The following is a 144,179-nucleotide window of genomic DNA, read 5'->3' on the forward strand; positions in this document are numbered from 1 at the left end:
TTTTTATATTGTCTGTATGCTGCTGAAATGGTGCAACTTATTTTTCATCTCCTTGAGATGTCCTCACTGGGGCTGTCAAAGCCTGTGGCTATTTTGTTTGCTGCTATCACTCCTGGTTCATAGACATGATATCTTTTCTCTTCATGTGCTGGCAGGTGCTAGATGTTATGTTTGAAAAAGTATTTCTTGGAGAATTTGAGGCCTAGGGTGACATTCTTCCCCTCTAAAGAGGGCTACTAAGCATCTAGGGTGTCCTTACTCCAAGCTCATATTCAGTTGTGGAGAAGACTGAGTTTAAGGGGTAAAGTAAAACTCCAGACAAGGTAAAGTTGATTTGTTTAGAGTTCATTGCTCTTAATGCGTAGCCTTTTGGAGTACCAATTCCTGGAATGGCCGGGTCCAAAGCTCTGTCTTACCCACTTTGCTCTCAGAGGTTCTCAAGAGCATCCTTGAGGTTGCTGCCAGCTCTGTGAATGTTCTCATGATGCTGCTTTCCCAAGCTTTGAGCTCTGCCATGTATTCTTCTTTAATTTGTTTGTTTGTTTGGGTTTTGTTGGTTTGTTTGTTTGTGAGACCAAATTTCTCTGTGTAACAGCCTCAGCTGTCCTGGAACTAGCTCTATAGACTAGGTTGGCCTTGAATTCACAAAGATCTGCCTCTTTCTGCCTCCCAAGTGCTGGGATTAAAGGTGTGTTGTGCCACCACCCAGCATCCTCTTTGATTCTTTTAAGTACTCCTTTCTCAGTAGTTTCATTTTTAAATTAGTATATTTTTTACTTTTGGAAATTAAAACATAATTTTGACATTCATACCCTTCCCCTTTCTCTTTCCAACCTCTCCCACAAAAACTTCCTTGTTCTCTTTCAAATTCATGGCCTCTTTTTCGTCAATTTTGGTTGAGAGGGGAGAGAGGGAGAGAGGAAGAAGTAAATGTATAACTACAACTTGCTTAGTCCATATAAGGTTACTTGTATATATATGAAAGTAGACTCTTAAGAATGCATTTTAGCAAGCTTTTATACACTGGTTCCCAGAAAACAGTTTGGTTTGGTTTGAATTGTGTAGTCTTTCATTAGCTATGATAGACGTCTCCTCATGCCTCCCAATTCATTTTCTTACCTTTTTTTTCTGCTTTCCTTCTCTTCTTTTCCATAAGCATCCCTGATATATGTTCTGTTTTGCATAACACTTGGAAGATAAACTTTCAGATTCTTGCATTTCATTCTTTTCTTTTTTGCATTTTGTTTTTATTATATATAGGGGCTTCTTGATCTAAGGCCATCTAATAATACAGTTCTGAAGGCATGGATATTTTACTTCTTTTTTGGTGTGTGTGTACGTGTGCATGCACATGCCTGGTGTGTTGTACTACTTTTAGTGTGAGTGTTTGAACATGTATGCACATGTGTAGAGACCAGAAGTTGATGTCTAGTATATTTTCTTGGTTGCTCTCCACCATGATGATTTGGAGAGTTTCTCACGACCATGAAGCTAGGCTATCTGAGCTTCAGAGATCAGTCTGCCTCTGTATCCTCATCTCAGTGCTGAGGTTACAGGTGTGCACTATACACCCAGTGCTGGAGTTACAGGTGTGCACGATACCCCCAGTTTTATACATGAAAGCAAGTTACCAGAACAGATCCTCATGCTCGTGTGGCAGGCAGTTTAACTATTCGGTCGTCTCTATTTTGCTAATTCACTATTGCTGATGATAAGACTAATATTTCTGTGTTTCTGGTTCCCAAGAAATTGAAAACCATGAAAAGTCTACCAAATATAAATTCATTTAAAATAGATTGTCATGGTTTACTACCCTCTGATGAAATAACAAATGATAGCATTATCTGCCGTCTTCCAAATTCATAGTTTACTTTTCAGCCCTACTATGAGGATAGTAATTTTTTTTTCTACTAACTTTTTTTTTCTTTTTTTTATTGAGAAAATGAGAAAAAAAAGTTTCCACCTCCCCCCCAGCCTCCCATTTCCCTCCCCCTCCTCCCTCTTTTCTCCCCCTCCTCCCACCCTTCTCCCCCTCCCCCCATTCCTTTCCCTCTCCCTCTCCAGTCCAAAGAGCAGTCAGGGTTCCATGTCCTGTGGTAAGTCCTAGGTCCTCCCCCTCCGTCCATATCTAGGAAGGTGAACATCCAAACTGGGTGGGCTCCCACAAAGCCAGCACATTGCGTAGGATCTAAACCCCTTGCCATTGTCCTTGGCGTCTCATCAGCTCTCATTGTTCGCCACAAAACAATCCTATACAATAAAGGATTGTCTGGAGGCATTACCATCCCTGACTTCAAACTCTATTACAGAGCTACAGTGATGAAAACAGTGTGGTACTGGCATAAAAACAGAGAAGTCGACCAATGGAATCGTATAGAAGACCCGAATTTTAACCCACAAACCTATGAACACCTCATTTTTGATAAAGGAGGCAAAAGTATACAATGGAAGAAAGAAAGCATCTTCAACAAATAGTGCTGGCATAACTGGACGTCAACCTGTAGAAGAATGAAAATAGACACATATCTATCTCCATGCCCAAAACTCAAGTCCAAATGGATTAAAGACCTCACTATCAGTCAGAACACACTGAACCTGATAGAAGAAAAAGTGGGAAGTACCCTACATCAGATGGGCACAGGAGATCGCTTCCTATGTGCAACCCCAACAGCTCAGACATTAAGGGCAACATTGAATAAATGGGACCTACTAAAACTGAGAAGCTTCTGTAAAGCAAAGGACACTGTCACCAAGACAAAAAGGCAACCTACTGACTGGGAAAAGATCTTCACCAACCCCACAACAGACAAAGGTCTGATCTCCAAAATATATAGAGAACTCAGGAAACTAGATTTTAAAATGCTAATTAACCCAATTAAAAAATGGGGCACTGATCTGAACAGAGAATTCTCAGCAGAGGATAGTAATTTTTTAAAGAGTTATTTCTTTATTATATATACAATGTTCTGTCTGCATGTATGCCTATATACCAGAAGAGGGCACCAGATCCCATTACAGATGGTTCTGAGCCTCCATGTGGTTGCTGAGAATTGAACTCAGGATCTCTGGTAGAGGTTCGTTAGCAGTTAGTGCTCTTAACCTCTGAGCCATCTCTCCAGCCCTGAAGATAGTAATTTTGAAAAGCACATTTCAAGATTTTCTCTGTTGCTTAGAATTCATCTTTTAAATTTGAAAGGATTTTCCTTTGAAGACCTTTCTAGTTTTGGCTTTTGTTATTGTTTTGGTAACTTTACTGGTTGATTTCTCTCCATCTGTCTGAGCAACCTTAGTGTATCTAGTCCTTAGTTTACTTGTTCTGTTGGTGACTGACAAAGCCAAAACTACCTTTTATGAACCTAGCATTTTTCCAAATTTGAAATCTTACTTTAAAGTAAATGTGTTTCATATTGATCATAAATTTATTAAAGTATGGGATGAGCATTTGAACCAACATTAATTATGTCAGTGGTCAGTCCATTAATGGATATTATGAACAATCTTCTGACTAAAAGCCTCAGATAATGGATCAAATAGAAAAGTTCTCATGTAGCTTGTTTCCACAGCCTCTTCCTGGAAGCTCCTGCGATACTCTCTTGGAGTATCTTCATTGTGCTGTGAAGTTTCATGGAGCTGTTTCTGTGAGTTACAGCTTTGTGACTTATTATGATCCCTCCACACTTGTCTATTTCAGCTTCAAGCCAGGAATATGAACATTGTTTCCCCCCCCCCCATTCTTGTTTTAACTTATGTATCTTATTGACTTGCCTTCTGTCTTAGGGTGATGGAACAGCATGACCAAAAGCAATTTTGGGAGAGAGGTTTTATTTGGCTTAGACTTCCACATCTTAGTCCATCATTAAAGAAACTCAGGACAGGGACTCAAACAGGGCAGGAACCTGGAGAAATGAGCTGTCTGAGGCCATAGCGGAGTGTTGTTTACTGGCTTGCTCCTGATGACTTGCTCAGCCTATTTTCTTAAAGAGCCTAGGACCACCAGTCCAGGAGTGGTACCACCTGCAGTGAGTTGGGCCATTTCATATCAATCATCAATCAAGAAAATTCCCCACAGGCTTGCCCACAGGTCAATCTGGTGGGGACATTTTCTTAATCAAGGCTTCCTCTTCCAAAACAACTCTAGCTTATGTCACATTGACATTACAAACTAGCCTGCCTAGTGCTAATTAGTAAGCTGATTAAATCTTTATTGCTGGAGTGGCATTTAGAGCCAGATATTTAGAAAGTAACACAAGGTATATATGAGGGCTTATTAAAGGGGTAGCAGAATTTTAACTCTGCAGATAGCACATGTTTCTTTCAAGGCTCCATTGTTTCAGGTTAATCGGAAGGGTGGGCATGTTCAACTTGACAGCTGGGTTCTTGCTCCTAAGAGGAACTCTGTATAATATATCCCAGGACAAAATGTTGTTCATGTATGTCCTCTAAATTGAAACATTCCTTCCTAGAAAGGAGGCTTATGAATGCCAGGAAGCAAAGACATTTACCAGGCTGAGAAAGCTCCTGAAACTTCCATGATTCACAAGGTTGCCTCCCCACAGTTCTATAAGGCAAAGCAATTTCTAGGGAGAAAAATACCTACAAATTTTGCAGGGAGCTCTAGGAACTCAATTTTCATTGATCATTACTCACACTGTATGGTCTTTACACCGAGATGAACTGTTTATGCTTATAAGTCACTAAGCTCGTCTTGGCTGGAATCGTTTCTGTGTTCTAAATACCCTGTCTCTGATGAGTTTCTTCACGTGCCCTCTGGAAAAGTTACACCAACAGGGAGAAGTCAACATCTACTCCTCTGTGTGATAGATAGTCAAAGTTCAAATATGAGATATGAAGAAACTTTTGATAAAATGTAAAACTTACCTTAATTTTCAATTAATAATTAAACTATTGAAAATGAGCTCAATGTTAGCTCTATCTTTGATACTTTATTCTTTCCACTTTGATGCCTACTGCTTCTCATGAGTTACAGGAGGTAAAGAAGATGCTTCTTCCACAAGTTAAATGTTAAGAAGTTACTCTGTTAATCTCATGTCTTCTTCTTGAACCAGTTCCAGGATTCCCTAGATGCCCAACTTGTGAGATAACTCAGTGGTATGAAGATCTGTAGAGCTACATAGATCTTGCCTGAGGTAGAGTAAAATAAAAAATCAGGACAGAATAAAAAAAAAAACTCTAGCCACATCCTGGCTCAGATACTTTTTATCTGAGCTGTAAAATCTGGCTGAAAGGGTATGAAGACTAACAGGACCACATCTCTAAACAACACACAAAAAAGTAAGATGTTAATATTTTTATATTCACTTAGGAATTTCTGTGATCTCCATAGGAGAAAGAAAGCGAGTGTGTCTGTATCTCTTTGACAGCAGGTTAGTTGGGTCAACTTAGGATTCCGTAAGAAAACACCATAGACTAGGGGATTGAAATAGCACTTTTATTTTATCACCCTTCTAGGAAGTAGAAGTTCAAGATCAAGTTTTCAGGTTTCAGGCACGTCCAGTGTGTGGTGAGAGCTGTCTGCATCTCTTGCAGATGGGTCTCTTCTTGATGGACCCTCACAGGGCCTTTTCTCACTGTGAGGAAAAGCAAGGTAAAGGAAGAGCAAGCTCCCCTTCCTGTAAGGACAGTAGTCCTCTCAGATCAGGGTCCTATCTTCTTCGAACCTAATCTCTTTCTCCTTCTAGCTGCAATGTTTGACATATAAAACTGGGTGGGAGCCGGTGGGGCAGGGGCTATAATCATTCAGTGCACAGCACCAGGGAAGATTGCCTTAGTCCAGCACCTACAGAATCTGCAGCTGCAGATTCACAAATAGCTATGCTTCCAATGAGGTATTGACAGAAGGAAAAGGACCAGGTGCTAAGGATTTGCATCCTAGAATTTCTTAAGGAACTTCCTACAAAATACTTTTGCACTTGGTCAGTTCTTAAAAATGGTAGAGTGTTTATAATTTGAGATGTCACTTCCAAACTTTTCATATAACTTTGGTTCTTGCCAAAACTTTTTGAGAAACACTGGATTAAGAACTTCTATATTAGACTCATCAAGCTTAATTTTTTTTTGTTTTTTTGAGACAGGGTTTCTCTGTAGCTTTGGTGCTGGTCCTGGAACTAGCTCTTGTAGACCAGGCTGGCCTCGAACTCACAGAGATCCGCCTGCCTCTGCCTCCCGAGTGCTGGGATTAAAGGCGTGCGCCACCACCGCCCAGCCAAGCTTAATTATTTTTATTGATCCATCTCCTAGCAAATTTCTTAAAGTCACATAAAATTATGTTTCTGTGTTCTATGAGCCTTGAGAAAAATGATGTAGTTTTAACTTTTAATTAAAATAAGGCAGTAACTCTATATTGCTCATGTAAAAAGCTAGAGATTTCCGCTTAGTCTGAGAGGTTTGGAGAATGGCTATGCTTTGTGGGCCTTGGGAGGGTAGGTACAGTGGATGAGAGGCAATGGAAGTGACTCCAGTCCCAGAGCATAGGATCAGGACCCAGAAGGTTTGCTGGGAATTGTGAATGCCTCTCAGGCTGAGGAAGTCAGAGATGCCAGAAACACACAGCATACAGAACCAGAAGGTCCTCTCATAAAGTTCCAGACTTCCACTTAATGTTATGGGCCCAAAAGACTAACAGTATGAGTCTCAAGAGAGCTATATTTTTTGGGGGGCGGGAGGGGTCTGCTAAAACTGCCTACCTCGTAAGGGTGTTGTCTGAAGTTTCTGTCCTTCCCGGTTTCCACAGTTGTTAAGTCCCAAAGAAATCACACAGAGGTCTACATTAACTATAAACTGATTGGCCCATTATCTCAGGCTGCTTACTAACTCTTATAACTTATATTAACCCATTATTCTTTTCTGTGTTAGCCATGTGGCTTGGTACCTTTTTCAGTGAGGCGGTCACATCTTGCTTGCTCTGTGGCTGAACTAGAACTACAGAAAGCAGAATCCTCTTCCCGGAATTCTCCTGTTCTCATTGCCTCATATCTACTTCTGGCCTTGTTGTCCTGCCTATACTTCCTGCCTGGCTAATGGCCAATTAGAGTTTTATTAAAATACAATTGACAGGGTACAAACTATTGTCCCACAGCATAAGGGTGCAATGAAAGGATAACAAGTCACAAAACATTTCTAGGGGCCGAGTCAGAAGAAGAAGGAAAATCTATTTCTTCAATGGAAAATATTAGAAAAAAGTTGCCTAGAGGCAGCCAGTTTTTGTTACATTAGTAAATTATTCATTCTTCTGAGCATCCTTGTTCATGTTTCCGAAATAACATTAAATGAAGCCATCTTGGATTTGGATAGGCCTCAAAGGCAAGAGCAAGACAGTGTTTGCTAAACATCTTTGCGTTCCAAGGATCTGCTCATCATCCAGTACATGAAAGACACTGACACAGAAGATGCGGGAAGATGCTGGGCTTTTGAACTCCTCTTCACATCAGAGGACAGCTAAGTGCTTTCAATTCACCTCAGGTTTGAGGGAACCTGAACTTGACCTACAGAAGTGAGGGATCTTCAGTACTTGTAAGGCTCGGCAGGCGAGAAGCCATGTGTCCCTGTGAGGGAAAACTACTGCGTTTGTTCTAATGGCAAATGTGATCATGCGTCCTCTGAGAACCAAAGAAAAGAGAAAGACACCTAAGCATCCTTCACAGGGATTTCATGGAGTGGAACAAGGATAGTGATACAATCTCAAGAAAAATCTGCGTGGGTGTGTTGACAGGGTGCTAAGATAAAGCTGGCATTTGGCAGAGGCCAGGAGGCATTATATTGCTCTAGGTGTTCATTGGGTGACAACGAATCCTAAGAAACTCATAGCAGGATCTTGTGGATGTAAACATATACCAAAATTCAGAGCACAGTTGAACTCCTTTTCCTTTAAAGAGTGAGAAAACATGGAGTGGGAAGGGAAAAGCAGAGGAGCAAGGCAGGGGTCGTGCTTGAATGAAGGGGCATTGTAACATTGAAGGGCACTAAGAGTTTAATTAGTGCACAGCACATTTAGAATCGTAAGTTGCTAAAAGAGCAATTTAGTATTTGAGAATAGTCAGAAAGATATTGTAGGGTCTTCCTGAGTGTCTATCATTGGACAGAGGCAAATCTGACCACAGTGGTGAATTTAATGTGTGTGTGTGTGTGTGTGTGTGTGTGTACAAAAGGTACAAAAGTTAATAACTGTAAAAAACATTTTGCCTGTTTGTATGAAATCATACTTAATCAGCTTATAGTACACTGGATGAAGTTTCATCAAAACCCCTCAAAGTACTTGGTATTTACAGGAAGGTCGCTAGTTCCTGGTGGGAACGTGCATGTGTGGAGCCTTGCTTGTAATGTTAACATGATGCCTGGTATGTAATGGGCACTTGATAAATGTCTGTTGGAGAATTCCTCCTTGGCATAGTGCTACTGAAGACCTTATTGCTTTCTAAGACCTGTGTGTTCTGGAGACAAACCTGGCTTCAAATCATTCAGGTCATCCCAGTCCCATCATTTGCCAGCTCTGTGATCTCAGACAGTTGGTGAGCATCCCATTATCTCTCAGTCCTGTCTCTACTGTGGGCACAACAGTAGCTCCACCTCCCTGAGTGTCTCAGAAGAATGTGGGAAAAGGGATAGATGCACATGTCTCATCCAGTGCTCAATTTGTAGTGGCCACAGCATTTCATGGCTGTAAACTCTTGTTATATTTAACTTTGCTTCTTAAAAAGAGCTTATCCCAGAGAAACCCTGTCTCAAAAAACCAAAAAAAAAAAAAAAGAGCTTATTCCACAGAAATATTGTCAATCAAATTTTAGTGAAAAGGAACTACTTTGGGGGGTCAACTAAAATAGCCCTCCCTCCTGTCCACCTTCTCTGCTTTCTTTCATCTACATGAGTAGACAAGAGCTTTTCACTTGGCATTCCCAGGGCAAATACAACATGCCATGTGGGACTCTCTGGGGAAGTCCAGCATCAGCTATATAGCAGAGGAGAGAGGCCAACAGGGGGAAAGCCTGTTTCACTGTTTCTGTGGAACTGAGGGAGTGAGGCGGAGCAAGGTTGGAATTATTGGATTGGTTGGAATAATCTCATTCAGGGGTGGGGTTTAGGAGCTAATCCAGGTTGTTTGGTTGGTGGTCCAGGGGTAATTAGGGTTGGTGGAAAGTGGTTTGGAATTGTGAACTTAATTAGCTTTTCAAATGACAGGCCTCTTGACCAGCACTTAAAAACTGGTTCCAGGCAGTATTCTAAGAACTATGTTATGATACTAGAGGCAGAAAGTACCAGAGTCTGTAGTTAAAACCAACTCTTCCACGTACTGAGCAGCCTAACGCCATTATCCTTAATTCTATTTCGATATGTAAACATTTATGGCTAAGGAAGAAACAGAAGGTTTGTCCTTACTTAGGTTTCACTTAGCAAAGCATTTGGGAAATGTTTCAGAATAGCTTATGTGGATCCTGATGTGCCTAGTAGTTGTAAATATGGTTAGTTGGGTTTTTGTTTGTTTGTTTTGTTTTTGAACATTTCCCCTTAATACCACTGTTTTTAAGTGGTCCATGAACTGGCTATGCTGAAATAGATGCTACCAGAGAACAATGAGGAATCAGGAAGAGAGCATGATATGCTGATTTGCTTTTATGTGTTCCTTTGGGTTTTGTATGTTTGGTTTTTGGGGGGTGAGGTTGAGAGACAAAAGGAGATAGAAATGAGTAAAAAGTACAATCCAGTAGGTAGATCTGTAGTATTTACTCTTCAGACCAACATAGACCAACATACTGGAAACAGACTTCTTGGTTATTATTAACTCAAAATAGAGTTCTCAGATGTGTCTTTCCATTTCTATAATAAACAATACCCAAATTAACACTCCAAATCCATTATTAAATTTCTACAGTAAAGAGTTATTTCTATAGACAAGCTTTACTTCAAAAGATTATGTGTAAATATGACAAATGTTCATATTACTGGCACCAACTTGTTCTTAATTCAACCGGCAATAGTTGGGAATAAACTAAATTCTATTTTGAAGACACAAATTAATAAACACTTAGTGTTATAACCAGTTTAAAGGCATGGCCTATAATTCTTCATACCCATTGTGGTAGAAAGGAAATTCAAACATGACATACCTACCTTATATACTTCCTGTTATCAGACATACATTAACCTAAAAAGAAAGTATTTCATTTCAAAACTTGAGATTACTGAGTAAATAGGCAACTTGCAAATTACACACAGTTGACACAGGTACAAATACACAAGCATCTTTTAAAACTTTTTCTTGCAAGTATGCATGCCAAATGAGAACATACTATGAGTTACAGGAGGAACTTTGCAGACACTACCTTATTAGTAAAGTTTGAGCCATCAAGGAATCCCAGAGAGTTCTCTTCTAGTCTTTACCAACAGTGACTCTGAGGAAATCAGAGTCACCTGCTCTACTCATCAGTGTGCTTGTTGGATGAAAAAGGACAGAGATAGTAAATCCAAATAATCTAATATCATTCTGCACAGTTACCATGATTTCTTTGTCAGAATCATTTCTTATTTTGGAAAAACATGTCCTATAAAACATGGATCTCATGGTACAACACGAAATACTAGCTTCACATTACAGTGACTGCTCATTTGTTTTATGGGAGTGGACAATGGCTGTGGCTCAGGGCAGGGTGCTTTCCTAGCCTCTGGAGGACCTTGTGCTTGATCTTCAACACTTAGAAAAAAGAAGATACACTTTAAATATTTAAAGTAAGCAGTTAGACAGTTTGGATATTTGTACATCTATCTATGTCATATTCTCTAAAATTAGCATAAAAGATGCTGAGATTTCTTTAAACTTCCCTCAGGACCTTTGCATAATCTCTTTCTAGATCTTGCTCTCCTCCCATCCATGTCTAGAAAGTATTGGCTTCCCTTCATTGCTACAATTCAGCTTAATTTCACAGGAATGTGACCATAAGCACGAGTTGTTTCTGATGCAGAAGAATAGATAACATTGCTGCCATCTGTAGAACTCTTTTGTGACTCATGGATGCTACTTTACACAGCATCAGCTTCATCTTTATTATTGCTGGGTACCACTCCATTGCACTGATGCACATATTGGTTTATCTGTTCACCAGCTTAGACATTTTCGTTCTTCAGGTTTTAAACCTATAATGAGTAAACCTTCTAAGGATAATATGGTATAACTTTGTATGGACATGTGATTTCTCTGCGGCAAATACTTTAAAGGGGATGGCTGGATCTCTTGTGTGTTTAACTTTCAAGAAAACCCTGACTGCTTTTCCTAAATGGTTGTGTCATTTTGTACACCAGTAGTGTGTGAGGGCTCCAGTTCTAAATATATACTGCCATTAAAGGTGTAGGTATGAGCACTCTTGTTTATATTTTAGCACATCCTTGAGAGTGTGAAGTGGTATTTCTTTGTGATTTTAATCATTCCTAGTGACAAATATTAAAATCTTCAAGTGCTTATTTGGCCTTTATTCCTCTGCTCCATTAAAACGAAGATGCTCAGATAATCTTCCCACCCACTGTAAAAATTTAGTTTTTATAGTTTAATTGCAATCTGAGGATATATTCTTAAAAACATATATTGTGTATGTTCTTACATTTAAAATTTGCTAATTGGAATGCCAGCTGTGTGCAATCTCAGGCTAATAATTTTCAGGTATAGTGGATTTTGTGTTCTCTACTAATGCCTGGAGAATCACGAGGCCTCCGAGTCTGGCTGCTGGAACTGGCACTTTTCCCAGCCCTGTGTGAAAACCAGGTCCTCTAATGCTGTGATACTATTCTTTCCTTGGGTTACTAACGGGGCTGGAAGAAATGAAAATATTCTAAAAAGTCACTTGCATCTCTCAATCCAACTCTTAGGCCATTGAAACAATGGGCACCAAAGAAATGAGAATTTCCCCAGGAATCTCATGCAGGAAGAGAATGTGCAAGCCAGAGGGGGAACTTGGCTCCTGGAAAGAGATATAAAGCAACTCTAACAACTTGTCAGACCACTTTAGAGCCTGAAATTGAGACCCAGGCAAATATGGGTAAGAGGGTGGTGGGACTGAGCAGATGTGCATGTCCTCAGCCCTCTGTTTAAACTTTGATCTTATTTTAGGTACCAAAAGACAGACTTGGGGGCTTTGCTGGATCTCCTTGTCCCTCTTCCCAGTGTGGCCATATATAAATTTATTTTTTTTCTGCTTCCTGCTGTTAAGTTGGCTCTTTTCTGTAGGCTTTTTGAGGATAGGTGGTAAGAGCTGACTTGGGCACAAGTTTTGGCCTGTATGTCTGATAACTGATGCAGGCAGTTTCTTCAAGGAAACATGTTAAGCAGGAATCAGTAGGAAGCGGCCTCTGTGGGTCTCCTGAGATCCTGCTGTGCACTTTGCTCTGCTTCCTATGATGTTCTCAGAGTGCCTGTCTCTTCAACCCAGGGAGGATTCTGAGCACTTCTTCACTCAGAAATTCAAGATAGTGAGCTGAGTCAGCTTATAGAGTCTGATTCTTGTTTCTCAAGGACATTTTCTGATGCCAAGTGTCTTGAAAATGGTATTTCTTTTTTTGTTATTTAAAGCAAGAAACTAAATATGATCCGATTAATCCTAATTTTTGGAATATTTTATTTGCTTTTCTTTATTAAACATAAAATATAAATGTGAACTAACAGCCTTTGGTGACTGAATTGTTCACTCACAGTCTTACTATTTGTCTACATTTTGGTCTATATATTTACTATCTATCTATCTATCTATCTATCTATCTATCTATCTATCTATCTATCTAATTTCTCCATCTCTCCCTTTTTTCCACCCTACTCTTTGTTGATACATAGTTTACACACTATATGACTCATTTAAATAGTGCAGTTCAACAGCTTTTAGAATAGTCACAGATAAATACACGTAATCCCTATCATAGTCAATTTCAGAATTTTTCATCACCACAAAGAAAAAGTGTGATCTATGGCCATACCATCCTTAACGCACACAATCTCAATTGATTTGGGGGGGGGGGTTAAGCAGAGATTGGACTGGTTAGTTTCAGTATGGAAGAACTAGTCCTTGTCCATAGAGCTGCTCCCCTGTCTCCAACTCCTAGGCTTAGCCCAAAGTAATGGTTAATTTGCTCTCCATTTCTGTAGGACTGCCTATTACGGTCATTTTAGTGAAATATTATTTATTTGATTTTTTATGAGTAGCCTCTTTCACTTAGCACAGGTTTTCAGCATCCATACATGTTCATTTTATCAGCATTTCTCTTCCCTTTTATGATAAAATAATAAACAACTTGTAAAACTAAAATAGAGCAATGTTTTATGACACATAATAGTCTGAGCATCTGTCATTCTTTTGGCTATATTTTTAAGGGAAGAATTACTGAGTTGTACTGAAATTATTATTCACTAATAATAATTAGTGAATTGTGATATTCACAAATATTAAAAGTAATATGCATAATTCCAGCCATAGTCAACTCTCAGATGTTGAGTGTGCTGTTAGAGTATGTTGGTTGAATCTGTCATCCTTGAGCATGGAAGAGTGTTTTCTTTCCCTATTGTCTAAACCCCAGAATACTCTTCCAGATATTGGAGAGTTGGGAACTAGAGGATGCTGCTGAAGCCATTATAGATCTATTTGAAGACAAAATCTATTATTAATGTTTTACTGTTGCTGAAGGTGCTATTCCAGCAAGAAACTTGGACATTCCCACAAAGCACGTTGATAATTCTGTGTAACTGCTTGAAGAGCCACCAGAATTGTCTACAGTGGTTCATACTAGGAAATCATGGGACTCTAAATTTCTCCACATCTTGGGAAACACCCTGCTACTTTTTTTTCACCCTTCTTTCTTCTCTTCTTTTTTTTTAAACCTTTTACTGGATCTGAAGCATAGTTGACTAAAGATGGAGTACATCTTATTTGATTTTCTGCCTTTTTCATATATACACACCTATACTTATATTAAAAAATACCTTTCAAGGGCTTCCTTTTAAGATTGGGTTGTTTTTCTTTTTGAGTTTTAATGTTTTCGATTTTAAAATTTATTAGATGTACAAGTTAAACAAACTACTCCATAGGCTGCCTTTTCACTTTTCAGATGGAGAGAGATACATGGATGTTTATTTTTATAATTTTAGTAGACTCCAATTATCTGTTCATTTTGTTGCCTGTCCACTGTAAGAAGTCATTGCCAAAAAGAAAGCTACAGAGATTTACTTCCACAGTTCTTTATGCTGACTTCATAGTTTGAGCTTTTATGTATATGATTTTGAGCTAATAAGTATTAAGTAAGGGTTCAAATTTATTCTTTTCCATGTGCCTATCTCATTGTTTGATCATAGTTTAAAAGATAATTTTCTCTCCTTAAATAATCTTGGCACACTTGTTGGAAGTCAATTTAGCAGATATTTTGGGATTGATTTCTGAATTCTACTTTATTGACCTATGTGATTTTAGTTATGGTGGTAGAAATAAGCAAGGAGGAATCTTCCAATTTTGTTCTTTCAAATTTTTTTTTTGATGATTTGGGGATCCATGTGAACTTCCTCTCCAATTTCCTTTGAGATTTCATTTTATTTTGTCTAGAGTAAGTTTTTTTAGGGTCCTGAAATGGACTCACATTTTTCACCATTGAAGGTACAGTTGATCCCCAGTGCTATTACAGCCTGGGGCTTATTTTATCATTGTTGGTTGATAGATTCTGAGACTCCTGAATGTAACCAGGGAATTTCTCTTGAAGTTTTCCTTACAGCAATGCTTCCCAGGTGTTTTCTTTCTTCTTCCATCCTTCCGTATGAGGGCTTTATCTCAAAATAATCACTTGTTTTTTAATCTGCTTCATCTTCTTTTCTGCTCTTATTCTCAAAATTATTTTTATGGGTTTTATCCATTGCCTTCTTATGCTTTTCCAATTGCTTAGTTTGACAGATAGATCTGTATTCAGATTTTAAACATTTTTTTCATCTGTCATCTAGGACGTCTCTCCTGCCTATAACCCACTCTAGTCTTCTCAACACCAAATTCACATTTTTATACTCAAAGATATGATTTCATAATTTCTGATATATATTGGAAACATATTTTTATTTATTTGAATTATTTGCATTTGTATTTCAAGTATAAAGTATAAATTATGCACTAAATATAAATACATATGTCTCTATAATTTTACTTTAGCAGTGCAGGATTACTACACAAATCACCAGTATTTTCCTGTAAGTTACTTTGTAGACTCAGTGTTCAGTATTTATTTCTTCCTTCCATAAAAAAAAATCACATACCTTATACCTTCTAGACCTTTGCTAAAAATACACATGAATAGAAAGTTTGTTTATTTTAGTGCTACTCTAACATACCAGTAACTTTGTGATTAATATGTTCCATTTGTGACTGATTACATAACACAGTTCATACCTAAGAAAGCACAATCCACTTATAATGAGTGTGAGATTAAAATTACTTTTATAAATTTGATTCACCACTGCAGTCATTAAAATGTTAGCTTACAGTTTTTTTGCAAGCTATAAAAATTTAAACTTGGAAATATTATTCCCAAGGGTGTAAATTTTTTATGTACTTATAAATCAATGGTTGCAAATAAAATAAATCACATAAAAATATATGGAAGAAGATAAGGCTTAGTGTAACTTAAATATAAAAAGTGAAAATCTTATTACTAGATATTATACATTTTATGGACCTATTAGAGTATATTTGCATTTGTGATATGCCATATCTATTATATATCCATATACATAATATACACATATAGCATTTATAATTACATATATATATAGAGAGAGACATATATATGACATTATAAATTCAGTACACTCTGTCTATTTTGGGATGGCCTCATCAATAAGGGTGAATTAAGATCATTGTGTCTCTAGGAGATTTTTTTGGCCTTAATTTATGGAGTGTAAAATTGACACCAATAATACAGGAACCAGTAAGAACAGAGAAAGAACTGTTTTGTCCAGTGAGCAGAGAGATAATTTTCAACAGATGACACTTGTCCTGAGTTTGGGGTGAGAAAGAGAAGTTAGCTAGACAGTGTCTAGGAGAAGTGGGCATTTCTAAGTCAGCAGGTGTGTGTGGCAGGCATGAACAATTATTAATATGGTGTTGCTGGAGCACAGGGTAATATGGGATCAGTGGGGACAGAGCCAGAGAGTCAGGCCAGGGTCAGGTCCCTGAAAACATTGGAAGTTATTCTGGGGGAGTTTGGTCTTTATTTTGTAGGCAGTGAAAACATGTTTGAACTGTGGTTTCTATGCACGCAATATGAGGGAAAAAAAAATCCCACATCTCTTCTAAAGGGAAGGGGTATTAGGAAAAAACAAATACCTCAAACCACCCCTCACGGGAAGAGAATCAACAAATCAGGTTACACGACTGACTGACTTCAATTTTAATGAGTTCCTTAGATTTTGTTCCTTTGAAAAGCACTTTTATCTTGTTTTCAAAGATTCGAAATATAAAATTGTTTACTTGTTTCCAGCAGCTGTTTTCTCCTTCTCAGATCGTCTTTATCTTCGAATACGCTTGAGAAATGGTGTTTTGCAACTTGATTCTCAGGAGTAACCGCCCCCACTTCCCCTCGTCCCCCCTTTCTTCCTAGCGTGAAAGGTCCGCTTTTGGTCTTTTCTTTCCTAGATGCATGTTAGCATTCTCTTTTTCTGATTTGCCCAGAAGATTTCAGGATGTAGCAGTAGCTTGGAGCCATTTACAGCCAAAAGATTTTTGTTATTATTTTTATTATTTTATCTTCAGCAAAGCCTACGGGGAAGAGGAGATTAAAGTCGCATGCCATTCCCTGCATCAGACTAGAGGGAAGATTTGTAGCTATGATGAATGCTTTAGTCTTAGGCTTGAGAGAAACGCTCCCACTTTCGCCTAAATCTATGAATCCTGATGCGATGATTCAGAAAGCAGAAAGGTGTCTGGGAGGCTCTCTGCATGTCCTCTGATGCAGTGGGGAAGGGAAGGATTGGTGGCCTCCAAGTTTTAAGAGAATGACTTTTTTAAAAGTTACTTTGCATATTTTGAGAATTATCTCCTGGAAATTTATTTATGTTTGATTCAAGCTTAAGGGACTTAAAAATTACTGTTGGAAGACTATCTCCCACTGTTGAGGGATGGCTGTAGAAATTCTGGCACTCTTGTCTTTGGGTTTGGTAATGAGCTCTTCCTAGAATATGGACTTTGTACTGCATGGTGCGCACCTCGGGGTTGCTAGCCGCCCATTTCCTAAAGAAGTTTAGGTGTCAAGTCCAAGCCCTCTGAGGCAACACTGAGTATTAGCAGGAAAAGACGGCTATGGAGAACAGCGGGTGCACTGGAAGGGGCGATTTTGAGCTGCAGACAAGCTGAGAGCTTAAAGCTCAGGGAGCAAAGCAGCCTTTCAGGAGCCCCGTGCACATTCTGGCTTTCCACCCCCTTTTGGTTGACTCAGTTTTGATCTAAAGTGCTTCGCGAGATAGCAGCTGAATGTGCCCCTAAAGAATCAAAGGATGGATTTTCTATTTGCATCAAAACTTGTGCGGCTGGGATGTGCTCGAAGTCCTGGGGCTGTGGTAATGGAAATCACCATTTGTGCTGTTTTCAGAGTTGAGGAAAGATCGATTGTCTGCTCCTTCTTCCCCCCTGAGTCTTCTCTGACTCCCCCTCATCCCCAGACACTCAAAACTGGAATGTGCGTGCTTTAAGACTAGGGAGACTATTTCTCTGGAAAAGCCTTTTGGACCTTAAGTAACTTGCAAGAGACTATTTTGACAAGGTTCTGAAAATGGTGTCAGGAAAGGATTGCCTCTTTAATAACGCTGCCATTATTAGTGTTAAGTGTTTCTCATTCTGGTGGGTGATTTGCATACAAATGGGGCCATATGGGCTGAGAACTGTACTCCGTTGTGTTTCTTTCTATTTCTATCTACCACTGCAAGAAAATAAGGCAGATATGCAGATCGAGTTGCCCTAAAAGAGGAAGTTATTTTAATTAGTTCTGGGAGAAAACTCAATATAGCTTTGGGATTAGAGTTGGAAGGCTAGGGTTCTGCTCAACTTTTTTTTTTGTGTGTGTGTGTGTGTGTGTGTGTGTGTGTGTAAACTGGTCTAGTTGCGATTTCACACTGGCATAGGAATTTAGAATTGGAGGTTAAACATAATATTTTCCAGGTGGATCTGGGTAGATGTCAGGTTAACTTTTAGTCTGCCTTTTCCACTTGGTCTTGCTTTCTCTTCCTACCAAAAATGTAAATCACATTATCTGTAATTTTGGATTAGGAAACTTAATAAGTAGATATCTAAATAATAATAATAAACTTAATAAGAAAGAAAGAAAAAGACAATCCCATTTTTAATTCTACTTTTCTTGTGGCTGTTGTAATCACTTCATATGATCCAGAAACGGATGTACTGGACACCTGCACCTCTTGTAGACTTAAGGACCCTTGAATCTCAGAAGCTGATAGGAATACATCTTGACATTTCAGATTTATACAATGCTATTCTTTCTGAGCCTCAAAGTCCTTGTAAAATGGAAGTGTGAAGGAGAATTCTGGAACCAAGCTGTGTCTGCGAAGGCAAACTGATAGAGCAGAACCTCGGCGACTTGAAGAAGCTGGAATGTTGCAGGGTCAGAGCCGAAATACGAATTATGGAATTATGATGGCCTGCCTTACCCTCCTGAGTAGCCATCCCTTGCTACCTTGGAGAAGTCAGGCTTTGGATTTGGTGGCCAAGGAAGGAAAGGGAAAAAACAACACACCTTCTAGACAATTGAAAAGAAAGTTAAAGGACAAATTTTAAACACTCTGTTTACTCAAAGCCACAACTTTTATCCCCCGGAGGATTAGAGATAGTTTATTCTGGAAACAAATATGAGTGACCGTGGCCCCGGGACACAGGATTAGTTTACCTTCAATTCCATGTTTCCACATAAACGTAGTTTTTTTATGAGGTTTTATAGTAATACAACAACAAAAAGCCATAAATCAAGACAGTGTCCAAATACATTGATGGGTACATCAGACAGGCAGGTTGTCCCAAGCAAAGAAAATTCTGCTATAGACTCAGATGCTATCTGACAGCCTTCTTAGCTCTTTGACTGCTGGAAGTTATGAGTTGGTTCATATATTCTGAAAGATACCTATCCATTTGTCACAGGATGCTTAGTGGCTCCTGCCCATATTCCCATCATTTGGGGGACAGAGGCAGACAGGCTGCTTCCAGTTCAGTGCTAGACTGAGTTGCTTAATAAGATGCTTTCTCAACACAATGAAGAAAAAAGGACAAAACAGTCGAAAAAGAAGTTAAAATAACAGATGTGTTGTTCCATACCAACCAGATAAAATAGTACATGCCACAATCACTACACTGATAACTAGTGACCACAGGATTTTAGTATTAAATGAATCTTTTCCTGAGGTGTTGGGCCCTTAACTTCTGTAGAACTTTTCTTCCAGCATTCTGATTTCCATATATTTCATTCAGGCAGGTAAGATATTTCTTACTTTTTTGCTCATCAAGTATAATCATTATAATGGACTAGAATATTGAGCTATTCTGCCTTCTGTTACCATAAGTGACATCTGAAACAATAGCTATTGAAGAGAAAAGCGTTGCTTTGGCTCAGGTTCTGGTGTTTCAGTTTGTGATTGCCTGGCCATTACTCTGGACTGTGGCAGCATGTCATGGCAGGAAGATGAGGTAGCTCAAACTACTCACTTCATGTCTGAGAAACCGAAGGAACATGAAGAAGCTGGTGTTCCATTATGTGTAATGCCCTTCAGGTGGTAGTCTTTCAAGGCCCTGAAGATATCCTCTTTGGCTCCACCTTCTGAGGCTCTACCACCTCCCCAGTACAGTATTCCAAGATGGGACCAAGTCTTAAACCAGTGCCTTTGGGGGGCACTAAAGATAGAAACATATTCTTCTATTGCAGCTATAAGAAACTATGGCAACTCTGTTGTCTTAGATTTAGAAGCTAGGAGATCTAAAATTAGGCTGCCGGCAAGGCTGTATTCCTTGTGGCCTCAGGGAAAATCCACTTCCTTGCTTCATTTCAGCTTCTCTATGTTATTCTCTGTTGCTTGTCCTAGGAAATTTTCCTCCATGATAAAGTCAGTAGAGGAACAGCTTTAGATTGCCTTCCTCTGTCTCTCACTGGTTCATGATTCTGCTCTTCTGTTTAACTCCTCCACACCACATTCTCCTACCTTCCTACTTCTCTTACAAGAATGTTTGTATGGGATTAAGTCAGAGTAATCTCTCTGTTGTATGTCATTCATTTAATCAGATTTGCTAAGTTGCAGTGTGTGTGTGTCATGTGAGGTAACATATTCAGGAACTTTGTGGAATGCTTATATCATAAACAGTCTGCCATCACCTGGATGGACACCTCAGATCCAGTAGCCACAGAGTTTACTAGGTAACAAGGAATACTACATCTGTAGCCTGTTGTGTCTCCCAGTTAGGCATGGGGTTAGGATCAAGGGAATCCTTGAAGCTGAAGCTCATCGAGGTGGTCATGTCTCCTAATAGGATGGTCGTGTAGGCTAACCATCCTTGAAGCTATAGTTAAGTTCTTCCTTCTACATCAGAAACTTAGGCTCCAGAGTCTCAAGTACCACACATGCAATAGCGGAGAGTTTTCATCCTCAGGAGATCTTGGCTTCATTATAATTTATATTTATGTTGTAGTTTTGATCACCATCCCCTCCCTACAACTGTGGGCTTTCTAAAGGACCCTGGGAAAGGATATCTATAAGGGAAGATCCAGTCCACCACGATTTGGGAGAGAAAGAAGGCCCCATTACCTCATGAATATGTTACCCACCTCATAGGTATTTATAAAAGCATTATAAAAACCCATAGTACATAGTACTCAGTGAATAAAATTGTTGTTGCCCAAGCTGGATGGCTTGAGTTTGATTCCCAGATACCACAGTGGAAAAAAGTCCAAAAAATAGTCTTCTGATTTCCATACTCCCCACATGTACTTGGACATCCATGTGTTCCCCCAAATATAATAATGATGATGATGATGGTGATGATAAACTAATAATAATAATAATAATGATAATGATAATAATAACCATTACAGAAAGGTAAACAGTTATTGGCTTACTGGTTGGTAATAAAAGGTTGCTGTAATATCAGAATTCCTTTTGAGGACATAAACCTCAAGAATAGTGGGCATTTTTCCTGAACAACTATTATACATGAAGTCATTACCCACTCATAGGCAGACTTTTCTCCCCATATTATGTGGGATTCCCCTCTGTATACCACTGGTTATCATGCCTCAGGGTCATCTATAAACCAATGAGACAAATTAGCAGAGGGTTTGATTCAGTGTATCTGCCACAGGGCTTGGTATTGTCTGTCTAACAACCCCTGAAGAAATTCAGGGACTTCTCATAGGGATGAATGAGCTAAGGGTTTATCTGCTAGTGTTACTCCACAAGAGCTGAAATTCAGATTTCTGCGGAAGAAGAAAGGCATCGTGTATTGAAGTCTCTGAGATCAGAGGAAGTTCACAGGCTTGAGATCCAGACCTCCACCTACAAGAGCTCTCTGAATGGGATTGGTATCTCCACAGAAGGAGGAGATAATGCGGCCAGGTCTACAGAGGCTGGCAAAACTGCAACAGATTGAGCTTCAGAGACCAACGGGAAAGTGTTTTCACCGCAGGATAAAGAAAACCGGCTGGGGTGATGCTCACAGGAACAGCAAGCAAATAAGACTCTCTGTGGATGTTCTTTCTCACTAGCGCTCGGTGTTAGGGCATGCTACTGCACAAATGTGGCTGGCAGAGCCCAGTGTCAGAAGGTGCAGTGTAGAAGGATGAAACAGAGACAATGCTTTAACCAGTGGCACAGCTAATTGTATTTCTTTTCTCAGAAGTAACATAAAGTGTTTTTAGATAGTGGTAGAAAAATCAGTTCTGAAAAGATGATTTCCTCTTAGTCTTTCAATGGGTTAGTTTATAACAAAACAGTTCAATTATCTCTTTCTGGGAAATCAAACTACACTGGGCTTAGCACAAAACAAAAATGTCCCCTGTCCTTACAGAGAGTTAGGCGTTGTAATTAGTGTGCACCATAGCAGTGAACTTCAGGCTCACTCCTTCTCTGCTAGTCGTATGTATTCGTATTAGTCATGTGAATTCTGTTTTTTTTAAAATTAAAAAGGTAGAGTTTCCAAAATTAACTCTATCCAGAATTGTTCGTACCAGAAATATTTTGGATTTTGGGTTTTTTTTTCTGATTTAGGAATATTTTTGTATTTATACTGATAAATATAATGGGGATAGTATCCACATATTAGCAATAAGCCTGCATGTACCCCATAGACATTCTGTGCACCTAGCCTAAAAGTAATTTTATGGAGTATTTTGAAATTTCGTGCGTGAAACAAAGCTCCATGGTGATAAATCCTCACTGGTGTCATCCTGTTGGTGCTCAAAAGCGTTTTCGGTTTGTTTCGGAGCATTCCAGGTTCCAAGTTTTCATGTTACAGATGCTCAACACGTAGAGCTAAATAAATACACAAATAAACTTGAAGCAGGAGCTCATAGAACTCTAACTGCTGTCTGGATTTCAGCTGTTTGGATCACTGGAAGGATTTCATTGTTCTTATCGATTTTAATAAGCAAGTGGCATCAATTTTTACATGTGAGTAAATCTGGTAGTAAACAATGAAGAGGATGCAGATGCTGCTCTGTGGAGCATGCAGCGACATAACTTCTCTAGCGATCGGCCATTACACACACTACTTAAATCCTTGTACAAATTCCTTAGGGAAGAAGACGAAGACAAAACAGACTTAGAAATAGAGAGCCCAATGCTCATAATCCCTTTGGGATACCTGGGGAAGATCGGAATTTTTATACAATTATAAAATTCATTATTACTTTTTTATTCTTATAAAATTCCCTAGTGAGAAGAGTCAGCTGAGGTTTCTTGGGGGGGGTTCAGGAGATAGTGTCTTAGACTTTTGTTTATAAGTACCTTCTCAGGGTTTGGTTTGAATCTACAATCTAGGTTTATTTGAAGCCTCCAAAGACAGATATATATGAACATTTATCTGTCATTTTGCAATCAAGGGAGAAATGAGCTACAGATTTTCTATTTTCTTAGCCAGAGGCAGTGACTGCATTAGCAACATAAACACAGATGTGAGGAGCTGCACAATTGCACCTCTTCAAAAGCACATGGATATTTCCCCTTGAGATGACTAGTTCTGGTTCTCAGTTTGAGTTTAAAATGAGTCATTTCTTATATCTATCTTGATATAGTGGACTTGGTCTGAGAATAAAGCCATCCTGGGCAATAAAATTTTCACCTTAATGTTCAGCTACAATAAACCAAAACACCATTACCTTGAAATGATAGAGCACTCTCACAGTCAAAACACATCCCCATAAATTGTTTTCTTTCCTGAGCAGTTAAAGGGGTCACCATTATTATGATTTTATAGATGAAGAAACTATAGTCTCCATCAAGTGAAGCGGCGATCTACATTTATAACCCCGAAGATTTAGAACTCAGAGCCAACTGACGTCTCTGAATCTGATCTTTGATTTCAAAGCCTGAACATTGGTCATCAGGGAAATGCAAATCAAAATTACATTGAGAGTCTATAATACCCACTCAGAATTACTATCATCAAGAGAACAAGCAGCAATAAATGTTGATGAGGATTCAGAAAAAAGGAACTTTATTCACTGTCTTTTATTTTTCTGAGTCATTGATCAGTGTTGTTCAAGAGACTCCCCAAACATACAGCCTACTAGAATAAATCCATCCATTTCTTTTATGTTTTCCAGCTTAATGGAGTATAAGTTTTAAAAGCATCCCCCTTTATTATTCTGAATTTTATTGGTATTGGTTGTAATGTATGTAATATTTCCATATTCCTGTCTGATTCTGTTAATTTGGATCCTTTCCTTTCCTTTCCTTTCCTTTCCTTTCCTTTCCTTTCCTTTCCTTTCCTTTCCTTTCCTTTCCTTTCCTTTCCTTTCCTTCCCTTCCCTTCCCTTCCCTTCCCTTCCCTTCCCTTCCCTTCCCCCCTCTCTCTCAGTTAGACCAAGAGCCTGTCAATTTTGTTTATCTTTTCAAATAACCAGCCTTTGCATTCATTGATTCTCTATATTGTTTCCTGTATTTCTATTTCACTTATTTCTGCTCTGATTTTTAACTGCTTCTTGCCATCGATTGGGTTTGAATTTGGTTTGTTCTCGCTTTGCTAAACTTTTGGGTTGGATCATTTAGTTGTCATGTGTGCTCTTGGAGTTATAAATTTCGTTCACAAGATTCCTTTTATATGTCACAGACATTCTTCTTCTTTTGTGTTTTTATTTTTATTTAGTTCCAAGAAATTTTTTATTTCTTGATTTCTTCTTTGACTCATTCATTATTCAGTTATGAGTTATTTAATCTCCATAAATTTATGTATTTCCTAGAGATTTATTTGCTGTCCATTTTAGTTTTTGTTGCATTGTGACCTGATAGAATACAGGGAATGATTTCTTTTTTTTTTAAAATTTATTCTTCTCTCATACAATATGTACAAACCACAGCCTACCCTCCCCCTATTCCTCCAGGTACCTCCACTATCTCCCTTCTCCTTGAGATCTCCTCCATTTCCCTTCAGAAAAGAGAAGGCCTCCCAGGAATATCAAACAACACAATATAACAAGTTAAAATAAGACTAGGCACAAACCCTTATATCAAGGCTGGATGAAGCAAGCCAGTAGGAGGAAAAGGTTCCCAAGAGTGGGCTCCCATGTTGGAGAAGGGCAGCTTGTTTGTTCCTGGTCGCCTAGATCAGAAATAACCACACAGGAACCATACTAATTAAAACACTGCTTGGCCCATTAGCTCTAGCTTCCTATTGGCTAACTCTTACATATTAATTTAACCCATTTCTATTAATCTTTATATCGCCACACGGCTGTGACTTACCGGGTAGAGATCCTAGCATCTTTCTCAGGTGGCTCCAAGGCTTCTCTCTGGCTCCACCCTTCTTTCTCCCAGCATTCAGTCCAGTCCTCCCCACCTAGCTCTGCTCTGCCCCGTCCTGCTCTGCTATAGGCTCTAAGCAGTTCTTTATTGATTAATGGTAATCACAGCATACAGAAGGAGATCCCACATCATTCCCACTGTTAGGAGTCCCACAAAACCTCCAGCTAAACAACCACAATGTATATGCATGGGACCTAGTGTAGAACCATGTCGGTTCCAGTAATTGCCACTTCAGTCTCTGTGAGCCCTGCTTAATTGACTCTGTGAGCCTTGTTCTCCCCGTGCCCTTGATCCTTCTGACTCCTACAATCATTCCTCACACTCTTCCAAGGGATTCCCCAAGCTCTGCCTAATGTTTGGCTGTGGGGTCTCTTCATCTGTTTCCATCATCTGCGGGAGGAAACCTCTTGTGATAGTTGGGCTAGACACCAATCTATGAGTATAGCAGAATATCACTATGAATCATTCCATTGAATATTTTTTTTGCCACTCTTGTTTAGTTCAACCCCAGAACTCTGGGCCATCTAGGCAGTGTGGGGCATGAGCATCCTCTCCTGGTGTGGACCTCAAGTAAGACCAGTCATTGGCTGGCAAGCTCTACAAACTCTGAGCCACCATTACCCAAGCATCTCTTCCAGGCAGGACAAGTTGTAAGTGAAGGTTTTGTGGCTGGGTTGATGTCCCAGTCCCACCATTGGAAACCTTGCCTGGTTCCAGAAAATGGCCAGTTCAGGCTCCATATCGTCCATTACTAGGAGTCATTCCAAGGTTACCCTCACATATTCTAGGAAGTTTCCACATCACTCCCCAAAACCCCCAATTCCAGTCATCTCTCCCTGTACTCTCTTCCTCTGTCCCTCCCTCCCCCACCTGACCCCTCCTGCTCCCATCCTTACTTACCCCAGTCTACCTGCAAATTCTACTCTATTTCCCCATCCCAGGGAGACCCAACCATCGCTGAACCTGCCCCCAGAACCCTCCTTGCTACTTAGCCTGTGTCTATTAATTGCAGAATTGAAGTCATTAATATTTAAATTCATTATTAATTGTCATCATCATGCTGATTTTGGTGCTGTTGTTTGTGTTCTCAGTAGTTATGGCTTCACATTTCCCTCCAAATTCTCTGCTTTGTTCCCTCTTCTCTTCTGTTCAAAATAATGCCTCTCCTATTTTCCCTAGCTTTGGTTTGCTGGATGCTTTTTTTAGGCTGTTTATTTCATGGGAAAAAATTCCCATCTCCTTCAATCACAACAGATGGTTTTTGTTGAATATATTAGTTTAGATTGGCTATTAAAGTCCTTAAGGGTTTGGAATGCATTGCTCCAGATTTTTCTGGGTTTCAAGGTGTCCATTGGGAAGTCAGACATTATTCTGGTGGGTTTTTCTTTACATGTGACTTACATTTTCTCTCTTACAACTCTCAATACACATTCTTTATTATGTATACTTAGTGCTTTAAGTATGATATACTATGAGAATTTTCTTTTCTAGGCTTGTCTATTTGGTGTTCTGTATGCTTCTTGTATCTGCCTGCATGTGTGTCTTCTTTAATTTGGGGAAGATTTTCTCCGTGATCTTGTTGAAGATCTGGTCTAGGCCATTCACTTGAAATTCTTCTCCCTCTCTTTGCCTATAATTTAAATTTTTCATGGCATCCCACATATACTATGCCTTTCTTTCCCATGTTTAATTTTTTTTTCAAAATTCTTGCTCGTTTGATCTAGAACCTCTACATCATCTCTCAGTCCTGATTTTGTATCAATTGCTCTAGTCATTCTATTTTAAGGCTCTTCTTGTGTTTTCTAGTTGAGTTATTGGGTATTTTCAATTCTATCTTTATTTCAACTTGAGTTCTCTTCAGTGTTTCTAGCACCTTATTGAGTTCCCATCTCTAGTCTTGGATTGTCTTTATTATTTTCATCAGCCTTATGTCGGTGTCTTCTCTGTCACCCATCACTGTCTTTCTCCCTTTTTTGGGCTTCTTTAAACTCCTGAACTCATTGATGAAAATTGTGATTGTTCTTTTAAATTCTGTGTCCTGGATTTCATCTAGGTAGTCCTCACTGGCAAATATTTCTACTAGACTGATGGGTTTTGGAGAGAAGATACTGCCCGGATCTTTCACATTGTTGGTTGATATTCACATTGCTGTGAGATCTGGGCACATGGATGTCTTTTGCTGGTTCTGGTCTTGTATGGACAGAGCATGTTGGGATAGGAGAGACAAAGTGTGGGTGGGTTGGCTTATTGGTTGGAAATTGCCTGTGTGGAATGAAGTTGTGGACAGAGCAGGTATACTATTATACATATTGAGCTTTCTGGTCCAAGTCTGAAGTAATGGGGTAGGTCTATTTGGGTGGAAATGTTCTATATGTTGTGTTGAGGGTATTGTGGGTTGGTGACAGGTAGGTAGGATTCTGGCTGAAGCCTAAAACTCCTTTGTACTCCAAGAAGGAAAGGCCAGACAAGACCAGGGCATTGTGTATGATCTAGGATAGATCTGGTGGGTTGGAGAGAAAGGTAGAAGACTCACCAGGCCAGACTCTGAGAGAGGGCATAGGAAGTTTGGGTAGTGAATGGGGGTGTTGAAAGCAGTATAGATTGGGCCTGTGGTGGTTGTTGGAAGGGTGGTCCTGGCAGAATTGGGAAGTGGTCAAAGAAAGCACCCAGTGTCAGTTTTTGACTTCTATATGTGTGCACAGACATGAACACACACACACATTTACACCATTCAGACTCACATAAAACAACAAATGAAATGGTAGTTCTGTCAACTTGAGTGAACATGGGTGAAATATCTGATGTAGCGCAGCCAGGTCATTAGAGTGGCCATGCCATTACTTCTGCAGTGCTGTGCAGAGCAAAACAAACCCAGAATCCACACAGCAATATCGCCACATTTCCAAATGTAGGTTTATTTATCCCTGGGAAGCAATATTCTGATTATATATAGCCAGAAAACATCTCAATTCTCTTTTAAATGTACTGGCACCAAACTTTTTATGCTGTGTTCTTTTACTTTTCTCCAAATTAAAAGTAGCCAAGTGATTGAAGATCTATTTTTTTTCTCCTCATATTTAGCTGTAGACAACTCACACAGCAGGCTCACCCCTCCATCCACTGTGTCTTAGAATCTTAGAGAAAGAGCTCCTGAGAGGGGACAGTGATTGCAGGTACACACATAGGGGCTGACGGTCGAGGCCAGCTGTTCAGGATCCCCAGCATCTCCAGGAAAGACATACGGTCAAGAGGATTCAAAGTGAACCTCAGAAGAAGCCTTTTTCCCTTTTGTGGACAAAGGGAAAGGGGCCGATAAAGATTTATAAGAGAATAAAACTTTCTCCAGTACTGGTGATGAGAGCTTTGGGGCCACACAATTGTCTTCAGGGTAAGCAAGGATGAGAGGGAGTGAGAGCAATCATTAGGATTTGAGGCCAGTCCTTTCTCCCTTTGAACACAGTGGCCAACTGCTGCTGCAATCAGGCCCATAATTGTAGCTACATCAAAGGAGGAATGCAAAGCCAATAGGGATGTCTCAGGAAAATCTACTGTAAATAGTTGTCTTGATGGAGAGGAATCTGAGAACCCCAGGTTTCCCCTGTGAAATTAAATGGCTTACAAATTACAGGCTCTTGCAATGTATCAAGGATTTTGAAGGCAGACAAAGGGGCTCTTTCTTCATTGTTGCCGTTATTCAAATTCGAGTCTTCTGGAAGAGGCTCGTCTCAGGCACTCCACTTCTCTGATGAGAGTCTTTATGTAGAACTCTTGGTACACACAGACAGAGAAGAGGGGACCGCAGCAGGCTAATTAGTATGACTGAGTGAGATGAGATTAAGAACAGTGACAGTAAGTTTGACTGGAGAGTAAGGAAGAAATTGGAAGCATTTTGCACCGTATTAGGGAGACAATAAACAGCAAGGGCCAAGGGGAATTATTGGCTGTGTTACTCGGGGCATAATGAAGCATAACAAGGCAAAATGAAACTAAGGAGAATTTAGTGAGTGTTTGAAATGTCTCCTGCCAGGAACTACAGGTTAGCCTTCTTAGAACAGGCCTCATTTAGCACAATGGCTTTCTTGATGATTGAATGCCAACCATTACACTGTAGAATCCGCTCTTCCGGAGAGGCATGCCACTGCTGACCACTGTTTGTAGAGAGTGAGGAGTAACTTAGGCTGCCGCCAGAACTAATAGCAAGAGAAGCAGTTCTCATTTTTTTTTTTTAAAAAAAACCAAAACCAACAATTTAAAATGGCCCGATTTTTGCTTTCTATACGTTGTGTTGCTTTGGATACCCACAAAACTACAGCTTGAAATGAAAATCTGAGATCATTTAATTATTTGGGTCTGACCTCAGGAAGCAGAAGGAGGGAGGAGACAGAGCTACAGAGAAGGAAAAGGTATGCTATAAAATTCTTCTTCTGCTATAGCAGTGGGGGCTCAGTGTGCCTAGAGTCTCTCCCTTCAGTATGAAAAGTGACATAGTTGTCCTGTGGCTCCCACGGCATTGGCTGAGCATTAGCCTCAGAAACTTTAACTTTCCAGCATCCTTAGTGCCCAGAATGGTGACAAAAATCCCTAAGAAGAAACAGAAGGCTATAGACGGGATGATGGCCAGTGCATGGAACAGTTAGCACAGATGTGGCCACAATCAGAGGTGGACCAAGGACTTGGGACTGAGCAGCAACAATCTGCTACAAACTGAAGTTGCCTCCATAACTCATTGTTGTGGGAGCTCCTTCCGCTCCTTCAGCCAATAGCTGCAGAGATACCAACCCATTGGGGCGTGGCCTCTCTCTCTTTAAAAAAGCTCCCATTGCCCTCCGCTGCCTCTCTGGCTTCTGCCTCCACTTCTGGCGATTAGGCTCCCTTCCTGATTGCGCAGAGGGCTGTTGTCTGGAACCGTGACCTGTAAGTTTTTCCCCCTTAAATAAATAACCATTCTATTAATCATAATTCCAAACTGGCGTGGGATTGTTTGTAACTTATGCCTTCAACTCATTTACTTTTCTATTATTGTGACAAAACACCATGACCTAGGCAATTTATAAAAGAGAGCATTTTATTGGAGGCTTGCTTATAGTTTCAGAGGACTAGTCCACAAACACCATGGTGGGAAGCAAGGCAGCCAGTGAAGGGGAAGCCCCAGCCAATCACCTTGTTTGTAGGGCGGGTATCCCTTAGGCCAATATAAACACATAAATCTGGCGGGTGTGCTCCCCACCGCTCTCTTGGTTCTGGCATTTGGTTCCTGCTCCTGCTACGGCAACTAGGCTACTTTTCTGACATTTGGTGCTTTGTGAGTTTTAACCCCAAAATAAATGCCCCTTTAAATACTAACTGGTGTGGGATTGTTTTGCGCATCAAGCCAGAAGACAGCCATGGTGCTGGAGCAGAAGCCGAGAGCTTACATCTTTGCAAGTTGGAAGCAGAGAGAACTAGTTGGGAATGATGAAACCTCAAATACCACCCCCCAGTGACATATCTCCTTCCACAAGTTCTCACATCCTAATCTTTCCCAAAATGTTCTACCAGCTGCAGACTATGTATTCAAACACGAGTTTATGGAAAACATTCTTGTTTAAAACACCACACCCCCTAGACCTGGCAAGGAGGAAAAAGCATGCTATAGGGACATTTTAACCCTGCAATGTTGGAGCTATTCTTCAAGCCTTACTTCCCCTACATTCACAATATGTAATGCTAAATTTTATTACTCCCTCATGGGACTTGATCAACTCTCTTTTCTCAACTTTATGCAGAAGTCATGTCTCTTTTTATTAACTTTTCCAAGCTCATCTCATCTGATGTTTGCCAAACATCATTACTCCATGTATTCCCGTGTGACTGTGGACATGACTGTGTTCTGTAGCCAATAGATTCAGTAAATACAAGCTTGTTCATTTTTCATTTTAACCTACTTTTAATTGAAAAAGTAATTTATGTACATGACAAAAATGCAGACAGTACAAAAGTTTAGGGGGGCAGTGAGATAGCTCGATGGGCTTTCTGAGCAAACCTGGCCACCTGAGTTTGATCCCCAGAACCACTCCACAAGTTTCCTCCAACCTCTGCATGCATATCATGTCAAACACTGTCCCCATATACACGGAACATGCACACACACGTAATAAATTAGTTTATATATACGTTTATCCTTGATTTCCAGTCTCCACTTCTTATTATTGCTGCCATCAGTAATTATTTATTGTCCCATATTATTTGTGAATACATAAGTATTTTATATATTCATTGAAATAAGAATGAGGCCTGGGACAATAGCTCAGTACTTGGTGTGCAAGGATGGAAAGTGGAGTGTGGATTCCCAGTTTCCATCTAAAAGCTGGGTGTGGCAGGATATGCCTGTAATCTGAGCATGGGGAGTGGGGCAGAGATGGGAAGATCCCGAAAGCCTGTTGGTCAGTCAATCTAGCCAAACTGTTGACTGCTAGGTTTAGTGAGAGATCCTGTCTTAAAAGATAAGGTAAAAATGATAAAGGAACACATTGATCTTTGACCTCTGGCACCTTCACATATACACACCACACACACATATGTATACCACACACACAAGAAAATAACACACACAAATATACTGAGCAAACATATGGAATATTTTTAAATAATAACACAGATATATCTCTCTTGTCTACTTTATTTTCCCCAGCTTTACTGAGGTATGGTTGACAAAAATTATATAAGCTTAAGGCAAGCAGCATGATATTTTGATATACCATGAAGTGGTATTACAGCCAAGCTCATTAACATATCCATCAATTCATATCATTAATGTGTGTGTGGTAAGGATAATCAAGATCTGCTTTCTCAGAAAATTTTAAGAATATTTGGGGCTGGAGAGCTGGCTCAGCAGTGAAGAGTGCTGGCTGCTCTTCCAGAGGACCCAGGTTCAACTCCCAGCACCCACGTGGATAGGGGGATCTGATGCCCACTTATGGCATAAAGGCAAATATGCAGATAGAGCACTCATATACATAAAATAAAAAAATCTTTTAAAAAAGACTATAAAAACGAATACTGTACATTACTATCAACCAGAGGTACCATTTTATGCATTGGACTTCTGGATTTACTTATTTTACAACTAAATGCTAATATACTTTGATCTAAATTGCCAGCCTGTCTCCTCATCCATAGTCCCTGGCAACCAACCCTCCTCACACTCAGTGCCCTTAGATCCTATATGTATGTGGAATCATTTATCATACACCTTTTTGTGTTGGGCTTATTTTACTGTAGAATGTTATCTCCAGTTCCATCCAGATTGGTGCCAGTGTTTTAATTTCCTTCTTTAAAAAGGATAGATGGCATTCTATTCCGCATGTACACCACATTTCCTGTTTTCATCTGCTCACCTGCAGACACTTAAGCTGTATAATGTGGCTCTCATGAACAGTGTGGCAGTGAGCTCTCAATACCTTTATAACATTCCGTTTCCTTTGAACATACAGCTGGAGGTTGGATTGCTAGATCACATATAGTGCTAGTCTTCATTTTTAAATCTGCTTTTCCTTTCACTTGTTAACTGGTTTCCCATTGTACAGATGTGTTACCTATTAATCTGATTTCTCTGCTTTCTAGAGCTGTAATAACCACAGCATCATATTTCACAATTTTGTCAGTCAGCATTGTCCTAGTGGCTCAGTACTGGGTTTTCTCTTGTGATGACAGATCACCCCAAACTTAACAACTTGACTACGTTCGAGTTACCTGTAGGTATAAGATAAAGAATGCAGTAAGGAATTATGCTGACCTAGCAAAGGGCTGGTAGTAGATCTCTTTTCTAAGGACCAACCATGACATCTCTTACCCTTGGTTAGGTTTCCAGTACCAGGCATGATTTCCATTCCACTGAGGGCTTTAAGTCCAGTCTATTGGTTGCCACAAACATGTGAGTTTTACGTCTCATCCTGATCATGGTTACAGTCCACAGATGCTGCATCCGGGTAAGGCTGTTTAATGGCATCCCTCCTTGGGCAGCTTGCATAGTATCTTCTGGAATTGTAGATGCTAGACCACAGAAAAAGAGGCTTTCAGGTCAAATCCAGTTCTAATTTTCTCAGCCCCATGTCTTAAGTGTGAGCTGTGTGTTGTGTTCAGTAATAGGGGCTTATCCTCAACCCTTGAGAGGCAGTCAGGGGCTTCATATATAATCTATACTGTTTTGAGACTCACTTGAAGGACTGTGACCAACCATTTGAAAGGAGGTTTCTCATGCCGGGCACTGTGGTTTTTGTTAGTCTATGGTTCTTGTGTAGGAGCCTTGTCAGCTCAAGTGGCTTTACTTCCTCTAAGATGAGTGTGGTTACCACCCGTCATAAAGTAGCGTCTCTGTACAACAAATGGAGACCAACACCAGAAATCACATTGCACACAATATAGAGATAAAGAGAATCCATGGAGTCCAGCCCCCAATGGATACATCTACATCACAGCTCCTGCATTGAGAGCTCAGAGAATATCTTGGAAGAGGGAGTGGAAACATTTTAAGAGCCAGAATACCAGGAAGTCTGCTGTAAAACAGTCTTTCTTAGCATGGCTGCATAAACAAGACAGGAACAATGGCAATATCAACAGACATGTTTATATGCAAGGAGAACATTTTTGCGTGGTTCCACCCCCCCCAAAGAACTGTAGGCAACTAATGACTTCTCGGAAGAGAATCAGCTTGTCCCAGGATGAGCTCCCTTATTAGTTGTCTGTCCATAGTGATCATCACTGAAATCATATACATGCAAACAATGAAAATGGACTCAGCGGGTTGTACTTATATATCTATTTGTGGACACTCACACACATTCCCACACATGTATGTTTGTAGCAGCAATATTCAAAGAACAAGTGTCTATCAACTTGATGTTTGGGGGGGACATGGAAAGGGTTTGAGGAATGGTAATTGGGTGTGTCTGGAGAATATAAACGGAGGGGCAAAGTGATATGATTTTCTTTCAATTCAAACATTTTTTAAAAGAATACAAATTATTATTATTTGTATTTCAGTTTCTGTAAACAGAGTTCTGGCATCAGTCCACTGGAAACTCTGTTGTAGTCCCCTTAATCTGAAAATAAAAATATTAGTATGTACTGTGCTCACACCTGAGACTTAGGGGTCATTCCGAGCTCATTAACTGTTGGCAGCAATTGCTTAACGGTGGGGTGACAGCAGTGTCCATTTTCTGCCTCGTCAGCTAGGGACTAAGAAGAGCTGCTAGGAACTCCCCTCCCTCTAGATAGCGACTCTCATAAATATAGGCAGCTTTAGGGGAACAGACGTCTTCTCAATAGATTAGGTCAAGGCCACCTAACAAAATATTCCTTTAGAATAACTCAAACTTTTTGACTAGGTATCTTTATTATACTAACAAAGTTTCATTATCCTAGCTTGGGAGAGCTCTTGTACTGCATAGTCAAGGGGAATGTATCATGAATCTATTTAGAAATTTTGCTTACCACATTATGAAAAATGTTTTCAAAGCACATGCGTTTTTTAGATAAAAGAGCTAGTTACTACTCAGGCTGCCGGTTTGTCACGCATTCTTAAAAGGGCTTTGCCCATTACTGTAGTACTAGGAACTCTGTAGAAGGCACATCTTCTCTCTAAACATGGATGATGGTCATTTCTGTGAGAAAGGAGAGATCTTAAGGGTTTTGATCTGACAGTGAAGTGCTTTACTGTCATTGACCAGTGTTATACGAACACACTCAAAGAGGACTCCAAAGTGTAAATGACCATGTGCCTAGAACATAGAAATGTCCAGTGAGCCACTTGGACCTAGTTAAATATTTAGGTTGTTACAGGTCAACTTCTTCAAGAAGATCTTCTCAAGTCTATATGTGTATATTTGACAGAAACTGTGTTTCATTTTTAGATTATCTCATGATTAACTGGTAGGAGATTTTATGGAATATTTATCAGGAAGGTAAACATTTTGAGTCTAAGTTCAAAGAATGATCTATTTTTATAGGTGAAAGTTTCATGTTGAGAAAGCTGTCAGTTGACAACTGACAGCTATTGGTTTCTTAGCGATGTGACATACTGTGAAAGTTGCTGCTGTACAAAAATTGACCTTGACAGCATCAGAATCCCCAAGGAAGAATAGGGGATCTAGAGAACACAAAAAGGTAGCAAGCCAGAGACATGACAAGTCGGAGGCGTGACATGTGGGCAGGCAAAATCTGTCTGCAGTGAAAGACATGGGCAGAAACTGCGTTTTATGAGTTACTTTAAGTCTCTCTCTCTCTCTCTCTCTCTCTCTCTCTCTCTCTCTCTCTCTCTCTCTCTCTCTCTCTCTCTCCTTTCTCTGTAGCTTGAACTTATTGTGTAGTCCAGTCAGGCCTCTAACTCGTGACATTCCTCTCATTCCTGCCTTTGTAGCATTGGGATTTTTTAATAGGATTTTTGATAGAGTCTTAGACTGATCCTTAGACACCAGCATTCAGCTCACTATGAAATACTATTCAAGTAGTTTAATGTCTATGGGAGCATATAGAGGGAGCTGATTATTTTGATTATTTCCTAAGATAATATATTAATTTTGGCTAAGTATTTACCTTCCAAATACATGTCAATATAAATTCTGTATGGAATCTCTGAGTACTTATCATCTACTCTAAACAAGTGTTGATATTTGCTATCCTTATTTCCGTTGCCTCCCATTTCCAGATTTTGCTATACGGTGGTTCTCTTCCCAACCTTCCAATGGTGTGACCCTGGAATACAGTTCCTCATGTTGTGGTGACCACTAACCATAAAATTCTTTCATTGCTACCTCATAACTATAAGTTAGTTACTGTTATAACATGCAGGTCACATATCTGATATGTGAGCACCAAAGGGGTCACAACCCAGAGGTCGAGAGTCTTTGTGCTGTAACATTTTAATGCGAATCCTACATATAAACTTCTTTAATTCCTATATCATATATCAGTTGTCCATTTAATACATTAGGACTTTATTAACTTGTTATTTATTATCCATTTAAATATTGATGAACAAGTTCTCATGCCAAAAGTTGGCTTTTTAAAAATTGGGTCATTGGTTTTTGCTCAACTTTAAGTCATTGACTAATAATCTCTATATATTGCTAAACAGTTGTAACCGATAAATAAAAAGTTTTAATTTGTGTGGGTTATGACAGCTGTCGTTCCTTTTTGCTCATTCCCAACTTTTTTGTCACGGTGGATTATATATTTTATTTAACTAAAAATCCCATGATAGGCTTTATTTGCTATCTTAGCCATGGTTCATTCAGCATACCCAAAGTAGTCAAGGTGTGTTGGGAGCAGTGAGACACCAGATCCTGAATTTCTTGTAAACAACTTGTTTTCCCCTGATCTGAGTGCCTACAGCTGCTCTAAGCACGAGACCTTCAGGAGTTCCTGATGGCAGGAGAGTGGTTTCTGGTGGGTTTGGCTGGGGCGTGGCTATCTCTATATAATCTGCCCCTGAACACAATAAGGGGGGCATTCTTAAGGAATTCAAGGATGACCCATGTCGCTGTCTCTCTGTCTGTGTGTGTCTGTGTATTTTAACCTCCAGCCCCTCTGCCCGAAGCTCGCGAACTGGGTGCCAGCGCACAGAGCGCAGACACAGGGGCGCGGTGCACGGCAAAGGTGTACCTCAAGATGAGATGTCAGAGCACAGCTCAATGCTCTAGAGATAGTCTTACCCTGAAAAGTAGAGTTACTTATACCCAAATTTCCTGTTTTATGCTTCCCTCCCATCTCTCTTAGACACAGCCTCATTATGAACTCACTATTTTTTCCTTAGTTTGGATATACATGCTTGGTAAGTTTCTTACCAAGGAAACACAACGTGTTTCCTCGTGTTGTACTTTTAGTTGACAGGCACAGTTTAATATTTCCGTGCACATTTATAGGAGATTTTCTTTTGTGCCTAGAGATTGACTTTGTTGAACCTAAGATAAGGTTTACTGTGTTTTCTACTGTTGGGTGTTATTCTGTTAGCTTCTTTTGTGATCTAATAGACCAGGTAGTTCCTTTGGTTTTATGCCATATTCACCCTTAATAATACTGATTTTATAGTTGGTAAGAAGGAAGGATAGTTGAAAATAGGTTTAGGACCGAACTCTTAGGTGAGAAGAGCAGGACACAAGAAAGAAGGTTTACAGAAAATTCTTAATAAAAATAATCAGCTATCTCAAAAAATCTCTCCAGTCATAGGTCATCACTATTTTCTTTTGAAGTGGTGTGTGTGTGCCAGAAATCCAAATCAATGTCGTTAAATAAAATATATTTACAATTGTCCAGCATAGAGGATGACTGTCCAGTAAGCACTGTTAATTGTTTAGTTTAGAAGAGAGACAAACGGTGTTCCTGAATTCACTTTTTAGAAAATAGAGGTATGGGAGTGGGTGGGCGATAGAGCAAGAGAGTCATTACTGTCTTCTTTTTCATAGGCAAGAAAAGTTCATAGTGGAGGGATGTTGAAATTGGAGCGGCGGGCTGCGTCCCCGGCACCCTGCTCGGCTAGCTTTACCCGAAATAATTACACAGAAACTGTATTCTTTTAAACACCGCTTGGCCCATTTCTATCTAGCCTCTTCTAGGCTAGCTCTCGCACCTGGACTAAAAATCTGCTGTAGCCCATGAGCTGGCTTACCAGGAATGATCTTAACCTGCATCTGCCTGGAGTGGGAGAATCATGGCAACTCCTGACTCAGCTTCTTTCTCCCAGCCTTCTGTTCTGTTTACTCCTCCCACTTATGTTTTAACCTATGAGGACCAAGCAGTTTCTTTATTGTTTAACCAATGAAATCAACAGATTGATATATGACACTCCCACATCAGAGGGATGTTTGGCTGCTACCTGTGAAATATACAATCAACTCACTAAAATCTGTTGGCAAAAGCTGGTGGCTCTATATTGATTATACTGTTGTATTTCTGGACAGTTTTCCCATTGATGAGACGTAAAGCATAAAGCTGGATTTAAATGGATATACTGTTCTAAGAAAAAAGTAATATTATTCAGAGCATAACTGCTGAAATCAAGGCAACGAAAAAACCAACAAGAGAGCCTTTGTATTTTTGTGAATTTTGGTGGCAGTTTAGCTTTGGAGAAAGATTCAACTGCACGGACGCTCTGTGCTCAGATTGCTGCAGATAAGGGAAAGGATCTTACGGTGCATGCTTCCCAGAAGTCAAATCGACAGAGCATAATACCTTATGACCTCTTCCAGGTCGATTTTGTGTTGCATGCTCAGTATGGGGAAACAGTCTAGGACTATTTCTTTGTTCACTGGACATACACTGGCAGGGGTGGGAACACAGTCACTTATTGCAAAGTTGGATAACATTCATTATTGTACTTTTTGGAAATAATTAAAATTTTAAGTAAATGACATTAAGTTTTAATTGTTTCCATTAAGCTTTGTTTAAAATTAGTCACGGATAGCTTCCATCATACCAGGTATTATAGCTAGGGAATATATAATGACATGAATACAATTCTTAGACTTTGCTAAAAATATACCCACCATTAATTAACTTTTATGGCATCTTAAATTTGAGGAACACTCTCGTCATTGATATATTACTAAATGAATTGTGAGTATTCTTTGCTGTTTGAGACAACATTCTTGTGCAAAGCAAGGGGACCAGGAAAAGCAGTATTTCTTACTGAAGTAGGATGTGTATTCTATTGGTGATGCAGATTAAGGACAGCTCCTATCTTCTAAAACATTTCTTATTCCCCATGATTTCAAAAGTTACCCTCAGATCTTCAACAGGATTGCTATGCAAAATTTCCCACTGGAAGTGAGGGATTAGAACTTCATTATTATCTCTCATGTATATAGGGAGAAAGAGTGTTGGGCCAGGAGCCAGTCCAGTGCTATATAAACAGTGCAGCTGCCTAGTGACTTGGAGCGTGGCACTGAATTCCATGGGTTCATTATCTTTAAGATGGAAAACTGGAGCAAACGGTTTTTTGGGGGCTCCGTTCAAAATCCTATTTGAGTTTTCCCTGAACTGTATTTAGTCAATCTTTACATTTCTCTCTTTCTTTCTTTAGTCTATCTAGACTAGTGTGATAGTGATTTTTCAAGATGGTATAAAAAGAAGCAAAAGAGGGAGAGATGGCTCAGCAGTTAGAGCACTGGCTGTTCTTATAGAGGATCTCAGTTTGATTCCTAGCACCTACAAGGAAGCTAAAAACTATGCAGTTTTAGGGTCTCCAATGCCCTCTTCTGGCCTTTGTGAGGACCAGGCACATGTGGGGTGTACAGATGTCCATGCAGGTGCAACATCCTTACACATAATTTTAAAAAAGCATAAGCAAAGCGTTGGACCTTTCCATTTCTCTCATCTGGTACGCAGGTCAAACAGCACCTATCACCGCTGTAAGTTCCCCTTTAGAAACACAGCAGAACAGTTTTGTATGTGTGGAGGGAGTTTGCTTGTGGGTGTATGGAATCAGGAGGAACTAGGGCTTGAGTCCTTGTTCTACTATGCTCATTGCAGGAAGTGGACAAGTCTAGTAAATTCTCTAAAATTTAGTTTTCCTATTTGTTAACTAATTAGTGAAAATATTTACATAATTGTAGAGATAACATGAAAAATAGCTTGAAAGGTCCTTAGTATAATAAATCCTTACACAGAAAGTTAATAGAGGATTGTTATTTAGTTTTCTTTCTTGACATGGTTTCAATCATGCTGGGCTCAAACTAACAGTGAATCTCTGTCCTCAGTCTCCTGAGCACTCCTGGGGTCACAGGCTTGTGCCTTTGTGCTGGGCTTGACTTTCTTATTTTCAGTTTTGTGGTCATCCCTCTGATCTGAACTCTCTCCATCTCTTTCTCTTTAATGAAATCAATATCGTCTTCTTATCACTTCCTCCTATTGAAAAACATGCAAATGATGTCTTAGATCTGTAAGTCACAGTTCACTGAACTTCTGCCTGCTAGGTGAGGTGCTTGCTCCGAGGTGAGGATTCACATCTTTACCACACACGTGAGTCTCAGAACCCCTTGTCCAAAGCACTACCAGAGGGACTGGGTTTCCAGGCCTCACCCCGTGGTGCCCATCACAGGGATTGAGGTCCCTGGTGACAAACAGCAGCAGGCGGGTTTTTGTGAGGGCTGGCAGCTAGGAACACCAGCACTGGAAAGATAAAAGTATCTCCAGAGAAAACTTAGATTGACTAGAAAAAACACTGTAATTTTATTATAGGTTATACGTTTGTACAGTATATGTAATGACATGGTATTGCCTTTTATTTCTGAACATTGACTAGTAAGTAGAAGTTGTCACTCAAAATTTATTTTCTATTGGGGATAGAATAGGTATTAAGATTTATGAACATGTGGTTTCCATGTGCAACTTCCAGAAGGGACTCTGAGGTGGTGTCTGGGCTCTCCTGGGCAGGAACAGTGAGGCCTCAGATGGTGTCAGAAACAGAAGTCCCACTCGATGGCCTTCCCACATTTCCCTCCTTATTTGTCCCCTTGAGGCACTAGGAAAACAGTAGCTCTTACTCTTGAGAGCACATTGTTGGAGAAAGTTTCCGATAATTTGGAGAAAAACAAAAAAGAACACGGAGATTATTCCTGCTCTATCTTTATCCTTTAATATAAAAAAGCTTAGTTATTTCCCTGCTTTGTTTATTTCAAAGAGTAATTTTCTGAGAGCAGAGCACATTCAGGTAAGAAGCCATATGAAATAAATGGTTACTGACACAGAAGGTCAAAACCCTTCATGCAGAGACTTCCATGTTATAGGTAGCTAAGGCCAGGAGTCCAGGAGTAGTCGGGAAGCCCTTGGCAGTGCTGGCTTGGGCCTCCGTGGCCCAGACTCCCTGGCAACTGTGCTCCAAACACAGTGAAGGGAACACGATTCAGTCATGTTCCCCCTAAAAAACTTGCTGCAAGACTGTGGAATGTGACCACTTTGATTGACACGCTGGCTTTCTCTCCCTTAAAAAGAAGCCGGCTTGGCAGTATTCAAAGGAGAGACATAAAATTAGTTATTATTGGCTGACTCAGCAATAGAGCCAGGAAGTGGAATCTACTCAATGGAAACAATCTAATAGCAGGGCCGAGAGATGATGAGCATAACATAAGCCTTAACTCTCGGAGGAAGTTTCTGTGCCTGCAGCTGATGAATCGCTTTGGAGGCTGCATGAAATACTGGTCCCAGTAGACGGAGGGCCAGGCTTCTGCTTTCAGGGAGCTGCAGTGTGGAGTGCAGATAGCATTCAAGGCGGACTCGTGAGATCACCCTGGTGTGGATTTTCCAGCAACTGAGTCCTCAGCCACTGGGGACTAATTCTATGATAATTCAGTCTTAAATACAAAAAACCAAGTGAGGTAAAATTATCTGAAAGGGATTTTTCTGAACGTGTTAACTTTGTCCAGAATGCTGCCTGATGGGAGAACTGTGTTTTTCGTTTTAGGATTTTGATGATTAAGGATTATAGACTCTGGAACAGATTTTGGGGGGCGGGGATCTGCTCTAATTTTTCTGCTGTTTTACACTTTTGGAAGTGGGAACCTACAGCTGTTTCTCCCTAGTCACTGGAAGTGAGAATGAAGAGATGGAGGAGGGCTTTGGGAATGCTAAACTAAAGACCCTGGACAACCTCTTCACTCTAAGTGTGGGTGTGTGCCCTACCACCCCATCACCTCGCTATAAAGCCAGGCAGTCACAAAAGCTTCAGACAAAAGCCCATTAGGCATGTCTGTGATTAAAGTTGATTAGCTAGAAGTCATTGGGAATTTTGAATCTAAGATCAGTAGTGATTCAGATTCAATTTGCATAAACTGCGAGGCACTTCATTAAGGCTAATCATTTCCCTCTGTCCTTTGGTAATAAATCATCCTTCTATAGGGCTCATTTAGACTGAGTGGGAGGATTTTGCTTTCGCAATTCCTCAGCCCTGTTAAGAACCGTTCCTTTGTGCCCACCGGTCTCATTTGCTAGGGTTGTACTTGTAGGCCGCTCCATCTCAGGGCCGTATCTCTGGAAAGATTTCCTAGAAATTGAAACTATGATTCATTAGGGTTCATGTGCCAATGACCAACACTTGTAAAATAATGAAGTCCATGTCCTTTAAAACTCCAGTGGAGCAAACTGTACCTGTTCAGGCTGCCATGTGTGCAGGGGCCAATGGTTCTCAGTTGATAAGTAATTTTGTATGTCTGTCTTGAGAAGGTATTCTCAAATTCAGGAAATGTGCCCAGGTGTAGGATTCAGGAATGCTCCTATGGAACGTTGTAGGTATTTTTTTTTCAGTTGTGTTAATGATGTTAATTGTCCACTTGATGGATACTAGGCTCCCGGAGGAGGCAAGTCTCTGCATTGTCTGTTGGGGATTATCTTGATTGTGTTACTGAAGTGGAAAGACTTGGCTAGTATGATGGAAAGAGTCCCTGCGATCCTGTACTATAAGAAGGAGAAAGTGGTTGGGCGTAGCATTCATAACTGCCTGGCTTCCCCACTGTGATAGACTTGACTTTGACCTGGGAGCCAGAAGCAATCTTTTCATTCTTCGGCTGGTTTTGTTGTGTGTTTTATGATAACAGGAAAAGTAACTGAGACAGGAGTCATTTGCAAGAATAATGAGATGAATCTTTATTTCCTGTCCTGTGTAAACTGTTCCCTGTGCTCCGAACACACTGCTCTCTATCCTCATGGTTTTCTGTGCTTGTGACAGGCAAGACATTGGTCACTCGCACTGTACTGTAATTCACAGTTCCCTCACTTATCTCTTTCACACTCCCGAAACTGGGATTCCATGCCTAGCACCTAGCATTTAGTAGGTAATGCATATATACTGAATAAACTGAATTAAAATAGTGTAAGTGCAATGGGATATTTATTGAAAAGAGGATGTAGGCAATTGATACTAAAATAGAAAGATGAAAAATTTGTCATGATAAAAGTTTTTTTTTTTTAAACAATGGATGTCTACTTTTATGTTTACAGAAAAAATGTCAAAAATGTTAGTAGTGGGGCTGGTAAGATGGCTGGTCAGTAAGGATACTTGCAACCAAGCTTTAGAATTGAGTTCAATCCCCGGAATCTACAGAGTGGAAAAAGAGAAATAACACCTCTCACCTCTATATAACACACAGACAAAAATAAATGAGTAAAAATAAAAGCTAAAAAAGGCCATTGTGGAATGAAACTGTGGTACAAATGAAGGCTTTTATACTTTGATTTTTTTTGATTGAGTTCACATTACTATTGTAAATTAAAGTAATAAATAATTTAGAAAATCATGAGATGGTTCATTTAAATTTCAAATTGTATGAAGTTTATAAATACTATTAATTTTCTAGGGATTCTATAAAAAATTACTACAAATTTAGGTCATTTAATACAAGTTAAGTTTATTCTTCATGGTTCTAGAGGCAAGATGTCGGGAAAAAGGTTTGGTTGGAATATTCTTGCCCAAGGCTCTGGTTGCTATTTCTAACTGCTGGAAGTTGCTGCAAGTTCTTGGCTTGTGGGCACATCATTCATGCCCTCTCTACCATCCATTGGTCTTCTCTTCTGTCTTATACGGCTCTTGCACAGGTCCCTAGTCATTAGATTTAAGGCCCATCCATTCCAATACTGAATGATGTTGCCATCATAATGCATCAGTTTTCAAAAGCCTCAGTCTGAGGGTCTTGATGGACATGCATCTCGTGGAGACAGTCTTCACTCCATGCAGACAGTGAAGTCTGGAAAAGACTTCTCTCATGTTAATTAGTCACATTTTTTATATCCTAGCTTTGATCCATTTCCCCAAACTCCTAAAGTGCAGCATAGAGAAACAAAACACCAGAGGAACCGTGAGTCTGACTTTTCTTTTCCCTGTTCTGTAGTCTATGTCTCAGAGTCAGAAGAAGAACTGAATTGGAAGATTCACTGGCTGAAAGGACATGGCTTTATGTGCAAACCTGCTGCTCCTGAGAACAAGTCACTAACGGAGCCCTACAAATAGCTTTGAGATGGATATGCTACAGGAGGCTGTGTGTGTTCATTCCAGTTCTTTCCAGCAGGGACACACTGTGCTGAGAGCTGGAGTCTGCTGCAAGGCCAGTATACCATCCGGAGCGGTAGCTCTCACCCTTCTCAAGGCTGCTACCCTTTCATACAGTTCCTCATGTTGTGGTGACCCCCAAACATAAAATCACTTTGTTACTACTTCATAGCTATATTTTTTACTGTTACACATTTTAATGTAAATATCCTATAAATAACCTCCACTCTAGGGAATGGTGACCCATGGGTTGAGAACCACAGACCTGGGGCTTTGCCTTTCTCTGGAGAGATTATGCACTGTAGTTCACCGTGTTAAACTGACCTCTGACCTTATGGCCTTTACTTGAAAATTAAGTATGGTCTAAACATAGCTTAGGCTTGTTCTGAACTTAGTGAGCTTCCTACGCCATCATAATTTGCACCATGGTGGGCAGGTATGTTTTAAGAGTACATACACAAAGGCCAGTTAACAAGGTTGGATTTGTTCTGGCTGATGTTATATACCAACTTGGCTAGGCTACAGCAACCAGATGGTTGAACAAATATTCTTCTAGATGCCGCTGTGGTGGGGCTTTTAAGGACAGAATTAGCATTTAATCTATGCGTTTTTGAGTAAATCAAAGTACTTTTTATTTTAACGTGAGTGAACTCCATTTAAGCAGCCTGAGGCCTGAGCCATTTCATTAAAATTCTCCCCAACTCTCTCCTTTTCCCCTTCATCTCCCCCTTCTCACTTCTCCTTCACAGTGTTTGCCTGATCAAACATGTAGGCCTAACCATTTTATTCTTTTGGTAACATGTTTTTCATTGAGGAAAATTAAAATCAAGGTTTCCTCTTATCTCATTAGCTGTCCTTTGTCTTTATGTCATATGTCCTTATGTCTGCTGGTCTCTTGTCTCTCTTGTCTGCTCGATCAGGGAAATTTGCTGTGTTCTCTCTAATGGCCCAGTCTTTCTCTCTGTCATGTTCTGCAGCAGTAAACTGATGATGACTTCAAACATCATACACAGGCCTCACAAAATCCACATCCAGCTCTTGCCTTTGCCTTGAAGATTATGTATTCAACGGCTTATTTCTTACCTTTGTTAATTGTCCCTTGCATTTGAAACCTCTTTAATATTTTCACAGCTAGTTTTTTCTTCTTTATACATATAGTCTGTCATAAAATATCTTCCTTGAATCATTGTTATCTATCTATCTATCTATCTATCTATCTATCTATCTATCTATCTATCTATCTATCATCATTTCACTCTCTTCACTGACTATCTATAATCAACCATATTACTTGATTTTAAGCTCCATGTATAATGTTCACACTTATATGACATCCTATTTATTCACTAATTTTCTTTTTATTGCCACTTCTTGAATGTAACCTTATCTAGGTTATTACAGTGCCTAAGAGAGTAAGAACACTGATTAAGTCTGTTCAAGACTCCAGATCAAAATAGACCAGGTGACTTGAGCTACAATACTTTACCTTCCTTTAATTCTGGAATGTGGCAAGTCCAAGATCAAGGCTTCAGCACTTCCATTTCTTGGTTACACATTTCCCCTTGGCTTGTAGGAGAGCAATCTTCTTGCTGTATTTTCAAATGGCCCTCTCTCAATCCGTGTGTTTATGGTGGAAAATGGAGAGGGATAATGATCTATCTATGCTCTTTTTATGAGACTGCCAACTTTGCCATAAAGACTCCACCATTGAGATTTCATCTGATCTTAAACGTAGCTATTATTACTTCAAACATTTCTCCTGTTTGCCTTTTTTTCCCTCCTGATATTTAATAATGAGCATGGCATACCTTTAAAACCTATCCCCTAGTTCTTGGACAATGTATCCTATTTTCCTTTGCACACTTATCTTTGCATTTCAGCTTTGCATTTTCTCCTGACCCACCTTTACCCCGATTCTTTCCTGCTGTGTGCAGTCTAGTGGTGTGTCCAAGTTATTCTTTTTTTTTTTGAGTTTGAGATTGAGTGTGAAGTTTATTTGAGATAAAGGGAATGAGAAGGAAATAGAGAATGAGAGAGAGAGAGAGAGAGAGAGAGAGAGAGAGAGAGAAGATGGAAGATGCAGGGAAAAATCTTGCCTCTCCCTTTAGAGGAACATAAGGAAAGAGCCAAAGTTATTCTTTAGCTTCCTTCGCAGTATCTTTATCTCTGATGTTTCATTTTATTCCCCTTTTAAGTCCCACTTTTCTGGTGGTAGAATCCTTCACTTTTTGCCATTGTTTATTCTACTACAGCTCTAAACAGATCAGCCAGCTATTTAAAATCCTAAGTCAGATAGTACCAACATCTGTGTCATGTTTGAGTCTCATTCTGATGCTTGGTTTATATCTTTAGAGTAGTTTTGCTTGCCGTGCAGGATGCCTTGCAATTTTTCTGCTGTTGAAAGCTGGACATGGTAATAGGAACGGAGAGGTAAATGGACCTTCTGTGTGGGAGTTTATGTTCGTTTGGCCAGAAGTTGGACTGTGTTTAATGCTTGCTGTAGTTGTTGGTACCAGAGGCTTCAATTCTTCTACCATCGTTGCTTTTGTGTCTATTGCTATATTTTGTTTCTCTAATAGTTTCTCCTTAAATAGAATATGACTTTAGAGCTTATATTAGGTATGTACCTTGCTGCTGTAACCAAATACCTGCCTGCCCAGGAGCTCCTTAATGGATGATAGGTTTCTTTCAGCTCAGAGTTTGAAAAGATAAAATTCATCATGGTGGAATAGACATGGTGGCAGGAGCTTGAGGAGGCTCGTTAGATTGTGACTGCAATCAGAAATCTGAGGAAAGTTAGGAAGGAGGGTTGACCTGTAAGAATTCAAGGCTTCACCTCCTGGAGATTCTACCCCCCCAAAATAATACCATCAAAGGGGTCCAATAATTCCAGTACACAAGCTTACAAGGGTACCGCTCTTTCAAACCACCATGGAATTCAAACCAGAAATCCTGGGATCTTTTGTGACATCTAGAACTGTACAAGAGAGAAATTGGAGATCATATCCTAGACTTGTAAGTCAACTTAGCACCCCCTAGATTATTTCTTACAGCTTCATCAGACACTTCCTGCCAATGGAAAAGTTGGGAACCTGACAGGTTGTGGTTTTATAATTGTCAATCAATGAATACAAAACTCGAGTGTATTGAGTGATGGTTGACAACCACATTAAGTCAGGGGTTGACTGACTCTGCTTCTTTTGTCTTTGTCTCTGGTGGGTATTTTCATTCTAACTGAAAACCACTTTTTTTGCTGGGCTAATAATTCCCCAGTCTCAGGAAGGTCCATTCTCCCCAACCCCCTCTGACCTCATTTCTGGTGTATCTGTCCTCCTTGAGGTTTCCTTTTCTGAGGGGTGAAGGCTGAGTGTAACCTTTCACTTGTGTTTTTGACTCCCTGCTCAGAAGTAACTTCTTGGGAGGCGGTGGCGGGGAAGAGACAGGAATCTTTAATAAATAAATAAATAAATAGAAAAAAATAAAGTCTTCCCCCCCCAAAAAAAAATAAAAAAATAAATAAAAGAAGTAACTTCTTTCTATTGCTTTCTCTTATTTCTTCCCCCTCCCTCTTCCCTTTCTTTGTCTGACTTTCTTGCTTTTCTTTTTACTGGCATTTGGCATGTTTGTGTTAAACATTTACTCATTAATGTTAGCTTTTAGCAGAATAAGGCAATTTGGCTAAAGACATTGCCTGGTGAGATTTTTTTCAGTACTGATTGAAATGCAAATTAGTAGAAGCAATTACCAGGTAATATTCAGTTTTAAATGGGAGGAATTAATGACATTTCCCTGGCAATCTGTGCAAATTCAAAATTTTATTCCTGTTTTTTTATCCAGTAAACACATTCTACATCCAAAGTCCAATTTTAGGTTACCGTAACGTAATATTTTTTAATTTCAAGCACTTCTGAGACAAACTTATTATATAAGTTCTTTAAAGAATTACTTTCGACTAAGCAATATATTTAGAAAGAAGGACAACTTACGTGTTGCGGTAAATAACATGTTCAGCATTATATCCTAGAAGGAAAGATTTCTTTCCTTAAGAGAAGTAACATTCATCAAATATTTTTTAATTAAACACTTTTTATTGAGTACTGTCATATTTGAGCCAGTCCATTGTTAGGGGGATTTCATAGGAATAAAACAGAGAAGGCTTCATTTCTCATAGATCTTATATTCTAGTTGGAAAAGGGGATAATGAGTAACAAACAGTAATACATAAGGAATAAACTGTAATGATAGGGGTAGATGTGGGGTTAAGAATGGCTGTATAGGTTCGAGGAGGGCACGGATTAGTGTGGAATCCACAAGTCCTGTTGAGAATGTGGCGTTTGTATTGAGAGATTAAAGAGTTAATCACAGCCTTTCCAATTTTCCTACCTTAGAAATAAACAAATTCCTTTTTCGACCAGATTAAGCAATTTTTCTGAGCACATAACCTTCCCATTCTTTTCTCCTCCCCTCCAAAGCTGTTCCCTCCTTCTACAGCTTGATTGTTGTGGTTTAGATAAAGCATTTTTCTTTGTTTTCTGGACTTGAGACTTTGATCTCCACAAAGCAGCCAGATCTCTGAACAGCAATGTTGAATCATAATTTTCTAAGAAAGAGCATTATAAATAAAGACAGCCACCTATATTTAAAAATATTTTAATTTTACTGAAATTAAAAGGGCGTTTTCTAAGATTAGAAGGGCATGACTTCAAACCAAATAAAATTATCTTTAAAAAACATATTATTTTGTGTTGATTTTACTTGCTTCACAGAAAACTAAAATCACAGCCCAAATTGGCTCTTGAGAAATTATGGACCCAATGTATTTGAAGGGTTCTTTTGACCTTGAAAAACTCTGAGGTTAGCCTTAACTCCTGCTCCTGTGTGCAGGGGCCTTGCAGACAGAGGCTGTGAGCTGAATGTAGACTCTGCTGTTTGAATCATCCAAGAAAGGGCAGGTCATCTTGACCTAAGCATTTTCAGTTTGAATCTTTTCTGTTGAAATGGTTACCTATTTGGGAGAACCAGAAATGCATTTCTGCCTATTGCGAAGTCCGAATGCCATTTGATACTCTTTACCAAATAATTTTCAAATGCTAGTTTGATTAAGAGATTAGTTGAATTATTTTTCCTAATAATTAGAGTTAAAAGCAACCACTTGGTGTTTATTAATGTCAGCATATAATTGTTATGAACATCCAGGATTGATCAAATTATGATAGTTGTGTTTACTTTTCAAACCTTTTGAATGTAGGTTAAAGCAAAAAAAATACATAAGAATTTTTAAAAATTATCTGAAAATAAGCAACTAGGGAGGAAATACTTCTAAAGAGCACAATAGCTCCTTGAGGCCATTTCTAGGGCTTCAAGCACCTTCATTGTGTCATTTGTAGCTGAGTTTACTTCACTAAAAGGCAATGGATTATACTTCTGCTTTAAAGTCAATTGAAATTTTAGTTTTGTATCCATGTAAAAGAAGAACAAAGATATCTGCTATTTGAGTGTCTGGCTCTTTTTTTTTTTGTCAATATAATCATTATTAGTTTCACACTATTCTGTCTTCTTCTCTTGGACTCAATAGCAGGAACAAAAAGCATTTAGTTTCACAGAACAATTGAAGGTGAAGAGAAACACAAATTATTAAAAACTGCACCAGACTGATGAATGCATTCTAAGATATTATTAATAAAGCCTTAGGAACCCGAGCATTCATTTGAATCCTTTCTTCTGATTGATGTTAAGTACATACATATTTTAACTTTTTGAAGGAAAATAATAATGAAGGAAGAAATGAGAAGTAAGAAACACAGAAAAGATAAGTCACCTGGAATCTTATTCCCAGAATAAACACTGTTAATGTTTTTGATGAATTCCTTCCAGTATTGAAATACGTATAAATATAGTGAGTTGAATGTGCATACAATTTTCTATTCTTTCATTAAATAAATAATATAAGATATTACCTATGACTTTAAATTAATTTCAAAAACATGCTATATGATGGCCCAGTAATATTTTTTCATATAGAATTACCCCATGTTTTATGACTATTCCCTCAGCCTAAGGCATTATAGTTTTTCAGAGCCTTTCTTCTGAAATATCATGCCATGGTAAAAAAAAATTTGTATAAGTAACATCTTAATATTTCTGTTCTTTAATATTTCTTTTTTTCTCTCTTTTTCTTTTTGTTTTAGAGACAGGGTCTCATTTATCCCTGGCTGGCCTTAAACTCTTTATGTGCCTGAAGATGACCCTGACCTGATCTTCCTGGTGTTACTTTCTGTGTGTTTGGATGTATGCTATCATGCCTTGTTTATTAAGGACCAAATCCAGGTCCTCATATATGTGAAGTAAGCATTCTACTAACTAAACCATATCCACAGCCTGATTCTTAATAATTCTTTAGATTAGATATCTGAAGTTGAGATTACTGTTTTAGCTAAGGGTTAAGAATTTAGCTACAGACTAACAATCATTATATCAAAAAGTAAGAGCCGGGCGGTGGTGGCAAGCACTTTTAATCCCAGCATTTGGGAGGCAGAGGCAGGTGAATCTCTGTGAGTTCGAGGCCAGCCTGGTCTACAAGAGCTAGTTCCAGGACAGGCTCCAAAGCTACACAGAGAAACTTTGTCTCAAAAAAATAAAAATATAAACAACCCACTACTGTGGTCTAATAGTTAATGTTTACAGATATTATTGTTGGAAAATGATTTTGATAAAACAATAGCTGATAATATCTCATTGGTATAGAGGAGTCTCTGCTTCATGTATTTCCTATGTTGTTTCAGAGCTCTTCTTCAAGGGGAGCATCTCTACTAGCAAATGGGTTCTAAGTAGAGGGACGACTTAGCTTTGGAAATAAGACCAGAGGTTGTGACTTTACAGAAGGCTGATCTCAGCCTTCTGATCATGCTTTCTTCGTATTTTTTGATTGTTTATGTTATACAATATGCACAGTGGCTAACAATTACTGAGTCTTGACTCACGATTACTGAGTCTTGAGTATCTATAAGTAAGTGTTTATGAGTTATATTTATAGATTCCTTTGATTTAAGCTGCCCTAGTTGCCATTCCATCTTGATTCCTCTTTTGAATCATTTTTTTAGTTTCTTTTTTTTTTTAATGTGCATGAGTGTTTTGCCTGCATGTATGTCTGTGAACCGTGTGTGTGCTTGGTGCTAGGAGAGGTTGGAAAGACATACTGGATCCCTTGAATCTGGAGTGACAAATGACTATGAGTTAACATGCAGGCTTTAAGGAATCAAACCTGGGTCCTCAGCAAGAGCAACCAGTGATTATAACTGTTGAGTCTTTTCTCCAGACTTTTGATGCCTTTTTAATATAATTACATCTTTCTTTACAATGATGAATTCTGACTTTCGGCTTTTCCTGTTTCAACTTTGTACTATCCTGATGCTTACTGGAGAATCTGGTTCTACAATCCCCTCTATTGTCAATACTGGGTTTTAGAGAAAGCTACCCTGGAGTTTATCAATGACTCTGGTGACCCTTTTCCTGAGCATATTTTTATTGCTTTGGCAAAAAGATAATCATCTGGATGTCTCAATGAAGTGCAGCCTGAGCTGGGCATTATACAGAGTTTAGATATCTAAACTCTGGGGTGTGGAAGGGGGCATGGCCTTCCAAACATCTCAAGGCAAGGTGATTTTTTTTTTTTGATTTGGGTGCAATCCTTCTGAGAAGGGTGCAGATGTAAATCATTAATAACCCAAATCTGCAGCAACTGTAGATGATAGGCACATTACTCTGGTAAAGGTACTCATGCCAAAGGCAAAGAAAGTTTTGGGTATACTCTTAAGAAAGCCTAGAAAGAACTGGTATGTTCTCACACACCTTCAGTTTAGGCATTTGGGATCTGGGTATATGGGTCTTACAAAGGATTCATTTTAATTCAAACAATTACTTAATACTTTAGTTTATAAGACATTTTGTTGGAAGTATAAGGACTTAACTGGGCTGAGAGGCATGGAAAGAACCTAGTATGCATCGCTCTGAGGCTTGTGATAATTCTGACATGGTAAAAGTACATTAATTCCAACATGCCTTTTGTCTTAGGCTTCAGTATGGAACTTTGAATCATATAAGTATTGAATGTTATGTGTGCATTATTACCAAGCATGTTCTAAACATGTAAGTGCTAAAAATACATAAGGAGCATAAATATGTAGTCATATTGTAATTATTATTAATTTTGTTGCTTTAAACCACAGCAGCCATTAAAGTGGTCATGTCTGTTTTAAGTTGATTGAATTTTTGGCAAAAAAAATTGTGTTGTATTCAAGATGAAATCATTTTTACTCATTGAAATTAATGGCAATTACACTTTGGATGTTAAAAACTCAAGTAGTAAGTTCAATTAGATGAATGAAGACAATGTTTCAGTTAACTAAAAATTTTTAATTGTAATATTTTTTCAACCCTTGTTCTTAATGTTTTTCTTTGAATTTTATTTTGTCATATATTAATTGAACTTGCTACTTTGAAAACATTTTTTTGCTACTTTGAAAACATTTTTTTCTGGTATATTATTTTCATAGCTAGTATGTTTATATATGTCGTGTACAGAAGTACAATACTAGTCTATTAAATATCAGTGGGTGAGGATTCTTATGATTTGGTTAAAGAACTTAACTCATTAATGTATAATTGCTGTTCCATTGTATTTAAGAGGCTAGCTGTGTTTTGGGATGCAATGCTAGTTCATCCATTACCCTTATGCAGTACTCTACTGTAAGATTATGAAAAAAATCACTTCTTTTTTTTGTAGATGGATATTTGTATTTGGATTGCTTTCAATTTTAAGTTAATACAGATAATATTAAACACATAGGCAGACAAATATTTGCAAGTGGATCCTGCTGTGCTAAGACATCAAAAGGTGACTTTTATTAAGCCCATTCTGAAAATGAGGAAATTAGGCTAGGACTTGCTCAGAGTTTCTTGGCTAGTGAGCTGTAGATAGAGGAAAAAAGAAAAAGAAAGAAAAGATACTTTTTAGAAACCAAGCAATTTTCTCATTTTGTTGATGGTGGCCTGCTGTTCATCAACTCCTTGTCCTTCCTCTATCATGGACCTAATTCCAGACCGAACGTTGCTATGAGGCAGCAACTCACTGCTGTAGAAGTCAGCTCCCTTTGTGGGTGAGGAGTCTGTAGACTTGATAGGGCTGCCTCCTGCCTCCCTGAGTGGGCATTGAGGCTGACATGGTTAATGGGTATCAGTTTTGAGCACTTTTCTCTCTACTCAGTTCCCATATAAAGGCCCCATTTGTGTACTGCTTCCAGGTGCTCTGATGATTCTGACTGAAGACAATAATTTTGATGGTGAAATAAAATAAACATGCAAAAATTCTGTAAAAGTTCTGAATTGCTATTCAAAGGTAATTATTAGGCTATGTAAGGAAAGCATTGCTATGCCTTCGACATAGGGGACGATGTCTAAATTAATGATGTTTAAAATAGTAAGTGAAGCATGTTAGCCCAGGCTGCTGTGGGTAGAACGTGCCACGAAACCACTTCATTCTGTCATTTGTTTGCCTAATGCATTTGCTTGCTTTCACCCGGATGCCCGAATCGTTAATCTAACTTTATTTTTAACATGATTGCAAGTGAGAAAGATGCCATAAAATAGACCTTGGAAACTAACAGAGCTCGGAATCATGCTAGACATCCTTAATTAATATTTAAAATATAAGGCCAGAGATGTATGTAGTACATTTGTAAGTAAGTAAGGCTTGCATAAGTAAGCCCGTAGCATATGGAAATTCCATCCTCAACACTGAAAATAAAATCCAATCAAACAAAAATTAAAGTGTTAGAATAGACAAATACCCAGAGGTACAAATTAAGAACAACTGAAAAGACCAAAAAGGTAAAATATGGGACAATCCCCTATTAGACATTACCCATGTCTGGTTTCTATGTGACATGTTAAGCTTCAGTTTGGGAATGAGCCCTTTTCAAAGTTTATCATACTCACATATAGTTGATGCTGTTTGAGATATTTTTTCTAACTCACTAAATTAGCCTACACATTTTAAAGGATAATAGTTTTCTGGCTAATAGAGCAACATTTAATAAAGAAAACAGCGGCTTTTAGTAGTTGCTTTAATTACTTAATGGGTGAACTGACAGCTGTTACTTTTCTATTGCCGTGATAAGGTAAAATGATCAAGGCAACTTAGAAAACAAACCCTAATTTGGTCTTATGTTTTTAGATGGTTGAATCCATATTATTATTCTAAATAACATTTCATCTTTATAATTCTTTATATTTGTCTTACAGTGTCTTATTTCTTTTCTTCTCATACTTATTTGATTTAATTATCTATCTACAAAACCCACTTTTTTGTATCTTGTATGAATTCTGACACCAGAGAGCTTAAGGTAATGTAGGAGAATAAAGAGTTATACACTTTTAGTGACTTATAGGAGGGGACACGAGCTACAACAGAGCAAATGAACAAACAGAAAGAAAGATTAAGAAATAGATGGGTCTCACCAAGATGCTAATTGGATGTTTTTCAAAAGTTTTATTGAGGTATAATTAGCAAGTAAAAATTATATTTATTCAAGGCCCCAAACTTAATGGTTTGAAATATGTAAACAATATGTAATTATCGCCAAAATCAGATGAATTAATGCATCATTGCCATTCAGTTACCATGTGTATATGTGGTACTATGTTGTTTATTTGAGGCTAATTGAGTATTGAAGGCAAAGGAATCTAAGTGTCTTAAGCTTCCTGGTTCTCTTAGTTAGAAGGAAAAGCTTGCTATTAATGGAATCATCTTACCCAGAAAGAGGAATAAATGTTTAAATACACATGAACTGTAGGGACCTTGGATACATGAGGACTTCAATTAATATCTGTTATAGGAGTGATTTTGGAGCATATAAGCCTATGTATTTGCTAATGCATATGATAATTCAGAAAAAAAGACAAAGTGAAGGATATGGATTGGCAATTATACAGGAAATCAGTTTTTAATAGATTCTTCAATTAATATCTTCATAGGCTTTTACTTTATGCTTTATTAATTTAAAGTCATGTGTGGTGTTCCATGCTTGTAATTCAAGCACCCAGGAGGCTGATGCAGTAGGATTGCAGAGGATTTGAGGCCAGCCTGGGCTTCAATGTGAGCTCTGAGCCAGCCTGGGCTACAGAGTGAAACCTTATCTAACAAAACCCTAATAAAAGCCATATTGTCCTGAATGCAAATCTACACAAAAATACAAAAGAGATTAAAAGACTCATGCTGCTGATGATAAAAACCTGATAGCAACAATTTGATAACCCTTCTATGAAGAACTACAAGTTAAATGTGCTCTCTAGTGTGGTCAGAAGATCAGGTCCTGGAGAAAGTGTGAAGATTTGAAAACAAGTGACAATTGTTTCTGATGATTAGAAAATATTGTCCAAGGAAAGTAAGGAAATACAGATAAAAATAACAAAAACACAAAACCAAAATGAAACAAAGAGCACAAAACTCAAATGTGTGTTCAGAAAACATAGATCATATAAAGAATGTTTCTATTCTACATCCATTTATGTAACATTGTGTTATGAGTTAGAGAAAGATGAGCCTAAATAAAATGATCAGAATAGGTACATGTGACCTTATCTTTAGGATGAAATCAAGCTGGAGTGGGCTTAGTAAGGTGGATCCTTATCAAATATAAACAGTATCATTGTTACAAAGAGGATTACAGTATGTAAAGATAAAGAAATTCACATCCATGAAGTGGTCCCTGATGGAGGAAAAAGAGTTTGGAGTCAAGTGGCTACAAGCTCAACCATGTCAGGTTTCCAGGGCTAGCACCAGAAGACAAGAAGGAATGAGAAATGACTACTCTGAATCCCAGGGCAAACAGGTCCCCAGTGAGAACCTGATGTGGGAGTTCTGATCTGCAGAACTGTAGCAAATCATTTTCTGTATTTCGAAGTATATGCAGCTTTTGTGCTTTGCTACAATGCTTGGAAATGAATTTTGCTTATGTCCCTCTTTCAATTACATCATCTCCCCACTGATCAGACAATGTTTATCTAACATTCTTTCTACTGACCACTTTGTTCTATTTCCTAGCTCTTAGAATTGCTGTCTTAAGAGAACGTTTGGCACTTAGAAGATGAATAAGCGAGCGAAGAGGGTCGTGCAGCAGAAGCTGTTTTACTTGATCCCCTTTCTCTCAATTGTACTGAAGATGTTCTCAGTCATGTCACCGCTGACAAAGCACAATCTACATGGAGGCATATTTTGCAACATTTATGGGATCTTGGCTCAAAGGTGTGCTGAAAGTGTCAAGTCATACAGAAGCTTTGGATAAATGGCGTGCGTGACACTGGGCTCGGAAGCTCGTTCGGTGATAAGCCCAGCAGCCCTGAGTTATCACCAGCTGGAGAGCAGACTCAGAGGGTGAGAGGCTTCTCAGGTGAGTGATGCAATGTGAGAAACCCTCGCGTTCTTTAAACAAATTCTTGCAGGTGACTTGTATCTGAGCTAGAGAGAGTGTTGTATAGCTGCTGGGATACGGGTATGCTGGCTGGATGAATAATGACTCTAGGTGGTCAGGTGTATAGTTTAATTTACTGTCATAGGCTCCCCCAGCATCTGAACATGATGCCTGTAGCTATGAATGTGCTAGCGAGATATTCAGAATGTAGAAAATGCTACTGTTGATAGCATTTCCCCTACATCCTTAAAATGACAGGTACCCATTGCCACAAAAGGCCAATTAGAAAATCTGGGAATGAATTTTGTACCATGCTTATTTTAGTTAATTTGGTGTTGCCATAAACTACGACTACGTTTTTATTAATGACAGCATGGGTAAAGTATTTGGATTTACTACAAATATTGAGAAATAAGTTGTGATTATTAATATTGTTGCCAACTTGTCACCCCAAGACGCAGGTCTTCTGGTATATCTCTGAGAGATAGTCTAGATTAAGGTCAGCTCCTGTGAAGGTCTCTGAGGGACTGTATAGATTAAATTAATTAATGTGGTAGGATCCATCTTGATTTTGTGCATCTGGGACTGTATAACCGAGCACCAATGAGCACGTGCCCATTCATTGCTCTCTGCTCTGGACTGTAGCTGTAGTGGCTATAATGTGGCCAGTTCTTCAAAGTCCTGTTGTTTTACTTCCCCAGAGAAGGGAACCATAATCTGGAACTGTGAGCCTAATAAACATTTTCTTTCCTAAGCTGCTTTTGTCAGAACATTTTACTATGGCAAGAAAAAGAAAGAGCTAAGATACAAGAGAATTCCAAGACGACTTCACAGACAACAGCAACCCAGGAGACTGTCTTTGTTGTCATTTTATTGAAAAACTCTCTGTTATCTATTAAATCCGGTGGATTTAGACAATTCAATAATATACAACTCTTATATCCTTCTGAAAGCAGCCTTGATGAGTCAAACTGACCCAGCCACAATTTATTAGACATGTTTCCACAGGTTTAGGATTAGAAAGATATACAAGGACTTTATTACTCTCAAGGGAATCAAAAGAATTTTCTATTCTTTTGATTTTCTGATTCTGTTGTTTTCTTGGTATCAAGTTCTGCTGTACCATTTTGCCATTAAATTTCTTTCCTAAGGAAGGGTAGAAGATGTCCATCTTAATATAGATGAAAAATTTAAGTTCTTTTTTGAAGTGTACTTTATTGATAAATTGAGTCTACTTAAAATGAGCAAACAAGCTAATTTGATTTTTGAAGAGAGAATCTCTTCAAAATAGTTTTAGGTAGAACTCAGTCAAACTGAATGCCTACTACTGTCATCGAATGAACAAATCAGGGTCAGAGGAACAAGTGTTTACAAATAAATAGCTTTAAAGATCTGACTGGACAATCTTCCTAGTGAAACACTTATACAGCGTTAAATCAAGGACATACAGCCCATTGGACAAAGACAGAATGACAGGATAAGTAGGAGGAAAATATATATAATAATATGCCTGGCAGAGAAACTTGGGATTGATAAAAACCTGTGGTGGTGCTTAAAGAATATCTTCCCTGACATATTTGACCCTGATATCAATTTGAACTTAATGGAAGCATTTAATTTTTTAACAATATAGATAGGTAAGTCCTATTAAGTAGGTAGGTTGCAAAGAGCATATGTTTATCAACATTAGGGAGCAGCAAATAGAGATTAATAAAGTTTTCCAGTGATTCAGAAATGATGGTCAATTTCCTGGTCTCCACTGTGCTAAAGAACATGCAAAAGTCATTACAATAGCTGACTTTTGAGTATCAATTTTCTAATGTTTTAGTAGATATTTGACTAAAAAAAAAACACCTTACAGTTGCAAAACACTGTCAGTATGAACAAATAGTAAAAATGAGTCAGTGTGCCCAGGACTGATAGTTTTCTTCAATCATGGACTATCCTAGTGAAGCTGGGTCTTTACTACCAACCTCAGCTTTAGTACATAGAATGAACCTATTTCCATGCTATCTTAAGAAGCTCACAGGCTACACATACATGACAGAAAGAATGGAAAACCTCAGAAGAGAAAGTGTTCTTTAGGGTAGAAGTATTCATTCATTTTGTAAAATTAGAATTTATTTTAAACTATGCCTAAAAACATAGCACTATAAATATTTGTAGGTAATAATATGATATTTGATATACAAAGCTATTTAGATGTTTAAAATTGAATATAAAACTTACATATCCTATGTGCTTGATGCTCGTTTGAAAACGAGTTGGGCATGTGTGTATCTGTTATCCCAGTAATGGGGAGGCAGAGGTAGAAGTTTCATAAGTTCCAGCAGGCTTTGTTTAGTTCAGAGACTGCCTGTTCAACTGAAGACAGAATGAGATCATTTCAGTGAAGCGACTAGATTGCAAGGATTAACAGACGGAAGACATTAGAGATATAGCAACTAGCAAGAGAGTGCTGTACCATTTTCATATATGCAGCCTTAGAGATGGGAGAGTTGTTGCGACTTTCTGAGAGGTACAGTGGTGGGCAAGGAAATACCTGCCAAGGTCTAGGAAGATGAAGCAAGTCCCTGCCTGAAGCACAGCATGGCAGACAGGGTATGTGGGATGTAAGCACCTGCTCTGTTTTCCGCGACACCTTCTGACGTTCTCCTGGAGCCTTGCAGAAGCTGCACTGAAGCTCAAGGACAAGAGGAAGCCTGGGGATACATCTCCAAGTGGTTAGCATCCTGGGCCTACAGATCAAAGTAGAGAAGGCACATCTGGAGCCAGGGAGCCAAATTAGAATCTCACCAACTCCATTTCCGAACTCAGTACTTCCAACCCCGGTACAGCGGAAGCTGGTTTAAAGTAATTCTACTTAGAACTGAAGGGAAAGCAGATGAAAGTTCACTGCCCAGAGGTGGCATTTGGGGACCTTTGCAGCTGACTCTAAAGCTTCCATTTGAATCCTCTTTGCTGCTTTTGTACCATCTTTGCTCAGATGAAGGTGGTCCACTCCCAACCACCCAGTCACTTCCGCCTCAGTGTCTTGCCATTCTCCCTATCTGCAGTATCCCCTTTAATTCTCCCAAGCTAAAGTCCTTAGAAAGGACACCTTTTTCTGTCCAAAGGGGTAATTATACTTTCGGTATTTCACAACACTTAAATGCCCGTGTCATTCATTTTGAGTACATCTTACAGTGATGATTAATTAATTTCTTTCCTTTGTTCAATTAATTCGTCCCTCATATATAACAACTCAACTGCAGTTTTTTTCCTCCCTCCTCTCCTCCTAGACTCCCCCCAGTCTTCCCTCTCCCCAGTCCACTCTTCTTCCATTTACTCTGAGAAAACAGCAGGCCTTTCAGGGATATCAACCAAATATGGCATACCAAGTTGCAATAAGATTAGGCACATTTTCTCGTATCAGGGGTGGACAAGACAACCCAGTAAAAGGAAAAGGTTCCCCAAATCAGGCAACAGAATGAGAGACAGCCCCCATTCCCACTGTGAGATGTCCCACAAGAAGACCAAACTACTTAACTGTCACATATGTGCAGAGACCCTAGGTCAGACCCGTACAGGCTCCCTGGTTGTTGGTTCAGTCTCTGTGAGCTCCTCTGAGTCCAGGTTAGTTTCTTGTGCTATCATTGAACTCTCTGGCTCCTACAATTCCCCAACCCCAGCTCTTTCACAGGTTTCTCTGAGCTCTGTGTAATATTTGCTCTGGGTCTGCATCTGTTTCCATCAGTTTCTGGACTACATCTCTCTGATGACAGTTATGCCAGGCTCCTGTCTACTAGTCTAGCAGAATGTCACTGGAATCGTTTCATTGACTTAATTTCTTTCATCTTTATTCTGTCTTACCATCTGGATCATCAGGGTAAGTACCTCTTATGTCTCATGATAATTTTAAAAGTTCAGAAACATTCTGAGGTCACCTTGGAAATCAAGAGGATTCTGTATTTACTTAAATAGTTCAGAAGTGTCTGTTGTAGCCTATGAGAAGTATTCGTGGGATTTGACCCTTCTTGAGTTAATTGTCAGAGGGTGACAGCGCAATTTATTAATTCGCCTATTCTATATTTAACATAGTGCCTTGCATGAGGTAGGTTTGTAATAAGTGTTTGCTGATTGATCGTTTTGATTTCCTTACAATTTACACACACGAAGGACCTAGTGTCGGTAAAAAATGTTGAATTCTGGAGCATATCTTTTATTCCAGCATCTTTCTTTTTTGAGAAAAAGTACAGCTTGAATTTGTTCTCAGAGTACCTTCCCTGCAATAGTAAAATGAAACACCATGCTGTAGTCAGAAGAGCAAAGTAAAATAAAATGATGGCTAAGTTCTGCAAGAAAGAGAGCTGGTAGAGGCTGGTTTCCACACGTTGCTTCTAAAGCTGGCTCATTGACTTAATGATCATGCTATACACTGAGCTGCTGAATGTTTGCTGCCACTGCGGTTAGAGACGTTTCTTCTCACTGAAGGGGGAGGGGAATGCAAGCCTAGCATTCAGTACATAAGCCCAAATTTGAGTCAGAAAATTCAGAATGATTCATTATTTATGCTCTCATGCTTTGTCCCGATCTTTCCTTAATAGAGAAGCTGCACCCATTCTCATAACTTCCTTTGTAGCCATTTTCAATCGTATCTCTTTCCTGCACGACTCACTGACTACAATTGGTTCCTGGTAGCACTTTCGGTTTGCTGTTAGGTCTGGTTGTGTGTGCTCATTAAAATTTGACCTAGCAGAAGTTGATTAACAGGTTCTGGATGAATAGATACTTTCTTAAAATTTAATATATACTTTTAAAATGGGCTTATTGGAATGGGAGCTAAGTGCTTCAAGGATTTACATATTTAACCCATGATCAAGTAAATGACATAAAATCTGTTTTAGTAGATTAAAAGGAGCATGTAATCTGTTTATTTCTGGGAACGGTTGTGTCCCAGGTCAAAGCACAATGCCATAGCATAAGACGGTTGCTTATCTCACACTGACATTTCTTTGAGTTTAGTGCTATCTAAAAATGATTTCTTCCCAAGTGAATGTGCTGAGAAAGCTTAAATTATCATTTGCCCAAGGGATAGTTCACACACACAGACACACACATCCCTGGCCCATATATATACATATACACACATGCATTTCTCCCTCATGCACATATTGATAAACAATAGACTAATAACACCCCACATACACACATCCATCTCTCCCCCCCACACACTCAGTTCAGCCCATACACATACCAACTCTCCACATATCCTATAAACTTTCACACTCACAAACATACATCCCCACATATACGTATATTATACACACACATGCCCTCACACCCACATATACAGACACATACATAATATACACATATCCTACACTTATAAATACACATATCTCTCCCACACAAACATAAGCCCTATATATATATATATATATATATATATATATATATATATATACACATTATACACACAAATACATGATTCACCACACATGTACACACATATCCCTCCCAAACATACACACAAACACAATAACCCTAGATATACACACTATCCCCACATCACATAAATACACACATGCATACACACACAAGCACTCCCACAGCACACCCACCACACATGGGCACACATGAGCACACACACATGCACACACACAGACATTCATACACATATATTCTGGTGGCTAGCATGTATGAGACATATGAATGACAGGTTGGCATTTGTTACTAGTTGATACATGGTGCTGAACTATTTGCCACAATCAAAATTGAAAACTTCGAACTCTAACACGTCTCATCAATTTGATCGTTCTCATTTCCGCAAGCTAATGAGGGTGATGGTTTTATTTGATACTAAAATATTTAGGAAATGCCTTAATCTAGAAATGTGACAAGACAAATTGGGGTTAAGATGTACGAAGATTGCAGCCCATTAATGAAAGCAATTGTGTGTCTGAGAAGCCTCCACAAAGTTCATTTTGTCCCCTTGTGCATTTCGCTGAGTGCCCATAACAATTGTGCTCTCTAGCACAGATTAAGGAAAAAACTTGAACTTCAAACACTTAAGGAATTTTTTGTTTTTATGAGATATTTCCTTATGTTGCTCATCACTTGATTTGAAAGTAAAACCAATTTCATTTTTCTCTGCACCAAGGCTTTACCAACCTCGATAAGGTGAGCTAAACATACAAACTTATTAAGAAAAGCCAAAAGCAAAGCACATTGCAGGCTTGTCTTAAACTGTGAAATCTAGTATACTCACATAGCACTACTGTCTAGTTATCATTTCATGCCTCAGAAGCGGCTGTGTGTTCTTGGGAAGGGACTTGCAGTGCATCCTTCGGCTAAACCTCTCATCCCAGATCTTATTCTAATATGAACGAGACAACCAGCCAAGACCACTTAGTTTGGGGAAATAAAAATGTCAGTTGTTTCTCCAATTATCCTTGAATCAAGGGCATAGTTCCAGCGAGTCGGCTGCTAACCCTAAACAATGGTTCCTCCTCTTCTTCAGTTTTTCCTTCCTGTTTGGAGAATAGCATCCACGTTTAAAAATTAAAATAGCATCATTGTTTTATGAGCATTCATCTCTTCACTTTAGACAGGTATTCAAAGACTACTGCTGGCTATTTTGAGACATCAAGAAGAATCTGCTATACTACCTGCCTCTATTAAACTTGATAACTCAAACATGTACATTTGTGTGGATGTACGTACACACAGATATCATAAGGCCCAAACTAAAAATTTATAATGAGCTATATAATAACAGTGAGGAAGCATAGGGCATTTAGAATGTGGATATGAAATATACTGAAATATTACCATATTTTTTTCTGTCCCTAACAGATGGCCTAAAGTGACTTTTTTCTTTGGTGAAGACTTGTATTATAGGGATGGTTATAGAAAAATTTTAGCTTGCCCCCATTTTGCCTAACATCAGAGGTTATTAAGAATATTAGATTCTTTTTTTGTCACAATGAGAAGTGATTAGGACAGAGAGTCAGAACTGATTATGTGTAAGTGCGAGTTGAGAGCTCTCTCCTGCATGAGTCCAGGGAGTGTCACAGAAGAGGGCAAGACTGGGAGAGCCGGGGAATAGGGAGGAGTGCTTTGAAATACTGTCTTCTCTAAATGGCATGGCTGTTGTAACCTGAGCGCACGCAGCCTTGACCTCTGGCAGAAGTCCCGAGTGAGGAAAAACAGACAGAAATGGAGGAAAAAAGTAGTTGGAAGGAAGGGTAAGCAGGGCTGGTGGAGTTATAACATAAGGTAGACACAAAGCTGATCACAGTATATTGTAGGCTTGTATACAGTTGTCAAAAAAAATTTAAAAGTACCATCATTTTCTCATCGAAATCAGATTGATTCATTTCAAGAAAGCAAATTTAAGCCACTGGGTATCGGAATAGAAGTGATTCTGAGGAGGTAGGCTGTGTTAGTGTGAGACCCTTCGGGAACGATGAGTCCTCCGAAGGGATGTCTGTGTGTACTGTTCACTTAGAGAGTTGGGCACTGAGGTTCTGGCCTTGGGAGCAATTCTTGCACTCTACACAGGAAGTTACACACAGTCTGCAAAGACATCTGAACCACAGGAACCGTGTGTGCTGGGGTTCACAGTATAGACCACTGTGAACAGCATGTGGATGGAAGGGTGGTTCTGGCCCCATACCCTAAAACAACCTGAGCTGCAAAACTTCAGTAATACTTGAGAGGAATGGGGTTCAGGGATCAATTTGATTGACAGGAAATGAGCAAATATGTTATTTTTTTTACTTATAGGGATTCTCAGGATTTTATGTCTGCTACATGTAGCATTTTTTTTTTTTTAGGGTTTTCTACCATCTTTAGCTAAGATTTGCCTCACGGTCTGATAGGAATTCTGTAAATGGACACGAAAACATTTTGAGGCAATTGCTGAGAACTTTCTTGGTATTTAAGGAAGAATATAGTTTCTTGGGTAACATTGACTTAGGGTTAAACGGTGAGTTTTGATGAGGCTGTCTTTGAAAAAAGACATTGGAAAATTATGCATTCTTGGCAAGAAAATGGAAAAGAGGGAAATTATACTTTGTGATTTTTTTCAATCAGATGTACTACCTTTATATTTCAAAATAATTTGCGTAAGATTCCAGATGATAACATTTAAAATCTCTCTGTTAATTAATTTTTAAGCAGGTGACAGGGACCTCCTTAAAAGAAGCCGAATCCTGTGGTAGAGCAACATTTACACAGCACCATCCCTAGACACAAGACCTGATGTATAGACCCATGAAATAGGAGGTGTTTACTGGAAAGGCCTTCATAGTAAAGGTGGGTTATGAGTTTCAGAACCTGAAGTTCTGAAACTGTTGCTTAGAAGAAGGAAGGGCTGGATTAGAGTGTATACATTCAACATACCCAACAATGGCAAGTGATTCTGACACACCCTGAGCTCATAGTCTTGCACATACGTAAGAAAAATAGCACTCAAGACGTGACATTTGGCTACTTGCATATTTTGAAATGGGCTGTGAGTTTGTTTGTAAGGATGTAGAAATAAATGTTCTAAAATACACATCCATCAAGTCAAGCTTATAAAGTTGGCTATGGGTAGTTCATTCTCAGAATCATTGAAGTAAGGTATATGGGTTTACATCTTAACTGATTTCCCTGACTTAGCTGCTAACACTCTGCTCGCTGAACTAGGATATTTCCCATCAGAAAGTCTTTGAACGCGTTATTACATCAGCTGGGATATTCATTTTGTCAACTCTATGTTCACCTAACACAGTCTCGCTTGTGAAACACCTTACAAAGTTAATCTCTGGGGACTTGTGCTCTGAATTACACTGTATTATTGTATAGTACACATTTGTTGTTGTACTTATAATTTTACCAAAAACTTCAGTAATATCTTTTGTTAGACTCAGTTCTACAAGCTCAAGCACTGGGTTTTGGCTATTATGAATTCTGTTTCTAGATTAGGGCTTAGTTCAAAAAAGGTGTTCGATAATTATATCTTAAAGGATATAACCAGAACATGGGTATGCTATAGGAGTTCTGTGTCTAGGACAAGGCTTTAGGGCATTTTAAATACTAGCCAATAGAGCCTGTTCTCTTTTAAAATCATGAAGGAATTGTGAAAGTTTTCCTAGCACAGAGTGTTTTACTTGCATCCAAAACTTGGTAGAATGATTGCTCAAGAAAGGAAGGAAGGTAGAAGAAAGGAATGAAGGAATGGAGAAGGAATAAAGGAAGGAAGCACGCAAACTTTTCCATAGACTCTGTGAAAGCTGTTGTTTTCCAGTTAGCTCTATATAGGAATGACACATTCCAGTGTAGTAGAAACCACCTGGCAGATGATTTCATCCCCTATTTTCTTGGCTTTCGTACACAATCCCTCATGGAATTTCCAAGCAGGTGGCAATGCTACCTTCTCAGTGTCTGCCTAGCTTTGTCATCTGCCTCATCTTCTGGCTTTCAGAGTGTTAGCATCTGTTACTGAGATCCAAACAGTACTTGCCAAGTATGAATGGTTAGGGTCTGATTACTGCAGCTACCCCATCCCCAGACATTTTCTCGCAACACTTACTTGGCCAGATATCTCTGGATTAAAGCAGGGCAAATGCCTGCTTTTTTTTCTATTTCCTGCAAAATGCCCAACTCTAAGTGCCATATGTTGTTTGAAATCTTATGTTGTGAGTGGCCTCACTTCTCAGAGCTCAAAGAAACAGAGATCAAAGGAAACAGCTTTAGATTCATTGCCCACAGCCAAATATACCTCTGTTGCTCTGGAAACTATCTCTAGACCTTAGAAACTTGCATAGAATAAAGAAGAATTGCAATAAAACTTATGTAAAATAATAATACCAGTTATTATTCATTGACTGCTTATCCGACAGCAGCAGATGCTTTAAACGCCCTTCATAGATTTTTTCATTTGATCCTCACAAAAATTTTATCGTTCTCCTATGAATTTTATGTTATTATTTCCATTTCACATATAAGAAAACTATAGCTCAGAGTCAGGACTGGGCTTTGATTGCACCCAGGTCTTGACCTCTTCAGCTCATGATTTTATGGGTGGAATAGGAATAAAAATGTCTGGGGCATGTGGCCCCTAATTCCCAATTATTTTTGAAAAAATAGTTAGGAGTAGATACCATTAAGACACCAACTTTCTTTTAAGGTAACTGAAAGCTAACCAGTGACACAGAAACAAATTAAACGTGGAAAAAAACAACTTATCAAATGTACAAATTAAATCTCAAGTTGTGCTGAGTCTGAGAGGTGAATCGGGCCATGGAGGACTAGAATGCTTGAGTAGATAGGAAGAGGGTAGACAGAGCTGATCTATTTCCCACAGAGATGTCAGAGTCCCACATAAGAAGACACCGCAGAGGAAGTGTGTCCGGCTAGGAGGAAAGGAGTCAGAATAGGCTGCGGGAAAGGAGCTTAAATGTAGGTATTTGGTAATAGAATTCTTGAATTTCTGATGTTCAGAGTAAATAACAGAGTTCTCATGTAATTGAAGCAAGAAAGTCACTGGTGAAAGAAAAAAGAACCGAAGTCCAAATGATCATGAGAAAATAAGAGAGTGGAACACTCAGGTTGAAAGATAATTTACTGAATTTTGCTGATGTTACTTAATTAGCTCAAATAGCTCCATCAACACTGAGTTCTTTGTTGTGTAAGATGCCATGATAGTGATTTCCATCTAAATAACAGCCCAGAAAACATATATAATCCATTAAATGTAAACAGATGGTAAATTATTAGGAAGCTGGAAGGGAATAGTGAGTTTAACTAGAACACATAGTGACCCCAGGAAAGAGACCACAGCCACAGATCTGGCAGGGCTGGCTTTGGGCAGATGCAGTGACTGAGTCATGCCAGAGCCTACTTCTTGTTGTTTGTTTGTCCTTTAAGCAGGACAAGTGCACCTTCCTACAATACACAGGGCCTTTACAGTACCTCTGAATTTCACAATTCTCCTTTACAAAAGTTCTAATTTAAATGTTTTTATTTTTATTATTATTCTTTAACAATTGTGTGTGTGTGTGTGTGTGTGTGTGTCTGTGTGTCACAGAAAACAGAGGCATTGGATCCCCTTGCAGCTGGAGTTATAGGCAGTTGTGAGTTGCCCAACATAGGTGCTGGGAACTAAACTCTGGACTTTTGGAAGAGCAATAAGTGTTCTCACCCGTGAAGTCATAACTCCAGCCCCAAAGAATTTTAGCTTTGTTCATTCAGTGTGAATGTACTAAATTGCTTCAGTTTCCAGAGTCTTTTTTTTTTTTTTGGTTTTTCGAGACAGGGTTTCTCTGTAGCTTTGGTGCCCGTCCGTCCTGGAACTAGCTCTTGTAGACCAGGCTGGCCTCGAACTCACAGAGATCCGCCTGCCTCTGCCTCCCGAGTGCTGGGATTAAAGGCGTGCGCCACCACTGCCTGGCTGTTTCCAAAGTCTTAGTACATGTAGACATTGGCAGTGATGGATACTACAGGTAGACATTAACAGTGATGGGACAACAATAGAAGAAGAGTTCCCATCTCTAGGAGCTCCAAGAAAGTGGAGCTTAAATTTCTATGGAAAAAGATTAGAAATATTATTGGCCATGGCATCATGGCATCAGGAGGGGCAGAGGAAACTAAAGGGACTTCATCAGAGTGATTGAAGAGTCTGGGAATCTTGTACTTTCAGCTGTGACTTGTGACAATCTGCTTCAAAATATCTATGGTACTATCTAGCTTTGGAGTTTTCATACAGTCGGAGAGATATGTAAGATTTTTCAATTTGGACTGATTTTCAAGTATTTTATAGATATAATCTTACAGATGTCTGGAGAAAATTCATAGGTTGACAGTATTTGAAGATGCTCAAGGGTTTTGCATTATTCATACAAGCAAGTTTAGTAATTTTTCCCCCTCTGAGCCACTGAGGTTTAGTAAATCAATGACACTCTTATATGTTATTTGCATAGCTGTAATCTCTATGACACAACATTAGGCTTTTTCTTTGTATGAACGTGCATGGTCTTTCAATCTTTTAGTATTTTATTTAATTTCTTTCTTCAGTGTCTGAAACTTTTCACTGCACAAGACTTTCACTCCATTGGCAATATTTACTCCATGATACTCTTATTTATTAATTTATGTTTGAGCAATTGTGAATGGTATTGTTTCATTGCTTTCTTTTTTGGTGTGTTTGTAATTTGAATATAGGGAACTTGCTGGCCTTTTAGATGCTCATTTGTACCCTGCTACTTTGTAAAATGCGTCAATCAGCTGTAGGAGTTTGCTGGTGGGGTCTATAGGGTCTTTTATGTACAGAATATTATCATCTGCAAATGATGGAGGAAGGTCATTGGTTAAATTAAAAGAAACTGCTTGGCTCTCATTGGTTAGGAGATAGGTGGGAGGAGTAAACAGAACAAAACGCTGGGAGGAAGAGGAAGTGAGGGCAGACTCCCTTCTCCGGAGCAGACGCCTCAGAGAGACATCATGCTCCCTGCTCCCGGGAAGACGCACGCAATGAAGCAAGCCGCCAGGTCAGACATGCTGAATCTTTCCCGGTAAGACCGGTGCTCACAGATTATTAGAGATGGGTTGATTGGGATATCAGAATTAGCCAGTAAGGGCTAGAGCTAAGGGCCAAGCAGTGATTAAAAGAATACAGTGTCTGTGTAATTATTTCGGGGCATAAGCTAGCCGGGTAGGCGGCTGGGGTTTTGGGGACGCAGCCCTGCCACCGCCCCTATTACTACATGCAAATAATGATACTTTGACTTCCACCTTTTCTATTTTCATCTTCGTTATTGCTTTTATTTGTCTTGTTGCTTTAGCTAAGACATCAAGTACTATATTGATCAGGAGATGGGAGAGTTAACATCATTGTCTTGGGTTTTTTTTTATTTCATTGGAAATGCTTTTAATGTTTCTCCATTTAGCAAGATATTGGTTGTGAGCTTCCTGTATATTACCTTCATTATGTTGGTGTGTTTCCTTAATCCCTATTTATCCCAGAACTTTTATCATTAAAGGACATTAGATTTTTATCAAAAGATTTTTTATATATCTCATGATATATTAACATAACTTCTACTCATTATCTATTCATGTATTGGATTACATTTATTGATTTACACATGTTGAACTGTCTGTTCATTTCAGGGATGAAGCTTACTTTATCTTAGTGGATAATTTTTTTGAATTCAGTTTTCAAGTATTTTATTGAGTTTTTTTATATCCATGTTCATCAGAGGTAAAAGCCTATAATTTGAAATTTTGTTTTCTCTTTCTTTCATTATTTTTTTCCCTCCAAATCATAGAACACTTGTTGCACTTCCAGAGGACCCCAACTTGGTTCCCAACACCTACATCAGGTAACTCTCAACTGCCAATAACACTAGCTTCAGAGGATCTGATGCCTTCTTCTGGCCCTTAAAGGCACTGCACTCACTTGTTCATACACACACACACACACACACACACACACACACAACCTACACAATTAAATATAATAATAAATCTTAAGAAATCTCAAAGCATGAACCTTGAGAAAAATATTGATGAGTTTGTCTTCCTTAAAATTATAATATTTTGCTCTGGAAAAACATAGACAAGTGCCTTATTCAACCAATATCAGAGAAACTTATTTCTGCAGCAGATGGGAACAGATACAGAAACCCACAATTTGACATTGGAGAGAGAGAGAGAGAGAGAGAGAGAGAGAGAGAGAGAGAGAGAGAGAGAAACCTTGGAACACACAGTTTAAAATTGAATGTTTCCATTAAATCCTTCCTCTCAGAACTCAGGGAATTCTGTGGAAGAGGAGGGAGAAAGAGTTTAAGACCCAGATAGGGCAGAGGACATCAGGAGATTAAGGCCCTCTGAATCAACTAAGCAAAACACTTATGAGCTCACAGAAAGACTGCAGCAGAAAAGCCAACATGTGTATGTACCAAGTCCTCTCTCTCTCTCTCTCTCTCTCTCTCTCTCTCTCTCTCTCTCTCTCTCTCTGTGTGTGTGTACACACACACACACACACACACACACACACACACACACACACATTATAGCTTTCAGTTTAGCATATTTATGTGACTCCTGAGTGTGAACAAGTTGGTCACTGATTCTTGTGCCTTCTTTTGGGCCCTTTTCCTTCTATTGGTTTGTTTTGTTTAGTTTCAATGTGATGTTTATATTTTATTATATTTTATTTCATTTTGTTTTGTTGTTATCTCTTAGAAACCTGTTCTTTTCTAATGAGAGACAAAAAGGGAATAGGTCAAGATGGGAGGGGAAGTGGGAAGGCACTTGAAGGAATAGAGGGAGGGGAAACAGCAATCAGGATATATTGTATAAGAAAAGAATCTAGTTTTAATAAAAGAGGGAGGTGAGTCACTAAATTATGGAAAAAAGTGTTGGAGCCTCAAAAGCTTATTGCTAAGTGAAAAACCAGTCTTGAAAGAGTGAATGTTGAGTGTGTCATTCTGGAAAAGACAAGACTGCAAAGATTGTATAAAAGTTGCTGCTAGTGGTCTGTTATAATGAGTAAGAAAAACTTTAAGGAGCTTCAGTGTGCTGATACTATACTAAAGTGTCCAAATCCATAGAAAAAAACAATGCAAAGAGTGTAGTCTATGGACTTTAGTTAACGACACATCAATACCATATCAACTACTGAAACACATGAACCGTGCTATTGCAAGACGTTCAGAACAGAAGACCCAGGGGCACAAAAGTATTATGTAAGAATTCTCTGCACTTTCTCTTGATTTTTTTCTATAAGTCTAAAGCCATTGTGAAGAACAAATTTTTATCAATTTAAAGAAAAGTGATAAAATATTACAGAAATGACCAAAACAAATAATAGGAATGCAGTATCAATGACAAAATAGGATTCTCAAAAGGTATCTACAATATTTTCAATCTGATGAAAAGATTCTAAAAAGATTGATGGTTGCAAGGCCATGACATCCAAACATGCTGGATCTCATCTAACAAAGACTGACAGTGTTCTAAATAGAATTAAATCTACACATTTAACAACTAAGATGAAATGAGAAAATTCCCTGAACATTACAAGCCACCAAGCAAACATAAGAGATACCCAGAAACAACAAAGACCCAATAAAAAAAAGTCATGGAATACACATTATAAACTGATATTATTATATCAAAACATAAAAATGTGCATGTGACAGAATCAAAGGAAAAGATTATTTTAAATGGAGTTAAATTCAAGCTATTTTGAAATGGCTTCTGTGATCTCTGTGGTGATGACAAGGGAAAAACCCATGCTAGATACAGAAAAAGATAAACAAGAAAACATCAAAACACACTACCATCCAAAAAATAAATAAAATCATCAAATTATTTAATAACAACAAAGGAAGAGCAGAACAAAGGAATAGCAAAAACAACCAGAAATCAAAGCACACAAGCACAAAAGCAAGCCCTTACACATCAGCAATTGCTTTCCACATTAGTTTAAAATTTTCTCTCAGAAGACATAGACTGGAGGAATGTGCAGGAAACATGCACTCCCTTCAAATTTAAGAACACAAGTGGAAAAATATGGTCTATGTAAGCATTAATAAGTAGAGTGGATGCCACAGTTATGTAGATGAAACAGACTTTAAGTCTAAAGCTTCCACAAGAAGTTAGGAAGATAATTATTCAATGAGCAAAAGTTCTATTGATAGCAATACACAGCATTTATTCATCCACCATGATGTACCTATATACATGAAACAAACAAACTGAATGGGAAAGCAATGCAAGCAAAGGGTTTTTCTTCATTGTTCCGCTTTAGGAATTTTAGAAAGCTATGCATAAATTAAAAATACCACACTGAAGATGCATTCAGCAGCATGGGTGGATTTTAAAAATTTATGTGGAATGAAGGAAGAAAAGAGCATATACCTTATGATCCTATGAATAGAGGAAGCATGTGTGAGCACATAAGAAAGTGCATGGAGGTGGGCACTGAAAGTTGTTACTGCAGAGTTGTCCTATCATTTAATCTCTGAAGTATAACAGAGCTGACTGAACAAATGATTAGTTTACACACACACACACACACACACACCCGGGCAGAAAGAGGGCATTCTGAAGTCTGACCAGAAATAAGGCTTTCCTAGAGCAGCAAAATCACAGTGTGATCTTGACTTCCTTGTGATATTTGATTGCTGTTCATTTTCATGATAAATGACCATCGTTTGTCTTCATTATTATCAGTGCATTTTGTTATAGATTACCTAGTGAGCCTTATAGTGATTCATGATGCATAGTTAGAATAATAATTTTTCAAATTTGCATGAAAGAATGCATGTGGATGCCAATTCAAACATCCAAACCTGAAGTTTCTTGGAGTAAATATTTTATTGCTGTTATTTCACTTTCTTTTCTCCTGTCAGAAAAATGGAAACCAATAAAAGTGGGCCTGAAACTTCTCCACCTGTGAAATGTCCATAGCAAAACTGCAATGAACTCTAAAAAACCTGAAAGTACAAACATTAGATTGAACCTTTGAAAGAACTGTGATTCGCCAGAGTGTAACGGAGCACATCAACTCAATATTGGCCACAGGGAGCAACATGAACACTGAAGGGCTTGTAAGCTCCAAGTCAAGGTTTCTTGGTACAGTAGTGGAAGAAGTGATTCTATGACTCTCTGGCTGTTCAAGAGGGTCAGATGCAACAGGAGACCACTCCAAGCAAAAGGACAAGAATGGTCTACCCTGGGATCTAGGCAGGAGCCTATTCTAGGACCTAGGCATGGCCTATTCTGGGACCTACATATGGGCTGTATGTATGTACATATGGAATGTAGGTATGGGCTTACTCTGGGACCTAGGCATGAGCCTATGCTGGGATCTGGACATGGGTAGGCATGTTCATATAGACATTTAAAACTAATAAAGAAAATTTACTTGAAGAACATTGACATAAATTCAATTTCTTACAGGGTAGGCTTAAAAATACTTTGCTTATCTATAACTACAGAAACCTAGAGGTTAACATGTGGGGCCAACCAGGGATAAATACCTAGTAGATGAACCTAATGCTTATAACTAGATTTAGGGGCAGTATAATATTGAGCATGAATGTTGGGGATTAGTGAAATACATATAAGCCACCTCTGAATGGGAGAGTTTCTTAGTGTTCATTTGTAGAAGCTAACTCGATTTGGGAAATATTCAGGCTAGCTTAAAGATAAACAATTATATTTTTATTTATTATAAGGAGAAAACTCACAAAACTGGAACAAGAAGTCTAAGCTCAGCTGTGCAATGAGGGAACCACAGAGAGAGTGCACCTGGGCTATGACCCATTTTTCTCTGGGTCCCAGAAAGCCACACCTTAACTTGATCCCACCTCTTAAAGATAATTGGTTAACAAGGCTTCCCCATCACCTCCCCCTTTTGTCTAAACAAGAGTGATCCAAACCCAATACCTAGTTATATACAATAGGAACAGTTATCAATTATAAAATTTAAAAACAACATAAACAATATTAAGCAAGGGACACATGACAAATGTTTTAATAAACATTCTATTCCAAAGAGTCTAAGTCTTGCATCAGAAATAAGCTTAGCTAAATCATAAGAGGAAGGTAACTAGGACTATCTAATCTTTAACCCCATCGAAGGCCTAAGAAGGGAGATAATATTACTTGAGTAGGCAGGAAGTGCAATCAAGCAGCTTCCAAAGTGAGCAATGTATGATGGAGACAATTGGCTACCTAAGCAATCATCCAAAGTCTCATTTGCAACATCGAAGCAACCAACTTTGCCTAAGGCCTAGCATGACTGACAGACCATTTTCAGAGGCAGGAAAATTTTCATAACCTGTCTTGGCAAGGTTTGACAGTCTTTTTTCTTGTGTCCTCCTTATCTAGTCTGGATATCATGTACTTTGTCAGTGGTTCCAGCATGGGCAGTTTCTTGTCCAAAGGCCAATTGTGACAAGAGGAAAACAAACTCCAAGTGGAGTGTCTTTGGTGCTCAAAATTTTCTCGGAAATAGATTGGTGTTGTCAGGAGCAATCATGTCTCATTTAAACAGAACCCTAAATTATTTAAATGCCATGTTCTACAGATCCTTGAAGTGGTTGAAGATTACCTATTTAGGCAGAATACAGTCTCTATGTATCTAAAGAACCTAATTAATCTGACTATATATATATATATAAATTATTTATATATTATTTTATATAATAATTGTTTATATATATAAAACAAACATTAACAACTATTGACCTATAATATTTAATAGCTGTATAACTTAAAGACTAAGACTTCATGTCAGAATATTAAAAAATCTATAAACAAATGTGCAGCAAATGAGGACAGTGACCTCAAAATGTATAAGTATCTTGATCAGAGGTAAGAATAATATAAAATGCAATACAAAAATATATCCTAAAAGTTATATCAATCTACAAAATGTTCTAAACATAGGTAGAAACATGTATTATACAATCTGACAAAATAACTTTGCATAGGTGTACAAATATTGTAAACAGAAATAACAAATATTGTTAGGGGATGTGAGACCCCATATTCTAAATTTCTTGTAATCCCTGATCTGAGTGCCTACAGCTGCTCTAAGCACGAGACCTTCAGGAGTTCCTGATGGTAGGAGAGTGGTTTCTGGTGGGTTTGGCTGTGGCGTGGCTCTCCCTATATAAGCTGCCCCTGGACACAATAAAGGGGGCATTCTTGGGGAATTCAAGGATGATCCGTGTTGCTCTCTCTCTGTCTCTGTGTGTCTGTGTATTTTAACCTCCAGCCCCCCTGCCCGAAGCTCGTGAACTGGGTGCCAGCACACCGAGCCCAGACACGGGGGCGCGGTGTGTGGCAAAATATAATTTGAACTTGTAACAACATTAAAAAAACTATACCAATGTAAATTATCCATAAATAATAGCTCACAAGTATTTACTTTATTAGCCCATAAATCGTGTTCCCAACCCTGAGGACAAACTTTTTTGGGAGAGGGAACATTGTCCTCTAGAATTGCTTCCCGCTGTCATGGGGGTGATATTCTCTTTATGGGATCCTGCAAAAGTAAAGTGATGGTTACATTTCAAGATTGCTATCTAGCATAGTTGCAAACAATTTCTGAGCAGTTGATAAATCAGGTTTCAGGGTTGTTTTTTTTCTTTTTTTTCTTTTTGTTAAAGTTCTTATTTGGAGTTCTGGCCAGAATGTCATAAAAAGGTGCACCATTTTAGCAGCTGGTCCCCCCCAAAAAGTAAGGGTCTTATAGTAGCACTGTCTGCAACATGATGTCATCTCAACCAGTTGGAGTTGTTGTTGTGGGGCCCCATTTTCTTCCTGGAGACTTCAAAGATTACTACAGAAAAAGGATCTGTAGGAAATTCTATTGTTCATTGTGGAGAACTTAAACATTTTCATATAGACGTACATTTAAGGAAGAATACAATATAGACAAAATAGAGATGGAGAAAGTAAAATTTTTCCTAAACTTTTCCTTCTGTCCTATACCAGATGGCTCCTGACATAAGACAGAAACTCTGAATGCTTCTTTTAGCAACACGCTTGGATTTAGAGAAGTACAGAACCATTGTCTAACTCCAAATTAAGCTTTATATATTCATAAGTACATATGAATATATATTTAAATGTATATGTTTTGATCACCTATCCTCACAAGCCATATTTCTTTCCCTCGATGATCCTTATTAGATAATCATTTTTCCTTCTGTCAGCATCCAAACATCCAGGGTCTCTTGAATTTTTGAAAATGTGAATTTTCCTGTAAAGACAACAGCAAAACCTTGCCCCAACCCTATATGGTTTCCTTATCACCTGTATGGTTGTCATCATTGTAAATGAACTGTTATTTATCTTTCTCAAGAGGTTTCTCTTTTGTAAGGCAAATATTTATTAATTTTGATGGTATCCATAGTTTTTCTTTTCCTGTAGAAACAAAAGCAAAACCCCTTCTTCAATATAGCACATCTCCTGGTTTTCATTGTGAGGTCAACACATTCTTGAAATACACTAGTTGATGCAATTCTGAAGTTTTTTTCCATTATCCAATGTCTCTCTGTTGCCGTTGTTCCTTTCTCATTAGCATTAAGAAAATTCAAGATTAATAAAGCATTATGTAATCTATTTCTGGGGGTATTTTCCATCCCTTTCTGTTTGTTTAGCATACCCTTTATAGTTTGATTTGACTTTTCTATAACTGCTGACCTGTAGGATTTAGTATACCTGTAATATTCTTTATATTATAATAAAAAAAACCATTTCATTTTCTTAGATATATATGCTGGACCATTGTCTGTCTTTATTTGTGCAGGAATACCCATAATGGCCATAATTTCTAATAAATGTGTGATTACTGAGTCAGTCTTTTCTGCCCATTGAAAACCTGAATATGTGTCTATGGTGAGGTGCACATATTTCAGTTTTCCAAATTCTGTAAAGCAGAACACATCCATCTTCCATATCTCATTCCTTTGAGTACCCTTTTGGTTACTCACTGCAGGCAATGGTGTTTGGTTAAAGAAAGAGCAAGTAGGATATCTTTTTATAATCTCCTTATCTTGTTGCCATGTAATAGAAAACTCTTTCTTTAAATCTTTGCTATTAACCTGATGTTTTTTTTAATGAAATTCTGAGGTCTGCAACACACTTGCAATTAATAATTGATCAATTTCTGGATTATTTTATGCTAGAGGACCTGGCAGACCTGTATGGGATTGGATATGTGTTATGTATATAGTGAAAAGCATATTCCTAATTATGTCCTGCACCTGAATGAACAATGAAGTCAATTCTATATCATCTGGTATACATTTAGCAGTTTTAATATGCAAGACAACTCTTTCGGCATATTATGAATCAGTAACTATTTTGAGAGGTTCTTTAAAATCCTTTAATATCATAAGAATATCATATAATCTTGCCTTCTGGACAGAATTACAAAAGCTTTGTTTTATCTTACTTAAGCTTTCTGATTTGTAACCTGCCTTCCCTGATTTGTTTGCATCAGTATAAAATATATGGGCTTCAGTTATTGGTGCATCATGTGCAATTCGGGGAAAAATCCAAGAAGTTCTCTTTATAAGGTTAAGTTTATTACTTTTGGAATAATTGTTATTAATATCTCCCAAAAAATTAGCAGGAACTCTTTGCCATGGTTCATTGTCTTCCCATAACTTTTTTATTTCATCAGTAGTAAAAGGCACTATAATCTCTGCTGGGTTGACAAAGTCTCAATTTACCTTTTATAATTAATTCCGAGATTTTTCCACATAAGGTTTTAATTTTTTGATTCATGTTGTAAAAAGATCCATTCTAAGACAATATAATTTCTCTGCATTAAAATTCCTGTGGGAGAAATTCTGGAAGGCAATATGACTAGAATTCAATTATGACTTGGATCCACGCTATCCATGTGTACCTCCTGTAATTTCTCCTCAACAATTGTCAATTCCTTTTCCACTTTAGCTGTTAATTCTCTGGGACTATTCAAGTCCTTATCACCATCTAAGGTTTTGTTTAAGTGAATTATTACGTCAGGTGGTGTCATAGACTGGAAATGTCTCCTAAAAATCTTTGAAAGTCATAAAGAGTCTGAAACTGGTCTCTCCTAATTTGTGATTCTATAGAGTGGTGCATAGGGTAAGGCATATAGAAAATGTCATTGCTAGTTACATTGGTCTGTACTTCTTTCCTAAACAAGGTAAATGTGTGGGTCCTTAAGATCTCAAGAGCAAGGTGGTGCATATTACCAGGCATCATCACGACGGTTGAAGTGAAGAGAATAAGCATCTCTTGAGTGATGGGCATAAATGGATAATGTGTTATGATATTTTGTAAACCTATTCTGTAACCTAAGTAATTAACAGAATCTCCTCTTGAATCTTTTCAGAAGAAATTTATAATCCCCATTTAGGCACTTTTAGGTACTTCTAAAGCATTTCAATTAGATAAAATGCCATCCATGTAATGGTAGACTATAGACTTAGGAAATGGCTTATTATTTATTATTATTGTGTTATTATTAAATTGCTATTATTTCCAATGGCTGACTGACAAAATATTGACTCAGTGTGGGGCTATTGAGCATTCTCTATGGGAGGACGGTCCATTGCTATATCCTAGTAGGCTGAGAGTTATTATAAGTAGGCACTGTGAAGGCACATTTTTCTCTATCCTTTTCTTGTAGAGGTATAGTGAAAAGTTATCTGTGAAACATAACTTTTCTGCCTTACAAATTAATTTATTTTGTTGATTATGTTTTTCCAGGGTGAAACTAGATACACATTTGTGTATGTACTCGAAAAAAAAATTGGATGAGTGAGGCAGTCTTTACTATGTGTAGGTCTTAGGCTATTGTACTCACGTGTGACTTTTAACATCTTAAAGTCCATATTTTATATTTTAGATTAAATACTGAGTTATGTTTATATATACATAAACCATAAATACATGATTTTTTGCTTATCAGCCTCCTAACACACGAACATTTTAATTGAGTATTTTTTGTTTAGAAAGTTGACTTAGAGAATAAGCAGCTCCTCATACAAAAGTACAAAAGAACATTGCAGATATTAAAAGGAAAATGTACATAACTTTCAAGTGGTACATTTTAATCTTAGCCTAGGTGATTATATTAGATTCCTTCCAAAAGATATGTCTGAAAAAGTTATATGGATGAAAGATGAAGGATGATGGAGTGGAGTGTTAAAAATGGACTGGAAGAAAAAGTCAGGAAAGTGTCATCTTATGATGGATGGGTCAGTGGGAAGATTCTATAGAGTGGTGCATAGGATAAGGCATATAGAAAATGTCATTGCTAGTGACATTGGTCTGTACTTCTTTCCTGAACAAGGTAAATGTGTGGGTCCTTAAGATCTCAAGAGCAAGGTGGTGCATATTACCAGGCATCATCACGACAGTTGGTTGAAGTGAAGAGAATAAGCATCTCTTGAGTGATGGGCATAAATGGATTATCAGTATTAAAGAACATCATGGGAGAAAGTAAAGAAAGATTATAAGAACCAAAGACTGGGAAAGACAGAGGTGAAATCTTATCTTCTGGACATGACAGTCCTTTTGTACACATGAACTCACAGCAATTGTGGTTGCATGTACAGGATTTACACCCAGTTATCATTCCCCAATTGTGGGAGGCAGGGCTGAGGAGCTCCTCCCCTAGCTGAGGACCTATGGAAAGGTGATGGCTGCTTGGAGAAGAAGTCAAAACTTCTTTTCTGATTTTATATGTTGGTTTTGTCCCTCTGTTTTTCTTAACACTTATGTGAAATCTCTATACTTAGGAACATATTTTAATTCTATGGTTAATGGTAGTATTTAAAATGCAAGAAGTAACTGAGTCTTTTTTGTAGAACAAAGAAATCGATAAATATGTCCAGGTTCTTTTGTTACCACATCAAGTACATTTTAAAACAATTGTCAAGCTGTCTAGTAGATTTTAGGTAGAAATTATTTTTAGCAGAGTAGCACAGAGTAAAGAAGCCTTTGTTTGGAGTATCATACTTGGAAAATTGCAGCAAAACTAAAGTGTTGCTTTAGGAGAAGGAAACTGAGAGTTCAGATCTTGGACCACAAGCATGAATCAGAGAGAGCAAAGATGGAATGGTGTGTGGTGTTGAAACCCCCAAACCAACTCCCAGTAACATATTTCCTCTGGCATGGCCATAACTTTAAACCTACCCAAACACCACCAAAAACTGGGCACCAAGTGTTCAAACATCTGAGCATATTAGGGACAGTTTCATCCAAATGACCACACAAGTGGTATTTATACCTTTCTTAGAAATGTATAATATAGTCATTGTAGAAAATTCAATTTACACAAAGAAAACAAAAATCAACCATAATATTCTACTATTCGCATAATATGTCACTGCGAAATAGTTGATGAAGTAATAAACATGATTAACCTCTCCTCTACGTTTCCCATCTTTGGATACAATGGAAAGAACTATACATAGTCGTCAAGGAGAGCTGAGATAACTGTGGAAAGAGAAGGCCTAAGTTCTACGACATGACTCTGAGCTCCCAAATCTGGCCAAGGGAGAAGCCAAAGTGTTCCATTATTTGCATTGAAAAGGCTACTATGTTGTGAATACATCAAGTGAACCTCTGAGCCATGGAGGTGTTACAAGAAATAAAAGCAATAATTCTTGGTGAAACTGTACTGAGCACTTCATACTTTACTATGCAGCATGGAGAAAGCCAAAGAAAATAAAAAATATTTTTGTTCTTTTACTTTCGACAACTTCATACATAGAGATAATGTACTGTGATTACATCCAGCCTGTATTACCCTCTGTTTCCTTTCTTCCTTTCCCTATGAACTGGTCCTAGTGGCTACACCATTGAGGAAATTAACAGTCAACAACTTTTCTTCCTATAGCAAACATCAACAGTCAACAGCTCCTCAGGAAGGGGTAAGGCCTCATGGGCACCTCCTCTACCCGTGATGGAAAGTTGAAGGGCTTAATCTGCAGCATCCATCACTGATGTATGGTTCTAGCCATGTGTTGTACCAAGATGTCAGTTTTCCTATCCTCCAGCTTTTACTTTCCTTTCTCCTTCCTTCCATGGTGTTCTCTGGGCCTTGGGAAAGAAGGTGTTGACGATCTAGGACTAGAATTGAATCTCTATTGTCTTTCTCCATTTGCTGACTTTAATGTTATAGGGTGTTGAGTAAGTAGATGTAGGGTTCTTCTAACCAAGGCTTTCATTACTTGGTACTGTTTCTACAAAATCCCTCATCTGCTATCCAGGGAAGACCCTGTGAGTTGATCATGGTTGTCTGCTCAGATTATTGTAAATTTTATTAGTGAAGCATTGTAGAAACTTCACAACAATCAGCTGTCAGTTCTCAGGGCACACTACCCTTTTTGAGTTCACTCTCACTTTAGAGATAGGGAAACAGTATGCAGTGGAGGATTATTTAACTTACACTTATCAAGACAGTGCCAAACAATCTGCTCTTCTATTACTCCTTCCTTCCATGTTTCTAAAACATCCTCAGTAACATCTTTTGTACTTACATGTTGTACTTTATTGGCTTTTTATTTTTAAAAGCAATGCACACTTATTGATTTTTTGGGTTTTTTTTTTTGTGCATGGCATAGATAACTACTCAAAACAAAACCCATCAGTGATATCTAAAGAATGAAAGGCTTGGTTGAGGAGGTCTGTTGACTTCTGCCATGTTCAAATGAAAAGGGTTAAGATACAGTTGAGTCTGTTCCTGGATTAGTGGGCAAACTTCAACTATTTTTTATCACAGAGGTGACGTTATAACTATAAATGTTCAAATCCTGGCTTTTGGGGTGTCTGTTAACAGCCTATTATTCAAATAAGGTGGCATTGCCAGGCTTGGAAGCAAGACATGCAAATATATACACAACTTCTGTAACATGGACAAAAAGTTTCATGGATAATTGGTTGTAGATGGGGGAATAAAAATTAGAGCAAATAATGCAATATACCACCTGGAAAGGAAGGCATATAAATAAGAGCAGGCACAAACTAGCCAGAAGTGGGTCACTGATGCCATATTTAAGAGAGTTACATCACTTACAAGGTGAGGAGCTTGCTATAGCTCATTAAGAAAAGGCCTTAATGTGTGTTCCTGGGGGAGATGGAGAGAAAGCATTCTTCTGTCTTTGGACCATTCTCAGTCTTATTGTGAAGACTTAGACCCCCAGCCTGTGGAATGTTGGAAGGTGGTAGGAACATGGATGTGGAATCTAGTGGAAGGAAGTTACACCACTGAGGATATGCCTTTGGAAATATCAGTATTCCAAGCCCTTTCTCTTTCTCTGTTTCTTAGTTGCCATGTGTCTTAACAGCTTTGTTCTACTGTTTGTTCCTTGCAGTAACAGATTGTATGACTATAGACCTAAAAGCAATGAATAAAGCTGGCTATGGACTGAAATCTCCAAAAACCATTAGTCAAAATAAACCTTTCCCCTATTTTAATTTTAAGTTGTTTATCTTTGATATTCTGTCAGAACAATGAAAAGTCCACCTACACAGAAGTCCAAGGTATTAAGTGCATCTAAGGCAGCTCCAAGTAGTCTTATTCTGTGAAAAGTGGATACCACCAAATGGTGTTAAGTAGAGAGGCAAAATAATGTAATTTAAGCGTAACAAAGATCACTGCCCATAATGTAGAGAATCAGTTATGGGGGTTAAAGGCAAGTGACAGAAGCAGACAGGGGAAACTGTGCAGTACCAGGCGAGAGCATAGTCAGTCCTGCTCTTGAGAAGAGCTATAGCAGTGAGAACTGAGACAGAGGTAAGACAGTTTGAAAGCAGAATAAATAGGCATAGTGTCTTTTTATCACCAAATTCCATATTTATTCTGCTTCATTCACACTCCTTCAAGTCCCTGTTCAGTCGAGGTATGAGTCTATACACAGGTGCTCTCATTTTATTTGTTCAACTTTGTTTACTTTCCTCTGCTTCCTGCCTAGTTGAACGCTTAGTCATCCTTTAGGTCTAAGTTCCAGGATCACTAATTCCGAAAATAATTGTCCAAGAATATTGTGATGAGTTTCTCATAATCTGGTATTTTGGTTATTCATGATAAATAAAAACAATGTCACATTTATTCGATGATTATTTAATTAGTGTCTGTGTTTTCCTACACAGAGATGCTGTTCCTGGTTCTGAGCTCAGTGACTGTGTGTGTACTAGTTCTTTAGTGCATGTATTTTAAGAATTAAATGAATGAGTGCCTCCACATAGAATGTCTGAGTGTATGCTTTCATTAGCCAAGATATTTTAGAGGAAATACACTTATATAATGAACTTATACTACAGAAAGGATTTATGAGATTGACTTACAGAGTATGCACTGGGCAGTCATAGTGTAGTCTAGCAATGGCTGACTGAACACTGAGGAGGATGAGGACACAGTAGCTGCACAGTCCACAAAGTAGGATGTTTTAGTCCTCCCAATCTGCCACTGAAAGGTTGAAGGATTGCTATGGCAACAGCAGCAGCCACAAAAGCAGCAAGGAGTAGCTGCACTTACTAGTAAGGGGTAGAGGCAAGAAGCAAAAAGCAACAGGTTGGTCTTAGACCTTTATTTTCAAGGCCACAGTGGGCAGATGCCACCCACTCATTCAGGAGGCTGCCTTCAACCTCAGGCAATCCTCCCAGGAAACACCCTCACAGACCTTCCCAGAGGCTTGTCCTTGTCTTCTAGTTGGTTCCAGTTCTAATCAACTTGATAACTGACATTAACTATCATAAAATAGAATCAATTAAAGTTTAAGGTCATTGTTATTAGAAGTAACAATGTTTTGAAGTTGATTTAAAGTTGTGGTAGTCAGGATGAAAAAGATAGAACTGAAAATTAAAATGAGGGACGTTTTTTTAGAGACCAGAGTGGAGTAGCTGAGAGTTCCCACTAAAACTGAATATAATACTTTATAAAAAGTTTTGGTACCTTCTGCAGGGACTCTTCTGTGACCTGGTGAATATGATCAATACTGCCCAAGGACTGCAGATCAAAAGTAAGCCACTGAGTTGCAATAAGTATCATATTAAAATTCATAGTGCTGCTAAATGACAGGAATTCTGCTGAAGCAGAACCTAAGAAGAATTTACATTTACTCTGGGTCTTCACCTTGGTGTCACGTTTCCTCCCTCAAGTCAGTGAACAGAGAAGAGACCCCAAAAGACTGGAAAAAGGTCATTCTTGAGACTTGAAAGTGCGAAAAGGGGTTAGGCAGAACACCCTGAAGTAAGGCAGAACAAATAGCATGTTGCAAAAACTCTGACATCAGCCCAAAGAAAGCACAGAGAGCCATGATGTCCCAGAGGCCACTCATTCAGGTCTACATTAACTTTTGCATCCTTTAAAAGGTGGCTAGTCTCAGGTGCAGCTGCTCTCTGCTCTGAGGATGGCACTCAAGAGACCAGGGGCGATGGAAGAAAATCAGTTTTATTCAAGGTCGGGCATCCTAAGATGATGAGGGTGGGGTTAGGACCTCAGAGTTCCACCTTAGGAATTCAGTGGCACAAAGCTCTTTTATAGGGAGAGAAAAGAAGAGCAGAAAACAGTGGCTGAAAAATGATGCCATGGTATTCAGGGAGTGCATGCATGTTACTTCCCGATTCCGTTTCTATCCGGAACCACTCAAGGCTAGTTTCTGAAGTTATTTCAAGGGCACATTTCTTTTCTGCAAGTTAAGCCTCTCAACAGTTTACATGCTTTGAGTGAGTTGATGCACAGAATTAAAGAATGAGAGAGAACCTTCTAGAATCTGATATAGTCTGAAGACGACCAGATGTTCCAGGTTCTACAAATCTACAGAAAGAGCATTTGGTAGCTAATCAGGTGAATCACTTTTAAGTGCCATATATCTTTAGATTTTTAGAATGTCAACAAATGAAGGGGAAGAACATAGGTGACAACCTATAGAGAACCAGTCACCGCTACATTATCACTCTTAGGAAAGATAGTGCAAACATATGGCATTCATCGCTGTGCTCCAGGAGACAAAGTAAAAGGCAAAATAAGCAAGCAAACAGAAACATGAGCTGACAGGAATGGAGCAGCAGGTCGTTAGGAGACAAATGTCACATTCTATAACTTGGGACTTGTGTCTGTATGGCTCCCCTCATCCCCCGAATGTGTGTGTGTTATGTACATTGTGGGTTTATTATTATTATTATTTTATTTTCAATTAAAATTTCAACCTCCTCCCCTCCTTGCATTTCTCTCCCCTTCTCTCCTCCCCCTTCCCCTCCCTCTCCAGTCCAAAGAGCAGTCAGGGTTCCCTGCCCTGTGGGAAGTCCAAGGTTCCCCCACCCCTCCATCCAGGTCTAGGAAGGTGAGCATCCAAACAGGCTAGGGTCCTACAAAGCCAGTACATGTAGTAGGATCAAAACCCAGTGCCATTGTCCTCGGCTTCTCCTCAGCCCTCGTTGTCTGCCAACCTAGAGTAGAAATCTCTTACATAAGTGATGAGGTTCTGGGCCCACTTGCTTGGCTCCTCAGTTCCTCTTCTTATGTAATATGTGAATTTACAGGTGGCGATGTTTTTGTACTACAGCCAAATACCTTTGAGTTGCAGTGAACTTTCAAAATATCCTCTTTGACAGCACTGAAGTAGTTTCTAGACCAATGCAGCCTGGGTCATTCATTTTCTTTCTCTTGAAGGCATTATTCTCCATTCAAGTTATGGAATTTTGTTTCTCTGTGGGGGTTGACAATGAAATTCAGAATTTTAAGTACTTCAGGCCAAGGACTTAATGTTCATAAGATTTTTTTTTTCATGGAAGTTGGAGAAAAAATTTATAAACTTGTTTTCAGAAGTATTCTTGTAGAAATGTTGCTTTCAATGATTTTGATCCTTAGATATTTTTAGCAGTTTCCAGACTCTTAACTTATGTAGCTTCTTGTTGTTTTGTCTGATAAGGGTTTCTAAGTGCACGCATGCACATCGCTGTGGAGTTTTATATTTCATTTAGATTTTAATCTCTTCACAAATTATTTTTGTGGCTATTTATAATAAATTCTGTTTATTTTTTTCATTTTTGGAGACCAGAAGAAAATGATTGAAAAATACCCTAATATGTGGTTTGTAAGACATATTGAGTAGGGAATAGGAAAATAAATATTCTGTCAGTGATGGAAATGTGTTCACTGAATGTGAAATATGCCATTTTGAAGTCACAGTAGGCATAATAATAAGTTGGAGGTGATTTAAGATCAAAGTAAAGCATTTTGAGCTAAAAATCCTCTGAAGAACTTTCTTTTCTATGTTTTAATGTTTTCCCCCTCAAACTCTGTGTAAATAGCATTGCTACTTATGGTAGTAAGAGACAGGAATGGTAACTGATGATTGGGCATGGTAATGGCTTTGCCTTCGTGAATGGGTTGACACTGTTACTGTGGGAAAGAGTCCATACAAAAGTACAGATTTTCAGCCCCACCATCTGCCTTCCACTGAGGGAGGACATAGTAAGAAGGCCATTAGCCTGGCTAGTCTAAGGGCTTTTCCAGAAATGAGAAGCACTACATTTGTGTGCTATAGATTATCACCTCTCAGGTGTGGACTAAGACAGCTCTTTCTTCACTGGTGGTATTCAGTGACCAGAATTCTTAGCTTCTATTCTTTGCTATGACTTGGAGCAAAACAACAACAACAAAAATGTAATTTCATGATCCTGTCATAGTAACAGAGATTATCACATCAATTCTGAGTAACAATTTAAATTGCTAATAATAATTTACACAAGAAGCCTCAAGTCAAAGACAGCAGTGTATGTTAATTTTTTACTATGTGCCCAGTGGATTTCAGAGAAGCAGAATTAATATGTTGTGTTTGGGGGTTTGGGGGGAGGTTTACATCTACAAAAAAATAGATTCCTATGCTAGTCAAGAGGCAGGTATTGTGATATTACCTTCATGTGTTTCAGACATTCAGGAGGAAGAGATGATGAGGTTTGGAGTTGCCTGGTGGAAGAAAAGCATGATCCAGGTGTGAAGGGTATATAGGCTTCCAAAAGATTTAAAGGACAGAGTTAAAGGGACATGCTCTCATAGCAAGAGGACAGTGATACTTCATTTAGAGAGGGATATAGCTATAAATATGGGACTTGGAAACATATTGAAGGACAGTTAAAAAATAAGAAGTACAGGCACCGAAGAAAGGCATAGAAGAAGGAAGTGGAAATGTTTGAGCATCTTTATTGGAGCTGGCTTGTGCAAAGACAGCAGGTACAGAGATCTAGATTTCATCTAACCAGAAAAAGGATCAAGGCAGCAATCTGGGGTCAAATAGTTAAAGCCTAATCCACACACCGGTGTGCTTCTGGAAAGGGTAAGAACATTAGAATTATGGGCTTTTTGACTTTATGATGTGGAAATTATTCACCTGGCTGCCTTGATACCAAGAAAGCATCCAAAAGCATTAGCAAATGAATATTACAGCTATGTTCACCTAAAAGTTTCTTTACAAGAACAGGTAGATTGTTTGCCAAGCCTGGTCTGATGTATAGTAGACACATGAGGAAACCATGTGAGACATTAAAAAGTCTGTTTTTAGATAGGAATGCCTGCTTACTAAAAACAAATGAAGAACACACCAGAGATTTCTAGCAATACATCAGGCCTTAGAATTTCAATGGAGTTGAAGGTGATAATGGGATTCGTAGACATTGTTAGGAATATTTCCTAACCGAGCCTCTCTGCTGGTGCAAAGAACTCCAATCAAACCAGATTAGACAGAATAAAAAAATGCCCACATTTAATAAATGCCATACTCTCGGGTGGCCAGGAGCAAGGCAGGGGATAAGACAGAGGGAGAGCACACACAAACCCCAAAACCACTTCCTTTTTCTAGTGCAATCCTAAATACCCTGTGGGAGTGGTTTTGACCCTCCCAGGGGAGGGATAGCAGTTGGCAGGCTGGGAGTTGGAGTCCAAGTGCTTGGCAATTTCCACGCCAGGGGCTGGGGTGACACTTTCAACACAATATTTCCTGTGGATGGAGAAAAGTGAAGGCTAAGGACTGAGTTTGGGATCTCACTGAGTGGAATGCTGACTGGCCTCTCATGGTGATACTTTCTTTTTTCTTTCTTACACCAGAGAATATGCGTTATAAAAATCTATCAATTGGCCGGGCTGTGGTGGCTCATGCCTTTAACCCTAGCACTTGGGAGGCAGAGGCAGGGGATCTCTGTGAGTTTGAGGCCAGCCTGGTCTACAAGAGCTAGTTCCAGGATAGGCTTTAAAACTACAGTGAAACCCTGTCTTGAAAAACAAACAAACAAACAAACAAACAAACAAACAAACAAAAATCTATTAAATGACACAATCATGTCTATTTACTTCTATTTATGGATATGATAGTTTAGCAAAAACAGAAAAAGATGGAAGGGAGTAGTAAGAGCAGTCAGAGTACAAAAACTCATGGCTAGGATGTCTGATCCAGAAAGGGAGAGAGCTGAGAGGATGCCAGAAGAGGAAGGAAGGTTGGACCGAGGGCAGGATCGTGAGTGCATTCAACTCACCCAGGTGGACAGAGGAGTCTCCAAGTGGAAGCTTCAGTGGTGTGCTGTCATTGAACATAGGACTCCAGATTTTTTAACCAGGAAGGAGAAGGTAAAGAAATTTGGTAGTTCATTTAAAAACTCAAAGGCAGCCGGGCGGTGGTGGCACACGCCTTTAATCCCAGCACTCGGGAGGCAGAGGCAGGCAGATCTCTGTGAGTTCGAGACCAGCCTGGTCTACAAGAGCTAGTTCCAGGACAGGCTCCAAAACCACAGAAAAACCCTGTCTCGAAAAACCACAAAAAAACCAAAAAACCAAACCAAAACAAAACAAAACAAAAAAACCTCAAAGGTAATGTCTATGAAAAGACAAAACAAGATATGTTGCTTGGGGAGGGGGGGTTTAATTATGCTTGCAATTAGGAAAATATGCTAAAACATATTTTGAGATTTCATCTCACCCCAGTCAGATTGTTTAAGATCAACAAAACCACTGACAGCAAATGCTGGTGAGGTTGTGCAGAAAGAACGACCATCATGCCCTTTGGTAAGACTGTAAATTAATGCATCCACTTGGGAAATCAGTATGACACATCCTCAAAACACTAAATCTACCATAACCCAGCTGTATTATTCACTGGCATAGTCCTAAAAGACTTGACACCCGACTCCACAGATACTCATTGCCCATGCTCATTGGCACTATTCACAATACCTAGGGGATAGAAACAATCAAACTGGCTTTCCACAGATGGATGAATAATGAAAATGTAGTAACTATACAAAATGGAATATTATTCAGTTGTAAAGAAAAATAAAATGGCCAGGCAGTGGTGGTGCAGGCCTTTAACCCCAGTACTCAGGAGGCAGAGGCAGGTGGATCGCTGAGTTTGAGGTCAACATGCTCTATAGACCAAGTGTCAGGATAGGCTCCAAAACTACACAGAGAAACCCTGTCTTGAACAAACAATCAAACAGAAAGAAAGAAAAAAGAAAAAGCAAGGGAAATCATGAAATTTGCAGGCAAATGAATGGACCTAGAAAAGATTATATTAAGATAACCAGACGCAGAAAGACAAACACACATGTTCTCTCCCATCTGTGGATCCAAGTTACATAGTGAGGGACTAACTATATCCAATTAATTGAAGTTGGAAAATCTAACTGGTGGGGGGGGCATCTTTCTATGTGCTGGGGCTCTACACTAAATAAATAGGAGAAAGAACACTGGATTCCTTTCTCTGGGCTTCCTGACTATTGGTGTCACATGACAAACTACCCAAGGTCCTGTTGCCTTGACTTCTGTGTCAGGAGGGACTCAACTGTGAGCTAAAATCCCCAAATCCTTCCTTCCTTATGTTGCTTTGTCAAGTAAGTTTTGACACTAAAACAACACAAGTAGGTAATAAGATGTTATCCGTGGGAACAGGCAGACGACATTGTAAGAATAAGACTCTAAGATAAGTGAAGATAGAGGGATCTTCTGAATAGGGTCAAGTATGCATCATGGAGGTGACGTAATCTTCAGGGTTCTCTCTCTCTCTCTCTCTCTCTCTCTCTCTCTCTCTCTGTTGATATTTGGTAGTTGAAAGAAGAAGATACATCTCTATAATATTAGGAATAAGTGAATAAAACTAATTAGATATGGTTGTTAAAGAATAAGATGTGATTTTAGATGTACTCAAAATAATTCATTAAATGAATGGTTGTCAACCCACTTCCAAAAAAAGAACAGAGATATTTTTAAACCAATGTAGCTAATTAGAAATTGAAAAATCCAAAGAGAAATCTATATAAAAAATATGGTCCCTGTCTGTTCAAGCATATCTATCACCTTGCATAAAAATCAACTCCATGTAGATCAAAGACTTTAATATAGGACCTGAAACTGTTATAGGAAAAAAGTAGGGAAAACATTGGACAATACAGACATAAGCAAAAAATTTCTGAATGGGACTTTAGTCTCTCAGGAAAGAATGCTAACAATTGACAAATCGGGCTTATGGAATTAAAAGACTTCTGAACAGGGAAGGAAAAAGTCAACTTAAGAAACAGCTTACAGAAAGGGAGATGGTCTTTGCTAAGTATATGCCTGACACAGAATTATGCAAAGTCTCAAAAATCCTTCACAAGAAATTAAATAGCCTAATCAATGAATAATCTAATGAAATGAACAGTTTTGAAAATACGAATGGCCAATAAACATACAAAAAATGTCCAATCTCATTAGCTATCAGAGAAATGCAGACTAAAACTACATTTTGATTCCATCTTATCCAGTCAGAATAGCAATCATTAAGAAAACAACAATTGTTGACAAGAATGTGGGGAAAAGGTAGCTTGTACACACAATTAGGAACATACATGCCCAGGAGTTACATGCCTGGGTAATATGGAAGATCTATTTTTGTTTTGTGGGGCTTTGAAACTTCTATACTAATTTTCATAATAGCTAGACTAGTTTATATTCCTATCAGTGTATATGAGCCCCAAAGGGCTGGCTCCACCCCAACAGATTGCAGAGATATTTAAGATTTAGTGATTTTTTTTTGTATGATGGCTATTTACAATAGCAAAGTTACGGAACCAACATTCTTGCCCAACAACAGATAGGGAAAAATGTGATGTATTTACACAATAGAAATTGTTTCTAGCAGTAAAGAATGACGTCATTCCATTTTCAGGAAAATACTTGTAACTGTAGATAATGAAATAAAGCATACTAAGCAAGGCTCAGAAAGATAAACACTGAGTGTTGCCCCTCCTATGTTATTCTTAGACCTTATATAGATATTTAAAACCATGACAGCTGATGCAGAACTGTATAAAGGAACAAATGGGACTAATGGGAAGACTAAAGGCAAAAGAAGGGCCATTAGGGGTGTACAGGGGTACGGTCAATGTGCAATTTACAATAATAATACACACAGCTGAATTTTATGGTATCTAAGCTACATCTCGGTAAAGGAGTTGAAAGCTAGATAATCAAGCTGGCAAGACAGCTCAGCAGGTAAAGGCACCTGGTGCCAAGCCTGAGAGTTTGATTTCCGTTCACAGATCTTACAGAGTGGAAGACGAGAACTGATTCCCACAAATTATCCTTTGATCTCTACGTGTGTCCTTTGGCATGACTCCCTCTTACCCCAACCATACAAAATGAAAAAGAATAAATTATATGATGAAACTGAAATAAAAATGAAAAGTGAAAAATGATGTAATCAATCAAACTGGTTATAAGGTAAATCTCACATTGTAATGTATCTCGATACTGGAATGTTTTCATAGGGTACATTATTTTATGTTAATCATAAACATATCAAGGTTGAAAAAGAAATCTGTAATACTTAAAATCTATTTAATTTGTCAGAATTGCTAATGGTAATATTAAAATACCACAATTAAAGGTCTAAGCAGGCTTAAATCAACAAAAATGTAAATTAAATATATATTATACAGATTTAAAAAACATTTGTTAATTAATAACAATTCAACTTAAAAGCATAACATACAGCAAAAAATTAATAAGTTTTTCAGTGTTTTCAAATTCCTGGAATGTTCAGGGATAATAAATCAGTATTTGAAAGTATTAACAGAGTTTTCAAGATTATGATTTTTTTAAAAATTAGTTTATTTAATTTTTGAAATTTTTATGTTTGAGTACTCTGTTTACACAGTTTCCAGCATTCCTTGTCCCCAAATCTTCCTGTGTCTCTCAACTTCCTTCAAGACCATAATTTCTTCTTTAATATTGTTGCATGTGAGTGTGTGTGTGTTGTATACAAACTGAGCTCTCTAGTGTTGCTTGAATGTATATGTATTTAGGGCCGTATGCTTGGGATTGGATGACCTATAGGGACTGGCCCCTGGCGAAGACTGAATGTGCCTCTCTTAGCAGCCATTCATTGCCCATAGTTCTTTATCTAAGGCGGAGCCTTGTAAGATTTTCCCCATCAACTTTGGCATGTCCACTGCTGTTGTCATTGTTTAGGTGACTATATTTTTAGATTTCATGGGTGCTTATTTCCAGTCATATATTAGAATAATACCTCATAGCAGATACTCTGGTCCTCTGGCTCTTAGAGTCTTTCTGCCCTCTTTTCCAGAATGTTCTCTGAGTCTTAGAGGTTGGGATTGCATTGTAGATGGAGTAATTGGGGTTGACTTCCATATGTCAGTTGTACTGTGTATTTTGAGCAGTTGTGGATTTCTGGTCCCTGTCTGCTCCAAAAAGAAGCTTCTTTGATGAGGGGTGAGTATTCATTTATCTGTGGGTATAAGGATAAGTGTTTAGAGTGTGCTTTGAAATCATACTGGTTTAGGAAAGTTTCGGTTCTCTTGTGGGATCTATGACCTCACCAGTACAAGCATGCATGGTAAAACTCACCAGGGAAAGATGGGGGCAAGCTGTGCCTCTGGGGATGTAGAAATGGATGAGCAAGTTCAGGGCTCTCACTAAGGAATACTGATGGGTGACTTGTACTTAACCAAGAGAACATCCAGATGAACTGTGCCTCTGGAGCTAGGCCTGGGAGTGGGGAAGATGCAGGCATGCTTGGGGGACTCACCAGAGAATACCAATGGATTATCTGCACCTGAAGCTAAGCCCGAGAGTGTGCAGATCTTTACAATGTGGTATTTTAAACATACCTCTAACAGTCTTCATACTCTATAATCCGAATCATTAAAATTTTGTTTAAAGATGAAAATATTCTTAGTAGTACTTACAAGGAGATACATCATACAGGAACATTCAATGGGAAACATAATTAAGATTCAGACCTCCCAGCAAAGCAACAGTCCCTCGTGGAATAACATGCCCACTTAAGAAATTATTTTGCATTAAAAATGTGTTATTTGAGACAGTATCTACAGGATTTATGCAAAATGTCCTATATATGTGAACTTGTAAGAAAACATGCCTCTTTAAATTTACTTTTTCCTCTTCTTTCTAAATGCAGTACTGTACCCATGCGTAGATTTGTTTACATGTAAACACTTTAGATGATTAAGATCTACGTGTGATGAAGAGATTCATTATGTTTCCTGAGACTGAGTGACCTTGCTTAATATTATACAGTCTAATCCCATTCATTTTCCTTTTATTTCATTTTTCTTTTAACAAGGAATAATATCTCATTTTAAAAAGTACCAGATTTGTATTACTCATTGATCTGTTGATGGACAGTTAGGTGGGTTCCATTTTATTACTACAGTAAAGACAACAACAATAAACAAGTGTGTGAGTGTGTGTGTGACTGTTTTGTGGTAGAATGTGGTGTTCTCTGGGTATATGTGTTAAGAAGCGAAATAGCTGAACCATATGGAAGTTCTATTTGTGATTTTTTTCGAAGCTCCAAACTCACTCCTGTAATATTTGTATTGACTTACACTCCAACCATCAGTGAATAGGGCTCCTTTTCTTCACACCCTGCCACACATTTCTCATGAGATTTCTTGATGACGGCCATTCCGACTGAGGTGAGATGGTACTCAAAGGAATTGGTAGTTTGCATTTCCACGATGACTAGAAATCTTGAATTCTCTTAAAAATATTTTCCTGACCATTTGAGCTTCTGTGTGTAAGAGCTGTCTATTCCATTCATTAGCTCTTGTGTTAACTGACAGTTTTATTTCCCTGGCACTTAGTTTCTACAGTTCTTTGAAATTTTTGAATATTTTCTACTTGTCTGTGTTATAACTGTTAACAAAGATTGTCTTCTATTTTGTGGGCTGCGTGTGTGCTTGGCTGGTAGTTTCCTTCTCTTTTCAGAAAATGTAATTACTTGTTGACACTTGGGGCTAGTACCTCTTCTATTGATGTCTTGTTCAGAAAGTTCTTGTCTATCCCTGTGTCTTAAAGAGTATTCCCTATATATTTTAGAAGTTTCAGTGTTTTAGGTTTTAAATTAAGGGATTTGATCCATTTTGAATTGATTTTGCACAATGTGAAAGATATAAATTCAATTTTACTCTTCAGCAGGTGGATTGTAATTTTGTATATTCCCCAAGTCTCTACTGTACATTTTTGCCTCCTTTGTCAAGAATTTGGTGGGCGTAGTTTTATTGGTTTATTTATGAGTACACTACTGCATTCCATTGTTCTTCCTGACTGTTTTTATACCAGTACCAGACTTACTTTGTCAATATAGCACTATAATATAATTGGAAGTTGAGTATTGTAATACCTACAGCATTGTTATTCTTCGGGAGCACTTTGGCTATTTGCGTGTGTGTGTGTGTGTGTTTTGGTGGTTCCACATGAATTATTAGATTCTTTTCTCTAGAATTGTAAACTATGACATCAGAGTTTTAAAAGGTATTGCATCACATCTGGTAATTAATTTTGATATTATAGCTATTTTTACAACATTAATACTGCCACTCTGGGAGCATGTGCAGTCTTTTCATTGTCTTGTATTTCCATTGATTTCCTTTTTAAATAACTTGAAATTTTTATTGTAGAGGATTTTCTCTTTTTAGGTATGTTCTTAGGTACTTAATTTTTAAGAGCTCTTTTGAATGGGATATTCTTTCTTTGTGAATATATTGTTGGTATATATTAAGGCTGCTTTTTTATATATTGCATTTGTGTCCTGCAACCTTATTGTGTTTATTAGATCTAGGAATTTTCTAATATATTTTTAAGTACAGAATTATGCCATCTGAAAGTCAGGAGTTTGGCATATTTGCTTTCTATTTTTATTCCTTTTATGCCTTTCTTTTCTGAAATTGCTATAGCTAGGAGTTCAAGCAATATCTTTTTTTCTCTTTCTCCAATGTGTGTGTGTGTGTGTGTGTGTGTGTGTGTGTGAGTAATGTGTGTGTTATATTAACAACAAATACTTGACAACATGTCTTCATTCAATCTTAGAACACTATATTCCATACATATACGTAATGTCAATCAAAATAAGATTCCTAGGGACAGTTTGGATGCATACTTAAATGTTTTTATCACTTATAATTCACTTTGAAAACATGCCAAACTCCATCAAGTTTTGTAAAATGAAGACCACGAAGTAGTAAATAAAAATCAAATCACTTTGTGGAATCACATTATATGGGTATAATTGGATACACCTAGCTGCCTCATACTGCTGCTTAATAAACATTTTTTTCTCGGTGCAATATAATTATCAGTTCCCACTGAACTATGTCTGAAAAATTGATGAAACAGTTGAGCCTTAATGAACAGAGATATTTGCATTTCATTACCAGGTTGTATAATTCTGTTCATAAACTTTATGAAACAATTTTAATGCTCAGTTCACTGTAGAGGAAAGTAAAAAAAAAATTAAAAATCTATCTTGAATTCTTTTACTTATAAGCCATGTCCAGCACAGAAATTTTGGTTTGTTTCAATAAAGTATCATGAAACAGGGTAAGATTACAAATGTTAAGTTCCATAGCTTTACCAAATACTTTCCAAAAGCCCATAGGATGTTTGTCATTCAATGCTTTCAAACTTCCACATGTTTAAGTGACTCCTAATGCTAATCATACTTAGCTTATTTTATTTGTTATTAACTCTTTTTTTAAAAAAATTATTAGATCTTTTAAAAAATACCAATCCAAGTTCCCACTCCTTTCCCTCCTCCCATTCCCTCCGCACACCCTCCCACCCCACCCCCATTCAATACTCAAAGAGGCTAAGGCACATTCCTTTGGGGAAGGTCCAAGGCCCTCCCTACTATATCTAGGCTGAGCAAGGTATCCATCCAAAGAGAATAGGATCCCCAAAAGCCAGTACATGCAGTAGGGATAAATCCTGGTGTCACTGCCAGTGCCCCTCAGTCTGTCCCACCAATTCAACTGTCATCCACATTCAGAGGGACTAGTTTAGTGCTATGCTTGTTCCTTCCCAGTCTGGCTGGAGTTGGTGAGCTCCCATTAGCTCAGGTAAACTGTTTCAGTGGGAGAACCCATCGTGGCCTTGACCTCTCTGCTCATATTCTCATTCCTTCCACTCTTCAACTGGATTTGGGAGCATGCAAAGATAGCAAAGACGTAAGGAAAGATAAAACACTTTTTAACTCACAATTATTAAGGGGTAAAGAGAATGGTGACATTTCAAGATAGCTTAGAACAAAAGCAACATTAAAAAATGGGAATGGGGGTAATAGAGAAGGAAGGATTAAATATAGTGTGAGTTGGGAGACTAGGAAAGAGGAAGAAAAAGGGATAAGTAACAGTAAAGGCCTTCTGAAAAAGTCATGAACAAATACAATTGCAAAAGTTTCCTAAGGCATACATGTACACAAATACACATATACATGCACGTACACACATACATAAATCATATGTATGTGTATAAAAACAACATTCATGTACATGCACATCATATGCATCATATACATAAGAAAATTTAACTGGATTTAACACTATAAGAGGGCAACAATACTCCTATTAGACACTACAGGCCAATAAATAAAAATCCCAGCATCAGGTAACCCATTTGAGTTTTTAGCCACTAAGTTGCCATAGTTTCACAAACAAAGTTCAACTTTCAAATGGTCATATCACTAACAGAAAACCAACACAGCTTATTTTGAGTATTAGTATTCTCTAGATTCGCTGTTCAAAATGTTAAACTTTTATTAATATATCACTTCTCAATGTCACCCTAGTCCATTACTCTCAATCAGATGTTTAGAGTCATAAAACAAACTTATTTGGATCTCTTTGTGCACATATTATTTATAGTTTATTTTTTAATGTAATGTGTAGGCATTGTGAATTTCTTCAGAAAGTGATCACCCAATTAGTGTGGTAAAATATTTACACAAGAAAATGTAAATGCGTATAGTACAAACTGAGTTGGTGTGGGTAGACTGATAAGAACTTACAGTAGAAATGAAAGTTAAAAATGATGATTTTGCTATCTGTCCTGGTTAGTTTTCTGTTAACTTGACACAACAAGCTAGAGCCATTTGGGAAGAATGACTCTCAATTGAAAAATGCCTCTTTAAGATTGGTCTACAGGCAAGTCTGTAGAGTATTTTCTTAACTAGTGAGTGATGGAGGAGAGCCCAGGCAATTGTGGGGAGTGTGACCACAGGGTAGTCATGCTGGGCTGTAAAAGAAAGTAGACTGAGAAAGCCATGAGGGAGCAAGGTTGTAAGGCACTCCATGGACTCCTCTCCGCTTCAGTTCTTGCCTCCAGGTTCCTGCCCTGACAGATAACCCTTGAGGATAGCCTATGATTGGGACATGTCAGACGAAATAAATTCTTTCCTCTTCAAATTGTTTTTGATCATAGTGTTTTTGTTGCAGTAAAAGAAACCCAACTAAGCCACTTTCTTTTCTGGATTCTTTTTATTCTCGCTGAATCATTGCTACTCTCTTTTAAAATTTCTTATAATTTAAAAAATTGTATCATGCACTGTTAAAGCTGTGGCTAGAATTTCAATGCATTTGGACAAACTTTTTAAAAGTACTTTAGTTCTGCTTGGGAATGCCCCATGTCTAAAGGTCTTATAAAGTGCTCGCGTATCTTCATTTATACTCAAGAGTGTTGGGCAATATCATACAGGCCACATATTTCTATATTGTATCAGCAGCCAGGCTCTCAAGCCACATTAGCAGCAGAGGTGCTGAAAGCATCTTCAGACTGGCTGTCTCTGGAGCTCAGGGTATGCTGGTGTTGTGTCGCTCCTTTCTTTATATTTATGGAGATCTCCTGAGAAAAGGCGATCAATTCCAAGCTAGTGACAGAGCCTCAAATGTGACTTTAGTCCTGCTACCCCGGAAACAGAATGCTAATGAACTTTCTCCTCAGTTTACCTTGGGGGATAAAGGATGTTTGGAAAAGAGGTGATCTACAAGATTTAAATGAACCCTGAGACTCCTTTCCAATATTGCTGTGTGAACTGTGTCTCGCACCTTCACGCGGGTTCAGAGAGATAGTTTATGTTGGAGTTCAGGCCCCAACACAATAGCATTATACATCTATAGCACAGATCTACCTATTGCTCTTGCTCAAATCCTCAGCACCAAGTATGAGACTATCTATCCATTTATCTGATGTCTCTTAAGATTCCAAACTTTGCTTTCTTTTATATCTTATATCGTAGCTTTAACCCCTGTGGAAACATGGTCCAAGAATGGAGTCGCCAGAGGGAAATTCTGAGTGCTTGTCAGAAAACTCCAAGAAAACAGGATAAGACTCTTGTCACCTCAGCTTCTTCAAAAACAAGAATTGTTCTTGTTATGTACTTTTGTGCCCCTCCCAAGAGTAGCAAAAGGGAGTGAATTGATTTTAGATTATTCATTATAATGGGATATTTTTATTTGTTTATATGCCTTTATAGAAAACATGTGGGTTTTTTTTTGCCATGTGCAGCTTGTCTTTGTGATTATATACAGCCTGAACTCACAAGAACTTTACTTATGTGACCTTTCTTAGACCTCAAAGTTTAAATTGTGATGCTCTGAATAAATTTAGCTGTTGCATGAGACTGGAGTATGCCTCATTTTTAGGCTCCACTCTCCCAGGTCCAACTGCCAACTAGCTCCTTGAAGACTTGAATACCATGGACGTTTTATGGTTTGTTGTATACCAATCTTTTGCATGGAAATTTTCTGCATATCTTTTAGTGCCTCTCTCAAACATGGGTTCCTTCATGATGATTGGTAGAAATATCATCGTTTTGTTGATTTTATGCTCTTCTATGCCCCAACTCTCTGATACTATTTAAATATATGCCTTAATTTCTATCGTAGTTTTTTTTAACATTCATTTATTTCATGATGTGGGTTTCAGAGATCAAACTCAGCCTTGGCAGCATGCATGCTGAGCCATCTCTCTTGCCCTCACACTAAAATTTTTTTATCGAACACTGTCAACCTTCTGGTTTACTTAATTCTATAAGAAGTGGTTTGCTATGATATCTATTTTTGTGATTACATACATGTCACCCCTTATAAACAATAAACAACATAAGCCTGGTTTGGCCCAGTTTCCTCTTCTTGCTTCTTTTACTCACACTCTTTTTCCTCTTTGGCCTGGCAAATTAACTTTCCAACCATTCTAGATAGATTTTTCAGTCTCCACTTGGGTAGAATTAGGTACATCATCTGCTGGTCCTCTGCGAATTCTGTATGTGTGTCTTCTCCTTCACTCCAAACTTCTTCAGAGAAGAAGCTGAGTCTAGGCACCTCCCATACAATCGTACATGTCCTATATGGTTATTAAGTATGTGATAAACTATTGACTGAACAAAGATTTTAGGCGCTTTCCACTAGTATTTTATTTGTATTTGTCTGAGGTAGTATAAGTGTTTGTTATTTCACAACAACAACACCTTTTAAAAGACTAACATTTTCTCCGAGAGTCCAATGGAAGAGTAAACTGGTATGGACATTGTAGAAAGAAATCTGGGATTTAATTAAGCATGAACATACCTTGACATGTGCCCAGAGAGCACATGCTGTGTTGGAAAATTCATTATATTGTTACTTACTCATGGTAATGATGAGCTGAAAGCCTGGTACCTGTTCACTCAGAGAATGGATAAAATAATGAAGATGAACATTATAGACTATTAGCTGCTATATACAACAAACTATATGTACCTAAAAATGTGTCTTTATCTTTAAAATATTGAGGCTTAGAATTGCATCTATGGTATAATATCATTATACATATGCATAAAGAGATCTCAATAATATCTCCATTTAAAGGGCATGTACCAAACATATTAGAATGTTTTATTATGAGATGGGAAGGGAGGAAATGATGGATTGAATAAATTAGCAGGATTAGAAGAATGAGCCAATAATTGCGGAGCACAATGAAATGTGGACTATGAGTAAGTTGGTGTTCTGAACTTGAAGTACTTCCGCCCACACACATAAAAGAAATTTACAAAATAGGGATGTGTTATAAAGCAATATTTATGTTGTTTTTCAAAATTATAAGTGCTCTCAACGGAATAATCTGTTTTCAATGGAAATAAGACCATAAAATACAGATAATTTTGGAAATTTAAATTGTCAGAAACCTCACTCTAAAAGTGATCTATAATTTAAGGCAAAATTTTAGGAGTCAGGTAATTCGCTTGCTAACTGAATTTTTCTATAGGAAAAAAAATAGATGGACAAAGTCATTTTTATTTACTTTATGTACACTGCAAACAAAATCTAACAATGATGGAGTATCAGAAGAAACACTCCGGCCAATGGCCAACTTCCACTTTTGATGTTTGACAGCTGACATCACTGAGGTCTTTTCCTTTCCATTTTCATCTTGATCAACCTCTGGACAAGAGGATAGGACTCTGGGAACTTTCCTTTCCTTGGTGCTGGCAGAGGGGGTCAAGAGCAAAGTAAACACTAGCCTGGGTGCAAGAATCTTTAGCCAGGCCCTGTGATCTAACAAATAACGCTTGCCTGAAGATCAGAGTGCGAAGTGAGCCACTAGTTAGCCATAGAGGCTAGGCAGTGCTGGTGAACACTTGCAGTGAGGCAGAGACAGGTGCACCTCTGTGAGTTCAAGGCCACCCTCATCTACACCAGATCGATCCAGTCTAAAAGAGAAACTGACCCAGCTGGGGATGGCTCATATCTTTAATCCCAGTCCTGGGAGCCTTAAATCCCAGTACTAGGGTGGTGGAGACAAGGAGGGATATGCAAGGGCAGAGAGAGCAATGTAAAGCACAAGGAGACAGGAGCGCAAGGCGTTCAGTCTGAGGACTTGTAGAGACAAGTCTGAGGACTGTGTAGAGGGAAGAACTAGTGACTGACTGCTCTGCTTCTCTGATCTTTCAGCTTTCACTCCCTAATATCTGACTCCAGGTTTTTATTATTTTTTATTTTTATTTATTTATTTATTATTTATTTATTTATTTTTGTTTGTTTATTTATTTTTTATAGGAAAAATTTCCGCCTCCTCCCTGCCTCCCATTTCCCTTCCCCTCACTCCGCTCCCCCTCCCTATCCTTTCCCCCTCCCCCACTCCATTCCCCCTCCCTCTCCGGTCTGAAGAGCAGTCCAGATTCCCTGCCCTGTGGGCAGTCCAAGGTCCTTTTCCCTCCATCCAGGTCCAGGAAGGTGAGCATCCAAACAGGCTAGGCTCCCACGGTGCCAGTTCATGCAGTAGGATCAAAACCCAGTGCCATTGTCCTTGGCTTCTCATCAGCCCTCATTGTCCGCCATGTTCAGAGAGTCCGATTTTATCCCATGTTTTTTCACTTCCAGTCCAGCTGGCCTTGGTGAGCTCCCAATAGATCAGCCCCACTGTCACAGTGGGTGGGTGCACCCCTCATGGTCCTGACTTCCTTGCTCATGTTCTCCCTCCTTCTGCTCCTCATTTGGACCTTGGGAGCTCAGTCTGGTGCTCCAAAGTGGGTCTCTGTCTCTGTCTCCATCCATCGCCAGATGAAGGTTCTATGGTGATCTTGCATATCACCAGGTTTTTATTATTAAGACCAATTAGAATTCATTCTACAAGGCCCCACCTCCAGGGACCATAACAAGAACAAAGTAGCTTTGTTTGCTCAAGTCATTTCAAGTTAGTTTTGAGGTCTGCAATGCTTTCCCCAGAAAGTCTCTCTAAATCATGACTTTTCTTTCTCTTACTCTTTTTGTTGCATAGGTGTGCCATTAGTCTTGATGCCCCTGTGGGGGGTTGATCCATATTCTGTAAGCAATAATTAAACAGCTGGCACTGGGAGACTTGGGAGCTCCCTTTGCTTTTGGCTGCTAACTGGCTCTACCACTTGCTGGTGAGCAGGTACATTGGGATCGGCCTCCTGTAGAGTGTGTTTGGATTGTGTTGCTGCCTGCTGATAAGCTTGCAGTTTGAGTTATGCTGTGCTATGGTGCATTTGCTGAGTCCTGCCAAGTCTGTTAGAAATGTAATTATACTGGAAGTATTGATGGTGGGCATTTAGGAGCAAAAGTATGGGATTTGAAGTCTTCTTTAAAGTGGTCCTGGGTACAGGTTTTGACAGAGCTATCGGAGAATCTCAGGTGCTTCATAAGCCATAGCTTATTTCAGGCTCACAGAACCACTCTTAATGTGTGACTGTTGGTGGCATCCTTCAAGCAGGCACTGGCAGCCTTACTCAGATCTGTTAGTTTGTCTGCTCACTTTAGGGAGATTATCACTATGTTGAGTATGAAGTCCACATTTTAAACTTCAGAAATTACCAGAACCCTGTACATCTTAACATAGTCCTTCCCCTGTTACTATAGACACCCCGATCCTTAAGCATTGTAGAAAAATCTCCCACATAGCCCATATTCAGACTCTTATGAAAAGTGACCTTGAATGCCCAATATTCCAGAAGATACCACCACTCTACTGGATAACTGGAAAGAATTGGCTTAGACCTTAGGCTCTGGTGAATTTTGTAGCTTATCAATTCTTCAAGTGGTATTAAAACCAAACTCTGTCCTAGGATTCTTGAATTTAGTAGATCAACACTGAGCTTGACAGAATCTCTAACCCTTTAGATACTGCTTTAGTACTCTGTGTGGGACAGGACTTACAGAATCGAACAGGGCACATAAGTGACCCTAAAAATTTCACTAGGAAATTCCTACAACTCATAAACACTTTCAGGAAAGTGACAGGATACAAAATTAATAGACAAAAATCAGTAGCCCTCAGTCTTAGTTAGAGTTTTATTGCTATCACAAGATATCATGGCCAAAAAGCAAGTTGGGAAGGAAAGGGTTTATTTGTCTTACACTTCAGCCTTGCTGATCATCACTGAAGGAAGTCAGGACAGGAACTCAGACAGGGCAGTATCCAGGAGGCAGGAGCTTATGCAAAGGCCATAGAGAGTTGTTGCTTACTGGCTTGTTTCCCATAACTTGTTTAGCTCGCTTTATAGAAGCCAAACCAACAGCTCAGGGATGGCACCATCAAAAATGGACTGGGCCCTCCCCTGTTGATCACTGAATGAGAAAATGCCATACAGCTGGATCTCATTGAGGCCTTTCTTCAAACCAGGTTCCTTCCTCTCTGATTGCTCTAGCTTGTGTCAAGTTGACACACAAAACCAGCCAGTACATCCTCTTATGTACAAACGTCGAATGAACAGAGAAAAGAAATACCTTTCACAATAGCCTCAAAAACAAAAATATTTTTGGGTGACTCTAACTAAGCAATTGGGTGACAATAACTATTATTTTTTATAATAAAAACGTTAAAACATTGAAGAAAGAAATGGAAAAAGGTAGCAGAAAATGCAAAGATCTCTCATGCTCATGAATTGGTAGAATTAATATAGTAGAAATGGCCATCCTATCAAAAGTAATCTACAGATTGAAAGTCATTCCCATAAGAATTCCAAGACAATTCTTTTCAGATCTTGAATTTTAAGTTTCATATGGAAGAGTTTTGAAACCTGAATTTCCCTCCTTTTCTTTTCTAAGACTACATCAAATCATTCTACTGTAGTATTATTTAATATCCATACTCATTGCTATACAAGAAAATAAAGTCTGGCTTAAAAAACACAAAGTCTCGAATTTTATGTTGCAAAGGATCTTAGAATGGCATGTTATTCTTTCTCATATCAGGAAGCCAAGGTCAAGATTATTCAAGTGGCCTATTCAAGAGTACACAATGAGTTAAAGAGTCAGTATCTAGGTTTGCAGGCTGAGTTCTTCTGCGACTAGTCCTTTTTTTTCAGTGTGTACCACGCTGCTTTTCAGAAAATGATATCTGTTAATAATACACACTTTAGGGTGGTTTTTGGCTCCTCATTTTCTAAAGAAATCTGTGTTGTTCTAGGATCGAATTACCCAGGATTATATAGGCTACCAAAGGTCTGTTCTAGTACACAAGGAAGGGAATCACAGGTCTAAGAATGAGACTGACATTATGTAACTTCTTTCTATTTATACTTGTTTGTTCTTTTTTTTTTTTCTCCAAGGCTCTGAACACAAAGCTGCTTCAAGTGCTGAGTTCCAGGTACCTTAGAGTTTCTGCATCTGTTTTTTTTTTTTTAAGTAGTGACTTCATAGGTCAACATCTAGAAAGAAGGACATTAGTTTCTATTGAGGAAATGTTTAACTTGTTCTTAGTAAAATATAGAGAATTTCATCAATAAAATCTTGTTATGTGGGAGGTAGTGGACAATGTAAAAAAGATGATGCCCCAAACTAGCCATCCAAAATAGTAATGCGTTTTTCAATAACCTTTCTTTGTTAATTTTTAAAGTTAACACTAGATTTTAGGAGGGCTCTATTAGTGCCTATGCTGTGGGAAAGATAGGTTTCCCTTATTTGTCTCAGGGGGCAAGTGTGGACGTTTATGGGTTCTCTGTGGCCACAGAAGAGTTTAGAGTGGAGCATAACAGGCTGTGTGTAGTCATGGAGAGTCCATGACAGGCGGGGAGAGTAGAGTGTCACAGGCTGTGTGTTGTCATGGAGAAGCCGTGAAGGAGAGAGAGAATAGAGCATCACAGACTGTGATAGTCATGAAGAGGCCATGAGGGCGGAGAAAGTAGAACACCACAGGCTGTAGTCATGGAGAAGCAATGGATGATGGGAGAATGGAAACCTCTCAAACTGTGTAGCGATGGAGAGGCCCTGGAGGATGGGAGAGTGGAATCTCAGAAAGAATGTGTGGCTATATCAGGGCCAGACTGTGCAGGCAATTCATGACCTCTTCTATTGGGAAAGTTTACAGCCAGCCACCTTGGAAAGACCCAGTATAATCCCCTCAGCTTCTGTGGGCAATTGTGATCACTGAGGTGATCTTGAGCCTTGAGATTTTCAAAAAGTGCTTCTAGTTTCATGGTTTTGTTTCCCCAATACATAGGAAGGAAAAATAATTACTAACATATTAGCAAAAATTTTCAGTCTTTTTAATAGAAATTAAAGGAAAGAGCCTCGTCTCTCCATTACTAGAAACATTTCTTCTCAGTTGCATTATATAACGATGATAAAATTGCAAGAAGATTAAGGAAATGCATTAGTACAGTCTTGAGAATAACTGAGTGGTTCTATTTATTGATGCTATTTTTTTAATTTAGAAGGAAGTTACTATGTTTTTAAGACATAAAAATAAAAACTTGATAAATATGATTTATGCTTCTTTGCCCAGAATCAAAATGATAACTCAACATAGTTTTTATACTAAAAATAAAAATTCTAGAGGATATTAACAACTTGTTTAGTGCCTGTTGTACTGAGTGTTGAACCCAGGGCCTTACACATGGTAGGCAAGAGCCTCACCTCTGAGATATACCCCAGCCTTTCTTGTGCTCTTAACAAGTCTTTGGGCAAAAGAAACTGAATCTCTTGAGGAAAAAATATCAGGCAAGATCTGGTGCCCTTTTAAAGGCCAAATAACAAGAAAAATCAATTCACTGCCTTGTATTTATCTTAAAGGACAGGCCTGGAATTGTGGCATTGCTTTTGGTCTTTCCATTTATTCGTTCATTTGAAGCACACACTGAATATCACCCAGGCTTTGTAATATATGCTAAGGCAGACATTGAGCTAAACATTGGTGATATAAAGGTCAAGGGCAAAATATTTCTTCTTTCAAATTATTCATGGTTTTATGGAAATCAGGAAGGTGCAGGCACTTACATTTATGTTAATATAGGGAGTCTAGCGTGAGAGCTTGAGGACCCACACATGAGGATTCATCTCCGGAATGGATGAAAAAGGAACTTGCAAGGGTCCTGGCTGCAGAGATCTAATGTGTTGTAGTGTCCATAAACTTTATGTCATTTCTCAAGGTTCTCCAGGGAATTACCTGGATACTACAATTTTCTGAACCCCTGATTTTTGTCCAAATGTTTTTACTTGTAGGAAAAAGACACAAATGCACTGAAAAGAAGGAGAATATTTGCATATTGAGTTCTGAATTCAAACTGTATTTTCAGCACTTAATAGTGTTTTGACTTTGACAAAAGATTGCATTTTTTATGACCCCTGTTTTTAATTTTCAAAGTGTTCAAATCCAATAGCATTAATTATTTTGTTGTATCATAACTGCATCCCATTTCTTAAGTAAGAAAATTAAAAGACTTTGAAAATAACAAGAAACTGAATGGCTCAGAGGGTAAGAGCACTGACTGCTCTTCCAGAGGACCCAGGTTCAATTCCCAGCACCTACATGGCAGCTCATAGTTATTTGTAACTCCCATTCTGGGGGCCGGGGGGATCTGATATACTCTCTTGGCTTCTGTAGACATGCAAGTAAGTGGCACACAGAGATGCACACGAAGGCAAAATACTCATATACAAAAACACATTTAAAATAAAATATAATATTAAACAGAGCCATTGTGAAGAATTCATTAGATAGTTTGTTGTTGTTGTTGATCTCAGGTCAGATAAAAAATGCTGTTTAACCCATGATGTAAAATGAAAGGCAAACAAATATTCCGTTCACCAACTGCTTCTCACATTACAACCTAAATTCTTCTGGGCAGGTGTCTCAATGGCCACTTTCACTGCTTCTATCCATTTCTGCAAGAGTCTTGGTATATTTATATGGACAAAAAAAGTAGTCAAGAAAGCATAAGCACTCATGGCGGCACTGTGTGATGTCACCATACCTAGTATTCATTCAGGTCTTGCACAAGGTCCAAAATGTTCTTCATTTTCTTTAAACTTATAAATATATTTAATTAAAAGGAGATTGAGTGAATTTATAAATTTGAAAGAAGACTAATAAAAACCCTGTGATTATTCTTGGATTTTTTATGTATTAAAATTGAGGATTTTTTCTTCTTCTCATTGAAGAATACCCTTTGTAGTTTTCTAATTAGTAAAACAGGCCTTTTAAAATTAGCCCAGGTTGGCCTTGAACTTGAGATTCTCCTGCTCCACCCCCTGAGTGCTAGGATAACAGGTATGCACCACCGTGCTTAGCAGGAAAACCTACCTTTAACTAATAACTTTATTCTGCTTATCATGATATTTGTTATGTTTCCTTCTCCCATGAGTTATGCCTTTCTATTAGGTCTCCTCACTCACTTCCTTCAGTTGGATTGGTTGAGGGATTGGGCCAATTACATATTCATTTTACTTGCTTATTGATTATATATTTTTACTTTTTGGCATTTTACAATTTTAACGTTCATACTTGGCATATTAAGTCTGAAGTTGGTTGTTTTTTTTTTTTTCTGGAGGTGGACAGGATTGCAGTAAAAAGAAAACTGATTATACTTTAACACTAATCACTCACTTTCTTTGTCAAATGTTGAGTTTAAATATCTTAGAATAATTTCCCCTCTTGCATTTACATTAAAAACAACTCTTGCATTTTGTATTATTAGTATTTATGTTTGTTGCATGGTCATCATTTTTAAAAAAAATTAAATTGGTTTTATTGAGCTATACATTTTCTTCGCTCCCCTCCCTTCCTCTGTCCTCCCTTTTTACCCTTTCCCATGGTCCCCATGCTTTCAATTTACTCAGATTATCTTTTTTGCTGTTTAGTTTTTGAGACAAGGTCTTATCTCAGCTACTCAGGCTGGACTCCAACTTACTAGGTAGCCCAGGCTGTCCTCAAACTCCCAATCCTTCTACTTGGGTCTCCCAAGGATCTAGGATCACAGAAATGAGCCACCAAGACCAACTGGCTTTATTTTCTAAAGTGTCTCCTTCGTGGAAGTTGTTTAAGCATGGGTGTAGGTCAAGTATATTCTGTTGCTTTTTGTTGATATAGAAATTTGTTAATTTTGCCCACTCTGGGGTGGTGATTTATTTGGTACAGAAGTATGAATTGATATATATTGTTTCTGAGAACACCAAGGTACAACTCCATGAATGTATGACCTCTAAGCATTTGCAGAGGTTCTCCATCATCCTACTTCTTATTTTTAATCTGCCAGTATTTCTCTCTTTCAAAAGTTTTCTCTTTGCCATTTAGTATTGGCAAAATTAATCTCAGTGTTAATTTGCTTATATACCTGTTCCACGAGTCACTTGCTACTTTAATTCATAGCAACAATCTTGGAAATCTATTTTTTTTTTTTTGCTTTTTCAAGACAGGGTTTCTCTGTGGTTTTGGAGCCTGTCCTGGAACTAGCTCTGTAGACCAGGCTGGTCTCGAACTCATAGAGATCCACCTGCCTCTGCCTCCCGAGTGCTGGGATTAAAGGCGTGCGCCACCATCGCCCGGTGGAAATCTATTTTTTTTTATCTAACTGTTGACATCCACAGCCATGTATATTAGCAAGTTCTAGTGTTGTACTGGCAGATGATAACATAAAAACAAATTGGATGTGGGGACTGAAGAGATAACTCGGCAGTTAAGAGCACTGGTTACTCTTTCAGAAAACCTGAGTTCAATTCCCAGTACCTACATGCCAGTTTACAACTGTCCAGTTTCAGGGGATCTGAGAACTTCACACACCAATGCACATAAACTGAATTTAAATAATTTATTAAAAAGACAAATTGGATGGTAAAGTTCTACCTAAGTGCAGTGGTTATTAATGGCACTTGTGTTCACATTTCAAAGACTAACAGCACAATAAATATTATTTTAACTTGTGTGTATACGTATGTGTGTGAGATTTGAAGTGTGATTAATTGTGGGAATTTGCTTTCAAAAGACTGCTTTATTTCTGTGGACATCTTCCAGAAACCTGAACACACAAAAAAAAGAACAAAAGCAAATTATTCTCATTGTTGTCGTTGTTGTGATCATTATCATTGACAACAGCTGATACAGCAAATACAGCAGTCATGACAAGAGACAGGTGAGCAGGAGCCGCTGTATTAGGGAAGCAAGAAGGCCGACTGAAGCAGACAGTAATTCTGCTTCCTAAATAGGATGTTCTCTAAGAAAAAGCAATATATGAATTCATCATTTACCAGTAATATTTCCCGAAGTGATTCCTCCAGATTATATTTTCCCCAAATTACTCTTAAGTATTAAGAAGTTAAAATAACTGAATTATTAACATTTATTATATGTATTACTAGTATGTCTATTTTATAACAGGGTTTATTTGCATAGTTCAAATATGTAGAGATATACATAGAGCCACTTTGTATAATCATATATATTTATATGGATATAGATAATTGCATGTTTATGCCTTTTGATTAGACTTGAGTAGTTAGTTTTACCTCAAAAATGAGCATGGAATGATTTTCCATATTTACCATTACAATTTTCTTATTAGCTATAATAGTACGAACTTGACGTTCTCCCCTAATTTCTACATTATTTTTATTTAAACACATGAGCCTTTGCTGAACAAACTACTTCATACTACAATTTATAGGCAAACTGTGATGGAAGGGTGGAACCATTTTGAGGAGTATTTGAAATAAAAGTTGGGAGTAATATTTTAAAGAAACTACGAACTAAAACGTTTTTTATTGAACATTGAATGACGTCAATTAAGACAGAAGCAAAAGCCATAATCCACCAGTTCTTTAGGAGTCATTATTGGAACTGGAAGAGGAAGATTATATTACAGAGGTCGATTATCCTGAATGTACAGCCCATAGTCCTGCTTATTTCTTATTATGCACTGAACGTCGGATTAGTTGGTTTAAAAACACTAAAACATCTCTCCTGAAGTTCAGGTGAAATAGAGACCCTTTGCAACCGTGCTAAGTGAACACCAGTCTCACACATCCATGACAGGCCACATGTGTGGCATGAAACCCCAGCTGAGGTGAGGCCAGCGCCGTAACTCAGTTACCAGCACCAGTAGAATGCTTGCCAAGACGCTGCTGTTGGTTGAAAGGGTCTGTGGCCAGGTGCCTTCATTCAATACTTAGTCTCCAGCCTATGATGCTGTTGAGATGTAGTAAAAACCTTAAGAGGCAAAGCCTAGTGGAAGGAAATTAGGTCACGTCCTTCAAGTTGGAACTCTGGCTGCTTTTTTAAATTGCTCCTTGGCTGCCGTGAGAACAATTTCCTCTGCCAAATGTTCCTGTCATGAGGTACTGTCCTGTCACGGGATCGAAGAAATAAGCCCCCCCCCCCCCTCTCTCACACACACACACACAGAGAGAGAGAGAGAGAGAGAGAGAGAGAGAGAGAGAGAGAGAGAGAGAGAGAGAGAGAGAGAGAGAGAGACGGTCTATAGTCTATACCTGTAGAACTGAACCAAATCGATCCACTCCTCATAACTTGTTTACCTCAGGGACTTGACTCATGCTGGCGAGCTAACACAAGGGCGTTGCTTTTGGCCGGCTCCATTTGCCCACTGTCACATTTCCTGCAACACTTCCTGGTGACCTCTGTGGGTAAACCTTTCTGGGGCTAACTGCTAATGGACATTGCACAGTCAAACTGCCTGCTATGGGCAGAACATGTTGGATATGGTGGCTATGAAAATTTGAAGCAAATCTCAAACTTTCTTGAGTGTTCCCAAGTCACTCTTGGTAGAACAGTAATGAACTCACTTTCCTCCACTGAATTCCTTTCTCAATAGGGAATTACGTTTACCTTCTCTCTTGTCAATCAAGCTTATATTTACCTTTCAGTCATGCTAATGAGGTTGATGATCCCATGCATTTTGTTGAACAGAGTCTCTTTTACCATTCCTTTAGCAAACACGGGGACAAGCTTCAAACCATAGCCACGTACTGTGTTCCTGTGTGGGTAGATATTGGTTCCTAAAGCAAATCCTTCCTGAGCAAACACAAGTTCAGAGAGGCTTAAGTCCTTATATTAAAATTCATGGAATTTGCATACACCATTATATATATATGTATATAGAACACACATATATATATCTTCATGTAGTAAAAGTTTGCATCATCTACTTTAAATAAATGCAATGCAAATTCTACCTCAATAATTGTTAAACTCTTAGCACCCGACTCAAGAAAAAAAAAAGAGGTTCCTTTCAACATATACAAAATTTTCCCCAAATATTTTTGATCCATATGGCTTGAATACCTGGGTACACAACTCATGGGTGTGGGTGTAGGTCCCCGTGTGGACCTACAGTTTGGGCATGCTTTATGGGATATGATTGCACAGCATCAGTTAGGAACTTTGGTCTTTTGTGATCTTTTGGGACTGGAGAGATGGCTCCAGTGGGTAAGAGCAAATTGGTCCAGCAGCGGATCTGAGACAAACAGAAATTTGTTAGCTTTCATTCAAAATGACCAATCTAGACCAGGTAGATGAACTTGTACAGAGGAAAATGGATTTATGAAAGGTTCCTGTTGTTTTCTGACTGACGAAAGGAGAGGCTCCTGTAGTAAACGACTATGGAAAGCATCAAGAAAATGTTCTCAAGGCAGCTAATTTATTTTTGTTATGTTTTTCATTTTTGAAAAAAATTTTTGAGTTTATAATGTAATTATAGCATTTCTTCCTTTACTTTCTTCCTTCTACACCCTATCTTATACCAATCCTTGCCCCTTCCCAAATTCATGGCCTCTTGTTTCATCAAAAGCTATTTCATGCACATATATTCCTATATTCCCTACTTTAAAGCATATATATTCCTAAATATAGCTTGGTCAGTCTGTAAAATGTCACCTGTGTAAATGTTTTCAGATAATTTTTGATATTGAATAACCAATTGGTGTGCTTTTCCTTGTGGAAGACTATTTCTCCTTTACTTATCTTTTCTTAGTTGCCTGTAGCTCTTTGTGTAGGGTTGAAGCCTCATGGACTTTCCCTGACTTGAGTTGGCTTGTCTACAGGTAGGTTTTTTTTTTTTTAAATCAACTTACTTTTTCTCAGGAGCTCTGAAGGAAGGGAGAGGAGGAGGAGAGAAGAAAGAAGGGATTTATGTCTCACAAAAATGATTGAAAATTGCCAGAGCCATATTCCTATGGTTCTTGAGATATATATTCTCCAAAATTTTAGACATTTTTTTAATTCAAAATTGTAAAAGTTAGCAAAATATTCAGAGGGCACCTAGTGATCCCTATCTCAAATGAAGCCTAATACTAAAGGTCACCTCCTCATCCTAAATATACATATACGGTCCAGCCAGGTCATATATATATTCATAAGAAATTCACTAACTGGAGATCAGAGCACAGATCCACCCCAAAGTGGCAGTCACTGCTGACTTCCAGGTAATTGCTGTCAGGTAAAACTGTGGCTGGATGTGGCTGAGACTTTTTTATAAAAGAAAATTAGGAACTTTCCCTTTGTAAATTAAGCGATTTAAAAATGGTTAGCTGCAGTTTTAAAATATCCAGGCAAAACAAATTATGTGTGTAGTTTCCCCAAGGAATCCCTACAGAGTCAGGAGAGAAGCCAGATTCTTAAGCACTTGAGTCTGCTAATCCTGGGAACACTGAGGACACAGAGTTCACTAATTCAAGGGTGAGTCTCTGACTGGGTGCTGTCTGGAGCCCTTGCTGTGTCTTTTTCTTGTTCCCCCATCTTAGTGTTTCATTTCCTATCCTTGGACCTGTTGCCTCTTGACTGCAATAGCCTCTATGGTTTCATCTTTACAGACCCACAGCAGGAAGATGGAGGGACAAGCTTTCCTATGGTCTGTCTCCCTATATCAAGGAATAACTGTGTTTGTATTAGAATTTTAGGGAGCTAGCTTTCTCATTTCATAATGCAACATTGGATTAAATGCAAGAGAAATTGGGAAAATGTGTAGCCAATCTTTTTGTTCTTTATTTGTCCTTACAGTAGAGCATGAGCAAAGTGATAGTGAACTAAGCGTGGATGGATGCTGGCTGGTTGTCAGAGTATCGGCCAGTTCTTAGAGGTTTAAATTTCTTTTACTTACAGTCCTATAGCTGGGTTATGGTTATACTCCCCTGTGCTTTGAATCCAAAATATCCCCTAAACGCTTTTGTATTAGGAACTTGGTTGATAGTTGATAGACTTTGGGGAATTGGTTAGATCTTGAGGAGCTTGTAGAGGAGCCTAGATTCAAGATCTGGATCCCTGGGCTTGTTTTGTGACCTCTTTCCCTTTTCCTGGCTGTCATGAAGAAACAACCTTCTCTACCACATATTCCCACCATCACGATCTTCTGCTGCAAGCCCAGTGCAATGGAATCCTTGACAGTGCCCTAAAACCATTCAGAGTAAAGTTTACTTTTTACAAATTGTTTCTCTCAGGTAGTCATCACAGCAGAGAAAAACACAGATAATTGGTACTATGAGAGGCATTGGTACTATGACTATTCCTGGTATCTTAGTTCAAAAGCCTTTGGGACTTGTCTGCTGGAGAAGTAGGCAATGAAGCCTAGGATGCTATGAGGCTATGAGGGAAACCCTTTTATTTCTCTTTTCTTCTTTCAGACAATTCAGTCTTTACTTATTTTTGAAAATAATTCTGTACATTCTTCTTTCTCCTGTGAAACTGCAATCAGGTAAGAAACAAAAACAGAGACAATTTTCTGCAACTTGCCATCTGCATCTTGGCCTGGGAGGATGCTTCAGGAAAGTGGGACGGGTGCTGGTTTAGGGCTAGAGATATCCTGCTCTCCCGGACTTCATTCTGAGAGTCACCAGAAGCGTGTCCTTAAAGCTTCTGGGGAAGAGAGACACAGCTGTGTATACTCTGTCCTCCAGCAGGCTGCTGTTGAATCCTCTCTAAGAACCACAATGAAACATTTCCAGAGAGGAAATTGGACTAGACGCTATGAACATAACAACCTGGGAATTCATTTATGTTGTGCTGGTTTGTTTTTGTCAACTAGACACAAACATACACATATCTAGGAAGAAGAAATCTCAACTGAGAAATTGGCCTTCTCAGATTGGCCGATAGGCAAGTCCGTAAGGTGTTTTCTTGATTAATGATTGATGTGGGTAAGCCCATTGTGGGCAGTATCACCTCTGGGTAGGTGGTCTTGTGTGGTATACAAAAGTAGTCGGGATAATCCATAAGGAACAAGCCAGTAAGCAGCGTTCGTCTATTATTTCTGCTTCAGTCCCTGCCTCCAGGTTTCTGCCACTATGACCATCTGCCTAACCTCCAGCTCAATGAAATAGAACCAATGATCCACAGACCAGAGCCTCTGAAACTAAAATCCAAAATACATTTTTCCTTCCTTCTAGTAGCTCATGTTAGGACTTTATCACAATGACTAGGGAATGTCACTAGTGAATGCACAGAAGTCCTGTCTCAATAAGTTAATAAGTTTCTTCATTAGAAAGCCATATAATATCACTGTTGAAGAATGAAGAAGACAATCCTATTTCCACATTTCCAAATTCCTTTTTTCTTTTCTTTTTCTTTTTTTTTCTTTTGTATTTTGAGACAGGATTTCTCGGTGCAACTGCTCTGGCTGTCCTGAATCTTGCTCTGTAGATCAGGCTAGCCTTGAATTCACTGAGATCTGCCTGCCTCTGCCTTCTGAATTCTGGGATTAAAGGTGTGCTCCACCACTGCCTGGCTCTATTTCCAAATTTCTAAACATTTTTGGTGCATGAGGTCATGACAGCCTTGCTGATGTCACTGCATGGTGAAAGATGCAGAATTGATTAGGAGGTAAAATTATGGTAAAAATTACGAAAGCTTTGGGGGGTAGTTTATTAATTTCATTTTAAACTTCTAAGTGGCTTTTCTGAGAAAAAAATGCTTCATCTTTCTAGAGTTGTTTACCACAAATATTTGGCTTTGCTCTTACCATTAAAAAAACATCAGAAGAATTACAACTCAAAGACATTACAAACAGAAAGCCAGCAAAACCTGACCAATGTTCTTCAAAAACTGCCCAGGCCAACAAGGACAAAGGAATTCTGAGACATTGTTAGAGCCAGTTTAGAGATGTGGGAATGAACACAGTGTGGGGTCTTTGACAAGCTCTGGAAAAAGAAAAGTAAGTGGAGAAAAAAAAGTATGGGAAACCTGAGTAAAGTAGTAGTAAGTCAGCTGTAAGTCCATCTCTGCTCTTAGGTTTGACAGATGCACTGCTGGAACACGAGACATTATCCAGAAAGCAGCATCCAGAAGTCCTCTCAGCTATCTTTATGACTTTTGTATATTCTTCTGCTTCAGTTTCTCAGTAGACCTCGCTTCTCAGCATCCTTGTAATCCAAGGTTTTGGCATAAGCTTCACTCGGAAAGGTTTGGTGGGTGAGAGTTGTAGTTTAGGTCTTAATTTATTAGCAACTTGTATTTTAGGGCAGTGAAATACTTTCATTATTTGCCTAGAATAGTTTATCATAAAAAGTTTTCTCATCCCTACATCCTCCTCTGTTCTGAATAAGCACAAATCCCATTGCTCCTCGGTAATTTTCCATCTCCTACAGCAGCTGCTCAGCTCTGCTTTTCTTATCTGTTCCTGCTTCCTGTTCCCTGGCTCTCTGGAGTTGCCCATGCGCTGAACAGCTCCCACCAAGGTTCTGAGGGGGTAACTCTTTTTTCTCTTTTCTTTTTTTCTGTTCAGTTGATTTAAACAAAGTGACTTTAGATCCTTGCCTGGGGTTCTTAGTGTCTCTTTGGCAAAGCACCCCTCAACAGATACTGAGCAATCGCTCTAATCAGATCTATCAAATCTGTCCCCTAAACAGGAGCTCTAATAAGGAAGGCAGCATCAAACAAGGTTGACCGTGCACTTCACTTCACTTCAGAAGGAAAATAGATTCAAGCCTGAGGAAAGAAGACCTGGGTACAGTATTAATCCAGAATCTAACAGAAGTAAGGGACTTTAAGTTCTAAAACTTCACTTTCTTTACTTGCTTACATCCGCACTCCTTCCCTCCCTCCCTCCCTCCTCCCCTCCCTCCCTCCCTCCCTCCCTCCCTCCCTCCCTCCCTCCCTCCCTCCCTCCCTCCCTCCCTCCCCCTTCTTTCTCTCTCCTGTGTTTTCATTTTGCATAGGTATAAGTGAACATAACTGAGGAGTGTGGGTAGTCAAGGGAATTCAGTGTACACTAACAGATATTACTCTTACAAGCTCCTGAGCCCTGCATTTTCTTTCACAGGGCAGTTCCAGGTCCTCTCAATGGACTAGACATCACAAGACTTGAAGAAAATCAAACGGAGGCAGGCTGTTTTGGTTTTCACTCATTATAATCGGATCCCACAACTTAACTTTTTTTTCAGTCATGAGCAGAAAGAAAGGCTCATGTTCTACAGACACTCACTGGGTATCGGAGACAGCTCCGACAAAAATACCATTTACCAGGGTAGGGACATGGGGATTAGAATAATTAGTAAAAAGAATGAAGACCCAAGTGAAAATAATAAGACAGAAACATAGGGTAGTACTGGAAGGGCGTTCCAGTGAATACTGAAATTGCCTGTGTTGTTTTCCATTTGCTTAAAATAGCCTGACCCCAAAAGGGTAGAGTAAGATAAAAAAAAAACTGCATTAATACTATACAAGGAAATGAACACACCAATTGAGGATTGCAGGCTACATTCTTAGTTAAACATTCTGATGCTAGAAAAAGACAAGTAAGGCTCACACCCTAGACCAAAACATTCTGTAGGCAAACCACTCCCTGGGTTGAATCCATTGTTATCTCTCCAAGGGAATAGAACTATCCTTAGACTTAAACTCCCCAAGGGAGTTGGATCCTAAGACTTTTGTTTAAAACAGATCTACTTCTCAATACCTGAAGTATGAGGTGTGGATATTAGCCACACGTGTTGGCAATAACCTTGAGAGAGCAGAACTCTGCTCTGTTTCTTGGGTCTGTGACTTGAACTGTTGACAATAACCTTGAAGGAACAGAAGTTCCAACTCTCTGACCTTTAGACAAGGTGGAAACAGGCTCACATTTTGGACCTCCACAGCTGGGTTTCCTCAACTGAGAAATTCTGCTGTGTTCTTCTTTCCAGGGAACTGAAGAACTACTTATCCTTCATCCTTTCTGCCTACACCCTCACTCTTCTCTTTCTCTCCTTTGTGGGTATAGTTCCTGTTGAAAAAAATGAAGCCATTTTCAAGGAAAAGCTGGCTTTCTCCTGTTTGCAGATACTGCAAGATGAGACTTGTTCACATTGTATTGATTTCCATTTTAAGTACATCTTGGATTATAGTGCTTTCAGATACACGGAGGAAAAGAGAGTTTAATAGACAGACAGACTGTCTTTCAGGGTACTGTATGAGTGGTGGGTGATGGGGTGTACTCCAAGCAGTTCTCGGTGTAGCTTGATGAAAAAAAATTATATAATGGTAGAATCTTTGAGAAGAGAATTTGGCAATAGATATTGAAATTGTTAAAAAAATATGCATTTTTTCTTAGCAATTTAACATGTAGGAAATTTTCCTAATAAAAAATTAGAGATTTTCATTACATTTAGCTATAACAATATTATTTAAGTTAGTGTTGTTTATTATAGAGAAATATTGGAACCTAAATCTGCAATAATATGGGAACAATCTAATAAAGTATAGACTAGAACAAAATGCTAGATATTTGGTTAGTGATTTAAAAGTGAATTATAGGTTAGGTACTTACATTAAATATGCTCATAATATATTAACTCAACCCACTCCACAAAGAGCAATGTAGCAGAACATAAATGCTTTATTTTATTTCATTTGAATAAAACAATGAAATTATGCCAAAATTAGAATTCATGCATTCAGTGTAAATGAATGCACCCAGTGTTGGAAGTAATTCTATATTGCTCATGTCAGCTTTTGAAAGACAGTGGTTTATATTTGTAGATGATAACATTTATTAATTATGTAGGCTGCTTGTAATGATTCAATGATTCCTCTAGGAGTTTGAGGGCTAAGGTTATGGATTGCTAATTCAGTTTAGAACTTTTTACATGCTCATATATCAAGTTACCTGATTTAATTAATTGATGTATATCCCAGCTAGAAATTCATTTTTAGCATTAAGTTTCTTCTTTGTTAGGCAGGTAAGAAGGCACTGAGGTGATTTCTCTAACTTGGGATATTCAAGCCTTTAGACCTGGTGTCCTTCAATTCTTCTAGGCATGGTTCTTAAAGACTGAAGCAACCTGAAAATCCCAGATCAAATTCTTTCTTCTCCAAAAGCCTTTCTTGAGCCCACACTCCCTGAAACTCTCCTTCAGATATTTTCCCATCACATAAGGACCATGCTCTGTGTGTCTTCTTCTTCTTCTTCTTCTTCTTCTTCTTCTTCTTCTTCTTCTTCTTCTTCTTCTTCTTCTTCTTCTTCTGCTTCTGCTTCTGCTTCTGCTTCTGCTTCTGCTTCTGCTTCTGCTTCTGCTTCTGCTTCTGCTTCTTCTGCTTCTTCTGCTTCTTCTGCTTCTTCTGCTTCTTCTGCTTCTTCTGCTTCTTCTGCTTCTGCTTCTGCTTCTGCTTCTCCTTCTCCTTCTCCTTCTCCTTCTTCTTCTCACACATCCCTCTAATTATCTCATATAGAATCATTGTCCAATAATCATTCCTTGAATTAATTATCTGACAATGACAACAACTGCAGAATACCTGAGTTATAAATTTTGGCCAATCCTGTGAAGAGAAATTATCAAATTCCAACATTAACATTCATATGTAGCTACTGATTTAAAAAGTAATAGTTTTATAGAAATGCTAATAAAATGCAATAGCAACAAAATATTAAAGGTCTCATGGTATTAAAATTGTTCTGTATTTTTGGCATCGAGAAATTGGATATTTAGAATTTCTATTCTTCGAGGACTCTGTCACTCTATATGTAGATACAGTATTTGAAAATGTAGGATGAGAAACTACCTGAGGTTGATAAGACTCTAGGTGTCTGCTATTTTCTAGCAATGGGCTCCACAACCTTTATTTCCAAATTATTTGACTTCCTATTGCTGTTAGGCTAAAAATACTCATGTCTGACTTATTTTAGTATTGATTCCTGAATCTGAAACTTTCAAAGAAATGAATGAGGGTGGGTGGGGCCTCGTTGCTTAATTATAAAAGTCAGAAAGTGTGTCCCAATGGCAGTCTGATTTTCTGTCTTTAATAACATACGCATAATCACATTTAATTAAGAGAATCCTTTTTGTCACTCTTAAATCCTTTTGTTGTCGGCTTTCCTATCTCGTGCTTCTTCTGTCATTTTTAATTTTGTGTTGTTGCTTCTAACACGCGGTTTTCTTATCCACCAATGTCATCTACCCATTTCCTCCAGGGACGCACAGCCCAATCCAAGTCTCCCGTCAATAACACCACCCCCACAACCCATTATGAGATTCTTGATTTGGCAAAGAGGCTGCATTATTTATGTGTAACTGATAAGGTGTGGAGCACACCCTTGAATTTCCTGAGAAATTTCTCTATTTAACACCCACACAGTCTTCATCTTTTAAGACACAACTTGTCCCAAGACTTACCTTTTTTTGTTGTTGTTGTTCCATTTAAGCTTGGAGAGACGGCACACGTGATGGTGGGCAGAGGTCTGCAACGTCCACGTGGCCAGAGTGTCCCTTGGATTAAGTTTAGTACCCAGACACTTACAGACTTGGGTCACAATTTTTGGTATTTTTTTCTCTGTATTTTGTACTTATTCTGTATAGATTGTTTGAAGAACATCATTTTAAAAAACTGTACTGTGTGTGTCACATCTACTTCATTTATTTGGATACAGAGATTTATTTCTTTAGAAGAACTCTGATAAGAAAAAAACTTGATCTCACTCTTAGACCCAGAGTCATTTCCTCTTCAGGGTTTGCCAAATCTTGTTGACAATGGCAAATAAAACTTCACTTTCCATCTTAAAGGTGCAAATTTTAATACATCACCAACTTGCATTGAATAGTTCTGACAAGATTGATTTTGCCATAAACACACATTTTTAAACAACAGCAATGGTCATTTTGCCTTCTCTACCCACTAATCCACTTTTCAATTCCTGTTACAACAAACAGCTTTAGCTATATGAATCTGCTGCATCTGTATATGGCTAATTCATTTCAAACTTGCTTGCTTATAATGGATTTTGGTGTGAAATTATTAATTGCCATAATCATGTGTGCCATACTTTTGTGATGTTTGTTTCTTTCAATCAATTTTAATTATATTTTAAAATCAATTTTAGAACACGACAGTCTAATTTATGACAATTTTACCATCAATTAATAATTCAAACACTAATAAAAATACAGACACTGGAAAACTGATATTCAGGAGGATTTTTTATTTACATTTGTGTGTGTGTGTGTGTGTGTGCATGTGTGTAAGTGTGCACATATGTTCACACATACACGTGTGTGTGGAATCCAGAGGACAGTTTCTTGGGATTAGTTCTCTCGTCACGCCACGTGTCACTCAGGTTGGATTTCAGCTTGCCAGACTTGTTAGCGAGCATCTTCGCCTGCTGAGTCATCATGTCAGCTCTTGAAGTACTTTTTTATATGTGACTGACAAGATCATGAAAGGGGTGGTAACAGACTAGACACTGAACTGGACCCTGCCTTACTTTGAAGGTGAAAAATGTGGAGACAATGTGTATTTTGAAAGTTATAACTAAGTAGCTTATGTGATAAAACCAGGTAATAATTCTACTTCAATCAGTCCAATATAGTCATGTGATCAAAGTAAACCACGTGAAAACACTTGACAGAATTTTTTTCAAAGTAGTGAAAATAAAGCAGTATATACCATCTAGCTATCTGCCAGATTTAACATCTGTTTAACAGTTTGCCATAGGTTCACTTGATCTCCCAGTGAAGCAATGCTTTATAATCACAACTGAATTGCAATTCCACTCATTTCTCTCCACAGATAATCTCTATGCTAGCATTGGAGTATGTGCTGCTGGTATTACATTTTACCTTTTTTGCTCCATTTTTTAAAAATATTTATTTATTTATTATGTATACAATATTCTGTCTGCATGAATGCCTGAAGAAGGCACCAGATCTCATTACAGATGGCTGTGAGTCACCATGTGGTTGCTGGGAATTGAACTCAGGACCTTAAGAAGAGCAGGCCACGCTCTTAACCGCTGAGCCATCTCTCCAGCCCCCTCCAGTTTTGTTTTTGTCTATAAGCAACATGCTTAAATATTGCTGATGTTTGCTTGACACAGGTTCTTGCTATGTAGCCCAGGTTGGCTTCAAAGTCACAATTCCCCTGCCTCAGCCTCCAGAGTGCTAGGATTACTGATATGCAACACAATACTCAGTTAACTGTTGTCATTGTATACACATGTGTTAAGCCTACGGTTTTATACATGTATGTATTTTATAGCTTCTCTGAATGTTGCATACAACATTATTTTATTAAGATGGATCCACACAGACATATTTTAAATTCCATTTTTTCTCATTGTATTAGAAAAATAGAAATTTTTTCCTTTTTTCTTTTAACCAAGATGTTCTGGTCTGTTGCACCAGTAGTTTGTGCCCATTATGGTTCTGTGGTAGAGCAAAGCATCACAGAATTTGCTTGAAAGAAAGCAAGCTACTTGATAGTAAAGGTCACTTGAAGATTTAGAAAAACAAATTAGCCTGAAGTGATCTTATACAGTTTGATTGTGGCTGATATCATTAAGAGAAACAAAAGTCTAAGCAAACAAATATTTGCTGAGTAGATGTAAAATATTTTTAATCCAACTATAGTCTCATGTACTTAAAATGCCTTTCATCTGCCCATCACACTGCATGACATTGCCCATGGTGTAATAGATGCTGCCAGGAACCCCAGTAGTAGCAACAGCAATTTCTCATGTTCAGAGAGAAAATAGCTTCTGTGTCCAGCTGCGGAGTCTCTGTAGGAACACAGTCCTAGGGTACCAACAAGCCTTAACTGTTTTCCACCACCCGTCAGCAGCCATGCTGAAGCTCTGCTGCTAGCTGTCTGGGGGTTTAGCTACAATGGCAATTTCTCTCCAATCATCTGAGGGAATGGTAGAGGAAATGTTTACAATTGACTTCCATTCAACTTGCAGTTACATTCCAGCCATGTTCCCAGGCATCAGCTGGATGTCCTTATCATCTCCTCTGTTGCTTAGATCATTTAGAAGCAGTGAGAACAGAGGCATATCCACAGAGGATGCTTTGCTATATAAACAGCAGAGAAGACTTTAATGACCTCATATCTTAGTCTAATCTAGCAGAGCAAAAAAATTTAAGACACTTCCAATGAAAGGAAATTACTTTTACCACATTAGAAATATACATTTTAAGCTTTGATGTACATGATCCATATGTAGCTGTGAAGTTCTATGGCATAAAACAAATTCTATAATAAGGAATAAAAAGGCCATAAGTTTGCTTATAAGGAGGCAATAGTGGTTAAGTTTTCTTTATCTTTGAATAACTGAAATTACTGAAGTAATTATGCCTTTTCTGCTTTAGTTGTTACAGGAATAAAGGTTTCTTGATCTCTCCATCCATGGTATCCTTTCATGCACTTCGGGCATAGGGGAGTCTCTAAAAATTGGATATTGTCACCTTTGAAAAGTCACACCACTTACCTCATGGATTTATCAGAAATCCATTGTAGACATAGACCGCTTGTTTTTTCCCGACTGCCCAGACATGAAATAATCGCACAAAACTATATTAATTATAATACTGTTTGGCCAATAGCTTAAGCATATTTCTAGCAAGCTCTAACATCTTAAATTAACCCATTTCTATTATTATTTGTATTACTACAAGGCTTGTGGTTTACCGACAAGTTTCCAGGGTACAGCTGTCTCCTTCAGCAGCTACATGGCATCTCTGTGACTCTGCCTTTTTCTCTCCTCTATCTCTGCTTCGAATTCCTGCCTTGCTTTATTCTACCCTGTCATAGGCCCAAGGAGCTTCTTTATTCATTCACCAATAAAAGCAACGCATATACAGAACTTCCCATACCATTCCACCATACTACAAATTAATACATTGATTGTAATGTTGCAAAGATTACTTAGTAGTTTGAGACCAGTAACTTTCTAAACAACAGGCCTTGGGTAGAACATATTTATAAAAGCTAAAGAAAATGTTTCATAAATTATTATCAGGTTATAGAATGTTGTTGGATATTTGAGTAAAATGTAGAAGTATTTTTAGTTCTCAAATGCTTAAGTTTCGATTTCTTCCTGGATGGACCATTCTGTGTGACACCCTGCATTGAGGGAAACATCACCCTTTCTAAGCTTAGCAGCACACACCTTTCAGGATCAGGCATCTTAATTACTCAGTTTTGTGGCTTCTCCAAGGCTTCAGGCTAGTGTTTCTCTGACCTTCTGACTTGATGGATGAGCTTAGTTTCTTCTGCTATCTTATTTCTTGTCACCATAGGAGGAAGCTCTAACTGTCAAAATTTCAGTTAGTAGCTGGAGTTCGTGATGGTGCCACGTAAAATTAGTCTAACAGGAAGTCAATGAGTGAAGACATGAAATGTTGAAAGGCATACCCGGCACTAAGTGAATGTTAGCTGTTACTAGAATTCGAGTGATCCCCCCAAAGTAAGTCAGATTAGTGAAGAACAACTTTGAAAAGGAGTGCATTGGAACTGTTCCGACCCTGATTCCACTGCAGAGTAGGTAGGAATCCAGGACAAACCAGGGCTATAAATATATGTTCGAACGGCTCTGACACTCAACGCAGTCCCATTGTATTTGTTCACGCCTTCATCATCTGGCAATCTGCAAGTAGCTAGTGAAGATGTTTTTCATTTGTGGAAGTTGTAGGATAATGGAGTCTCTAGGCCAGCAGTTTTATTTTGGAAAGCCTATACAATTTGCACATGTTAAAAATAGTCCTTCTTTTGAACCCCAGAAGGGCTTGATTTCAGCAACATGGGCAGCTCTGCAAGAAGTGCACACAGAGAGATTGTTCTGAGAAATGAACTCTCTGAAAATGTCAGAACATTCTACTACAGCATGGCCATTTGCTGATGGTTTTTAATGTTGTGTCTAGCCTTCTTAATACCAAGACACTCTTTAAAATGCCAGCTACCCCTTTCAAAAATACACATGAATCAGTCATTTGCATTTTCTCATAAAGCTCTCTCCTTTTCAAAGATCACTGCCTCCAAGACAAGAGTGCCTTTCTATCTCTTCACTGAGAGCCACTCACTCAGAACACCATATAGTTTCCCTAATTTATTTATGCGAGTGCATCACGGGGTTCTGCTCTTTCCATGCCTTGAAAGACTGAGAACCTATTAAGCATTTAAATATCAGCTGTCCTGACCCTAATATCTTATGTAGCATGAGAGGGCATGCTGCGATGATTCACTAACACGCTCCTCTGATCAGCCCCACTCAGTCGGAAACAGACATGGCCCTTTTACTTGTCTATTACTTGGCTTCTACTGCACAAGGAATTTTTTCTCTTCTCTATTTCAGTGATCACCATCATGATCCCCTTTTATCCCCTCTGACTCTCTCATCTCTAGTGCTCCTTTGTTCTTTTTCTCTGATTGATTTCCTTCTTGCTTTTTCTCTTGCCTGTCCCTGAGGTCACATTTGCTCCTTTTCAAAGGCAGATACTTGTGGACTTGGGGAAGAGGAGTTAGTATCCGTTTCTTGTACATTGGGCATACTGTGCCAGGTGCACTTCGTTGGTCTTTTCTTTCTTCTGGATCAACCAAGGCTCAAAGAGGTTTCAACTTCTTGAGCAGAACAGCCCCAGACACTTGTATGTTCCACACAGTTGACAGCTGGGCCTTTGTGACTAGGAAATGTGACTTTGTGTCATTGAGGGAACACATATGAACATCATGTAAACTTATTTCTGGGTAGAATGCACATCTACTCCCCTGAGATAGGGCACTAGCGACAGGTTGAGGTAGTGATTCCAGACAAGTCTAACTTGGTGAACCAATGAGTTTATTGGGCCTACTTACATGAAAATGTGTGAGGGTTCACTTACAGCAGAGGTGGTCCAAGACAGTTGCATTACCCAAATGTTCTACCTCACTATGGGTGTTGAATCCCCATAGCTGCATAGGTCTGACTCCCTTCATCTGACCTATGTATTCTACAGACTATTTCATTTCCTGAGACTATGAGACCTTGTGAAATAAGGAAAGAGTTGCATACAACTGGAAGGGATGTGTAGGAAGGAGTGATTTAAATCTCAGTTGATGGTCTGATGATCCTCTCCATCCCCTTCTTGGTGGACACTAAGATTTCATCTTAAGGGTCTCTAGTGGATAGTCACAGCTGCTCTCATTAAGAAGACCAAAACAACGAGGACACAAAGAGAGACATACATAGATCTAATCTACATGGGAGGTGAACAAAAGACAAGATCTGAGTAAAGTGGGAGCATGGGGACCTTGGAAGAGAGCTGAAAGGGAAGGGAGAAGCAGGGAAAGGAGCAGAGAAAAATGTAAAGCTCAATAAAAATCAATAATAATAATAATAATAATATGCCATGTTTGTTGTGTCAGGGAACAGTGTTTTAGAGCACAAGTAATGTGGAAGTCAGGTGCTGAGGTCCCAGACTGAATCTCAGTATGTCAGTTGCTCTTTTCATTGATATGACAAAACATCAGATCAAAGCAACTTAAAGAAGGAAGTGATATTGTTGCAGACTTTAAAGATACAAGTAATCATGATGGAGAAGGCCTGGCAATGGAAGCATAAGGTGACTAGTCACACCGGGTCTGCAGTCAGGAAGCACTGTGAGATGAATGCTCAGGCTCCACTCCCTTGATCCTTTGGAAGCAGTTTGGGATTCAAGCCTGTGTGACGGTGGTGTCATCCAAATACCTAATGTTGTCTCTCATGAGGTAAACATTTCTTGAAACACTTTCATAGAAAATACCCAGGGGTGTGTTTCCATACTGTGTCTAAAATCTGTCAAGTTAACAATCAAGATGAACGACTAATATGACACCTAGAGATTGACAATGCCTTGAGATGAACAGCGAGACCAAGGGAAGAGGCAATAGTGAGGCCAGAGTCAAGCTGAAGTAGTTCACTCAGGATCTATGCATTGCCTTAGGCTCCCATTAGGCTCTTATCCACGTTTCTTGGCAGTGAGGGAAGGGCAAATCAATGACCTTTGTTCAATATCTAAAATGAATCTTCCTTTGGGTGGGCCTTAGGGACGATATGTGTATTCTGTGGGATTGGCGCCAGAAGATAAGCTCTTTGTAAAAAGACTAGGAGTTAGACAGTAGTCAGGCAGTTTTAGGCTAAAGACTCCAAAAGTGAAGTTTGTTCTCTAGTCTCTACCTGGATGGGCATTCTTTATCTGGAGAGGGTAGAAATGCCAAAAGGATTCAAGATCCTGCCCTAATCAGAGTGAGGGATTCAGAAGAGAGGTCTTTATTTTTCTCCTTACCTTTTTTTTTCTCTAAATGATTAGCCCTTTCCTGACAACCATACTAAGCATGTGACTATACCTGTAGGGCACCTAGACACCTGCAGTGGAAATTGGACTGACCAGCTTGTCTGCATGAAAAACGGGCTTCATGTTGGCTAATAAAGCCCTATTAATGTCCAGACAGTGGTCTGGAGTGGTTCCCACTCCTAAGGACCCCTTGTGTTACATAGGCGCTCTGCCTTCTTTCATACTCTTAAGAACATAATACTCTATAGCAAAATTCTTCTTTCTACATCTCATCCTCCATGATCCATGAATTTCATTCTTCAAATTCCAAGACAAGAACCCAAAGACCACCAAGTAGGTGTAAGTTTTGTGAGTCAGTGCAGATTCATCACCTAGCTACTGAGTTCAAAGCCCGTTCAAGAACCATGAAAGGCTCTGTCACTCTCAATGACACTGGGTATCCAAGTGTCACTTGTAGGACAGACACTCATCTCTGAGGCATCTTCCCTCACCCCACAGTTTCATATTGTCATCAGAACTAAGTTTCACATTTGCCTGAACTCTGGCAGTCACAGACCCCCAAGATGGCAAGGAGTGGAGACTATCTGTGCCACTTCAGTAGTGTGAACTATTGAGAGCCTACTGTGTTGGCTGAATGCAGACATCATAAAGATTTTGTAAAAACCGAAGTTATAACAAAGGGAATGATATTTAAGTTTATTTTTTAAAAATAGTTATTTTATTTGGGAGATGAGAGATAGATAAAGCATAGAGGGAAACCAGCAGTATCCATGTGTATGACAGTGCATGTGTCTCTGGGTATTTATTTATAACAAGCAGACACTAAAGCTTATAGAATCCTGTCTCTACAGCAAAGGGAGAAAGAGCTGTGAACATTTTAATTTTAACACTCATCCTTCATCATTTCCCCAGGGCATTTTCATTTCAAACGGTTCACTCTTTTCAGAGCCCTCAAGTCTCCTTAGAAACTGTGTTCACCTTGGGGAGAGAGAGAGAGAGAGAGAGAGACTCCACAATGAATGTTACACAATTCTTCTTCTGGCCATGAAATATTTTAAAGAACTTGAGCGATAGATACTTTGCATTTTATTGCCTGATGTTCTGCATTTCAAGCATAATCCAAATTTCTAAGATGTATTTGCAGTAAAGCACCTTTCCTACATAGAGTGCCCTTGAATATGCTGAGTGTGTCCTTGTATTTCTAATGCATGGATCTGACACCAAGTCCTACCACCAAGAGGTTGTAGAGTGGACATGGCCCCCATAGTCATATTAAGATAAGGAAGAGTCATATCAGTACGGCATCCTCAAGGTAGGACTCTTGGCTGGAGTTTATCATGTGTTTAATGAAAGCTATAACCAGACTAATTAAAATCAATATACATCATTCATCTTAATGTATCTTTTCTGTTAGTCATCGCTTTTCGTGTGATGGTGACCTGTCCTACTTCTGTTCCTGGCCCACTCTGCCCATGCTCCTTATAAACATGAGTACGGGCAAACCTAATATACTTGGAGCACAGAGGCTGCCCTGGGGAAGGGAAACTGATGGCTGTCCTGTAAAGTCACTGTTAATTGTCATATTTTTCTACCTCAACCATCAGTCCTATGTGTCCTTTCAATGTCAGGGTAGCTCAGAGCTCTGGCGAGTAGGCAGACAGGGAAGGGAGGGCCTAGCACTCTGTGTGGAGTTTTTTGCCCTATCAGTGCTGACCCTACAGTTGGTGGTATAGAGGCCTGAACTTCCAGAGTATTATTTAATGGTTATGATGAAAGAAATGACTTCTGCGGATTTATAGAGAGGAATAGCTTGTTATCTAGAATCTACCACACTTCCCTGCCTTCTTTTCTTCTGTGGATGGGCACGTAGGAGTGTGATTGAACTCTCACTTGGTATCTCACAGTGCCTTCTGGGCTCACCGTTCTCCCTGGGCCCACAGTGCTCTCTGGGCCCACAGTGCCTTCTGGGCTCATCGTCATCCCCGGGCCACAGTGCCTTCTGGGCCCACAGTGCCTTCTGGGCCCACAGTACTCTCTGGGCTCATAGTGCCTTCTGGGCCCACAGTGCTCTCTGGGACACTGGGATTTTGCTGTAAATGTGTCTGACTTGCAGACAGTGTTAGCTTTGGCATTATACCTCAATAGGAGCTTTTTTGTTCTCATGGAAAATTCAGTTTATTGACTTACAAAAATGTCCTTAGTTCTGGCATCCTATTTTGTTTTCATTGTAAAAGAAAGTATTTATTTCCCCAGGGCTGGAGATCACATTCAGAAACTGTCTTCCGATCAGGCAAATGTTCCACTATGAATCCACATCTCAACCCCCACCCCTGAAAGTCTTCCAGTCTATGTTTCCAAGTGATTGACTTGAAATATACTTAATCGTCTACTTTTTAAGGCTCATATATTGACCTACTTTAGGAAAAGTTCTACATTTAAGGCGTGACAATTTTAACTCTCCTTCCTCCTCGGCAATATTAAAATTTAAACAGATTCTATATTTTCGAGATTATGCTTATATTTCATAGATTTTTCTGTTGGCTTATCCATTTTAAACATCTTTAACTCCGTGTCTTTGAAAGATCAGCCTGTTCACATTACCTCCCCTCCCCTCTTACTTTCCTAGCCAATAGCTATTTTTATTATTTCTACATGGTAGAGATTAAGGCATTTGCAGTCTCGTCTAAAATAAAAAAAAAATCATGTTTGTTTCCCAAATTCTGAGGGTGAGAGGAATTTCTGTTCATTGTCATGTTTTTACTACGGAAAGTGAAGCTTTTTTCTTACCATTTTTTAAGAGCCTCAGCAAATGTACATTTATTTCATGCTGCACAAAGTTTGTCTTCTGTCTTTACACCTAATCTGTGTGTTGGCCAGACACATAAATCTCAGTCTTCTCTTTCTTTGAGGACTTTATAGGCATTGATTTGCTGCCTTCGGGGAACTATTGGTAGGTTTTTATGTTTCAGAATAGACTTATCCAGAAACTAACCAGAAAAGGCAGCTCAGGAATTTACCCAAGAGAAATGCAAACGTGTGCCCACCAAACTTTGGGATGTGAAAGTTCACGGGAGCTTTACCTCTACCAGCCCAAGAGTGGTGATAACTAAATGTGTAATGCAGGCTGGAGAAACCAGTCATGGTGTTTTTATTCAGCTGAATATTCCTTTATAATTAAAAGGAATAATTCAGCAATGTGCACATCAACATGCATGAATTTCAAAAGGAGGCTGACATAATGGTGGTTAAATTTACATCTATTTCCAATGGAAAGGATGCCACATTAGGATTCTTGAGACTTGGGACTCAAGCCTTAGTATGCATGGCAAAGCAGGAACTATAACTTGTGTTTTAGTGACCGTCCAATAAACTGAATCAAATACTGTCAGATTTTAGTTTTTCATCATCTGCTAAAGGAAAGTAGACCAAATTATTTTGAACTTTTTGTGAATTTCTGAAATCCAGATCTTTAGCTATGTTTATGTGATTTAGCATGGCTGAGAGTTTTGAAATCCACATGATTAAATATTAATGACATTATATCATTTATAATTTGCTAGCTATTCTTGCTAATGACCTTGGCTTTAACCCAATTATTTCTATTGTTACATACACTAAGAATGAACATGGTAGGGTTGGTGGTGAGTAAGGCAAGATTACATCAGACTCACCAGTTGAATTCATTGTTTATTTAGTGTTTCTCTTCTACTCACCAATGTTCGAGGATTTTACGTTAAATTTTACATACGTATTAAGTATGTGTAGGCTGTTTATCTTAGAAGTGCATGTACTCCCATAAGTTTGTTTGATTGGCTTTACTACATCTTGCTACTTTTTTACATAGATAGGTTTGAGTGAACTTTAAGTAGTCTCTGATTCATGTATTTTCTCTATATGCTTCTTCCAGTAAGGTTTCCTTTCACAGGTGAAATAGAGAATCATGGAAGACATGCATCTTGGAGGAAAACACAAGGAGAAGCCCATACAACAGGTTCTCCTGATCTAGTTGGTACATTTCGCATTCCCAGCCAATGTCTGAAATCCAAACCCTCGATGAGCTGTGCTTCTTCCTGTGTGTGCAAACCCATGAACTGGTGATATCTGTAAGAAAGCCAAAGCAAAACATTAGTAATAATAATTGACCAGAGATCTAAGCATCCTCAATATGCATTCTTTTATCTAAGTCAAGGACTTCTTGTTTTCAATTTAACTGAAAGGATGGATTTGGGGGATTTTATTTGGCATATGCAAATTGTAATGTACTTAGGGGTCGTAATGAACTAACATAAGGATATTTAAACATAAGCCCTCTGCAGCCACAGCAGAGAGATGTGAATGAGAAGGTCACTAAGAGACCAGAGCAGGGGTAGTATGTTTGGTGTGTGACCCTGAGCACAGGAATCATTCATTCACTTTCAGGTAGAGCAGAGTAAGAAGGCTCCGATTTCATAAGGCTGCTCAGAATGCTGTAACATGTAAGGCTTATAAATAGTTTATTTCCAGAATTTTCAAACACAGTGGACTGTAGGTAAATGAAACTGCCAAAGGGAAACTTTAAAACAAACAATCAAACACACAGAAGATGGCTGTTACAGGAATCATCCCCAAGGATTTTAATGGTTTCTGGGTCACACACCATGCTATTCAAGCTCAATTCAGATAAACTTCGTGACTGCTTGAAACAGTTCTATTTACCTTCTAAAGTAAACTGGATTCCAGCAGCATTCCACTGTGGTCCAGAGAGTCTGAAGTATCCTGGATTTTAGTGTGGCTGCTACTGTGCTCTCTGAGACATAGGGAGACTTTCATCAGTACTTTTCTCTTGCAATCTCAGCATTTGTGTTAAGGTTATAGATACTATAGACTGAAAAAAAAAAAACCCCACTATCCTAACTATCTGGTTCAGTGGTCAATTTTCTCTGCAGTTCAGAAGCACCCCCCCCCCCAATCTTTTAGGCCTCACTTGTAACTGTCTGAGGTTTTAGGACATCCCGTTTAATTCCTCATGAGAACGACAGTGAGCTAAATGAAACCAGAGCTCTGTGCTCTGAGAGACACACACACAGAGAATTTATCAAGGCTAACCTCCGAACCCTTTAAGAATATTCAGGAGCATGGGGGTAAAACTGCTCTTCAAAGACAGTCCATTCTCTAAGCCCAGTCCTGGCTAGGGAGCTGGGAATACATTTGTTTCATCCCCAATGAGCTTCCATTTTAACCCAATAATTTATAATCACTACAAACACTAGAACTGTGATCAGGAGTTACTTGCTCCACACATATAAAATGTCACCGTTCCCCTTTCTGTGTGTAGTTGACTGTTTCATGAAGATGGAAGCCTGTGCTATATATAACATGCTTTTCTCCTTGGATTCTCAATGGCTTGTGCATAGGCAGCCATTAATCATTGCATTAGCTGATATTTCCTAAGCATTGGGTTTCTTTCACATGCAACGTTTATTTAGCCTTTCTTAATTTTTTTAAATATGTGGAAAGATTTGTATTAATATTAGAAATATTCACATAAGGATATAGAATTTCCTTTTTGAAACAGCCCCAGTCCTCCTTCGATTGAAGAAAGAAGCAGTGACATAGATGCCATAGCTGAGTCACATCCTCTGTCCCTTCCACTGTTCCCCTTTGCCCTCCTTAGGGGTGGGATACCTACAGTCCCCTCCGTAGTGAACCTGTGAATTGCTTTAACCAGGGTAGTTTCGAGCTACATTTCTCGAGCCATATTTTCCGATGCAGCAAGTGTTACTGCTAACCTGTCTGGCACTTCTGGCATCAGCCTGAATAGGACTGCTTTGGTCACAGGGCAACGAGGTAACTTCACGCTGGGTGCCCCAGTGGCCTGATGGCCAGCGTGTGTGGCTGCTTGAGCCTGCTGTCTGCCACTGTGCTTGTGGGGTTTACAGAAGTGTTACTGGGACAGTGGCTGGCTGCTGGGGATGAAAGTTCTGAAAACAAGATTGCCTTCCTGAGCTTTATTCTAGAGGAAGTTATCTCTTTGCTTTGTAAGCAGATGAAGAGTTCTAGCCATAGTTAAGGCCCTATCTGCCACAGCATTAGGCTTTCATTTCCATTTAAACATGAGTGCTTTCACGGTGCCTTCTGACAGCTCAGAGATTATATTTGCACTAAGCTATAAAAGGAATCTGGGGGATCTCCAGTCAATGAAGCTGTCTTTACACAATGTGTTACTTACCATTTTACTGTACTCTTCATTATTTCAGCCCCAGTTATTACTTCCTACTTTCAATTCCTCCATGAAACTCGGTACAGTAATCCACCAAGAAGCTAATCCTATTTTTAAAACATCACGATGTATACAATTAAAATCTTAATGTCCGGACATGGTGGCACATACCTTTAATCCCAACAGTCTGAAGGGAGGGCGACCTCTGTGAGTTTCAGGCCAGTTTGAGTTGCATAGGGAGACATTGTCTTAAAAAAATACACACACACAAACATGCAAAGAAAAAAAACATAAAATCTTACTATATTTTATGCAATTAATATCTTACAATACTATTAAAAATATTCTAAAGCATCTTTTCTGGATACTACCCATACTTACCCTGTCTCATTCTGCCCTGATGCAGGTGATCCAGCTGGTTATACTCCATAACTCCCCTTGCATTAAGCCAGAAAACGTTTTCCTACTTACTTACCCTGTTCTAGGAGCTATTCCTACTAAGGGATATCCTGGTTGTATCGGTTAGCTTTCCATCACTATGACAACACTCCTGAGACAAGCAAAGTTTTGAGCTTCCAGGTTATGCTTGCTAAACTTTGCTGCTTCTGCCTACGTCAATACCAAATAGTGTTAAGACTGTGTGGTGCAGTCCTACGCTTTATGGTAGCTTGAAGTAATGACAATCTTCTTAAAGATCTCACTCCCAATGATGTAACTTTCTAGTACTCTGGGTCACTCATTAAGGGTTTCATCATCTGCCAAAGGTGCCACGGCCTAGGAACCAGACTTCAATGTATTAGTCTTCAGGGGACATTCCAGATCCAGTTGTAGCAAAAGCTCTTGTCTTTTCACCATTACTCTTAGCAAGTATTTCAGTACTTCAGTTCTCTAAACGACAGCGTATAAAGTCTGACCACTGCATTCTGAATTATTCTGCATCCTGGCAGCTAGCTTCCTCTTTGCACGTGCTCCGAATGATAATCAGAACAGAAGTGATATTGTGTACAAAGCATCCATTCTGTACTTCTTTATTATGCTCTTATTAATAACTCTTACAAATTTAACCAATATAAACTCCTTATAGTACACTACACTACTTTGATCTGGTAAACTAAAACTGCAAGAGCTTTATGTCAGATCCACAACACCCAAATCTGAAATTCCACGTAAACTATTTATATTTTCTAGTTGAGACAAATAAATCATCTTTAACTATTATGTCAGATCCTAGAGAAAAAAATATCAACTTTATTTAAATATTATTTCTTCAGACAAAACTACCAAGTATCAATTCATGCTCAGGATAATAACATATGAGACATACCTATGCAATACATATATGGACATTCAAAGCAACATAAAACATTTCTGATTTTTAAGATGTAAGTATTCTATTATAGTTCTGGTTTGTGATCAAAAACAATATAGCTTTGTCAAAGACAAAACCAAGTTCAGAAATTTGCAGGAAATCTGACAGTTCTAACTGCATGGCAGATGGGGTCGTCAAAATGCAAAGGAAAGCATAGTACATAAAACCTAAAAGTGGTAAGTCTTAAAACAAGTGAGTGAGGAAGAGAAAGCAAGGGGAAAGCTGTTTTTTTAGCAGAACTATAAAGATTAAGTCCATTTTAAGCAACAGTCCTGTGGAACATTGGCTGCAGAAGTGAAGAATGAAGGATAAATCGAAAAGAAACCATCAACAATCAGCAATTGCAGAATGAAAGAAAATAGAAATTTCAAGGGCCTGACTCCAGAGTAGGATACAACTCATAAGCTCTCTCTCTCTCCCAAGGCCAAAGATGGACATCAAAACAATTTATCAGACTGCCCGGTACCTCCTCTCTCTTCCTATCCCATCCAGCTTACATCCAGATCCCCCCACCCTCTGTTTCTCTTCCCCCTCCCTTCCCTGGTGGCAGAGAGCCTCCCTGCTCTGCCTGCTTGGGCGCTGAGTCCTAACCCCAAGCGTAGGGTAAAGGGGAGCTCGGGGGCTTCTTTGTCCCCATAGCCCGCCTGCAGCAAGCAGGGTGGGCCCTTTGTCTGCGAGCGAACCAAGCAGCACGGAGTTTCATCAGGGCACCTAGTGAGACATCATTGCGGTGAGTGAGTGCTGCAGCACCCGGGAACAGCCCGCCTACACTTCCTGATCAACCTACAGGGCTACACTGCCCGGTACCTCCTCTCTCTTCCTATCCCATCCAGCTTACATCCAGATCCCCCCACCCTCTGTTTCTCTTCCCCCTCCCTTCCCTGGTGGCAGAGAACCTCCCTGCTCTGCCTGCTTGGGCGCTGGGTCCTAACCCCAAGCGTAGGGTAAAGGGGAGCTCGGGGGCTTCTTTGTCCCCATAGCCCGCCTGCAGCAAGCAGGGTGGGCCCTTTGTCTGCGAGCGAACCAAGCAGCACGGAGTTTCATCAGGGCACCTAGTGAGACATCATTGTGGTGAGTGAGTGCTGCAGCACCCGGGAACAGCCCGCCTACACTTCCTGATCAACCTACAGGGCTACACTGCCCGGTACCTCCTCTCTCTTCCTATCCCATCCAGCTTACATCCAGATCCCCCTACCCCCTGTCTCCCTCCATCCCTCCCTTCTTGGAGCAGAGTGCCGCCCTGTTCAGCCTGCCTGGGCGCTGGGACTGAACCCGAAGGTGAGTGCAAAGGGGAAGGTGGTAGCTCCTTTGTCTCCATAACCTGCCTGCAGCAAGCAGGGTGGGCCTTTGTTTGGAAGCTAACCAAGCAGCAAGGAGATCGGAACTGGACTCCAGGAGAAACATCACGGGGGAGTGACATCACTTGGAAGGTACATCAGTTGGCAAGAAGACCTGATCCTGTAAAAGAAGATCCATAGGAGAATATTGGAAGGAAGAGATGGGGAGACGCCAATGCAAGAATTCACCCAACAATCTGAAGAACAACACGAAACCACCAGAAGCCAGCGACCTCACAACAGGAGGACATGAACACCTTAATCATGAAGAAGGAGAAAAAACTGACTTCATGACAGTGATTGACACCCTTAAACAGCATATAAAAAACGCCCTTATAGAAATGGATGAGAAGTATAACAGAAAGTTCGAGGAATTGAGTAAATCAGTGAATGATACCCTAGGAAAGCAAGGAAAAACAATCAAGCAGATAATGGAAACAGTTCATGATTTGAAAAATGAAATGGAGGCAAAGAAGAAAACACAAACAGAGGGCCGGCTGGACATGGAAAATCTAGGTAAACGAATAGAGACTACAGAAACAAGCATAACCAGCAGAATACAAGAGATAGAAGAAAGAATCTCAGAGTCTGAGGATAACATAGAGAAAATAAACGCACTGATCAAAGAAAACAGCAAGTCCAACAAACTCTCATCACAAAACATTCAGGAAATATGGGACACAATAAAAAGACCAAACCTAAGAATAATTGGAGTAGAAGAAGGAGAAGAAGTGCAGCTCAACGGTCCAGAAAATATACTTAACAAAATTATAGAAGAAAACTTTCCCAACCTGAAGAAGGATGTACCTATGAAGGTTCAAGAGGCATACAGAACCCCAAATAGGCTGGATCAAAAAAAAACATCCCCTCGCCATATAATAATCAAAACACAAAATATACAGAATAAAGAAAGAATATTAAGAGCCGCAAAGGAAAAAGGCCAACTTACTTATAAAGGTAAACCTATCAGACTTACACCTGACTTCTCTATGGAAACCATGAAAGCCAGAAGGTCCTGGATAGATGTACTGCAAAAACTAAGAGACCATGGATGCAAGCCCAGACTACTATATCCAGCCAAGCTTTCGTTCACCATAAATGGAGAAAACAAAATTTTCCAGGATAAAAACAAATTTAAGCAATACGTAGCCACAAATCCAGCCTTACAGAAAATAATAGAAGGAAAATCACTAACCAAGGAGTCCAACAAAGACCTCAATAACTCAGACATCTAGAGACCCTTCACCAGCGCAACTCAAAGAAGGGAAACACACAAACCCTACTACTTAAAAAGTGACCGGAGTTAACAACCACTGGTCATTAATATCACTTAATGTCAATGGACTCAACTCACCTATAAAAAGGCACAGGCTAAGAGACTGGATACGAAAACAGGACCCAACATTCTGCTGTCTACAAGAAACACACCTCAACCACAAAGACAGGCACCTACTCAGAGTAAAGGGCTGGGAAAAGGCTTATCAAGCAAATGGACCTAAGAAACAAGCAGGTGTGGCCATACTAATTTCTAACAAAGTTGACTTCAAACTTAAATCAATCAAAAGAGATGGAGAGGGACATTTTATACTCATAACAGGAAAAATTCATCAGGAAGAAATCTCAATCCTGAATATCTATGCCCCTAATATAAAAGCACCCACGTATGTAAAAGAAACATTGCTAAAATTCAAGGCAGCCATCAAATCGCACACACTAATAGTAGGAGACTTCAACACTCCTCTTTCACCAATGGACAGGTCAATCAGACAGAAACCTAACAGAGAAATTAGAGAATTAATGGAGGTAATGAAGCAAATGGACTTAACAGACATCTATAGAATATTCCACCCAAATAGGAAAGAATATACCTTTTTCTCTGCAGCTCATGGAACCTTCTCGAAAATTGACCACATACTTGGTAACAAAGCTAACTTACACAGCTACAAAAAAATATTACTAACCACCTGTGTCTTATCAGACCACCATGGATTAAAGTTAGAATTCAACAACAATGCTACCCCCAGAAAGCCTACAAACTCATGGAAACTGAACAGTCAACTACTGAACCATACCTGGATTAAGGAGGAAATAAAGAAAGAAATTAAAGTCTTCCTTGAATTCAATGAAAATAAAGAAACAACATACTCGAACTTATGGGACACTATGAAAGCAGTCCTGAGAGGAAAGTTCATAGCACTAAGTGCCCACTTAAAGAAAACAGAGAAAGCACATATTGGAGACTTAACAGCCCACCTGAAAGCTCTAGAAAAAAAAGAAGCAGACTCACCTAGGAGGAGTAGAAGACTGGAAATAATCAAACTGAGGGCTGAAATCAACAAAATAGAAACACAAAAAACAATCCAAAGAATCAATGAATCAAGAAGCTGGTTCCTGGAAAAAATCAACAAGATTGACAAACCCCTATCCAAACTAATCAAACGGCAGAGAGAAAATTTGCAAATTAATAAGATCAGAAATGAAAAGGGGGACATAACCACAAACACAGAGGAAATTCAGAGAGTCATTAGATCTTACTACAAAAGCTTGTATGCCACTAAACTGGAAAATGTAAAAGAAATGGACACTTTCTTAGATAAATACGATTTACCAAAATTAAATCAGGACCAGGTGAACAAGCTAAACAGACCTGTCAGTCGCGAAGAACTAGAAGCTGTTATCAAAAACCTCCCTACCAAAAAAAGCCCAGGGCCAGATGGTTTCAATGCGGAATTCTACCAGAACTTCCAAGAAGACCTAATACCTATACTCCTCAATGTATTCCACAATATAGAAACAGAAGGGTCATTACCAAATTCCTTTTATGAAGCTACAGTTACTCTGATACCAAAACCACACAAAGACTCAACCAGGAAAGAGAATTACAGGCCGATCTCACTCATGAATATCGACGCAAAAATCCTCAACAAAATACTGGCAAACCGAATCCAAGAACACATCCGAAAAATTATCCATTATGATCAAGTAGGCTTCATTCCTGAGATGCAGGGCTGGTTCAACATACGAAAATCTATCAATGTAATCCATCATATAAATAAACTGAAAGAAAAAAACCATATGATCATTTCATTAGATGCTGAAAAAGCATTTGACAAAATTCAACATCCATTTATGTTAAAAGTCTTGGAGAGATTAGGGATACAAGGGTCATACCTAAATATAATAAAAGCTATATACAGCAAGCCGACAGCTAACATCAAATTAAATGGAGAGAAACTCAAAGCCATCCCGCTTAACTCAGGAACACGACAAGGCTGCCCACTTTCGCCATACCTCTTCAATATAGTGCTGGAAGTTCTAGCAATAGCAATAAGACAGCATAATGGGATCAAGGGGATTCGAATTGGAAATGAAGAAGTTAAACTTTCGTTATTCGCAGATGATATGATAGTGTACATAAGCGACCCCCAAAATTCCACCAAAGAACTTTTACAGCTGATAAACAGCTTTAGTAATGTGGCAGGATACAAGATCAACTCCAAAAAATCAGTCGCCCTCCTATACTCAAAGGATATGGAAGCAGAGAGGGAAATCAGAGAAGCTTCTCCATTCACGATAGCCACAAACAACATAAAATATCTTGGGGTAAATCTAACCAAGGAAGTGAAAGATCTATTTGACAAGAACTTTAAGGCATTGAAGAAAGAAATTGAAGAGGATACCAAAAAATGGATGGACATCCCTTGCTCTTGGATTGGGAGGATCAACATAGTAAAAATGGCAATTCTACCTAAGGCAATTTACAGATTCAATGCAATCCCCATCAAGATCCCATCAAAATTCTTTACAGATCTGGAGAGGACAATAATCAACTTTATATGGAAAAACAAAAAACCCAGGATAGCCAAAACAATCCTATACAATAAAGGATCTTCTGGAGGCATTACCATCCCTGACTTCAAACTCTATTACAGAGCTACAGTAATGAAAACAGGGTGGTACTGGCATAAAAACAGAGAAGTCGACCAATGGAATCGTATAGAAGACCCGGATTTTACCCCACAAACCTATGAACACCTCATTTTCGATAAAGGAGCTAAAAGTATACAATGGAAGAAAGAAAGCATCTTCAACAAATGGTGCTGGCACAACTGGATGTCAACCTGTAGAAGAATGAAAATAGACCCATATCTATCACCGTGCACAAAACTCAAGTCCAAATGGATTAAAGACCTCAATATCAGCCCGAAAACACTGAACCTGATAGAAGAGAAAGTGGGAAATACCCTACAACAGATGGGCACAGGTGATCGCTTCTTAGGTATAACCCCAGAAGCACAGGCATTAAGGGCAACATTGAATAAATGGGACCTACTAAAACTGAGAAGCTTCTGTAAAGCAAAGGACACTGTCACTAAGACACAAAGGCAACCTACTGACTGGGAGAAGATCTTCACCAACCCCGCAACAGACAAAGGTCTGATCTCCAAAATATATAGAGAACTCAAGAAACTAGACTTTAAAATGCTAATTAACCCAATTAAAAAATGGGGCGCTGAACTGAACAGAGAATTCTCAACAGAAGAAGTTCAAATGGCCAAGAGACACTTAAGGTCATGTTCAACTTCCTTAGCGATCAGAGAAATGCAAATCAAAACAACTTTGAGATATCATCTTACACCTGTAAGATTGGCTAAAGTCAAAAACACCAAGGATAGCCTTTGCTGGAGAGGCTGTGGAGGAAGGGGTACCCTCATCCATTGCTGGTGGGAATGCAATCTTGTGCAACCACTGTGGAAGTCAGTGTTTCGGTTTCTCCGGAAATTCGGGATCAACCTACCCCTGGACCCAGCAATACCACTCTTGGGAATTTACCCAAGAGATGCTCTATCACATGTCAAAAGCATTTGTTCAACTATGTTCATAGCAGTATTATTTGTAATAGCCAGAACCTGGAAACAACCTAGATGCCCTTCAATGGAAGAATGGATGAAGAAAGTATGGAATATATACACACTAGAGTACTACGCTGCGGTAAAAAACAATGACTTCTCGAATTTTGCATGCAAATGGATGGAAATAGAAAACACTATCCTGAGTGAGGTATCCCAGGCCCAAAAAGACGAACATGGGATGTACTCACTCATAATTGGTTTCTAGCCATAAATAGGGTTCACGGAGTCTACAATAGGCAAATCTAAAGAAGCTAAGTAAGAAGGTGAACCCAAGGAAAAACATATAGTTATCCTCTTGGATAAGGGAAGTAGACAAAATTGCCGGGGGGAAAAGTGGGATCTTGGGGGTGGGGTGGGATGGGGGTTAGGGGAGATGGGGAGAGAAAAGGTAGAAGGGAAGGAGGGTGGACTTGAGGAAACAGGAGGATCGGGATAAAGGAAGGTTGGATAGGGGAGCACGGAACCACAATTCTTAGTTAAGGGACCCACTTTAGGGTGGGCAGGAGACTTGACCCTAGAGGGGCTCCCAGGTGCCCAAGCTGAGGTCCCCAGTTAGTTCCCTGGGCAGCTGAGGATAGGGAACCTGAAATGACCCTACCCTAGAGCAATACTGACGAATATATTGCATACCATCCTAGAACTTGCATCTGGCGATGGATGGAGATAGAGACAGAGACCCACACTGGAGCACTGGACTGAGCTCCCAAGGTCCCAATGAGGAGCAGAAGGAGTGAGAACATGAGCAAAGATGTCGGGACCACGAGGAGTGCACCCACCCACTGAGACAGTGGAGATGATCTACTGCGAGCTCACCAAGGCCAGCTGGACTGTTACCAGAAAAAGCATGGGATAAAACTGGACTCTCGGAACATGGCGAACAATGAGGGCTGATGAGACGCCAAGGACAATGGCACGCGGTTTTGATCCTATGCAAAGTGCTGGCTTGGTGGGAGCCTAGCCAGTCTGGATGTTCACCTTCCTAGATATGGATGGAGGGGGGAGGACCTAGGACTTACCACAGGGCAGGGAACCCTGACAGCTCTCTGGACTGGAAAGGGAGGGGGAGAGGAGTGGGGGGAAGGGGAGAGGGGTGGGAGGAGGGGGAGAAGAGTGGGAGGAGGGGGAGAAGAGTGGGAGGAGGGGGAGGGAAATGGGAGGCTGGTGGGAGGAGGTGGAAATTTGTTTTTTTTTTCTTTTCTTTATCCTCCTTTTATCAATAAAAAAATTAAAAAAAAAAAACAATTTATCAGAGCAGAAGAAAAACATCAAAAAGGTCACATTGTGCCGTGTTATCCTTTGAAGGTAGAATGAGGTAAAGCACATTAGAGGCAGAGACTTGAAAAACACAGAGAGATGCAGTGATGGGCAAAGAAGGGAGGGAAGGGACAGGCCTTCTCCCTTGTTGCCTGAAGCTGCTTGTTTGTCCTGGCCACGGAAACAATCACACAGAAACTATATTAATTAATCTTGTTGGCTAACTCTTACATATTAATTTAACCCATTTCTATTAATCTGTGCATTGCCACATGGCCGTGGCTTACTGGTTAAAGTTCCAGTGTCTTTCGGCAGAGTTACATGCCTTCTCTCTGACTCTGCCCTTCTTTCTCCCAGCATTCAATTTAGTTTTCCCTACCTAGCTCTGTTCCCCTAAAGCTCTACTATAGGCTCAAAGCAGTTCCTTTATTAACCAATGATATTCACAGCACACAGAGGGAAATACCACATCACCTCCCCTTTTCTGTTTGAATAAAAAGGAAGGTTTTAACTTTAACATGGTAAAATTAAATATACAAAACAGGTATCAAGCAATAATTACAGGTAATATACTTATATCTACTTTATCTTTTATCATAATTAACAAAAACTATATCTACTTTCTATCTATTCTTCAACTCCATCAAAGACTCCAGAAGGATATAATATTACTTAAGTAAACAGGAAGTGCATTATAAACAACTTCCAAAACTCTAGAAATGGCAGAGACATCTTGCTACCTGAACAGTCACCCAAAGTTTGCCTGTACTGTTGGGACATCCATCTCCAGCCTACAGGCCCATTGTGTCCGGCAGACTTTTCCATGAAGCAGGAAATTTCAAAGACAGTTCCACTTATATTGGCAGTTTTCAGTCACTTTCTTCTGTGTCCTGCAGACTGTCTAGAAGACTCTTTCATGAAACAGGAACCCCAAAGGATCATTTCACCTTTTTTAGGCAACTTCAGCAGACATTTCTCTTTGGGTCCTGCATTTCCAGTTCATCAAGCAGTCTAGGCAAGAGCAGTTTCTTACCCAAACGACTAACCAACTTCATAAGGACCCTCTTTGATGCCCATCATCCTCTTGAAGTAGATTGGAGCTGCCAGGAGCAGATGTGTCTCATTGTCATGAAAATTCCTAAGTTCTGAAAACATTTTAAATGCCATATTCTGAAAGTTTCTGAAAGATTTGAAGAATACCTATCTAACTGAAATATATCTCTGTATATCTAGAAAATCTAACATGATTACAAGCTTGACTATTATAGATGATTGCCTATCAACCTATATTTTTTTATTATAAATTACATTTTAAATGAGCTGGACAAACAATACCTTAATCAAGAGCAGAAATACATATATACAGTATAACAAAATTGACCTTAAATTTGTATTAATAAACCAAGATCTATATCAATGCAAATGTCTATAGCATAACCCCTTTAAATGTAGACAATATTTGGGAATATAGGCATAATTCTCTCTATATTGCTTTCTTCTTTTTTTTTGGGTGAAGTTATTTTTGGGGATGTTCATGGCAACTTTCATCATCAAACCATATTAGTCTGGAAGCAATCCACAGATTCTCATCCTCTGTGGAAACAAAAGAAAAACAAAGAAACATATCCTTAGACCCAAATTTTGAAGACAAAATACCTTTAAAGTGTATGTATTGGTTACTTATCTCCTTCAGAGTCAAAAAATTCAAAGAAAACACAATATATACATAATCCAGACTCTGTGAATTTTCCATTTTTATATGGCTTATTTTTCTTTACTCCTTTTAATCTATGACTGTCTGTACTATGTTTCTTTAAAGACTTTATCTTTGTTTTTAAACCATTTACTTCTTTTTATAACTTTTCATATTCCTTTTCCTCTCTCTCCTAAGCTTACATATATTTATCCAATACTGTAACCCATTTAGAGTTCTTTTATGTCTGAATCTGTTCTATTGTGTATCTGTAATTCTTTACTGTCCAGGAGCACTTCTTAAAATGCTAAGTGCTTATTAAAAACTCCTGTGGCAATACTAGGGTATATACAGCCCTGCCTGTTTGCTCCACACAGTCTAACATGGTAGAAGTCTGTTTACTGCCTCTGCAAGCCTTGCACATTGCCCCAGTTCCAACTATGCAGCGGTTCTATGTCGAGCCATTAATCAGTTTGTAACACGCTGCTTACAAACTCCATTTAAATGCTTGGCCTCCTAAAAGAGCCAGAGGTTGTGCTGGCAGCACGGCCCAGAAAGCCAGTATTTCAAAACATCGTGGTTTCCCCCTCTCCCTGCTACTGCTGAATCAGGAAAAGCTCTCTTAAAGGAGCTGCAGCTTCCCACCAACAAACAGCAAGGAGCCATGTTGAACTCTAAATTTTTGTGTCTAGAATTCCTTTTCAAGTTCTCTCTGGTTTTAAGTGGATATTTGTCAACCACATTGGTGCTGATTTGTTGCATGAAGCTGCTTTTTCATTCCAGCCACCCAAAACTGAAATAATCACGCAGAAACTGTATTAATTAAACCACTGCTTGACCCATTAGCTCTAG

This window comes from Microtus pennsylvanicus, chromosome 14 (genome assembly GCF_037038515.1).
Source record: "Microtus pennsylvanicus isolate mMicPen1 chromosome 14, mMicPen1.hap1, whole genome shotgun sequence".
NCBI classification, from domain to species: Eukaryota; Metazoa; Chordata; class Mammalia; order Rodentia; family Cricetidae; genus Microtus; species Microtus pennsylvanicus.